General features: G+C 52.9%; 1 protein-coding gene across 2 annotated transcripts; it reads left to right on the top strand.

Annotated features, from left to right (window-relative positions):
* The first annotated feature begins 19,600 nt into the window (after positions 1–19,600).
* Positions 19,601–127,932, top strand: SH3RF1 (SH3 domain containing ring finger 1). Of its 2 annotated transcripts, none has more exons than XM_074355639.1 (12): positions 19,601–19,741; positions 21,278–21,765; positions 85,634–85,909; positions 86,693–86,788; positions 97,157–97,444; positions 101,714–101,824; positions 109,028–109,164; positions 110,403–110,573; positions 113,368–113,624; positions 114,638–114,879; positions 119,809–120,095; positions 125,930–127,932. In XM_074355639.1, the coding sequence occupies exons 2-12, from the start codon at positions 21,373–21,375 to the stop codon at positions 126,096–126,098; spliced, it is 2,427 nt and encodes an 808-aa protein (XP_074211740.1). In that variant the 5' UTR covers positions 19,601–19,741; positions 21,278–21,372; the 3' UTR covers positions 126,099–127,932. The 2 variants fall into 2 exon arrangements, with proteins under 2 accessions (XP_074211740.1, XP_074211741.1); XM_074355640.1 differs by having other exon boundaries at positions 19,602–19,741; positions 21,283–21,765.
* Positions 127,933–131,018: the final 3,086 nt, after the last annotated feature.

The raw sequence follows: 131,018 nt of genomic DNA, 5'->3' as shown, positions 1-131,018 counted from the left end.
AGAGGCAGGAGAGGAAGGGCCTGTGAAGGTGGAGCCAGGGATGGGAGTGGCGGCGGGGCTGGAGGAGGCGGGGACGGGCTGGAGCCCTCGGAGGGGACGTGGCTGTGCCGACGCTGGGCTTCAGGCCCCAGGCCCCTCTGTGCGGAGTGAGTTTGTGTTATTTGAAGCCACTGAGTTTGTGGTATTGGCTGGGGACTCTTGGGAAATGAATACAACGGTGTGGAAATGAAATGGCTTTGGGAGAAAATTTTCCGTATCTCATTGTCTGTGTTACAAGAACGGCACATTCTGCTCTTTGCTTTAGGTTATCTTTTCGGGGGCAGCCTGGGGGGACAGAGACAGTGTCCCCCTTCAGAGCCAAGGGCAGGACAACCACTGCCCCTCATGAAAGACAGGGCTCCCCAGAATCTGGGCTTCTCTCCTGAAATGCAGCCCAGTGCACATCTTGGTGTCACATGGCTCCCCGCGCGTCCCTGTGAGGCTTGGGGGCCCATGCAAAACGTGACACCTTGTCTCTGCTTTTACTGCGAGTAAAGCATCACCCGTTGTCTTGGCCCCGAGTCTGTGCCACCAGCATCCATGGTGCTGAGTGGCCGGCTAACTCGCTGGCTTGCTTGTGGACTGTAACCTCAGTGTGTGCACAGCCACTGACAGGCACTCTGCTTAGACCCTCGGTAGTTCTGCTGTGGGTGCCCCTCTGGCCCTGCCCCCACCCTCTGCAGGCACCTAACATAATCCCACCCCATCCTTTGAAATTCTCGGAAATATGTGAACATCACTTGTCGATGAAGCAGAGAAATTGTAATGACGTCGATGTGTTACATTTTATATTTTTGTCAGTTAGGAAGAGGGAGTAAAGGAGAGACGTTTTTGCTTTTGAAAACCTGTGAGTCAAGGAGTGGGGCGACTGGGGAACATGAGCAGGAACCACGCTGTCTCTGCAAGGCCCCCCGGGGTCAGGCCCCCTGGGGTCAGGTCCCCCGGGGCCAGGTCCTGCGGGTCAGGCATGCTCCCGGTGGAACAGATCACCCCGTCTTGTCTGCTCGACTTAGATGAGGGGCTGCTTTGCTGACAACTCTTCTGCAGACCCTCTCCCATCCCCCGCCAGCCCGAGGCTGAGAGGAGTCGGGGCGCATGCTGAACTTGGTGAAACAAGGACTTGGTGCCACTTGTGGATAAACGTCGTGAGTGCCTCGTGTCGACAGTGCTGTCATCAGGCAGCAGGAGGGAAGCGGTGACGGTCGTGTTGACCCAGGGAGGCTTGAGGTACGTGGACCGAGGCTGGTCTCCACACCCTCTCCTCTCCTACCAAGAGCACCTGCCGGGCCTCCCAGCCTCCCAGCCCCTCACACGCCATCCAACGCACCTGCCCAGCGATTTCCAGCTTCTCCCTGTTGCAAATACATGCACCCCTCCCCTCCTTCCTTGCTTCGGATGAAGTCTGCATGGGGATCCCCGGATTCGGTGCAGCAGCATCTCAGCCTGAAAGCCACATGCCATAGACGTCAGGACCTCTTTGTTGATAGGTTGTCTTTGATGGGTCTGCTCTGCCTTTGACCCTGAACAAGGTGGGAGGGGAGTAAAGACGTGGGAGGGGATCCCGCTTGATTGCGCTGGGGCCTCCTGTAGCTTTGGGGAGGGAGAGTGAGAAACGAGCTGGACGGCTGCTCCGCTGCTTGGTGCGCATGGGCCACGCCTGCAGGACACACTCAGGGTGGGGGAGCTCCCAGGGTGGGGGTGGCCCAGGGGTGGGGGCTCCCAGGGTGGGGGTGGCCCAGGGGTGTGGGGCTCCAGTGGGGGGACCAGGGTGGGGGGGCTCCCAGGGTGGGGGTGGCAGAGAAATTGTAAAGATGTCGATGTGTTACAGCATATTATATTTTTGTCGGTTAGGAAGGGGGAGTAAAGGAGAGACGTTTTTGCTTTTGAAAACCTGTGAGTCAAGGAGTGGGGAGATTGAGGAATGTGAGCAGGAACCACGCTGTCTCTGCAAGGCCCCCCGGGGACCGGAGGTGTGGGGAGCAGAGCCGGGGTGGGGAGATGGAGGTGGGGCGGGAGCGCAGCAGTGAAGGCAGAGGTAGCCTCCCACAGTTCTCAGGTGGGCTGCCTGTTGGAAAAGTGCCCCGACTCAGGGTGTGGAGTGCACCCCGGAAAGGCCTTGCTGGCCTGACAGCGGCCCATGCAGCGATCGGACATGTGGGACAGAGGGTCATGGGTCCGATGCCAAGTGTAAGAGGGGAAGGACATCTAAGCTTCTGGCCAGCGTGTACCAAGGCGGGAAGGACACACACCAAAGTGTGAAAATTCTCTGTCAGCTGTGAAATGATCGGTGGGTGGTTTCTGTCTTCGTCGTGAGAGTCTTTCTTTCCAGCTTTCTATGAAACACTGACTCCTTTCATGATCGAGAAGAGGTTGTGAGTGACCCTTCCTTGCTCCTGACCACGCTCCTTGGGACGCAGCTGTCTTCTGGGAGGACTGTTAGGAGCCGTGCTCCCAGAGCAGTGGCTTGGCCACGTGCTCTTCTGCAGCGTGAAATACTGTGCTTTTTATTGGACGTTTCTGATGGCAATTTGTAATCCCAAAAAACTGCCCGGTTTGGAAGCCAGCAGGTAGTGTGAGGAGGTGGGGAAAGTCCAGGTTTTGCAGAAACAGGGACACCCAGGGCTTACAGCGTGTCCACGTCAGCACCCTCTGCCCTCTCACCCTCCCGCTCCCTGGGGCGCATCGGGTCCTGGTCAGAGGCCTGTCCTGGGAAGCCCTTCCCACGCCTCACCGGGATCCCGCTCCCATGGGGCTGAAGTCACCGGGACGGCAGGAGGCCCCGACTTCCCAGCTGTCGCCTCTGTCGGCACGTCCCTGGCAGGGGAAGGGACTTTGCTAAAGCAGAGAGAGCGTGAGAGTCCTCTGCTCCTGAGGACAGTTCGCTCCTGGAGCGCAGTTTGTGGGTCTTGAAGTTGGCCCCGTGAGAGGAAATCCTCTCTGCATCGGTCCATGGGGAGCAGGCTGGCGGGTCTCATGCCAGGACCCAGGCTCGGGGAGGATGGTGGGGGGAGGAGCCCTGGGGGCGGGGTTGCTGAGGAGACCCAGGGGTTTTGGAGGGTGTCCGGTTGCTCCTGTGAGGACCAAAAGAGCTGCATTTTCCTGGGAGAGGAAAGAACTGTTTTTGCATCAGTTTCTGAACTCTGTGCGGCTGGTCAGTGATTCTGTTCCTGGCCGTCGTGGGGACCCCCAAGCCCGGCCGGACACTGCGGGTGCACCTGCGAGGTTCACCTCTACCCGTCTGTCTCCCGTCCCGGGCTCAGGGACCACAGCGCCCTCAGGAAATGTTTTGTTAAATGAATATTTTATTCAGTTATTTCTCGCTTTTAGGCACCGACTGTTGCTTTACTTAGTATGCTCGCTTAGTACCGTCTTAATTTTCTGAAGAAGGCACCGTGGAGCGTTGTGAACGTAAATCTGGACAGAGAACGGTGTTCACACCTGGTACAAAGGTCCAGCAGACATGAGGGTTAGACCGTAGTAACTGCTTTAAGTGATGCTGCGAACATTTCCTCAGACCATCGTCGTCTCGTTGAGCAGGACTCCTTTATATCATAAATGCCCTTTCCTTCCGAGAGGAATATGGGGTGGGGGTTTGTAACAAATAACGTATAAAAGTGGGCCGGGGAGTCTCCAGTGTAGCTGAGCACGAGAACACCTAGGGTGTCCATGTGAAAGGAGATCCCCGAGTCCCACTCCTGGTGGTTTGTTGGCGGGTCCGGGAGGCGTGTTGCTAAGAAACGCCTGTGGGGACGCTGGTGCCCGTGGTCCCCAGACCGCACTTTGAGAAAAACCGCGACAGAAACCAAACTGGAAACCAAGGTCAAAGAAAAGAAAGCAGATAGAAAGGGTAACTGAGATCGTCAGTCCAGTGGCTCCAAGACAGTCTGCTCTGAGGTTCTTGGCAACTCTCACCCAAAAGAGGCAGAGGTGATCGTTCACGCGGAAAACCCTTATGATCGGAAAGGTGGGTGTGCGCTGCCCTCAGGAGGAGGAGGCTTTCCTGGCACTGCACACTGTGGGGCGCTTTGACCAGCGGGCTCCCCAGAGGAGATGCCCAGGTTTGCCGGCCGAGCGCAGGGAGGGCTGTGTGCTGAGTGGGACGAGGTCACCAGCGGCTGTGTCTCAGGGTGCAGTGCCAGGAGCAATGGTAAAGCCACATGCAGGTAAGTTCTGTTCAACAAATACTTACCTGCTGTTTACTGTGTGCTGGATACTGTACCAGACACCGATGGGACAGGAGGCCAGTGGCCAGGGGCACGGGTCTGCAGGGGGAGGCCCACGCTGGTGAGCTGAGTCCCAGGGAAGGGAGAGTGCCTGACCCTGCTGTGGATGGGCTGTTCCCTGGGATCTGGGCTTAGCTCACAGAATCAAGGGCCAGGCCTGACAGGAGTCCCCCAGGTCAGAGAGGGCACCCCTAGTGATGATGTCAGCATGACTGGCCTTCCCCGTGAGCTGGCTTCCAGCTGAGAGCGTAAGGAAAAGTCACCGTGAATCAAAATTACTCTTGCAGAATTCCTTATATTGTCCATAAAATAAAGTGTCCGTGTATAGGACATGTGAAGAGCTGCGCAGTATGGGATGAACAGAACGTATGCAAAACGTGATTTTTAGTTACTATAAGTTACATTGTTCAAATAATTTCCCTCTCCCTACCCACTGTCCAAGCATACGTTTTCTTCGCATAAATTAAAATCGCGGATGCTGAGACACTGAAACGGGTGATACCCTCAATAGGATTTCTCCTTTTTTGCAACAAATACAAAACCCAGTGTCACGTGAGTGGTACTCGGAGCCCTCTTCAGTGAGGCCTGGAAGCTGAACACTGAGGTAGGACTCGGTCAGGTGATTCCAGCAGGAGGCACCGCGGTAACGGGGTCCGCAGTGCGGTGGTCAGTGGGCTACCCCGGACTGCGGCAGAACTGAGAGAGCCGAGGGCAGCTGAATTCAGACACTCCATCTCTGTGACCTTCCCGAAGCCCTATCCCTCTGCAGGGCACCTTGTAAGAGGCGAGTGGCCAGCAGTTTGGTCATTTACTGCCGGGTGAGGGCCTGGGTGCTGGTCGTTCCTCTGGGTCTGGTCAGGCCTCCAGGAGAGTGGAGGAGGGCGTGATGGGGATGATGCTCAGGAGGGAAAGGCAGGGACCCTTGCCTGGGATTTCCCCAGAGCAGACTGTGCTTAAATATGTTGCCCGAGGCTCCGAGGACCTCACCGTCAGGCAGGGCAGAGGGAGTTTTAGTCTGGAAACATTTTCAAAGCAGATGCTCCTGGTTGCTCACTGGGGACACAGAAAACCTTCCAAAGGGGACTGTCCGGCGGTGGGTGGCACGGCCACTGGGGATAGTTGTGAGCAGCCCGCTCCCGTGTCAGGGCTGGGTGTGGCCTCCTGTCCACACTCTCCCTGAACCTCGCAGCCTCGTGTGGGGTCCTCCCCGCTCCGTGCTGACTCTGCTCAACAGTGGGGCAGACTAACTCCCTTACAGCCAACCCGTGAACGGAATCCCAGGACAGCGCTGGCCCGAAGAGCCCAGAATGACAGAACGTGTGGCTCAAAGACACTGTCAACCATCAGAGAACCAGGCTGTTCTTTTCACACTTCTTAGCGCACGTTCCCCGCGTGCAGCGTGCTCTTCCCCGGCAGCGAGGAGTGCTGTGGTCTGCTTCCAGCAGAGGTTTGCTTTCTGATTCCATTTCAGGAGATGATGGCCCCAGTTAGCTGACACCTTTGCGTGTTTTCACCAAGTTTGAGATACACACATGGGTTGGCTGCCTTTGAAATCAGTCTGCCGAGCCCACTGCGTGGTTTGAATTTCTTTGGCACCTGCTTGGAGGTCGTCCGCGGGGTCTTTACAGACGAGGCTGCTGGGCCAGTCTTTCCTGGTGTGTAATCTGCATCCAGAGGCCAGTCCTTCCCAGCAGGGGCAGGTCTTGTCAGAGGCGATGCAGGTGGTCCTAAAGCTCTCAGCATTTTCCTGAGATGCCCTTCCTTGTCTCAGAGGCTCCGTAAGTAGGCGTGGCTCCTGCCTGCAGGGTGGTGAGCCCACAACGCTGGGGGCTGAGCTGCAGTGACACTGAGACCCGAGAATGAACGGGGTTGTCGGAGAGCAGCGGGGCTCCCCGTGGACCCACCCGCTTGCCCCTGAAGGGGAGGGTGGACGTGAACGGACCCGAGGCACTCCTCTGTGCCCTGTCTGACACCGGGTCCCTCACATGCTAGCTCACTAAGCCGGAAGGTGTCCATGAGGTCAGGGAGCCGAGGCCCAGGGACGGTGGCACCTCGCGTGAGGTTGCTTGACAGGCGGCAGGAATCAGATCTGGGACTGTCTCCCCTGTAGCTTCCCAGCCTGTCCTCCAGGGATACGATAGGGAAGTTTATAATCACCTTCATCATTCTTGTTAGAAGCTGACGTATGGAAACTCTACGTGTGTGTTTGTGTGTGTAGATACGTAGGTGCTCAGTGCTTGCGCCATGCATGTTTTCCATCAGACTCTACTCATGTGCTGTGCTGAGCGCGTGGAGGACTTGGGTGCCAAATGCTTTCCCTCTAGGACGCTCGCAGGCTGAGAGGCTGCGTGTAACACCGGCTCAGAACATGCGTTTACATTGGTTCATGGTTTTAATATGATACATGGTTTGAATATACATAATTTTATTTATAAATTGTTTATTTATATAAGTATGTATTATAAATAAACTACTTATAAATAAAATTTATTTATAGAATAGAATTGTATTTACTATAATAAATGGCTGAGCAGGTTTTCCAGGAAACCATGCTGGAGAACGTGGCGAAGTCTCTTGGGGTCTGCTGTCCCTCTCGAGATCTAGACTGTGGGGGACGCTCGGTCTTCCCATTGAGCAGCCTCCACAGGGACCTCAAGCCGGCCCGACCCTCCCACCTGCTTGAGGGGAGGGAGGGGAAGAGGGAAGGGGTACTGACACACTGGGACAGGCGGTAACAGGAGGCCGCAGGCTGTCTGAGGGCCAGCAGGTCCAGAAGAGTCACCGGATGGGCCGCCTGTGAGCTGGATCATAACCTGGTCTTCCAGTGCGGGTGGCCCAGGGCGCCCGACACCCACTGGTCGCATTAGCCACCCCTCCCCACAGGGAAGGACAGCAGGTGTCCTCCCTCCACAAGGCAGGGACAGCAAATCCTGTCCCCGCGGGGCACGTGCACACAGAGGCTCAATGTCCTGAGCATCTGAGCTGTGCTGAGACCAGAAATAGACAAGAGGCTTTGAGCCGAGACCAGGTCACGGGGACAGCAAAGCGCTCGTGTGCGGAAACCTCAGGGCCTTGGGAACATGCCCCCAGGAGCAGGAGGCGTGGCATCCTCACAGCCACGATGTGTGTGTAGATTTACACCGAACAAATACTGAGAAAAAATGCCAAGTGTTCCTTATCATTTGTTCCATGCAAATCTACGTTTGCGGCATGAATCTGTGTTCAGCTGCTCTTAGATCCCCTCGTTTCTGCTTCATTTGACGGTATTGTCGTATTTGTGCACAGTGACTGCAATGCCTTGCTTTACCAGTTTGCACCGATTTGCACCACCTGCAGGCACGAGTGTCGTAGCAAACACTGACGCTGTGGTCACCACTAAGGGACGGGGCTGAAGGGACGTTTTTGGCTTTGCATTTTGTCTGCGCAGCGATGTGACTTTCTGTAGTAATTACACATTTACCAGTCTGACGCTCGAGCCTACTTTTCCAGTAATACAGAGCACTGCTGCTGTTCACCTGCCACGTGAGCCTCCCTGCCGTGGGCTCACTGCGTGCCAGGTGCTGTTCTCTGCCCGTGGCTCCTCTGCCCTCCCCGCAGCCCTTGAAGGTACTTTAAGGTACAGTTACTAGCATCACTTTACAGCTGAGGAAACCAAGGCAAGTGTCTGGGATAAAGGTGCCTCCAGAGGGAGTGGAGGTTTCAGCACCAAGGAGAAGATGATGCTTTAGGATCAGGGGATGCCTTTCAAGTAGGACAGGAGAGAGTCTAGACGCTCTAAGTGAAAAGACTGACCTATCTGAACAGGGAAACCCACACAGTGCTCCCTCCTCTGCTGTCTCCCCTCCCCCTCCACTTCCCCTCCCCCTCCACTTCCCCTCCCCCCTCCACTTCCCCTCCCCCCTCCACTTCCCTTCCTGAATGGTTCAGTTCCAGAGCCTTTAGTGAAACTGAGCGAGGTGGGGAGCGGGGCACACAGAGTGGCTCAGGATGAATGTCCCGGCCTGAGTGTGTGAGGCCAGCAAGAATGGCGTGGGTGGCGGGGACGGAGCCTGGGTTGATGATGGTGACTGTCCCCACAGAGCGGCAGATTGGAGTAGGGCGCCAGAGGCTGGCTGGGTGTGTCGGAGGGCAGCCCGGGCAAGGGAGGTGTCCACGGGCATGGGGTGGCCAGGTGTGCCTGTCAGAGTCAGGCAGGGAGAGAGTGTCTGGATGGGAGGGTCACAACAGGGGATGCAGGGCCCAGGCAAGGTGAGGGGTCTGCGGAGGAGGACGTCAGGGGGCAGGTGTCAGAGCACACTGGGTGAGAGGTGGCCCTCTGGGGGGTGTTGGAGCCTGAGCTGGGCAGGGCGGGTGTCCCATGTGGGGAGCAGGGCGCAGAGCAGAGGCAGAGGGGAGGGCATCTTCAGGGAGGGTGTGGGAGGCAGCTCCGTGCAGGAGGAGGGATCAGAGAAGCTAACGTGCTGAGGAAAATGGGGGTCAGATTGAGGGAGCAATACACATGGGGAGGGAGAAAACAGAACCCGCCCTGCGGTGTTGACTGGAATTGCAAGTACCTTGAGTGCCTGGATTTCAACAAACCTCAGTTCAGAAATACACATGTGTGTGTGTTCCTTACCGGCCCACTGGGCTGGCCTGGGGCTGAGGTGCTCCCACGGCAAGAGCACAGGAGACTCAGGATCTTGGTTTCTGGAAACCACCCTCCACTGAAAGGGAGAAGTGAGCTCCTTGGAGAAGTGAGATGCCAAGGCTGACGCAGGGTGAGTCCAGAAGGCACCTGGAACATCTCATGGTGCCAAAAACAAGTGGGTGCTGCCAGAATTGGGGGACATAGAAAAAGGACCCAGAAACCAGTGTGAAGGGGTGCCCACAAGTCAGGACAAATTGTCCTGCATCAAAATAACTAGTGATAGAAACACGTGTGACCCTTTGAATGAAATGGAAGACCATGAGAATGTGTGTATATACATAGGTAAATTGGAAGTTTATTAAGTAAGAGCTTAGTCTCGAAATACTTCCTAAGAAAATACTACAGAGAGAAAACGTGATTTTACAGCAGAGAGCACGGGGAGACACCACCTGAACCAACCTTGCCAGCTGGACACCAGCGAATCCAGATCACGTGCCCTTGGTGGAGGGGAACACGGCATCGCTTTGTGAATCTTCCCCCAAAGGGGCACAGCCCGAATCTAAGAGTGAAGAATAGATCCAAATCCAAATTCTACAAAACATATGGCCTCTAACCCTCAAAAGAATTTGAGGATGAGAAATGGTGTCCAAGCTGAAGATTACAGAGGCCCGCTGGCTACATGCAAGGGTGGTTCTGAACCGCATGGATTTTTGCCACGGAGGACATTATTGGGGCAGTTCCTCCTCCTCCTTCTTGACTCCTGGACGCACTTGCTGGTGGTGGTGTCTGAAAGCCAGTGTCCTGGTCTCTGGCTGTGCCATGGTGGGTAGATGTCTGTGGGGTGATGGGGCCACCGTGGTGATGCGGAACTTCCACTCTCAGATGGTTCAGGAAACTGAAAACTTTCTCTTGTACTCGCAAGTTCTCTGCAAATTTGAGATTGCTTCAAAGTTAAAATTGAAAAGTCATAAGAAAATGAAAAGACTAACAGTTGGGACAGTGACGCACGATGCCACGCCACGTAAGCGCTCATATTTAACACACAGCGGGCTCTCATTAAACACGCAAGGTGAAGACTAATGAGCCCACGTGGCAGGGAAACAGTGAACAAAAAGAAGTGACCTCACTTGCTGTCAGCGATTTAAACTATCAATCACCTGTAATCAGGCACCTATCAAAGTGATAAAAGTTCAGGAAACGGGCAGCCAGAGCGGGTGATGTGAAGGTGTGAAATGAGTGTTTTCATCCTTTGAAGGTAGAAATCTAAACTGTTTAGATTTGTGGAGTGAAATCTGGCAATATCTGTTAAAAATGGGTATCCTGTTACAACTGGTAGATAAGTAAGTTCTGGAGATTTACTGCACAATACAGTGGCTATAGTCAAAAATACTGTGTTATAAACTTCAAAGTTACTGACACTGGATCTTAATTCTCAACACAAAGAAGAAATGATCATTGTGTGACATCTTCGCTAACACCACTGCAGGAATCACACTGCGATCTGTATGTGTCTCAAACCAGCACATTGTGCACCTCGAACTTACACAACGTTATGTGTCAGTTACAGCTCAGTTTTAAAACTTCTTTAATGCATTTCCCTTGACCCAGAAGTTCCATCCTGGGGAGTCTGTTCTCTGTATCAGAATGTGGATACAAGAATCCCCATTGCAGCTTTGTTTTTAGCAGCAAAAACCAAAACAGTCAATGACTATCAACAGGAAAATGACTGGGTTACAACCATTCCAGGGAAAACTATGCCACTGTGATAAAGAAGGCCAGGTGACTAAAAGGGGGGCCTACAATATATTTTTAGAGAGAAAAAGGGCAAGATGCAGAGAAATATATAAGATACTACCCTTCTTTTCCCAAGAAAGTTGGCGTCCCTGCATAGGGACATAGGTTGTATGTGCGGTTGCACGAGCTGGTAGAAATATACAGACGCTTACCCACCTGGTTACATTGTGTGTCAGTTTGCGGAGACGAAGGAAAAGATGAACTTTCATGGTTCTGCTCGCTTCTGACTAGTTTCTACTGCTCTGCACACAGTGCTGACTATCTGGGTTAACTGACTGCTGAGACGCCAGCAGTTTGGGTAAATTAATTGAGAAAGACTGCCACTGTGAACACAGTGAGCAGCAAGGGTCTGCGGAGCTCCTGCCAAGCCCCCGCCGAGAAGGCTGCAATCAGGAAACCAGAAGCTGGAGGCAGCACAAGTGACTGACATCCTCAGAGAAAAATCTGCAACGGCCGGGCTCCAAGAAAAGTTTAAGATCCATGGGTGATGCTTATTTACCGGAGGCGGCTACGGAGGCGGGGAGGGAGGGAGGGAGAGTCTGAGTGGCAACCTCAAGCATCCGAGGCCCCTGCAGGCGAGGATGGGTAGACTTGGGGCAGTTCTTAGGAAAGAGTCACGGCGTGGGTTGTGAGTCTGGAGCTCAGAGCAGGACAGGTGGTGACAGAGCAGGGCAGTAGGGTTGCCTCCGCCCCCTGCCCCCTCCACCTCTCCCTCCCCCAGGGCCCCTCCAACCCTCACCATCGCAGGGTGGGTAGCTTCTGGTGCTGAGAGGAAGGGAAGAAAGACAAAAACATACAGGGTAAAACTGGAGCTGGGTCTAGCTCAGCGGCAGAGTGTGTGCTTAGCAATGTGAAAGGTCCTGGGTTCAAGTCCCCACACAGGACCTCCACTGAAAAAAAAAGCACAATAAAAAGTATTTTTTTAAAAAAGGGTAAACCGAAGATCTAAAAACATAGACTTCTGATGTTATTGAGAGAAAAGTGCTCCTAAAGATCTCAATATGAAATAATCGTGCCTGCACTGCTGATAGTACTAATATTAAAACTGACTCGTTAAGCTTTGCTCAGTTTCTACCAAGTGTCACATAAACATACCAAGCCCTTCAGCATAATCTCTCTCTTAAGCTTCACAACGGCCGGTGAGGCAGATACCAGATTCTCCACTTTACAGATGATACAACCAAGGCTGCCGGAGGTTGAAGTCACCCAAGTGACTTTCCAGAGCCGGGACTCAAACCGAAGTCCTGACTCTTCTGTTTAATGTGCAATAACTGGTATTTGTAATGATGGCTCGGACTTGTCTGTCAATGTTAACCTCTTGTGTTTTTCATTTCAAAAATCAGGAACACTTACACTACATCTCAAATGTTACCATCCAAATACAAGTCTATTTTCCAGAGTGACCCACTTTTCAAGAATTCTGGAGACCGGAGGCTTTAGCTGCTCTCTACCGCTCCTGACTGATTTCAGTAACCAGAGCTCTGCCAATTGGTCAAAATTGAGTTGCAAATAAAAATTTTATGAAATGCTATGAAACATGCTGGTGGTAAATCTGAGCACTACTTAAATTCTATCTATTCCATTTCCTTGCACACTTTAACTTTCAAAAGCCTTTTAAATGTTTTTGGCAGAAAAAAAATTTTTTTCTAAATAATGCTTCAAAATGGACTTTTTCTTGGCAATCCATGAGATTTCCTGGAAGTTCCTGCTGAGTGTACACTTGCTATGTAAACGGAAAACTCGAGTCCCCCGTAAAAGCATCAATCGTTTGCAAATGGCAGTAAGTTTTACAAGTGATTTGCAGCCTGTGGGTAAGGCCATCCTCTGTTTTCCCGTATTTTTCCCTAATGCTTGGAGTACAGGCCACAGAACTCTTGTAAAGGCTATTTTCAAATTCTTTTTTGCTTTAAGACCACCCAATCTTTTGACTCAACATTCCTTCATTTTCCTGGAGTAAAGAATCGGATTTAAAAACTCCGGTCCACGTACCTGCTCACATCCCCTCCAATATGTCAGCTGAGCCATAACTGCTCTGAACAGCTGACCTTCCCTCCACGCCCAGCTCGTAGGTTTCGCAGGGCAGGTAGCACTGTGTTCCGTGCCTCCTCATTCATCAAAAGGAAGTATCCTTGGGGAATAAGGATTTGACAGCTCCTGTTACAAGATAATTGTCATACTTAAAAAAAGAGAAGGAGCTGAGACAGATGGTGTACACTGGAGACATGCTTGAAAAATAGCTTCGGAAATTCAACGGAAACAAAAGAAATTATGCAAATCATCTTTTTTGCATAAATGCATCACGGAAAACAAGGAGATAATCTTAATCTTTAGTCGTCCACAGTCTTGTCACAGAGAGAGAATGTCACCCTTGGTTTCCTAGTTTTTAAGAAGCTCTGTAGCCTCCTGCTCGAACCACAAGGAAAGGGGATCATACTGCGGTGATTACGAGTATCTTTTGTTTTGCTATGCTTGGATCTAATTAGTGGCTGAAATAGTTTTTGGTGAGTTATTCAGGACTTTTATTATATATTATGTAATTTACATGGGGAGTGCTTTATAATAAATTTGCTAGCTGTTTCATCAGGTTAATTTACATGGCACTAAAGGGCAATGGAAATTTAATTTTAAAAATTATTTATTACTTGAAAGAGTTTCACATTGCCCCTTTAAACTTTATATGCTTGCCTGATTCACACGTTACCCAAAACTTGAAAAGAAAAGAGAAGAAAACATGTGCAAGAAGCCACAAGCACAGAAGTTCTAAGGAACAGTGTGGACACCGGGGTGAAACCACGCAGTGTAGGCTGAGGGGACAGAAAACGGCCAAGGAAACAGATTCCAGTGAAAGGTGGGAACCACTGCCTAAATTCTGGCAAGTTTTCAGAAGAACAGGTTTAAAGTGAAGCACCAGCAGTACCTGCTGTCCTGGTAACTAAGCCGTTAAGAACACGAATAAACATGCATGTACTCAGGAGGAAGAAAGGAGACGCGTTCACTGGAGACATGGGGGGGCATTTCTGCCTGTTAGGAGGTCACAGAACATAGGCTTGTGTCTCAGCGTACGTGCGAATAGGGAGGGCATATTGAGAAAGACCCCCGTCTTTTCTCTGATATCATACTGAGAAAAGAAACCTGGGTCATACATCATGAGTCTCCAGTGAGTTCAGGCTTATGTGTGTGTGTGTGTGTGTGTGTGTGTGTGTGTGTGTGTGTGTGTGTGTGTGTTTGAGCTGGCCTATTTAAATGCATTAGAAAAGTCCACCTTTGTATTTAATTTGACCAGAGAAAAGGTCTGAAAATGGACAGTCTTTAATATGTAAAGATGGGCTGCCAGGAAAGACGATGGAATTTCATTTCCCGAAGATGGCTCGACAGCATGATGGCTGCTCTCTAATCGTCTGGGTTAGAAGCAAAAAGACCTCGTCCAGGTTCAAACTTCTAAAATGATAATGGAGTTTGACAAGAGAAAGTAGTTTTCACAGAAAGGAATACATCCTATTATATTTTCCTCATGTAGGTTAGTCATCTTTGAACTTGGGTCAGAAATACATCAGGTTGCCTGGTGTTTAGGACGCTTTCAATGATGTCTCACAGCATAAGCAACAGGACTCCCTGAGGCTTGATGTGGGTGACTGGCCCACATTTGTTGTCCTGGGATAACTCGCTGCCAGCCATCTGTGTTTCTCCCGAAAAGTGAATATTGTGGCTCCCTTTTAAACTGATATTCTGTATAAGTCTGTGTAGCATGTATCAAGAGGAGAGGAGATGACTGGGTATATTTATACAGTGGAATACTACTCAGCCATGAAAAAGAATAAAATAATGCCATTTGCAGCAACATGGATGGACCTGGAGATTGTCATTCTAAGTGAAATAAGCCAGAAAGAGAAAGAAAAATGCCGTATGATGTTGCTTATATGTGGAATCTAAAAAAAAAAAAGACAAATGAACTTATTTGCAAAACAGAAATAGACACACAGACATAGAAAACAAACTTATGGTTACCAGAGTTGAAAGTGGGTGGGAAAGGATAAATTGGGAGTTCAAGATTTGCAGATACTAACTATTATATGTAAAATAGATGAACAACAAGTTTCTTCTGTACAGCACAGGGAATTATGTTCAATATCTTGTAGTAACCTAGAATGAAAAAGAATATGAAAAGGAATATGTGTACGGTCATGTATGACTGAAGCATTATGCTGCACACCAGAAATTGACACATTATAAACTGACTGTACTTCAAGTATAGAAAAAGAGGAAAGGCGAGCACTGCACGGTGAAGTGGGAGAAGGGGGCCGACCAGAGTGACCTCAGATCGCAGCATTCAGAGTCTCTCCTGTCGCCCCAGGGAACCGGCAGTGGTCCCGAGTTCCCATATCCTTCTTTGGTTTTATTAGCCAAAGTCTAGATGACCCTAGATAAACTAGCTCCCCTGGTCAGCGCCGGGTGGCGAGGTTATCCTTCCCCAAGTTGTGGTGCCAGCATCACTTCGTTAGAATCACCTGATTCCTGACCGCTCAAGGAGCATCTCTAGGCTGGGGCGGCTGCATTTTTAAGGAGCTCTGCAGGTGACACTGCCCACACTACAGCTCAGGAGCCACTCCCTGAAGGCTGGGTTGGGATGAGATGCACTTGGAGAACTCCAGCCCTCCCCAGGGATTCAGCTGTTGAACAGCCGGCCCCTCGGATGTGCTGCCCTGGCTCGGGGAGGCTGGCGGGAGATGCGGTCCAGTCCCGCCCACTCATCAGTCTCTCTCCCTGGCATCCATTCTGATGGAACTGAAGTCCCCCAGGGAGCGCCTATAAATACTCCATCTGCTCAGATTCTCTGCCAGACAGTGGAGTTGGCACCACCGTCCCACCACTGACACCAGAATAGCTCCCCTGGGTTTGCCTGCCTTGAGCCGCTGAGAGCCCCGCTTCCTGACAACCACGGTGCCTCAGGACCACTTGCCTTTTTACATGGGGATTCCACTGCCCTTAGATGTCCTTTATGCAGTCAGGATGGAGATGGATTTTTAATGTGGGAAAGAACCTTAAAGATAATCCAGTCCACTCCATACTGACATGGAAGCAGATTTAAACAGACACACACAAGAGGAGGCAGGAGGCAGACATTCTGTGGATGCTCACAAGGTGCCAGAAAGGTGCTGCGCTGCTTTTGCAGTGAGTTTTGCTATCAGTTTTTGGTTTTTTTTAACAGCAAGATTTCTCTTTTTCCCTTTTTTTTTTAATTGAAATAGAGTTGATTTACAATGTTGTGGTAGTTTCTAGTGTACACCTAGCTAATTTCCAAATTTGCTCTTTGGTTGTTGCATTCTTGTGGAATTACTGAGATACAAATATTTTATAACTTTCTTTAGCTTTCGGAGGTGGTAATCACTGGCACACTTGATTTCTTAACGTATTTAGGTTGGAAGAATTAGCTTCTGTCTTTTCAGTGTTTCTCATTACACATCACTGAGTTTTGATTCTTTTTAATTTTAAATAAGGTTGGTCACAGGGTGAGGTTTCTAATTTTGTTTTATTGAAGTACAGTTGCTGTACAATATTATATAAGTTACAGCTGTACAATATAGTGATTTGCAATTTTCAAAGGTTATATTCCATTTGTAGTTACTATAAACTTTGGCTATATTCTCTGTGCTGTACAATACATCCTGGTATCTTACTTTATGCATAATAGTTTATACTCCCCTACCCCTGTATTGCTCCCCTCACTGGTAACCACGAGTTCTCTATATCTGTGCGTTGGTTTCTTTTTTTGTTATATTCTTTTTTGTTTCTTTTGTTGGTTTCTAGTTTGTTGTAGTTTTTAGACTCTGTGTATAAGAGATACCATGCAGTATTCACCTTTCTCTGTCTGACTTATTTTACTTAGCATTACACCCTCCAAGTCCATCTATGTTGCTGCAAATGGCAAAATTTCCTTCTTTCTCATGGCTGAGTAGTATTCCGTTGTCTGTGTATACCTCATCTTCTTTGTTCAGTCACCTACTGATGGACACTTAGGTTGCTTCCACATCTTGGCTATTGTAAACAGTGCTACTACGAACATGAGGCTGCGTGTATCCTTTCAAATTAGTTTTCTTTCGGGATATATACCCAGGAGTGGAATTGCTGGGTCACGTAGTAGTTCTACTTTTAGTTTTTCTGAGAAAATCGCCCTGCTGTTTTCCACAGTGGCTGCACCAGTTCACATCTGCATCCACAGGGTATGATGGTGGGGGGAGGGGTTAGTTTTGCAGGAAGAGGATGATCAGACACACGCGTGTATACGCGTGTGTAAGCATGTGCCAGGGCTTCCCAAAGAGCACCCTGCACTGGGAACAGGAAAGTCTGATGTGTGTCCTAACTCCTTGCCACCTCAGCCTTTCCTGCTTGCAACGTGGGGATGATTGTATGTGTCTTCAGCACTTCAGAGGGGTGCCGAGAAGGTAAATGGGATGACAGTTAAGTAAGCACTTTGAAGTCCTGGGAGGGAAAGAACAGTATGAATCCAACCTATCATTATTATGGACAGGGTGTGTTTATGTTCCATGCTTCTGCTCAAAGTCACAGGGGCTGTGCGTATGTCAAGCTTACCTTTGTTCCTTCGTGTTTAGTTCCCAGAAATGGTAAGAGGAACACACTTTTCTTTCCCCAGCTCACCCTTCACTTGTAGTATCCTCTGGATAGGATTTGGCAATTCTTAGTGTTGTTGCAGACTTAAGACCCTAGCAGGAAAGGATTTTTCCCAGTATAACTCTTCCTGGGTAATTCTTGGCTGATAATGATAATGAAGGTACCTTACTCCAACAGAGACACAACGGTTACAAAGAACCAGCGTGCCGTCTTGTAGAAACCCTCCAACAGCAGTCTAAGAGGGGTACGATTTGTTCGAGGTACATTTGACAGAGGGAAGGTGGCTCAAGGTGTTCAAGTAACTTGCTTAAAACTTCACTTTACAGCTGGAGTAATTAAGGCTAATAGAAGAGTTGTGCTCTAAAAAATAGAGTGAATGAGCCCCGGGGATGCTGGAAGAGCTGAGCAACGTCCCAGGGAGCACCCCTGGGACTTGGAAACGTCTTTCATGCCTGCAGCCCCCGACACGGCCTCCAGTTCTTTGCTAATGGGTGTGAATACTGATTTTCTGGCCAGGAGTTTTAATAGATGCACCACCCAGGGCCTCGTGCACTGTTCTCCAAATACAAACAGACAAGCACCCAAATAAGAAGAAAATAAAAAAAAATTGTTCCTTGGTCTCCAGAGTCATTACCTGATCAAGTGTCCATTTTCCCTTGAGAGGAAACAGTGCACTCAGGTTTGCCTGAGGTGACCTGCGAACCAGAGGTCCTGGGGATGGTGGGAAGAAAACTGGACTTGGAATCCAGACCTGAGGTTGTCCTGGTCGAATATGACTGCTCGTGTGACCTGGGGATGACGTGAACTTAATTTGAGTTTTGGTTTTAATAACTGTAAACGGCATGTATTTATCTGTTTACTGACTGTACCCTTCCGATCAGCCTCCCCTTCACCTGCGCAGTTCCAGAAGCCGAAGCATATGGGCTAAGCAGTCACTTTCAGGGTGTGTGTTTGCAGATTACCGGCTGAAAAATGCTGTTTCGATCATTTCTCCCCTTTTCTTTCTCAGCTCAAGTGCACCTGTGTTTGCTCACTTCTCATGGAGGGGAGTGGGCTATGGTTTCTGTTGCTACAGTCTGACTGTCCCCATATTAATCCATCCAAGCAAAGCTGAGGAGGGGAGACATACAGGGTTGCAGCGAGACTGAATCACTGCGTGTCAGACCTGCACCACGGTGACTGCATACAGAGGGGCAAGAACCGGGACCTGTTGCAGCCTTTCCTTACCCGGTGATTCTCATTGTCCTGAACGGTTTAGCCATGGCCCTGGCTGGGGACTGGAGGGTCACTGGACTCCCTTCAAGGTGTCAGGCCGGTGAGTGGCCGGGCAGGGGTTTCTTGCAGAGGGGTATCTGTCACCAAGTCTCCTTATTTTCTGCACACCTTTGAGGACGGGTCTTTGGGATAACTTTTTGTTAAGTAGACGGTAAATGCAAATAAAATGACAATTTTGAGATCAACGACAACATTTTGATTCGTTTTCCTTCTAAACTGAGCCTGAGAAACAAACTCCCAAATCCGTGGACAATGTGTTTTTCCCAGGGACCTTTCGGTTTACAGGTGTGAGCCGGGGGACACCCGATCGGAGCCCGCGGGGCTGGTGCTCGGAGAGAGGCCGCGGGGTCCCCGGGCCAGGCTGACCTCCCGCCCGTCCCGCCTTCCGGATCCCAGGCCGGGTCCCGACGCTGGCGCTCGGGTTTGTGTCCGGGGGACGGGGCGGCGCCCCTCCTGTTCCGCAGGGCGCAGCGCGGCCGGCTCTTCCTCCGTCCCCCACCGCCCTCCGGGCTCCGCGGAGGCCTCCTGGGTCCTCGGGGGAGGCCGCCCCTCCCTCCCCTCCTCTCCGGACCTCCTCTAGGACCCCGGCCAGCGCCCCGGAGCCGGAGGCGGGGGGTGGGGAGCGGCCCCGGGGCGGTGCTGCAGCGTGCAGGCCTCCCCTGCGCCTCCTCTCCTCTCTCCCTCCGCCTCCTCCTCCCCCGGCCCTCCTCTCCCCCGCCCCTCCCCTCCCCCGCCCCTCCCCTTCCCCTGCGCCCCCCTCCCCCTGCGCCTTCCCTCCCCTCCTCCCTTTGTGCCTCCCCTCCCCCTGACCCTCCCCTCCCCTCCCCGCCACGCCCCTCCCCTGCCCCGCCCCTCCCAGCTCGCCCCTCCTCTCCCCTGCCCCGCCTCTCCCCACTTGCCCCTCCCCTTCCCGCTCGTCCCTCCCTCTCCCCGCTCGTCCCTCCCCCTCCCCGCTCGTCCCTCCCCTTCCCCGGTCGCCCCTCCCCTCCCTGCTCGTCCATTCCCCTCCCCGGGCCCGGCAGGCGGCGGCGGCGGCGGCGGCGGCGGTGGCGGCGGGAGCGCGCGGGCGGCGAGCGGAGCCCAGAGCGGCCGCGGCGTCCGAGACCGGCGAGCGGGAGAGCGCGGGGCGTCCGGACAAAGAGGCCGCCGCGCGGAGGTAGGACCTCGTCCCCGGGCCCCGGGCCCCGAGCCCCCCGCCCAGAGCCCTGGGCCCCCGCGCCCCGCGGACGGCGTTGGAGCCGGCGGCCCGGCCCGGGTCACTGCGGCGGCGCGCGCCTCGGGCGCACGGCGGGCGGACTCGCCACGCTCGGCTGCGGGCGTTGCTGAGCCCCTGAAACTTCCCGCGGGCCTGGGGCTCGTGCCCGGCCGGCCCGGGGGGGAGGCGAGGAGGCGGATGGACTTCCCCCCTACCTGGCCCGGCCCTGCCCACCCTCCCGCCAGCCCGGGCCAGGGGTCTTCGCCGGCAGCCCCCGGCACCAAGCCCGGGTGTCTATGCGGGCGGCCCCTGCACCAGCCCCGGGGAGCGTCTGCGCGGGCCGCCCCCGGCACCTGGCCCAGGGGTGTCTCCGCGGGCGGCTCCCGCACCCGCCCCGGGGTGTATCCGGGGGCGGCCTCTGGCACTTGGCCCTGGCACCTCGCCCCAGGGTGTCTGCAAGGGCCGCACCTGGCACCTGGCCGGGAGTCTAGGAGGGCGGTCCCTGGCCCTGGCCCCCGGCGAGTCCGCACCGGCAGCCCTGCCCGGGCCCGCAGTACCTGCCGCGCAGAGGGGCGGCCCGGCCCACGCCCCACGCCCCAGCATCAGGGGCAGCTGTTCCTGCCCGCGTCCACACCATCGCCCGCTTCTCCTGGGCACGTCTTCGTTTAACTGGGGGGTGGGGAGAGCTGGTGCAGGCTCTGGTCTAAACGCTTTTTCCTGAATGGCCCCATTTTCTAATTGTGCTCAGGGTTCTCAGTCCAGCATTCCATTCTCAAATTCTTTGGGAGATAATTTTGCCAGATTTTCTGAATGGGATTAGCACAGGCTGTTCGCACATCGTTTCAGAGTTTGTCAATCGCTGCCCTGAAGGGTGCTTTTTTATTTGAGCTGCTTTCAGGCTGGTCTTCAGTGTATCCTTTAGCATTGTCGACCTTCATCTCGGTCTTGGTTGGGCGAGATTAAAAATTTCTGTTTTTAAGACCAGTGAAGAAGCATATGTATTTAATGTTGGGGTCATTTGCCACAAGTGGATCACATGAGGTTGGCTCCTTAACCACTGAAGTGGCTTCCGTAGTGGGAGCTTTGTTGGCTTTAAAAGGGATTTCAGGTAGAGGAAATGTTAACTTGTCACCGTTCAGCTCTTCCTGTGAGTCGAGGACTTTGGCAAGGCACCAGATACCACTTTGCATGCTGGCAAAAGTACGGTCTTCCTGCATTTCCTAAATCCTGTTTACTGCAAGAATCCTATATTTACCTGATGGCTGTTTCTGCCCAGCGAACTCCTAGGTATCCTTAGGGATTCGTTCTTAATGGCTTGGAAGCCTATTTTGTTTTGAGCTGTTGACTTTGGAGTTCAGGCACCATATTCCGGCGCGAGGCTCCGCTCTGAAGAGGAAGCGCTGTTGAGCACGTTTTGGTTGCTGGCTCTTCTGGGAGCCTCTCCCCGGATGGTAATACTACTTTTCTGTCTTCTCTTCCCCGGCCCCGGTGACGCAGAGCAGCGTCTGACATGGGTGTTACATGAGGCACTCTCAGGGATGCACACGACCGTGCCCGTGGCTGGAGCTTCTCCCCTGGAGAAGTAGGTAAAGATGGATGAGTCGGCCCTGCTGGACCTTCTGGAGTGCCCCGTGTGTCTGGAGCGGCTCGATGCTTCTGCCAAGGTCCTGCCGTGCCAGCACACGTTCTGCAAGCGGTGTCTGCTGGGGATCGTGGGTTCCCGGAACGAACTCCGATGTCCCGAGTGCCGGACTCTGGTGGGTGCGGGCGTAGAGGAGCTTCCCAGCAACATCCTGCTGGTCAGACTTCTGGACGGCATCAAGCAGAGGCCTTGCAAGGCTGGCCCGGCGGCGGGCGGGGGCACCAACTGCGCAAACACGGCAAGGGCTCAGAGCAGCTCTGGGGCCAGTTGTGGCTCGAAAGATCTCCAGAGCTCCCAGGGTGGACCGCAGCCTCGGGTACAAGCCTGGAGCCCCCCGGCGAGGGTGAGTAGCCCGCGGGGGCGTGTGGTGGGACCGGTGACCACGCTCATTCTTTACTCTTTAGCTTGGTGTTGTCTCAGTCAGCTGGTGGCTCAGGGAGCCACGCTGACTGGAACAGATAGGAAATTCTGCCTCAGGAAATTCTGTTTTCTTTTTGAAATGAGATCGGATATAAATAATCAGTTTTCTTGTTCTTAACGTTCTCCTCAGATGGTTGGTCTCTGTTGCCTTTTAAGATAAATTTGGGGAAATGGTAGCAGTTATTCAGTGAATCTAAAACACTGCAGTTTTTTAAATGCACACTTTAAAATGGAAATCTGGCATGGTTTTACCTTTTTGATGGAGTCGGCAGAGTCATAACTGTGTGTGTATGTGTCCATTTACATGTATCCGTGTTATGAGTACGTGTGTGGGTAAATCATGCATAGGAAATCAAGCTTTAATTTCTGTGTTGCTTGGAGCCCTTCTGTGGGTTTTATGAATGCACAGCCCAGAATTTTCTGGTTGGAGGAGCTCTTAACAAATCATGGCCACAGGTAGCAGAGTTTTGTTGCTGTAGCAACAAAATATCATTGAGCGCTGTGCGAAAACAGCAGAGAATCGGGCTTGCTTTATGTCGGGTCTCACAGGCGGTGAAATGAAACATTTCCATCACAAAGATTTCTCTTAGGTTTTGGCTTCGGGCAGAAATAATTCTGAGTGAGGCTAAATATTTGGACAGTTACCCCAACTTAAATTTCTAGAAGGTAAGGTGTTGTGAATAAACCTAAATGATGTTGTGGGTGATGGCACCCCAGGAAGACATACTGTACTAATTTTTGCAAAAATAAAAGTAGTTATGGACATTAGGTGATGAAAAAGATCCCATGTTTGCTGGAAGAAACAACTTTGGCAATTGGCAAAACTGATTAAATCCATTTTTAAAGAGCAGTTAATCTGGATGAGAAGATTTTTCTCAAGTATTTGTGGTGAACGCTCAAAACTGACTTCTTTCCTGTGATACAGGAATAACCCACGGAGATGGCACTAAATGGTGTAAATTCACAGATTACCAGGGAGCCAAGCAGGGTAACTGCCTTCTGGTCATTGCCTTGCTTCCTTTCCAAGCTCCTCTTTTACAAATAAGTGTTTGCGTCACCAGCTGTAAAGTATGTTAAGTGCTTTAGTCCCTGGAAAACAGTTTTATCCCCAGGCTGTCAGTTGATTCGTATCTATTTTTTTTTCTTTTTTAAGATAGAGGGAACTTGTTGAGTTCCGGAGGTTTTCTTTGCACCTTGAAGCCCCACGCTGTGGAACTGGCCTGCCTCTAGGGCTTCTCTTGTGTTTACTTTCTCGGGGGAGTTCACTTGGTTAGTCTGCATGGGCTTCACCCTCAGAACCAGCAATCTTGAGCTGATCGTTTCTGAGACGCCCGACCCGGGTCTGCTTCGTGATGAGGGAGTAGGCTGACATCCTTGGAGGGGTCTTGTTTCCTTGCGAATTGGGCTGGACAAGTGCTGCTCCCGGCTGTGGGCAGCAGTGCCTTAGTTGTTGACACGTCGCCTTACCTGTCGTGAGGAATGCGGTGAGTGTTTGGTTTCTGAAGAAGAGGAATTTAAGAAGAGGGCGCAGGCATTCAGCTTAATGTCCTTTGAATTTTACCTTTTCTTTCTGACATGGAAATTCAGGCGTGATGCTTGGAATGCTCCTTATTTGAGCGGCTCGTCGCCCCAATCGAAGCTTCACTTCCCTTGGGTGAATTGCTCTGAGGTCTTGGTGGCGGAGGTGCTGATTTCCTGGCTGATAGGATTTCCCTCATTTGCTTTATGTTTCCTCTTTAGCATAAAAAAGTGACTTGTCAGGAAGCTCACCTGAGCTTGAGCCTGATAACCTGGGTAAAGCACTGAGGCTGATGCAAAGGGAGCCAACGTCTGCTGCCTGGGGGGAGGGGGGAGTGGAGACAAACAGCACGCAGGCTGCTGGGTAGCGTGGGCTGATGCAGATGCTGCATTGAGTATAAAAAGAACTTGTCTCCCTCCCTGAGTCTAAGTAAAAGGACTTCTCATTAGCAGCTTCTGGTACCTTTTACTTTCAAATATTCGGAACAACCAGGGCTGCACAAACAGTCCAAGCACCTGAAAAATGAGCGGATTTCAGAAAACGTGCCTTTTAAGAGTGAGGTGTGTGGCGGTTGTAAGCTGGTCCCTGGGGCGTCCCCAGAGGAGAGTGACATCGTGGACCCCAGCCGTGCGGCCTCCTCCTTCAGCTGTTCCCGCCGACCCGGTGACCCGCGTGCGAGCGCTGCCCCTGCATGTGGCGGGAAGCCGGCACGGATCTCGGGGGCGCTGCTGCGGGCTCTGGGGGCATGTTCCGTCAGATCTTCGCTATGTGGCTTCCTCACGCGTGTTGCTGAGGGAAACTGGGTGTTATCAGCAGATAGGAACATTTCCAATGTGTGACACACATCTTGTTCCCAGAATTTTAGTGTTTCCTGCCTCACACGGATGAGGAAATGAAGAAGTCTTGGGTTGGCATCACTGTGGAAAGCCGTCCGTTCTTTGCTCCACGTAAAGGATCCCTGCTGGTCTGGGGCCAGACTGAGCCGCGGGAGGAGGTGCAGGGAGCGGTGGCCGCATGCGGCCGTGTCTGTGGGCTGAGAAGCGCCTGCAGAAGGCGGGTTTATACACACGTGCAGAGTCACGCAGGGACGTGTGTGAGTGGTTCCTGCAGCGTCATAACCTGGTGGGATCATTAAGCGCCTGCTTTCTAGGTGTGGTTCCGTGGTCCAGGATCTAGTGTGTGTGTGTGCACACGGCTGTCTGCGGGGGGTGCTCTTCAGTCGTTCCACGCCACCGCTGCCTTCGCGTGAGCGCGCTCAGCAGGCACCGCTTGGGGATGGCTGGCGCAGCGCCTCGCACCCGCATGCTCTCCCGTTGGCCGACGGCTGTCATCGAGCACTTCTTAGGGGCCCGGCGCGGCCCTGGCTGCCGGACGGATAGTGACGGGCAAACCAGCTGCAGATTCCACTTGTGAACTTGTGTGTCAGCCATGTGGGGGACATGCCTGGATAACACGGTGGCAGGGCCGGTGGGTCATTAAAGGTGCTAGGTGTCAGGGCAGGGGCTGGGGTGAGGACAAGGGAGGGTCCAGGTCGGGGTGTGCGTGCACGTGGCGGGAAGGAGGTTGGGCGGGTCTTCAGAAGCTTCTGGAAGCAGAGGTGTCTGAGCTGCAGTGGTGCTGATGCATTGAGGGGCTGGGCGGGAAAGCAACAGAGTGTCCGAGGCCCTGACCTCCAGCAGGGCGGGTGGAGCCCCTGGATGGCAGTGAGGATGGGGAGTGACCGAGAGGAGGCCTCCTGTGCAGTGATGGGTCGGGCACCGGCAGCCACCCAGGACTTGTGGGGCACACTGGTCAGTGCTCTGCGTGTGGGACCAGAGAGAAGTGGTCCTGGGACGGAGACGAGCATCAGGCCTCAGCACAGAAGTGGGCTGGACCTTGGCATCTCAGGACTGAGACCAGGGAAGGGCGGGGTGTTCTAGGAATGGGGACACAGGTGAAGTCGTTTCTCCTGCAGGTGCTGGGCGTGCTTCTGCTTCTCCACAGTCACGCCTCCATCCTGTCTGTCAGCGCTGACTATGAGGGGCTGAGTGTGTCCCCCAGATCCGTGGTTGAAGTCCTGCCCCCAGGACCTCACTGGGTTTGGGGATAGTAGGACCTTCGAAAGGTGGTTCAGGTGAAATGAGCTCACGAGGGTGGGCCCAGATCCACTGTCTGACTGCCGTCCTCACAGGGAGAGGTGGGGACACAGATGCACAGAGAAGGACCATGAGAGCACACGGGGAGAAGATGGCATCTGCCAGCCAGGGAGGGAGGCCTTGGGGGCACCAGCCCCGGCATACCTTGGGCTCAGTCTGCGGCTTTTTCTTAGGGTGGCCCCAGCAGCCCGACTGCCCCCCGAGATGTGCTCCGGCAGGACGGGCCCTGGTGGCCTCGGTCCCCGAGGGGCTGGTGCAGCGGGCCTGCGGTGGTCAGGCTGAGTGACTTGAGACGTTGGGTCCGGCCCTCCCCGAGGCTCCTCACACAGGCACGGGGGCCGTGTTGACACAACTGTGGGGCCTGAAGCGTCTGTTCCGAGCTCTCCTGTGGGTGGAGCCCAGCGAGGGTCCTTCCCAGACTCAGTGGGGCCCAGGTGTCCCCCCAAGGGAAGGAGCAGGGGGTGTGCTGCGGGCCGGGTAGAGGTCTGCGTGGGGACCCAGGGCAGGTGGGGGCCATGCGGGGACTCAGGCCCTCTCCTGTGCGGCTGTCAAGGGAGAGTGGATGTTTGGGTCGGGGGGCAGCACACAGGAGCGGCCAGCAAGGCAGTTGATAGCAAAAAAAAAAAGTGGGATGAGATCCAGGAGTCCCCTGACGGGCCGTGCCATGTGGCCCCGGGTGGGGGTGTGGTTGGAGGGTGGAGGAGGGATGAGAGTCTCGGGCCCGTTCCACCAGAGCTGGGCTTCCGGTCACCGCACAGGGCGGGACCACCCACCTGGGACCCAAGCAAGTTGAGGGGGGTTGGGAGGAGGGGGCCGTTTTGCTGTTTCCAGCAGCAGAGTTAAAATAGAAGTCTGTTTATTGCCAAGCTCGGTGCTGCAGGCTTTGTTGGCCTCCTCTTCTTTCTTCATCGTTTCGTCCTTGACCACTGCTCAGTCCTCGTGTCCAACCACCCCTGAGGTCACCTTGTTCCCGACTCAGGGCTGGGACGAGAGCCCACCCTCAGCACAACCCGGAGATGCTGAATGACTTTCTTATGTCACATGAGTGTCACTTAACCATTACCCTGTAAACCTCAAACAGCCCGCTGGGGTTGAGGACTGTTGTTACTTAAAAAATTAAAGAGAATGTAAATTTGAAGGTGAGTTCCTAAACATATTCTGGTTGTAAAAAAAATTCAGCACTGTAGAAGCGCGAGGTGTGTCCGTCCACGTCTCTTCCTGTCCGATTGTGCGTGTGTGCGGTCTTTATGTCAGTGGGATTCCATACTCTGCACATCTGATGACCTTAATATACCTGGGGAGTCTTTTCATGTCTGGACACGTACACATACCTCATTTAAGGAAAAAAACACCTGTTTATTGAGGTATAAAACACATACAGAAAAGTGCACGAATCGTGAGTGTACAGCCCACTGAATTACCACGTTCATTCTTTTTTAATGACTAGATAGTGCTTTTTACTCCGTTTTAAAAATTAAAGGTAATACGTACTCACAGTAAGAAATTTATGGTAGAGAAGGAGGAAAGGGAAAAATCAAGGCTTCTGATCTCTCTGTTCCTAATCTCCAGGGATGATGACTGAGCAGCAGTTTTTTTGGGGTGCTGTTGGTGTTTTTTTCCAGATTAAAACCGTTGAATGGGAATCGGAGCACGTTGTATGTGCTATTCTGTAGCCTGAGGTTTTCTGTTAAATGGCCCCCCTCCCCGAGCTCCCCATGCCCGTTCTCACTGACGTGCGGGAAGGCAGCCTCGTTTTGTGGGCGTGCGCAGGGTGGCTGGGGGCCCAGTAACGCGTGCCAGGCCCCTGCTGGTGGGGGCGGAGGGGGGACACCTTTACCACCCTCCGCTTGGGGACCCACCTCCTCCCGGGTCCTCCACCACTGCGTCCTGGGAAGCTTTTCTTGAACTAGTGGGATTCTTTCCACCTCACCGTCCTGGACACACGTTTTGTTCTGATACAAAAAGGGGCAAATGGGCCCCCGTGCAGGGGCCGTGGGAGGGGAGGGTGTGGAGGTCGGGGTTGGCCTGGCCTCGGGCTGTGGGGCTCTGTCTCCCCAGCATGGAAGCTCAGGGGCCCTGCCAGGCCCCAGGCTGTGTGTTGGTGCGGCTTTGGGCCGGGCCGGGGGATGCTGGGCTGGGCTCATCCTGGGCTCTGGAGCACAGTGCGCGCTCAGGAGACGCCGGGGGAGTGTTTCCTGGTTTCCGTGGCTGCTGTCACAGAGTAGCTCCAGCTGGGTGGAGCCCAGAAGCTTGTTCCCTCAGGGTCCTGGGCCAGAGTCTGAAGTCAAGGTGTGGGCAGAGCCGAGTGCTCTCTCAGGCCTCTGACCGCTGCCCTAGGCCCTGCTGCTCTCAGCCCTCCCGCCGCCGCGCATCCTCACGGGCCTTCCTTCCTGTGAGTCTGTGTCCAAGCTCCCTCTTCTTACCAGCACACCAGTGGTTGGGTCAAGGCTCACTCTAGCCCAGGACCTTGCACCTGCGAAGCTCGGACTCCACCCCTGAGCTGCGCCCTCCCCACCATGTGATTAAACACGTGGATTAGACAATAAACGTAATAAAATTAAACTTCAAGCCCTAAACGTTCATTTGCTCAGCTCAGCGTGGCCGTATGTGAGCCAGTATCTCATTTTCCCCTCCTGGCTGAATTTGTCTTTTAAACACACTCCTGATGAATTATTTTCAGCATTTCATTTGTTTTAACTTTTTCTCCCTCACAGTTGAGCACAACGTACGAGATCTGGTCTCTGAGGCTGAGTGTGTTTGCTGTTTCTGGTGGGCTCGGTGACTTTTGCTCAGTATTTTGTATTTCCTGGTATTTAATACTGTACACTAGTATTAGCACTTTCATTTTTCTCTTTTCTACTTATTTTTATAAGGCAAGTCCAAAACGCTAGAAGATACTGGAAACGTAAGCGCTGTTGTACAAAGGTAGTTATTTTGCTGAAACTGAAGTGTTGGTTGACAGCTGTCATCACGTGACTGTGAGAGACGTTCGCACAGTCCGGGGAAGTCCAGCTCCGGCCTCAGAACAGCTGTGGGTCTCGGTGTATGAAGTGTGACGTGGAGGGCCACCTCAGCAGAATGCTGGAGACGGCTTCCATCTTGGCTTTGTGACTTCAAGCCGGTGGTTTCTGTTCCACGGGGAGTCCAGCGTTCCGTCTTTTATAAAACGAGGGATTTCTGTCCCTGAGCTCCTGTGCAGCCCTGGGAGTTCTGAGATAACTGGCCAAGCAAAGGCCAACCTTGATAGGGAGTGCAGGGTTGGAGTCTGGTACCGCCTGGGTGCAGTGAGATGAGACAGGCCTCTCACAGTCACGCACAGACTCCGCCATCTGCCTCAGTGTCCCCCGGAGGCACGCCTGCACCTGCCACGGGGACCCTCAGACAGATGGTCGCGTGGCCTGGCGTTGGAAAGTGAGGCTGAGCAGAGAGAGGGCAGTTGGGCCACCTGACTTGGGGTCAAGCTCTCAGCTGGGCTGTTTGCTTGCTGGGCCTTCTCTGCGGGGAACGACCTAGCTCTGTCCTGCCCGAGTGTCGTGTGTGTGTGGAGTTGGCACACTGCCTGAGGTCCCGGCGGCTGGGGTTTGAGTGTGCACACATCTCAATGTGCTGCTCTTTGCGGGGTTGGGGGGTGGTCTGAGCTCACAGAAGGGCAGGGCTTTCCCATCCCGACTGACAGCTGAAGGGCACGGTGTCTCTGCTGAGAGTAGGACGGACTAGCTGGGCGTCTGGGTCAGACAGGCCTGGACGCGGGAGGGCAGAGGGGCAGCTGTGGACTTGACCCTCTGCACAGTGGCGCTCTGGCTTGGGAGGGAAGAGGGTTTGCAGAGTCAGCAGGAGTCAGCCGGCCGCCTGGGGCAGCGGGAGCTAGCTGGGACCGGGTGGGGGCTTCACCCAGTGCAGGGAGGATGCCGGGGCAAACAGAGGCTCCTTCAGAGCGTCCAGGGGAACACGGGGAATGGATTTCTTCCTCTGAATGCTCCGTCTGTATACTGGAGGTTTTTGCTGGAGACAGAGTGTGAGGGGGTGGAGAAGGCCCAGGGTTTTTCCCCAGACAGACCCTCCTCTGGTCCTTCCCGTGGGGCTCCTGGCGCCTTCCTTCCTTAGCCTGACTTCTTCGTCTGTGAGCCGGTGAGGGAGGGTCTGCCCCCAGGCTTAGCTGAGAGAAGGACCTGGCACCTCGAACGTGCTCAGTGATGTCAGTGCCTCCTGGTTCTGTCTTTCCAGAAATGAGAGCTTCTGGTGCTGTTGTCTGTTCAGTTGTGCCGTCAGATCTGTGTGTGTGTGAGAGAGGGCACGTGCACACCTGCGAGGTCGGGTGATATGGGTAATTGACACTGGTGATCAGCATCATGTCATGACACTTTGTTCTGCTTTAAACAGCCGGTTTCAGCTTCAGACTCACACACTGCTCACAAGTTAGTGATGGCAAATGGCACTGAATCTGGGGTTTGTCCTGATTCTGCCAGTGACAGGGGTGTGACCCCAGGCCTGGTCTGTGAAAGGAGGCAGGAACAGCCTGGTCTCCCCTCCGCTCCTGCTCTGCCTCCGGTGGCCTGAGCCCGGCCGTGGAGTCCCCGACGTATTGACCGTCGCTGACTGCGTTCTCTCCCTCCCACCCGGTCTTATCTCTCTTTTTGACGACATGGAGAAAATAATAGCTGAAATAATGTAAAACATTTTACCTTCTGACTTTGTTCTTCGGTGTCGTGTTGCAGTCTTGGCTCCCTGAGGCTCCTGTAAGGGAGACAAGGTGCCCTTTGTAGGGCAGTGCTAACTTTTAAAAATTAGTCTTAGGAAAGGTCAAGACGCCCTCGCACGGGTCCTTTGAAGGACGTTGCACGTAGGATGTGTGCATGTGTTTTATTCCTCGCAGCGGGTTTTTGTTTTCCACTCGCACCCTGCCCCGCCCCTCCTTCCAGAGCGCCAGGGGGATGTGTCTCATGTCGATACCACGGTTGGCTTGGCCCTGTTTTGATGACTTTCCCGTCTCCTGTCTAGAGCAGCTGATTGCTGTTTTCCGTGACCAGACCCCTCACTGGCTGAGTGCGTTCCTGTGACAGGTCACTTTCCGATAACTTTTGAAGGCACAGTGGAGAGCCTGGCTGTGCTCCGGCTTCCATGAAGTGTGTGTTTTCAGTGGAGCTTCTATTTATAGTGAAAATATTCACTTCCTGCTTTTGCAGGGTAACAAAGGACACCGAGTGAACATTTTACAAAGCTGGCCATCTACTGTATGTTAAAAAGTCTCTTGAAAAGAACATTTCGAAAGCTTGTTGGTTTCTTATTCCAGTGCCTTAAAGTCTTCACAGCCAGGAGGTTCTTTTTTTTTTTTCTTGCATCGAATGGCACCCCTGCACTTGCGGTGTGATCACATTCCTCCGGTCCCGTCCCTCATGTCCCTAATGGGAAGGGAGCGCCCCCTCTGACCCCGCGGCCGCCTACTCCCTCGACATCCCTTATCTGGCCCAAATACCGCGCTTCCTGTGCGGGTCCTCTTAGGACATCTCCTCATGTTTGCGTCATCTCAGTCGCTCTCCTTGGAGGCCTGCCAGCTCCTCCTGCAGAAGAGGGGTTCTGAGTGGAACAGAGCCTCCTGCTGGGAAGCGGACCACGTGACCTCCTGCCAGCACTGCTCCCTGTGTGTCTTTAAAAGTAACTCACTGCCTTGCTGACTCACACTGTGCCTGGACCCTCAGGTTATCCCTTCTGCTTGTGTCAGCTTGGTTTCCTCCTGTGTCTTACTTGACACCGTTTGCTGCCTTCCCAGTGAAGCCACCTCACGGTGGTGCCAGGAGCCGAAAACCGGGGTCCCACGTGCTGTGTCTGTAACAGGCGTTTGTCGTTACAGGGACCCTGGGTCTTGAGCACATACCTGACTCACTTATTACGTTGATTTTGAGCATCCAGTGCTCTGATTTGGTATTTGACTGTTCTCTGGTTAATCGTGTTTTAGTTTTGTCTCCCGTACCAAGCTGTGAGATACTTGAGAGCAGGCACCTTCGTGTTTGATGCCTCTTTTCTGTCCCTTCCAGTTGAAGAAGCAGCAGGTGTTCAGGTCAGTCAGTGCATCCAGACAGGATTGGCAGTTCCCGATCCAGGACCCAAGGTCCGTTTGGACCCTTTGTCTTCGTGAGAGAGCATGTCTAACCCCCCTGCACGCCTGCTGCCCTTGTCACAGTCCTTCTCCGGTATTTAAGTCGGCTGTGACAGGGTCACCGAAGGCTGAGTAAGCCCTCGTGAAGCGTGACTGTAACCGGATCCTCTCTGGAGGGTGGCCCTCAGAACACTTGGGGGGCACCCACCGTGGTGGTCTGCAAGTCGTGTTTTCCCAGTTTATTGGAAGGAATGTTCTGCCAAATCGAATCAAAAGTCTTACGAAAGCTTCAGCATGGGCTCTGTCACCTCCTGTCCCCCAGGCACGCCATCCTTCTGACACAGGGCGGCAGCCCGGGTCTGCGAGGAACCCGTGGTCACGCTGATCGTTACTGGGCACCTCATGACCGCTCTGCTTGCAAGTCTGCCTTTGCAATGGAAGTGTCACCTGGAGTAAAGGCCTGGTGTTGATCAGATGATCGAGACCCCGAGTCACCCCCGTGGCAGGTAATCCTGTGACTGGCGGGAAGTGCAGGGGATGAGACGGTTGGCGATAACACCCCATGTCCTCAATCCAGCGAGGGGCCACGTGCGCGCTCAGGATTAAGTTAGAATTCCTGAAAGTGAAGCAGAAAGGGGAGAGAGCAGGGCAGTTTGAAGAGTAAATTAGCCCCGAGGGACTCTCCCCAGTTCTCAGGCCCTGCCCGGGACCCCGGGCTCTCTGGTTCGGCTGCTGACTCCCTGTGGTTGCCCACGTATCGGGTGTGTGACTGCGATGCATGGGGACGCCTTGCGTTGTTACTACTTCTGTCAGGAGGCTGAGCCGTGTGGTGCCCACACGTGAGCAGACTTCACCCCAGTTGAGAGCGGTGGCCCGGCGCGTCAGGAAGGGCCCGTGCTGCGTTTCCGGGTGGCAGTGAAGGAACGTCTGTCACGTAAGTGCGCGTGTCCTGCTGGGTTTGTTTAAGGTTCTTCCTTGGGATCCTCCCTTTCTTTACTTCCTGGGCTGAGAGGCGAGTTTATCTTTCACGTTAACCTGATAGGGAAGTTTCTCAGCCCCTGCTGGTGGCTTTTTTCTCCTTCCAGGTGGCAGCTGCTCGAGGTCTGGGCAGGGGGTGTCCTGCCTGGTTTAGCTGCGGTCCTGCTGTGATCCGCCCGACCCTTCTGTAACTGGGAGTGTTGGCCAGCGTGGGTTTAGTCCACGTGCCTCACATTCAGTGGTGAATACTGGAATTTGGAAGGTGTGGAGGCAGGTGTTACTTAGTTCATTTAGTCCACATTTCTTTTCTGTGTCCCGGTGGGGGGGGGGTGTCACCATTTCTTGGATGTTGACCAGACACACTGGCAGCTCAAAGATCAGAAGAGGTGAGTTAAAGACAGATTGAGGTCCAGACTGGCCTTCGGTTGATATGTCACATCAGCTTCCCCAGCCAGGTGAGTGTCGCCTGACCAGGGCTCAGCGCGCCAGCTCTTGGCATGTCTGCACCAGGCTGTGCGACCTGCAGAGCTGGGAGCGGGTAGGTCACAGCTCTCAGCTGCTGTGGACGGACACAGCGGCCTTCGTTCGACGGCGACACCACCTTTAAATGGTCTAGAATCATTTTTAATAGTGGACCCTTTGGGGTAACGTAAATGGGATTCCAGAAAGTGCGTTCTTGATGACCTGACTTGGGGGCGTGTGTAGCAAGATGTTTGTGATCTGGAAAGAGGGAAGCAGTGTTTCGGTAACTGTGTGTCCCGTTGGTTGTGTCCAGGCCTGCCCCACATGGATTTGTCCTGTTCCCCAAAACCCTTGTTTCCCCTCAGTGTCACTCTCTGAAAAAGGCAGCTGTGCTGCGTCTCATAAGCTGGAAACCCCACATGCCCTCAGCTGTGACAGCGCAGAGCTTCCTGTCATGGACTGAGCACAGCCCGAAATTCCAGTTTGATTGCCTGCCTTCCTGAGTCTCCAGGCCGGAAAGCAGCATCCTGCCGCTGTGGACCTGCAGTCTGCGGGTCGTGGCCTCCAACTGGGCAGTGTGCTTGGTCAGAGGAGGTCTGGACAATCGTGTGTCGTTTTGATTACTGCACATGCTGGGCTTTTCTTTAAGGTTTGAGCCAAGAGTGACATCACACACAGAGCCCTGTTCATGACGTAGACGGACGGCAAAGGCTGGAGCCGATTCTCGGAGGCTCTGACTCACTCAGGAGCAATGAAGCAGTTTTCTGAACAGGTGGTGTTTCCTTATGGAAGGAGGTGGCCACCTTTTTCCCCTGCCACTGATGCATTCCTGGCAGGTGAGGTCACACTGCGATGCCGATACCAGGTGCTTTCCTGAAAGGAGGCCGTGGGCCCTCCCGGGGCCTTCCAGTGCTCACGGCCGCAGAGCAGGGCTTCGGTCTACCTGTCTGTGAAAAGCTTCTGAGGGCGAGAGCCGGCCCAGAGGCTTTGTGAACCGTGAATGTACTATAGCAGACGAGCAGCCTGTTTAGGGACAAAAGAACCGTTCACTCCCACGTGACTTTCATGTAGTGACAGCGAGGGGAGGGGGATCTCGTTTCCTGCGCTGTTTCAGGCTGCCTGACTGAGATGATTGGGAACAACAGTTGTCAGTTATCCAAGCTAAGCAGTCACCGCGGAATGGGTGCCATCGAGGGACAGGCGTCTCTGTGTCTCTTTCTCTGGAAAGACTTGAGTTTAAGAAGTAGCTCCCCACCCACCCCGCGAGGTCGGAGGGGTGGAAGCACTTAGAGCCAGGATAAGCTCCAGCGTCTCGGGGTGGTCTCCTGACTAGCCCCCCGCCCCACGTGTCCCCCAGGGTCCCCGGGCCCTTGTTCAGAACTGCACGGGGCTCGGACGGAAGCTGGACACCTGAGCCTCCCCTTTCCGCACGTTACCTCTGAAGCTCCAACCACACATGCTCTCCTGATGTTTGTTCAAGCACCGAGGCCGCGGCCTTGGCACCTGCTCTCCGCCCGGCCGGGAAGGAAGGGCCCCTGCTCCCGCATCTCCACCCGCCTGCGTCCTTGCTGCAGTTTGATCTCTTCCTCGGAAGGACCTCCCTGCGTGTCACTTACGACTGTGTAACATCGTGGTTACTTGTTTCCTCTGTCTCTTAAGTAGGCAGTGAGCTCTCTGAGGCCGGGACATCACTAGACGCACGTCTGTCTGTGTCCCCGCCGGGCTGGAGCATTGCCTGGTACGCAGGAGGCCCTCGGTAAGAGTTTGTTAAATTATCAAGCCAGGGAGGGTTTGCCGGTGGTCCGCTGGGCTTCGTTGCCCTGCAAACCTCATGCTGAAAAAAATGCGGCAAATGGGAGCGTGACGATGACTCACTCAGATGTTTGCGCTGGAACCAGAATTTCTGTAGACGAGGGATGCGTCACGCTTGCTTATTTGGCTGTTCACTTTGTATTGTTTGTTTTTGTGAAGATAAATGTGGAGTGGTTTAAAAAAGAAGCCTGCCACAAGCCCTTTTGTTCAACCCAGGAGATGAGCTGCGTGATTTCCGATGTGAGCAGCACCTCTGTTTTTAGCTTTCGGAAGTGGGGGCACAGCCTCACAGGTGACGGGGCTCCCCGCACACCAGTGATGCGAGCACGAGGAGGAACGCCGCCTTTTTCATAGGTTTCTGCAAATCCTGTGCTTAACACATCCCTGGGAGGAGACGTGACAGTGTCTTCTGCACCGAGAGCTGTTTAAGGAGTGGGTGGAAATGCCTTGTAATCGCGGCTGTGTCGTGACTCTGGGACTTGCCTCTCAAGCTGCGGGATGACTCAGATTGGCCTCTCAGGGTCTGTATCTTCCCTTGCTGGTGGAGGGGGGTCGGTTCTGCTGGGTGACCAGGCTCAGGTCGCTCTTGGCTGAGGTCAGAAATGGCCTTCCTTTTCTGAATCGGGGCTCGGCTGTATTTGTTCTGTGCAGGACTCAGTGGCGCATCTCCCGTGGGCACCGGTGCCCGTGGTCGCCTTGGGCGTCTCCCTGCACCCCGGGCCCTGCTGAAAGCACACGTGCCTCTCCTGCTCCCGGATGCGGGTGGCCCCACTCGTGGAAAATCAGCTTCTCCCTTCGCTACCTCTGCGCGTCCAACAGGGGCTGGGTCTTTGTGCTTCTCACTCACAGATAATCCCCGCTTCCCTGCAGGCTGGTGCTGGATCTGCTTTTCCCGAGGGTGTGGACAGGTCCCCACTGCTGCCTAGTGGGGAGCCGCCCAGAATGACCGGGGAGGTTCTTCAAGGCCACTGTAGTCACAGTGTGGCTCACGCTGGGAGACTCTGGTTGTCCACATCGGGAGGGTCCCAGTCTCACCAGGTTGTTACTGAGTCCAGACTCGTTCTGCTGGCCGCACGACAGGCCTGTGAATCTGGAGATAAGGTGTTGGGGCAAAGAATAATGACTCTATCTGGAAGGCCAGCAGATGAGAAGATGGGGGACTAATGTCCTGGAGAAACGTCTTCCCCGAGTCAGGATTCAGGCTCCTTTTATACTGAAAGGGGAGGGACGTGTTTGGTTGTTGCAAACTTCTTGGTGTCGGAATCCTTTTGTTCTTGCAGCTGTCCATGTGGGGCAGGTCATGGTGTTCCTGTAAACCTCCAACGGGACAGATGTTACTCTCTGCTCTGCAACTTTTTACCTCTGTGTGAATGGGGAAGTGTTCTACCCGTAAAGGTCAGAGCCTGAGAACGGGCTCTCCTGTGTATGTCAGGCTCCAGGCAGCGTTCCTTTACAAAAGGTGCAGAACCAGCAGGACTGAGCAAAGGATTAGCGCCAGAGGAGCGGACCTGAGACTGAGTCAGATGCGTTCTTCCCTGTTTCAGGGTGAGCTGCTCTGAGCCCTGCACTGGGAGACGGCTGCCCTCGGCTGTCTCCCCCTCCTGTTTGCTCTCCCTGTGAGCTCCAGGGTTTCCATTACCTGCAGGAAGGTCCTGACACCTCCTAGGACTCAGATCTCGGGACAGTGGTCCTCTCCTCTCTGCCTTGCCCCCTGGGGATCACCGTTGGTGTCAGGGCGCTGCCTTCTCCAGCCTACAGATCCCAGGACCTCAGCCCAGATCAGGCGAGCTGTGCCTCCCCCTCCAGGCCTGGCCTGCGTGGCTGGGCGGCGTGCAGTGCCGTGGCTGTGCTCAGCTGTCACTGATGGTCACTATCCCCGGACGGCACACTGCCAGGGCTGCTGTGACGCTGCCTGCCACTCACTCATCCCCGCCACAGACGTCGACTTCGGAGGAGATCCCCCATCTGGTCTGACTGCCTCCTCTGTCCACCTGCTGCGCACCCCAAACCCATTTCTTTCTTTTTTTTTTTTTACTGGTGTATAGTCAGTTTACAACGTTGTGTTAATTTCTGGTGCACAGCAGCACAGTGACTCAGTTATACATATATATTCCTTTTCATATTCTTTTTCGTTACAGGCTGTTGCAGGGTGTTGAGTACAGTTCCCTGCGCTGTGTAGTAGGGCCTTGTGTCCATCTGCTTTATGCACAGTAGTGTGTCTGCAAATTGCAAACCCCTTCCTCTTCTCCCCTTCTCACTCCCCATTTGCCTCTCCTGTCCCTCTGCCCTCCCGGCCCGGCCCCGACTTCAGTGTCTGAGCCCTTGCCCGCCGTCACCCCCTCTCCCGTTTCTCAGCCCATTGTGCCTTCCTCTGTTGGGTAGCCCTTCACGTCCTTTGTGAGTTCCCCAACTGCGTCTGATTTGTGGGGGAAGAACCAGTGGAGAATGAGGCACGTGGTGAGCGGAGGCTTTCTCCATCCTTTCTCGAATTTTCCTGCCAAATAGGACTTTGTCTTCTTCCAGCTCCCTTTCTCAATAGGAGCTAAGAGTCTTATGTCCACCAGCAGCCCTGCAGGAAGGTCGCACTTACCAGGGATGATTTTGTAGATGAAAAAAGTTGGAATTGGCTTTTAGGTTCACAGTGGCGTAACTGCTAAGTGGGTTAGGCCCTGTTAACAATGGCAGTGTGTGTGTCTCTTAAAATACAAGTTGAAAAAATTGAATTTGTTCCTTGGTAATTTGATTTGCAGGAAGTGGGGAACAAAGGATTCCAAACAGAGCTTTTAAAATCAGATCTAATTAATTGCGTGTGCAGATGCGTCAGGGAAGATGGGGCGGCAATCCGTCTAATTACGCGTGTGAGACTGCGGCATGCCTAAGAGGGGAATCGCACCCTAAGGCCTGCCTGGCTTCTGCTTTCTCCTTTAGGCCCATCATGCATTTTTTGGCCATTAAACATGACCTGTCAGGGTCCGTGGAGCAGAACGAAGTGATAGGTTGCAGGAGAGAGGGGCCACGCCTGCACCACACGCCTGGGTGCAGAGTTTCAGATGTACTGGGCACAACTTAAGTTCTCTGCCCCCTCAACTCCCGCCACCAAATCTTATTTTTAGGGAGCTCTCTGAAATCTTTTTCTCTTGCTCCGATTTGGTGTAAACTACAGCTGAGTCCTGTTCTGAACTTGATGAGATGATCTGAGTGTCACAGGGAAACTTGAGTTAAGTAGCAACTTGCCGAACAACATACCGTCCGCAGGGGAGACCCGGGTGGCGGGTGGTGGCCGGGTGGAGGGGCCCAGAGCAGGGCCACCTGGGCTTCTGAAGTCGTTTTTTGGCCCATGGGGGTCTTGAGCGGCCACGCCACACTGGACGTGACACCCCTGACAAAGCTGTGGTTTCCTCTTCGACTGGAACAGTCGGTGTTGGCCCAGGGGCGTGAACCAGAGGTCGCCTCCCTGCGGGGCCGCTTCTCTCGCAGGGGCCGGCTCGTGGGTGGGCTGTGGAGGGCGCCTCGTGCGAGCACTGCCCTGTCGCCCTCCCTGTGGCTTCTGGTGACGTTGAAGATGATTCATGAGCTACATTTTCGTTGTATAGGCTGCCCTGCAGTTACAGGGCTACGGTCTTTTTCCCCGACCTGCCGCAGCGACCTCGCCTCCTGCCAGCTGCGCTGGCCGCGCATCCGGCCATGCTGCGCTGTGTATGGCTGGATCGTGTGCGCTTGTCCACGTGGGTTTTCTCCTGGGAGAGCGGGACCTGGGGGTTAGGCGGCTGGTGGTGTCAGGCCGATGGACTTTCTGTTTGCTGACTGTGTTTGGTGGGCCTGTGCAAGAACCCAGATGACTTCGTCAGTGGCTGTCAAAGTGCAGAGACGTAGGGCAGGGGGATGAGTTAGGTGGAGATCTGAAACGCGCCTGACATTTGAGTAGGTGAATCATTGGGCAGGGAGGCGTCTGTTCACAGGTCACCCGTGGACACAGACTCACCTCCAGGCAGGGCTGTGCAGAGGGGACAGCCTCACCCTCTCCTCCTGGGGGGCTCCTCGCCAGGAGCTGGTGTTTCAGACGTTTATTCTTCCTTTCATCTTTGGAACGCAACCGCTCCTCTTACTACAGGAAGCACTTTAAGCAAGTTTTTCTAAAAATCTAAGCCAGTTTAGGAATTTGGTTTGTAACAGAGGAAAAGGTAAATGTGTTCTTTTAAACGGATGTTGGATGCCATTCATGCTGTAATTATGCTGTAATATCTGCGCACGGAATGTGGGCATGTTTCCGTAGTGTATTTACCTCTGTGTGTGTTGAGTGATCTGTATAAACGTGTGATTTGCGTAACCTTTGCTAAAAACTGTGTAACTTGCATTTTTGGTTTGTTACAATTTCAGTACCTTTTTTTCCCACAGCTCTATTTACTATCCTTTTTGTTTCTTATTCATAAAATGTTAAATAATGGTACAATTTAAAGATTTCAAAGGAATGAACAGTTTATAACAATAGAACTGAAAACCACTGACTAAGTTTAGAAAAGTTTATTTAGCATTGAGGTCTCCTTTGTGTCTTGGTGCAACTTAAAAAAAAAATCATTATTCCATCCCACGTGTTATTTTATCGGACGACCTTCTCATCTCAGTTTATCTCAAATATTCCCATGTGCATCTTGGCAAGTTAGGACTCTGGACTTTCTTTGTCTTTCCCCTTCAAGTCATTCTGGTTACAGTTAGATGAATTCAAATGATTAACCTACAATCTGGGAGAATTCAGATTGACTGACATTCTGGCATTGGGAGTATAGTGAATTCTTGAGTCCACACACACACACAAAAAAATTGTGAAACTCCAGAACTGGGTAGAAAAGCGATCATCTGTGTAGTGGCTTAAAAAAAAAAGCCAGGAAGAGCTTTTACAAAAGCAGCAGGAAGTACTTACTGAATCAGCGCTGGGCCAGCGTGGGGAGGGGTCTGCAGAGTTCTAATTAAGCTGCTGAATACTCGCAGCCCTCAGTTCGTGTGGGAGGATTTTTACATGGTGCTGAGGCCCCCGTGTGTTTTGGGTGGAGCAGCTGCACGCGGTGGCTTGATAGTGAAAGTTACAGGAAACAGCCTGAAACATGGAAATAGAGTGTCTTTAAAAAAAAAAAAAAAGCAGAGCACCCACCAGAAAGTCACTCCGTGTAATTCCGAGACCAGACAAAGGGGCGGCCAGGGCACAGGGGAGCGTGTAGCAGCCTGTTGCTGAATCAGAGATGGGCAGGAATGCGTTTCAGGGCCTCACTGATTCCTCAAGTCTGTTGCCCTAGAGACGGGCTTCACGTATTGACTCTCGCCACGCCGGGCTCGCTCACCTCCCCTGCAGTTATTTAAGTGAGAATCTGAATCTGTACAATTTGAAAATATGAGTTTACTGTAGTTGGTGCAACAGATTATGTTGTGTGGTCGGGCTGGAATTTCTTGAAGGTTCTCAGTCATCGTTTGGAAAATGATGAAATGAAGGATCAGAAGTCAGTTCTGCTTCCAAAAAGTTCAAATGGGCAATGAAAGCAAGGCTCACTGGCAGCGTGGTGCAGGGGCCGCTGAGGCTGGTTTAAATTTCAGGCATCCTCTCACTTTGCAGCTGAGTAAAGTAACTAGAGAATGTAGATAATAAAATTAATCGTCAGGGGGGTGCTCAAAACAGCGGTAAAGATGCAGATGAGGGAATTAGCCTAGACTGATCAGCCTGTCCAGGTCCAACTTTAAATGGCTCCTTGGAGCCCAGGGCCTTTCCGCTCCCCACTCGGTCTGCTGGGCCTTGCCTTTTGCTGGTACTGTTACCCTGTAGTCGCGGGGATAATGACGTTTCAGACATTTTCCTTAAACAGCGCTAATCCAACTAGGGATTGTTTAAAAAGTGTCAGATGGAAAAAACAAAACAAAACCAGCCATGGAGGGGAAGGCTGGACAGCTCTGGTGGAAATGAGTTCTTCTCCACGTGCTGCTTCTCTGGACCACCTGCACCTGTGACCCCAGACACTCTGGTGTTGGTTGCCTGGGGCTGGGGCTAGGGACTGTGTGTTGAGCAACTTCTTGTGCTAATGTTTGAGGAAAAGCCTTTCCCAGGCTTGAACACATCATCTTAGCTGTCAAGACACCGGCTCTAATGTTTCAGATCTGTCTTTCCTTCAGAAAAGAGGAAACTTTTGGAAGTGGTATTTCAACCTGAAAATACTGCTTGACGAGAAGAGATGATGTATTTGGTAGCACGTGGCCACTGCACAAGCGAGGGGCCGTGTGGGGAGGAGTGTGTGTGTGATTGAATCACAGTTGGATTAATGAGGGACAGGGTTTTGGGCAGAGTATTTCCCCTCTGGGGAGAGTGGCAGGGTCATTTATCATTATAATTTTTACTCCTAAAGTTTTCTAGTTCAAATAGAAAAATATCTGATTATGAATCAGATCCCTTCTTTCCCACCAAAGGACCCTATTTATAGTATTTTTGGCATATAAGCTTTATTGTTTATATATAAAATCGTCAAAATTTTATTGCAAGTATGATTGAACTGAAACTTTATCTCATATTTTTGAACAGGTTTTGACATTGTGCATTCTGCGGTTTTAGCTACCTGGTCACAAATTTAGGGACCGGCCATCAGGGCAGAGAAGCCGGTTGACTCTGCTGGTCGCTGAGGGCCCGTGGAGGGGGCTGTCCCCACGTCTCCGGGCCTGCAGTGTTGCGGTGACCAGGCTCCCCAGTCCAGCCCGACAAACGACACTCCAGGGTCCCAGCCTGGGCTTTTGGGTTTTCACTTTAGGAAGGTAGCCAGGTTCAGCTTTTGGTTTCAGTGCCTTTCTGGAAGTGGACTTGCCCCACCCCCACCCCCCAGGGCCTGCCGGCTTTCTCAGCGCCCCCAGCTTGGAGGTGGGCCTGGGCCAGGGCACATTTCCCTTTCAGATACGACCCAGCCCTTCTCCGCCTGCCCGCAGGCAGGCCTTTACTGCCTGGGCTGAGCTTTTAAAACACAAACAGAACCCCCACGAGATAAGGCCCTCAATCCCAGCTAGAACCAGGGCTGAAGTTCACTGCCTGTCTGCCCAAGGGCATGTTTGTGGAAGAGGATGTATTCCAGCCTCTTCTGAGTGGTGTCTGGCCTGCTTTCCCTGTACACCCACCGGGCTCTGCCCTCCCCACGTCCGACCACATCTTCCCTGGAAGTCAGTCCCCCATCCCCGCCCCTGCCCAGCCGAGTCAATGAAAGGCACCGGTGAGAGGCGCCGTCTTTGGGTGATGGTGCCCTCTGATTGTGAGCCGACACCCCCTGACCCACTGCCCTTGCTGTGTGCCCGGGGACGTCCAGGCTGGCTCCCCGTCATGTCACTCTGCTCCCACCTGCGCAGCATCGGGCCTGGCTCCCCAGGAGACAGACAGTAGTCACCGTGTGTGTCCCTCAGCTAGTTGGCAGCCCGCTCTGGCTCCTTCGGGGGAGTCTGTTCCTAGCTGGCTGGCGGATGAAGTCTGCTTTTCGAGACGGTGCGTGTGTGGACTGTTTGTTCACATGCCTCTTCCTGGCGGAGGGGAGGCGGGAGCGATGGGCTGGTTACACACACTCGTCTCTCTTCCGTTTTCTCTTCTTTCATGATTTTATACCAGGGGAGGTTGTGACTTACTATTCAAATTTTTTCCTTTGAGTTCAGTTTATTTATTTAATTTTAAAAATTGGGGTATAGTTGGCGTACAGTAGCATGTAAGTCACAGGTATACGATTCAGTGATCCACAGTTTTTAAAGGTGACACTCCATTTATTGGTTTAAAATATTGACTGTGTTTCCCATGTTGTACAGTATATCCTTGTAGCTTATTTTATATGTAATAGAGTTTTTTATTTATTTAAAAAATTATTTTTAAGGGGGAGGTAATTAGGTTTAATTTAGATTTATTGTTTATTCTAATGGAGGTACTAGGGATTGAACCCAGGACCTCATACATGCTAACCAGGCACTCTGCCACTGAGCTGTATTCTCTCTTCTACCTAAGAGTTTGCACCTCTTAATCCCCTGCCCCTGTATTGTCCCCCCCTCCCCACTGAGCACCACTAGCTTGTTCTCTGCATCTGTGAATCTCCCTTTTTTGTTATATTCACTAGTTCATTATAATGATTATATTCCACATATAAGTAATATCATATAATATGTCTTTCTTTAACTTACTTCACTCAGCGTAAGTCCATCCATTGTTTCATTCTTTTTCATGACTGAGTAATATTCCATTGTGTATATACACCACAGCTTCTTTATCCAGTCATCTGTCAGTGGACATCTAGGTTGTTTCCATGTCTTGGCTTCTGTAAATAATGCTGCTGTGAACATGGGGTGTGTGTATCTTTGTAACTAGTTTTTCAATTTTTTCGGGCCTATACCCAGGAGTGGAACTGCTGGGTTGTGGTAATTCAATTTCACTTTTTTGAGAAACCTCCATATGGTCAGTCAATTATTTGTTATCTTTTGAGTCTACATAGTTAACGTCTCATTACTGGAACAGTAGATGTTCTTACCCATCCCCCCCTCGTGTTGTACAGACCCGCGACCACGGTGGTGACGCAAGTCAGCTGGGGTGTGCTGGCCCAGGGTGGACAGTGGTTCTGACCATGCTGGGCCGTGTTCTGGGTCTTCAGATGTGCTGGCCCAGGGTGGACAGTGGTTCTGACTGTGCCGGGCTGTGTTCTGGGTCTTCAGATGTGCGGGCCTGGGGTGGGCAGTGGTTCTGACTGTGCCGGGCTGTGTTCTGGGCCTTCAGATGTGCTGGCCCAGGGTGGACGGTGGTTCTGACCATGCTGGGCCGTGTTCTGGGTCTTCAGATGTGCGGGCCTGAGGTGGACAGTGGTTCTGACCGTGCTGGGCTGTGTTCTGGGTCATCACGCATGTGGGCCTGTGTGATTCCCGCAGCAGCACCGCGAGGTGGTCACTGTTGCCTTCCTGGCTTTCCAGACAAAGAAGCAGACACAGGGAGGTCGAGTAACCAGTTTCTGGTCCCTCCCTGGTGAGGAAATGTGCTGCTGAGAGCGGGCTGAACCGTGGTGTGCTGGTAGTTGAGCCTGCGGTCTGGGGGGCTCCCCACCCACACTCACTGCTCATCTGGGCCTGGTGCCCAGTGTGGGTCCCTTGGCCCTTGGGGGCTCCGTCTCAGCTGCTGCTCCCACCCTGGGGACCCACCCGCCAGGCTCTGGCTCCCAGGGCCTCCCCCTGTAAAGGGATGCATTTCCCTTCTGCTCACAGTTCTCTGTCCAGATGCTGCTGGGCCCTGCCCAGTTTGGGGGAGCAGGGTGGGGAGACCTTGGTGCTGGATGACCAGGTCTCCTGGTCTTTTCCAGCTTCTTCTCCCTTTACTCTCCACGTTGCCACGGTGGTCTTTCCCCCAAAGTGGATCTGAACCCTGGCTCCCTGCTTCAGCCTCCTCAGGGCCCTCTGCCAAGCAGAGGCCAGAGCCCCGCGATTCTGGCACAGCCCACAGAGCCCGGGGGCTGCCGCCGCGTACTCCCCAACCCTGCTGGTCCGCACCAGTGCCCCCACCCCGGCCCTGGCCGCCAGCGTTTAGGACAGGGATGCAGAGCTGGTCCTGCATATCTGCCTCTGTGCCCGCCACCCTCGTCCCCCTGCCCTCACCCTCAGCAAGGCAGGCAGCCCTTCCTTTGCCAGTACCATGTCTTAGATATATTTACATTCTAGAATTTTTTTAAAAATTGAAGTAGAGTTGCTTTGCAGTGTTGTGTTAATTTCTGGTGTACAGCGTAGTGATTCAGTCATACATATGTAGGTATTCCTTTTCATGTTCTTTTCATTATAGGTTATTACAAGGTATTGAATATGGTTCCCTCTGCTGCACAGGAGAACCCTGCTGCTTTATCTGTTTTGCATAGAGTAGTGTGTATCTGCAAATCCCAAACTCCCAATTCATTCTACAATTTTAAAAACTTTAGAAAAAAGTTTTTTTTCACTTTTTCTCCTTCTAGATGAATAGGTTCTAAAGGTAGGACCTGATGCTTAAGTAGCTCTCTGTTTCTTGTGTCACACAGTGCCTGGCAGGTTGTAGGTGCTCGGTGAACAGGGCCGAAGGAGGCAGTGACTGACGAGAGATGGTCCAGGCAGACGTGGAAAAAGGCAGTGACTGTTGAGGACCGATGCGAACAGAAGCGGTGGTTGGTGGTTACGGGTCGTTGGTGGAGGAGTGAGTGTCCTGTCACGGCTTCGGGGAGAAACTCATCTTGGCCATTTGGCGTCTTGAGTGGAGGAGGGATGTATCTTCCCTTGTATTTACGAAGAACAGATTTGGGGCAACAAACATGCTCAGAGTGTAGTGACAACAACGGTAACGTGATGACGGGAGGTGCTGTTCTCAGGGCGCGACTCCCCGTCCCGCGTGTTAACGAGGCAGTGGCCCTGAGCAGGCGGCCCGCCCCGGGCGCAGGTGTGTGCAGGGCTGGGGCCGCGCTCTCTGTGCTGCACGCCAGCGCCTCGGCGGGACGCTCACTGACCGGGGCCCTCCCTGCCTGTAGACCTGTGAGCCTGGTGTACTTCTCTGCTCAGTGACTATGAACTTGAAGAAGCAGATCTCATGTTCACAGAGTTTTTTAAAGGGTTGGGTTAGTGGTATTTGAATGGTTACTGTTTAAGATTCAGGGTGAGATTTTTAGTTTAGATTGAACTATTTCTAGAATTTTATTGAAAACCAGAGTGAGAACCATTTAAAAGAAATTTTCCCATCCATTCAAAATTAACCTCGCTTTATCTTAATTGAATGTTCTTTTCGATTAACTCAGCGGATGAAGGAAGAAACCTTTGGAACGCCTTGTGTGAGTCTGTTGCTTATACAGAGTGAAGGGAACGTTCATGGCTCCATTCGAAGGCCAGCATCTCGAGGTACAGTTCGGCTGTTTGTAAACATGGTATGCTTAGTTTAGACTTGGGTCATCTGAAGTCGTATTGAGTTAAACGTTGTTTCTTTTCGGTGACCCATCCATATGAACACAATTAGAGGCCACAGTTCATTCTCATATTTGTGTTGTTTCAAGTAAATCTTAATCCCGGTTGCAGTTTGGCCTCAATTCTACATTTGATATTGGCGAATATATCTCATCAACTCTGGTGGGCTCAGCAGGGGTGGTTTTGTTCCCACTTTGTGGCTCTACTGCCCTGGGTGCTCCGCTTTCCTGTCTCGCTCTCCTGCCGCAGCCCCGGGCGTTCATGCGGGTGTTAGGAAAACTCTGAAGACAGGGAGGTTGGACAGTAAGCGCTCTCAGTGCTGTGGGACTTGTCAGCCTTTAAACAGTTGATGTGCACCGATAACCCTCTCAAACAGGAGAGTGTAAACATCCTTTCCCAAATCCACGTGTCCACAGAAGAGGGTTTTTTGTTTTTTGAGATACAGGAATTTATATTTCCAAGTGTTCCAAGGAACACGGTCTGTTTGGCGGACAAGCAAGTCATGTGTTTTAGAAGAAATTATTATTTAAATTGCCCTTTTGAAGATTCAGAAATTGTTCCTCTGATCATTATTTAAAGAAAGTGGCCAACAGAAGTATTACAGCATGGAGATGAGTTTGAGAAAACTGTTCTTAATTAAATTTAAATATTTTAATTATTCTATGCAAGTCTTTTCACTTAATAGAAAAAAGGAGAATTGTAAAGCTGAGTCCATTTTCCCACAGCTGAGGTTGGAGTTAAAATGTCATGATTTATTTCTGTTGGAAAGCAGTGGCTGGAGACAGAGCTCAGCTATCTTCGGTTAACTGAACAGAGACCTTGAGAGTTTCTGGAGAAACTCACTCTTTTGAGATAAAGTAAAATTAACTTAATGGAAGTGCAGCCGTAGGTCAGCCTGCCTGCAGCGGAATGAGTTACACCTGCAGGAGCCGTCGGGTCTTTTCTGGAAAGAGCCCTGAGACGTGCTCCTGGTGGGCGGCAGACTCTCAGGGAGCCTGCAGGAGCCCCTTGCTGGGCTGTCGTGCTTTCATTATTATTTTTTAATCAAAGTAAGACATTTTCTGGTTTGTACTCTGGGAACCATCTGGAATCTCTTCCAAGAACAGATTTTAAAAAAAATAAAATGTCAGCACAACAGAGTTCTAAGAGATGTTTGTGCCGTTATTCACCAGAGGTAAATCTAGAGCTTATACATTAGAGCAGGGAGATCCAAAGACTCTGTGTGTGTGTGTGTGTGTGTGTGTGTGTCTGTATTTATATGAGAAATAAAACGGTATGTGTAGTAACAGATGATCACAAATCGTGTGAGGCAGAGCGATGTCCCCTCCTAGGCCTAAACCCTGTGAATGTTTATCGCATTGTCAGAGCAGGCAGAGAGCTGCATGTGAGCACAGAAAGGGGCACGCAGGCCACAAGGCAGGAACTGGGCAGGAACTGGGCAGGAAGGAGGGGCGCGGGCCAAACGCAGGAAACCCTAAGTCACGTGAGCACCGGGGTCCCTGGCCAGAGAGAGAAAAGCAGGAACCTCTGGGCTAAGTGGTCACACCTTTTGGGGTGATGAGTGGCCTGGAGACCGACAAAGAAAGGTGGGAAAGGGCAGGAATCTCCAGTGTCCAAATGTAACCTTTTGCTCATTATGCCCGCATTTCAATAAAACCAGCCGTGCAGCTCAATAAAACCCCATCATGCACCGACGCCAGGACACTTCTGATCCCGACTAAATAAGGACAAAAATCCCTCCTCCCCACGGGAAGGTGGAGCTGGGATGGAAATCAGGGAATACGACCCCAAGCCCCTCCCTCCCCAATGAATATCCCACCCATTCATTTCTACACCCTGTGCAACCAACGTGCCAAAGAAACTCAGGGCAGCTGCTCCCCTGAGCCTGCCGCTCCCGCCTTGAGAGGGTGCTGTCCATCGCTCAGTAAACCCTCACTTTACTTTATTGACCTCCGTGTCCCATCTCTGAATTCTCCTGGAATGCGACAAGAACCTGGACACGGGCTACATCTGCCGGTGACAACACGGCAAAGGGGAATCAGGGTCGCAGATGGGGTCGAGGTTGCTGACCAGCTGGCCTTGCGATGGGGACACGACCGGGGAGTGTCTGGATGGGTCCCGTGTGGCCCGGGGGCCCTTACGAGTGGTGGAGAGAAGCAGAAAGGTCGGTGTGATGCCACGTGAGCAGGACTAAGCCACCGCTGCCACTGGGAGGTGGAGGAAGGACCTCTGAGCCAAGGATCGCGGGCGACCTCCACACAGGGGCAAAGGCGAGAGGTCGGGGTCTTCTCTGGAGCCTTCAGAGAGGCCTGTGGTCCTGCCCAGTGAGACCCATGGGGGACTTCTGCCCTCAGAGCTGTACGGTGATGAATCTGGGTGCGTCTAACCCGTGCAGTTACGGCAGCGCAGGAAGCTAACACACACGTGCACTGCGCTCTGCTGCGGATGACCGCCTGTGTTTGAAGGTCACCTGGTTTTACAGCCAGTGCAGACGTTTCGTCCTTAAAGGAGGAGTATTCCGTGATGATCTGCTTACTGCTCCTGGAAACAGTGTGAAAGAGACACAGTGAAACGACCTGAAGAAGGATAAGGGCTGAAAACACATTCTGTTGCTTTCCTAGGAAGTAAAGCCCTTCATGAGGTTCCCGTCAGGCTTCTGGGATTCAGGATCACTTGGTGACTCCAGGATCTAGGAAGCCCCCTTCATTCACTCATGGGGCATTGTTTTTTTAAGTTTTCCTCATGAGTTTCCTGAATTGAAGCATGTTGGGATGCAGGAGATTCTGCCCAGGAATCCGGGGTGGCATGCTTCCCTGCGGGGAGGTCCCCCAGGGCCCTTTGACATTCCCCTTACCAGCGGCCGGGTTTACCTCCCTGGTCCCGATCTGCCACCTGGGGGACGTAGTCCCCGCTCCCAAGGTGTCTCCAGTCCTCCACTGGAGAAAGGCAGAGTCATCTAGACCCACGTGCCGCACAGTGAGATGGATGATGCGTACAAGCGGGAACCCCCGGGGATCCCAGCCACGCCTGCCAGATGCTGTTTCAGAATATAAAATGCCAATCCAGGTTTGAAAAGAAACATTATGTTGCTGCCGGCTCCATTGCTAATTGTAAGGCATAACTTCCAACTTGACACCTGTTAAGAAAACCACTTATTTTTGTAGCCATCGGTGGTCTCTGTGAACCGTTGTGCCGCGTACCTGTCAGTGAAAGATGGAGTATTTGGTGACAGACACAATGTGTTCAAGAGGAGCTTTTTAAAAAGATGTGAGGGAGGGAGGGTAGAGCGCGTGCTTCGCATGCACGAGGTCCTGGGTTCAATCCCCAGTGCTTCCATCAAAATAAATAAATAAATCTAATTACTGTCCCCCCAAAATAGAAAAAATTTTAAAACGATGTGAAACGGAGCAGTTGTTTGTTTTTCATTTGCCATTTCAAGTCTGTTTAGTGTTTAAGGAAAGTTTTTTGAAAATCAGTTATTGACTGATGTTATGGTCTAGTGGTTTTTAATTCTTTCCTATTCTTGTTAATATGTTGTCATTGGAATGAATTGAACCATCAGTTCTTTTTCAGGTGTTTTTAAGCCAGTCTGGCAGTTGAGGGAGCACGGCTTAAACTTACAGTTGGGGTAACCGGTGTGCGTTTAGCTCATTCAGCTGGTCACTCAGTTGCAGTTATCGCAAGACTTTACTTACCTTTGTGATGGTTTTGCTGCACTGAGCAGACATAGTTAGAAAGATACAGTGTCGTTACCTACTGTGGTTTCCTATTAAGTTGATGGTGTGTCATGGTCATTTATCGAGGAGGTTTCTGGCCTGAAGATACTTGCTGCTGGCATGTGCCAGTTCTGTGCCTCCCGTTGAGGGGGGCGGGGTGGTTACATGAAGTCGGCATGAGCCATGATTTATCATCTCATTTATTCTACTTAATTCACCTTCATATTCTGTTCTCTCCTGCTTATTTTTTTTAATCAAGCTTCGTCAGGATTTCCCTGTTGCGGCATCCTGTTTATTTCACCTGTCAGTGCTGTGGAATGGGGGTGTGTGGGTGGCCAGGAAAACACTCGATACATGGACGGGATAACTGAGGTGGAAAGCAGACTCCTTTTGGTTTACGGATTTGGAGCTCAACCGAAAATGCCAGGTGACTGCAAAAGTGTCACAAAGTAGTGCTGTGAAGGTCGAGTTCTCGCTCACTTCTGGTTGTAAAGTGCGATTTAGAAGGTGCGAGATTAACGGGGAAGCAGTAAACTGAAGCTTATCCTCAGATCGCAGTTCCACGTGGATTGAAGCCGACTTTTAATTGTTCTGGTATTTAAATAACTGTGTTGTTAATTTGGGGTTAAATCCTATTATCTTAAACCCCTGTTAGGAAGGTGTCCGAGTGTACAGAACAAGCGCTGGCTGGTAGTTTAAAAGCGTGTGACAGTCGCCACATTGCTGATTTTATGTTGCAGAAGGTTTTGCCCAGGAGGGAAATAAGTCAACCTTAAAAAAAGAAACCAGCAAACGAACTGAATATGTTTATCACACAGGAGACATCTACACTTCGACATTACAGGGAGAAGCTCGTGGGGTGTTCTTTGCACGGGGGAGGGGACAAAGGCTCACTTTTAGAAGGACAGATCGTAGAGTTCATGATGTTGTGATAACTAAGGTTAAACTTGAGCTCAGCATTTCAGTGCATCTGCTGTGCAAAGACTCAGGGTCCCTCTAATGAAGAGCTTTCAGAACTGTAGGATGCCAGAGATTCTGCAAAGGATGAAACATAAAATTCGTGGCACGTTTTAGGGAGGCAAAGCTGAAGTGCTATGTCGTCTTGGATTTAGCAGCTGTGTTCTTTTAAAAAATACTTATTCATTCCAGTTTCACTGAGATGTAGTTGACATGCAGCCCTGTATAAGTCTGTGTGCAGCATCATGATTTGATTTACATCCATCATGAAATGATTATCACATTGAGTTTAGTGAGCATCCATTTCATACAAGCTACAAATTAAAGAAATAGGAAAAAAATTTTTTTCCTTGTGCTGAGAACTCTTAGAATTTACTGTCTTAACGACTCTCATGTCTAACACTCAGCAAGGGTAATTATATCCATCCTGTAGTAACTGCCTCCCTGCACTTCTGTACCTCATAACAGGACATTTGTACTTCTGACCACCTTCACGCGGTTCCCCTCCCCACACATCTGACCTCTCCTTTTGAGTTTGTTTCTGTGGTTTTGAAGCATAATTGACCTACAACACTGTGTTAGTTCCAGGTGCACAACAGAGCGATTTCGTATTTCTGTACATTTCAGAATGGTCACCCTAAGTCTAAGCCCCTCCATTCTTTTATTATAAGACATAATTGTCACCAAGAGTGCAGTGTTTACATGTTAGAATGAAACGCTGTCGTCAAGATTTTAGTCTTTTGCATCTGTTTGACTGAAGCTCCTTTTCCAATGTTAATGTTTTCTAAAGTTTCCCAGAACAGAGTGGTTAGTATAATGGATTATGGTAAATCTTAAGTTATACATTATTTTTCTTTGATGGAGCTCAAACCCAGCCATTTGGGCAGTTTCTGAGTGTGTGTGTGTGTGTGTGTGTGTGTGTGTGTGTGTGTGTGTGTGTGTGTTTGTGTGTGTGTGTGTGTGTGTGTGGAAATGAGGTCTTAAAGGGCTTCCAGATCCAAGTCTGCAGGATGGGGACTCAGCTGGTTCACTGTCACACTTTGTTGGAAAACCCTACTTTTTGGTGTTCAGAGGCTTTTGAGAGTTCTGTTTATAAACACCGTCCGAAGCGGAGAGTGCCAGGAACCTTCTGCTTGGAAGAGAAATGACAAAAGGAATAAATCGTTGCTTGCCTTGCCTGTCCTGTTGTGGCTGTGGGGGCCACTCTGCTCACCAGAGGGCACGGGGTGCTTGGTGTCAGCAAGTTGAACAGACCGATTCACCACTAGGGCCTTTTGGAATTAAAGTTAAGTTGTGTTTAAACCATTTTGACACGTGACGTTTGAATTGTAACCGAACTTTTAACTCAACCAGAATTGTCTGTCTGCTCAACTTCTGCCTCGGAGGCACATTTTCCTTGCCACTGACCTCCAGTCACATTAATTTTCACGATAATCAAAACCTCTGCAGTGATGTTGTTCTTGACAACAATGCCCATCTCGTCAGGTGCATGGACTGCGGATTCTTACTCTGGCTGCCTTTTTACATCACGTCACATTCCCGTGGGCATCACCCACCAGTAGGGGTGGGAGGCATTGGTGTGGTCCCGGTGTGTGCGGATGGTGAGCTCAGAGCCCCTCTTGGGCAGTCTGGCCGAGGGGTCCAGTGCAGTAGATCACCCAGGGCTGGGGCCCGGGTGCCCCCATGGCAGGATGGCGGGCCAGACCTCGAGTTGTTAAAATCGCCAAAGGCCAGACAGTGGCTGCCCTGGGAACAAGGCAGTGTCCCCATTCCCCAATCCATCTTGCCGAAATGTGCACGCCACGAGTGCCAGAAAAAGGGAAATTTATCTTGTGGAAGAGAGGACCAAACAGAAGTTTATTTGGCTCATTCCTCTCTGACCGAGGAGAGCGAGTGGAAATATTTAATCGCAGAGCTCATGAAATGACACGTGTTCAGAATGAGATGGAGTCCTCATCAGTCTTCACGCGAAGAGGCAGCCGGCTCTGCCACGCTTGGTGTCTTCCTGCCAATTCCAGTTACAAGGAGCCCATCGCAGAGAGAGGAAATTGTGTCAATTTCAATTTCATCATGAAAACAGCCAAAGTTATGCACATTTTGGAACACAGACGATTTCCTGTCCTCGTTACTTTTCTCCAACTGTGGGCAGGCAGTGAGACGGGAGGCGTGCTTACAGACAGACGAGGCACTTTGCGTTGAAGTCATTTCAGTATTTTTTTTTTTGTGGGGGTGGGAGTTAGGTTAATTTGTGTATTTAATGGAGGTGCTGGGGATCGAACCCAGGACCTCATTTGTGCTAGGCGTGCACTCTGCTCTGTGCTCTACCCTCCCCCAGCATCTCTTTGAAGTATTAATGAAAGGTTCCTATTTTCTTTCTTTCCTCTTTTGTGTCTTTCCCTTAATTCAGGTAGCGGGCTCATTTGAATTGATTGCATGGGTGTTGACTGTGAATTTAAAAAAAAAACTGTCTAGATATTATCTCAGCCACTGAGACAAAATAAAAATCTGGGGATGAAAAGCATGACATAGAAATGAATCCAAGGATTTTGCACAGGGTTGCAGGTAAATACTGAGTCTGGTGTTTGCTTCACAAGAGAAAACAGCAGGGCACCAGCGAAGAAACAGTCTCACCTTCAGAACGTCTAACCCCCCCCCCCCCCCCCCGTTTCCATGGCGGGAGCTTGCGGGCAGGGCTCTGAGTCGTCGGAGCAGCTGGTCCCCGGCCTCTGGCCCAGGGAGCCCCAGGAAGCAGAGCACAGAGGAGAGCAATCGCCCGCCCTTGCCCACGTCCCTCAGGTGTCTGGGGAGGGACGTCAGAGGAGGGCACAGTGGCCTTTTAGCAGACAGTGCTTGATGGCACTGAAATAGTTTCCTTCAGGAGGAAAACTTGACAGTAAAGCAAGGGCCCCTCTGCCTGACACTGGGTGGGGATGGAGGAGGCCTGTCCTCGCGGGTGAGTATTTATCTATTTTTTTTCAATTTTTAATAAATCTTTCCTTAAGTGCACCCTGATTTTTGGAAAATTTCTTTGTATCATGGGAAAAAATATGTAAAAGTGACCCCTCTAAGCGTCCGGTTCTCAGGCGTTCAGCACGTCGCAGTGTGTGCATCCATCCGCAGAGCTCTCTGTCCTCTGCGCTGAGCAGTAACGGCCGGCCCCCTCCGCCCCGGGTCAGGCCAGGTTTACCCCCCCGCCACCAGCCCCATCTGATGTTCATCCAGCCTGGACTCGGGGCTTCTCGTGTTATCCTGGTTGTTTTAACGGGAACTCCTGGTTTGGTGCCTGTGCACGCCGTCCAGGTGTGGCCCCCTCTCTGTCTCTAGTGCGTCTTTCCTCCCAGCCACCCCTGGGCGCTGACCCGGGTCCCGGCCCCGTCGCTGACGACGTCCTGACTTTGTCAGCTGGTACCCACCCTGGTTCCCGTCTCTCCGCTTCACCACCTGGTGACAGACGTGCCTGACGGCGGCTTTGTGCCATTGGCTTTGGTGTTTGCTGCCTTCGAGACTTCTCCCCAGGCTGGTCAGTTCTTCCTACAGCTGCCTTGGTCCTGTCCGCCCGCCCAGCTCACGGTGGGCAACCAGGCCTTTCCTGACCGTGTGAGAAGTAACATCGGGCAGATTTAAGCTCGGAACCAGCTGTATCACTGAAGACCGTGGGAAGTCTGCCCTACAGGGCACTAAATGAGATTTTACTTTATTATCAGAAATAACATTGAAAACTGAAACACCAAGTGTCATTTCATTTACCAAACACCTAAATAGCACAGAAAATCCTGAAAACCATTAACTAGTTTTCTAAAAATAACTTTTGAATTGGCAATTCATAGAAAATACAAAAAGGGATGGAAGAATGGGGAATTTGGCGGGACGTGTGAGAAATCTGTGTTAGCCCAGGGTGGGAAGACGTCCTCCTATGCTTCCCAACGGTTGTGTTGCTGTTAATTGCTGTGTGACAAGTCACCGCTAAATCCGGTGTCTTCCAACAGTGGTTCATTGTTTCTCCTGATTCTTGGGTTGGCTGGGCTCAGCCGGGCAGTTCTCTGCTCCATGTTCTGTCCGCTGGGGCCACCCCGTAGGCTCCACTCAGCGGGGAGCCTGCTGGGGGCTGCGACACCCATGGTGGCCCCGCCATGTGCCTGACACGGTCTCCCCGCCTGTTCCAGCTTCGTTACACGGCGACAGCATTCCAAGATGGCTTTTAGTAACGTTTTATTCTAACATTTTAAAACTTTATTTCTAACTTGATTTAATTAGTTTACTTTTAACTTTGTAGAAGAGTTAGGTACACCCAAGTAATCGTTTGTTGTCTGCTGTTTGGGTGCGCACGTGCGTATGTGTACAGCTAGGAGGCTAGAGGAAGAGGTTTTGCTGGAGTAACTAGCAGCGACACCGCTTTACCTGTCGATGTGATTTTCAGACGACCTGCCCCCACGAGGAAGCCTTCACCTATTAGAGTGTAACATGAGTCTGATACGAAGACATGAGAAGTCATTTCCTGCTTCTGAACAGACATGGTGGTTCATACATCTTATTTACACTCACAACGATAAAATAAATAAAGTTACAGAAAAATTTAACTAAAAATGCAATATTTTGAAAACTGATAGAAAGCAGCTAAAAATTAAAAAATTAATTTAAAAATTTAAAAAGTTGGATATCTTTAATTCAGGAATGGTAGAAATGAATGCTAAACTCATTTTTAAAATGCTTAAACCTCTTAATCTTAAACAGTATAATTTCCAATTTTCCTAAACCTTATACAGAACATGGGGTTTTTAGAGATTCTTTAATTATTTGCCTGCCTTAGAGATAATGATTTAGACAAACAGCTAGCGTGTCCCACAAACACTACATTACTTAACTGTATCAGGAAACAAATGATTACCCCACATATTCAGTAATAAACCTCTGAATTTGGTGTTTCCAAGAGAAATAAAATGCGACTTCCATAATAAACAAGAAGTGGTGTCACTGAATAAGCAGTCTGAACAGGGCTGAACCTGTTAAAGAAATTTAATCAATAATCTTCCAAAACAGAAAGCACAGGCTCGGGTGGGTTCACTGGTCAATGCTGCCACGCACTCAATGAAGAAGCATCAACTCCCCACAGCCCTTTTCAGAGAATAGAAACAGAGAGAATAGCTGCTGACTCCTCCCAGCACGGCCAGAACTACCCTAACGCCCAGCTCAGGCAGGGACATCGCAGGACAGGAAAACTGCAGACCAATGTCTGTCGTGAACATAGATGTAAAAATCCTTATCAGAGCATTAGCAGGCCGAATGCAACAGTGTGTGTGAGAACTATGCACCGTGATCAAGTGGGATTCACCCCAGGTGTGCAAGTCTGCCTGGTTCAGCATTCAAAAGTGAATTAATGCGATTCACACACGGCAAATAAGCATATGAAGAATGGCCCACATTATACGGTGTCGTAGGGGTGCAGACCAAGACGACAGGGAGGCACCACTATGCACCTGTGAGGGCAGCCACAGTCTGAAGCACTGATAACCCCATGTGCTCGTGAGGACCTGGAGCCGCAGGAACCCCCATTCGTTGCTGGTGAGGTGTGGAATGGTACAGCCACTTTGGAGGACTGTTTAGCAGTTGCTTACAAAACTAAACATATTAACAGACTTACCCCATGATCCAGCAATCCCACTCCTGGGCATGTGTCCAGAGGGAACTCTAATTTGGAGAGACACATGCCCCCCAGTGTTCATAGCAGCACTATATCCAACAGCCAAAACACGGAAACAACCCAAATGTCCATCGACAGATGACTGGATAAAGAAGTTGTGGTGTATCTATACAATGGAATACTACTCGGCCATAAAAAAGAATGAAATAATACCATTTGTAGCAACATGGATGGGTCTGAAGATCATCAATCTAAGTGAAGTAAGCCAGAAAGAGAAAGAAAAATACCATAAAATATCGCTTATATGTGGAATCTAAAAAAAGAAGAAGAAGACACTAATGAACAGAAACAGAAACAGACTTGCAGACATAGTAAACAAACTTACGGTTACCAGGGAAAGAAGGTAGAAAGGGATAAATTGGGAGTTTGAGATATATAAATAGCAACTACTATATATAAAATAGATAAAAAAAAATTTCTTCTGTAGAGCACAGGGAACTATATTCAGTATCTTGCAGTAACCTATAAGGAAAAAAAGACTGTGAAAAGGAATATATGCATGTATATGTATGACTGAAACATTATGCTGTACACCAGAGATTGACATGTTGTAACCAACTATACTTCAATTAAGGAAAAAAAACAACAGAAAACTAAACATCCTGTTAGCATGCAGTCCAGCAGTCGTGCTCTGAGTGAGTCAAAACATATGTTCCCCCCGATGTTCACAGCAGCTTTGTTCATAATTGCCAAAACTTGGAAGCAACCGACATGCCCTTCAGTAGGTGCATGGGTAAACTGTGGTCCACCCTGACAGAGGGATGTCACTCAGCACTAAAAAGAAATGTCTTTTGGGGGAACTTTAAAATGCATATGACTAAGTGAAAGAAGCCAGTCTGAAAGAGCTGCATGTTGTTTGATTCCAACCATATGACATTCTGGAATAGGCAAGACTATGGAGACGGTGAGAGGATCGGTGGTTGCCAGGAGTTACGGCGGGGGGTGGAGGAATTTTGGAGCAGTCAGCCTGTTCTCTGTGTGATTCTGTAACGACGGATGTCTCTTGTCAGGACCATGGACTGTACGTCACGAGTGAACCCCAACATCAACCTGGGACTGTGGGTGACGGAGATGTGTTAGTGTGGGTCCATCGATTGTGACAGAAGTGCGCCTCCGGGGGGCGGGGTGTCAGTAGCGGGGGCTGGGCATGTGTGGGGAGGGTTGTGTCTCTTACACTTGCGCTCAGTTTTTTCTGAGAACCTAAAACTGCTCTGAAAAATAAAGTCTATTTAAAAAAAAAATAGAAGGAAATGATGAAAAAGATCTGCTCAAATATTAAAGTGAGTACTTGAAGCTATTGTGTCGTTCTGTTGCTTCCAACTAGAAATTTTTACTTTTTCTTCAGTGATGATTAAGTATTTCAGAGGCTACTTTAGAAACTAGACCACTGAGATGTCACAGAAACATTTACTTCTCGTCAGCACTGTTCACAGAAGGCTGAGCCGTGGTGTGAAAGGTGGAAAGGTCAGTTAGCCCCGTTTGGGAAGAAGCATTCAAAACTGGGCTTGGCATTTTGCCTTATGTTTTTGGCATGAGGATGTAAAACTTCAGTTCATGCCACTTTGCAAAGCCCCGTCTGTGTGCGGTGGGGCCGTCCCAGCCCTGGCTTTGGGTGAGGTCGGCATGTTTTCCTTGGCATCTGTCTGAGAGATTCCCTGATACCCACCGAAATAAACTTTCTGAATGCTCTTAGCCACCAGCCACACACATACGGTTGTCCTTCGTTGTCCAGGCTGCCACTGTCCGCAGAGCTGTCCCCTGTGACCTGTGACACATGCTGGGGGTGCACACAGGGGCTTTGTGCACATCAGGGTGACTGTCTCCTCCACAGGGCGGTACCCACCCTCCTCTGCCCCCTCCTCTGAAGATGGTAGGACGGCCGCCTTGGGTCTGGTCCTCAGAACAGGTTGAAATGCTGCCCCTGCTCACTAGTGGACAATAGTGGAGGCTTCTTTTTTTAAAGCAATGCATAGATTGAAATATTTTTGGAAAAAAATATGTTGTTAGTTTTAATTGAAGTAGAGTTGCTGTAAAGTATTATATAAGTTACAGGTGTGCAATATAGTGATTCACAATTTTTAAAGGTTACACTCCACTTATGGTTATTATAAAACACTGGCTGTGTCCCTCGTGCTGTATAATGTATCCTTGTAACTTTATACCTAATTGTTTGTGCCCCTTACTCCCCCTCCCCCACCCTCCCTGCCCCTCCCCCACCCCGCCCCACCCTGCCCCACCCCTCCCTCATCCCGCCCCTTCCCCTCCCCCTCCCCTCTCCCCACTAGTAACCACTGGTTTGTTCTCTGTATCTGTGAGTCTGCTGCTTTTTTGTTGTACTCACCAGTTTGTTGTATTTTTTAGGTTAGCAGAGACTTTTTATGGGACTTTGGGTTTAAGAATATAAGTGTTTTTTGTCTTTTGTTCTTATTTACATTGTCTTGTGACAATAATTGTTTTGATGAAAGCGGGATTTTTTTTTGAGAGCACAGCATTGAGGCAGCATCAGAAAATAATAACTATGCAAAGTCGTGCGTGTTATTATGAAAAGAGCTGGCTTTCGTAAACTACTTAGGTAAATGCAGTTCTATTTCAATAGGTTTTTTAATAAAATTTTAAGCACCCCATTAGACTCACACCTTTTTTGGGAATAACGCACTGAAGTCCGCATAACGTCTCATTACAACTTATGGAAATAGCGTTTGTGTCATCATTTGCCTCACATCACACACAATCACAGGTTGGACCTGTCTAGAGGGTGAGTGAGCGAGTGGTCACATAGAAGTTTTGTCTTGTGTAAATTAGTAGGTGAGGTTTGCAGTTTTCAGGTGCAGGTGGTCCTTTGTGGAGGAAGATGGTGATAAACAGGGAGGCAGACACGGGTTGAGGGGGGACCAGAGAGAGAGAGAAAAGGCAGGGAGACTCTGGGGTGGCGGGGAGCCTGCAGGGAGGTGGGGGGCCCTCAGACGGCCGTGGAGAAAGGACCACGCTGATGCACTGAGCGCCCTGAACGCTGCCAGCCTGGCTGTGTCTGTTGGGATCTCATCCGTCTTTTCAGGTAAGGAAATTCGAGTACCTCACACCACAGTGTGAGTCAGTGACAGAAAAGGGTTCGAACACATAGGACTGAATTTTTCTGGTCACTGTGTGGCTCTCAGCACAGGCCAGTGCCACTTGACGCTGAAAATACTGGACTTTCAGGCTTTGGGGGTGTCGGTCCTCACGCAGCTTCGGTTCTGGTGGGGAAGGTGGCCCGTGACTGCGCGGTGACAGGGCAGCGCAGGGCCACATGCTGTAGACAGGGGGGCGGAGCAGAGGAGCTCGGGTGGCCGCCCCTCACACAGACTGCGCATCAGGGAGCGCTTCCTGGAGGAGGTGGTTTCTTGTTTGAGAACTGAAGGACTAAGAGACCGCGCGCCTCTCCTGGAACAGACGGCCTCGTTTTTATTTTGTTTGGACTGTTTTTCATCCTCTCCCTCGTTTCTGTTGTTCTCTTCGACCCTTTCTTATTGTCCTGACACAGAAACCAGAGTCTTGAGGAAGTTCTGATACCTGCGTTCGTGCCTGGGGCTTTGTGCATGGGTGGGACCCACGGCCTGCTTCCTGGCTTACTCCCTCCAATGGCGGGGGCATGCCTTTCAGCTATCGTCGGGGGCTTCCTGGGCTCCGGGCCTGAGTGCGGAGAGGGCGGGGAGCAGGGGCGGCCGCAGGCCCACTGGCCGTCGCCTTGTTCGTCCTGGGCATGGCAGGGTCGGGTGGAGCTGGTGTAGCCGAGATGACTAGGCTCGTCCTGGCCCTCCAGGTTGTGTGTGCTTGATTTAACAGGAATGAAAAATAGTCGTTTACTGAATCACTGGGGAAGAAATGTTTGACTTGGTAGCAACGTTTTGCAAGTTTTGTGAAAATATAAGGTACGCGGCGTGTGCACATGTGTGCGCATGTACACGGGTCGTGTAGGAAACTGTCTTCCTAAAAAGAAGCGCAGCTTCCTGTTACTAAGGTTTCTTTCTCATCTTTCCCGGCCCTGGTGATGACTCTCTCGGGTGAGAGTTTCTTTCGGAATGATGCAGACAGGGAGCGGAGCGTTCCCAGGGGCTCCTTGGGCAACAGAGGATGGATGGAATTCCGGGGGAAGGCATGGGGGGGCAGAGGTCATTTAAACTCTGGACAGAAACTGCTCCTACTTGGGGTCAGACAGCGAGGCGTGGGTGGAGGAGGTCAGTGAAGGAATGTGGCTTCCTTGTAGGAAAAAACCCACACTGGATGCCTTGGATAAGCACGTCTGAGCTGGATGTTCGCATGTCTAGGTCAAGTTCCCCTGCTGTGGTGTGTGCCCCCTCTTTGGCCCGGGACAGCCTACCCCCAGGCCAGAGGTGACACTCCGGTTGGTTTGGTTCCCCGGGCCCCCTCTGTCTCCGGGGCAGCACCCTCCCCACCCCCCATGGGTGTCATCGCCTGCAGGGAGGGCTGCTCCAGGAGTGAGTGCCCTTTGCAAAGTGGCATCTGTGTAAACAGTCCTGTCCGGTGTCCTCAGTATGTGTTCGTGGTTCCTGACGGTCGATGAGCGGCAGGGGAAGAGAGAGCTTTCCAGGCCAGGGTCCTCTGGGGGTGGGCTGCTGGGACCGCTCCCAGCCGAGTGCCTGCCCGCCAGCCCCTGGGGCCAAGCGGCTGCTGACCACGTGTGCGGACGGAGCCCGAACTGCCCGGGCTCGTGTTGATTCAGGGCCCGTAGCCAGTCCTAAAAGGCTTGAGTACAGGGTGCCTTGTTTCAAACGGTAGGAATTTGGGGGTAATATCCAGAAGCCGGGAGGTGCCACGTCTTTTCGGGTTCCTGCCCACCCGCTGTGTCCCTGCGCCGTCTGCTGGGTTCTGTACAGTGACACTGGTCCTGACCCGGGGTTTCCTGTGCATCCGGGGCCTGCCGTGTTTTCCACTGAAGGTTGGCCCCTCAGCGCCCCCAGCATGTCCTGAGAGCTGGCGTCGGGTTCTCCGGATAGCATGTCTTCACTGCCCACGGCAGGTGCTTGACCTGGACGTCTCGGGACTTGACTGATTTGATTTGATTGATTTAATCTGACTAATCTTAGGGGCAGCCTTTTGGACATTAGACTTTCAGGCAGCGTTGGCAGGACCCTGGGTGAGGGCCGGTCGCGAAGTTACTGTAAGAGGTCGTGAATCCAGCAGACCCTCAAGCGCCCCCTGTGGCCGGAATCGTGTACGACGCACAAGGGTGTCATTTTCTTTTTCTTTCTTTTTTTTAAGGGATCTTTTTGGTGGGGGTAACTAGGTTTGTCGGTTTGTTTATTTGTTTATGTAGAGAGGAGACACTGGGGGCTGAACCCAGCACCTCGTGTGCGCTAAGCATGCGCTCTGGACGGCGTCATTTTCGGGTAACGGGAAGTGTGGGGTCACTATGGCGGCCGCGTGTCCTAGGTGTGGCCGCGGTGCCCCGGCGGCCTCTGCAGGGGCTCGATGCTCAGCTCTGCTCCTCAGCACCGCTGTCGCGAGTCCCGAGGCCTCGGGTGCTGAGCCTCTCCGGCTGCTGCGTTTGCTGCGTCCACGGTCTTAGCACGTTTAATCCCGTTTAGAAACATGATGTGAAAATGTATTTATTGTTGTCATGCTGGGGCCGAGGGGAAGGACCAGCTGTCAAAGGTCCCACTGGGCTGGGGTGGTGTTTTCAGGGGCTTCTTTGCCAAAGCAGATCTGAGAACTCCTTTGGTCTGATTTGGTTTTCTTTCCCAAGTCAGGGTATGGGTTTCCCCGCGCGTGCGTGTGTGTGTGTGTTTGGTTAAGAAATTCTTCAAATAGTCCTTTCCTTGAGTCAGAGAAATTTCACTGAGTGTCAGTGGAGTGCGTTGGCAAATTTCAAGGAGGGTAAAGAGAGGAATTTCGTCCTGTTCAGGGTGTCACTGGGCTCCTGGAAGAGCACCTGGCTAAGTTCCTAAGTGAAAAAATATGCTGGAAGTTCTTTCTGACAGGTGAGTACTTGTCAATGCTTTTGTGAGCTCACAGGGTTTAAAAATAACCCAAGAAAGAGGTGCTCAGGGCCACCCTGTGCCCCTCCGTTCAGAACAGTGTAGCTGACATGCCTGGAAATTGGCCTGCATTTTGGGGTGATTCGATCTTATTTTTACAAAATCAGAGTCACTAATATAAAAGAGACAGCACATGGGTGAGTTGCCATGCGCGTTACTGCCCCATCAGTGTGATTACCAGAGTGCAGACGGGTTTTATGATAGGAATCTGGCAGTCACCTCTGTTTCTCCAGAGCCGGCCACGTGGTGTAGTTCCGACCCGACTCGTGCCCTCTGGTTCCCTCGCACAGAGAGTGGAAGGACTGGATGGACTGGCATCGGCTTGTGGCTCTTGCCAACAAAGAAATAACTGTGTCCTAAGGCTGAATCTGGTTTCAAAACAGATGTCGGCAATTTCAATAGCTGGCTTTACTGGAACGTAAATGATGCATTTGGTGAAGCAGTTTCTGTGACTCCCTCATTCTGATGGCCCATCAGGGGACCCCGTGTCGGGAGTGAATTTCCATTTTTATGTGGGATTCCTGGCTTTCCTGCGTTCTCCAATGACTAACTGACCCAGAGGAAGGGGTCCAGCCCTCTTCTAAAGGTCTCTCCCCCAGCAGATCAGCTTCTCAGCATCACAGAAACAAGACCCGTGGGGCCCAGGCCCTGCTCAGGGGGAGGTGGGTGCCTGCGTGAATTAGGAGTGGGGTCTGTTCCGGCTTCACACTCGGTCTGCTGTTAGCGCACGTGGAGCGCTGAGGCTGACTTGGGGAAAGTTTTGTGTCTGAGGGTTGTTGAAGGCAGGAGACAATGTTTTATTGTACAAACAGGCTGTTTTGACTTTGAGGAGGATGGAGCTTTGGTGAGATCGGGTGATGCAGTGCAGTTACTTGCTGGGAGCTGTGCTGGGTTGTGTGAGCTCCAGATGCAGAGACTCAGGGGGCAGTGTCACAGGCTTCTTGGAGCACATCCGACAGGGTCTGTCCTGGCTTCCTTCACCCCACCTGGTCGCCCCCTGCGATGTCTTACTTGTCCCTTGACTTTGTTTCCTCAGGGTTTGAATTGGAGGCTAGTCGGACAGAATGAGGGAGAGACACGAAGGCCTTTGGTTTCATCTCTGTGCCAGGACCGTACCAGCCATGTGTTCTCTGTCATCTGATGGGATAAAAACACCCTTGCTTCCTATTTTGCAGGAAGCACGTGCTCAGGTCACCAGCCCCGTCTGAGTGGCCCCAGGTCTGCGTCCTTTCCTCTGTCGCGTCTCCTGAGTGTGACCCCCGCTCCTCATGGGGGGCGTGGGGAGCACATCAGAAGGGGTTTCTCTTGACTAGAGTGAAGGAAAAAAGAGGACTCTTCAGCCATTCACTCAGCAGATACTTTTCTGTGCCAGACGCTGTTCCAGGCGCGCTGTCCACCAAGTGGGCTCCTTCAGCTGTGAGCCACATGCTGACAGGAGGTGACCCTTCCTTCTGGTGGAGACGGCTGAGCCATCACAAAACGGCCGCGGCGTGTCTTTACTGGGGGGGGACCTGCCCGCAGCAGCATGTTGTGGGTTTTGAGCTCCTGCCCCGTGGAGGCCCTGGTGCACCAGCGGCGGTGCTGCCGTGTGGGCTGCTTGCAGAGTGAGCCACCTGCAGTCCGTGAGGCGTGCTGGTGGCCGTCGGGTCAGACCCAGACAAGCAGCGCCCTCCCTGCGGAGCTCCCGGGCCCCGCGTTCCCGAGCGGCGTCGGCCTCCGGCGGGATCGCCGCGCTCGTCTGACCGTGAGCGCTGTCCCTGAGTGCCTCCGCCTCGAACAGTGGCCGGGAGACCGTACCTCGCCCTCTAGGGATAAAATGCCTTGTCTTCCTCCTCTGGGCTTTTTCTCTTCCCTGCTCAGAAAGCACACAGTTGTGCCTTTCGAGGTTCTTTGTACCGAAGACCGCCCCGTGTTTCTAGTCGTAAACTCCGAGCGCTTCACCTTAGGCGCGGGCTGCGGTCTGACGGCGGGACGTGGCGGGGGCTCCGGGCCTGGGCTCTCATCCCTCCGGGGCCGTCTCCGCTTGTCGTGAGGGTGCTGGGCAAAATTCTGGGGTTTCTTCTTTAGAAATAGGCACTCCTGCAGGCCTGGGATTGCTGGCAGCCTGGTTTCTGAAGGCAGGTATTTCCTGTCGTTGTGCTTTCAGAGGCTCAGACAGTTGTCACTGTGCCTTAAACCCAAGTAATGGTTAGAGGCCGGCCTCAGGCTGAAGACTTCTATTCATTTTAAATGACCCTTTGGAAAGAACCACGTCCCCTCCCTCAGAGGGGACTGCAATCCCGTCCACAAAGAGGCCTGCTGTTTGAGGTTTCACGTGGGCTCTGTTTGCCTGGCTGTGTGGGCCCAAGAGAAAACAGGGCCCAGAACCAAGGCTGGTTTCAGACCAGGGGCCGGCCTCCTGCAGGGGGAGCGGGGGGAGCTGTCCCCACCGCCCTGGCGCCCAGGCCTCGGCACAACCTCCCGAAGGACCGAAGCCACAGCTCCCTCTGTGTCCCGAGGTCGGACGTCACCGAACGCTGTGGGGGCTCGAGGTGGCCTCTGCCCTCAGTGAGCTTTTGCCAGGTGGGCCCAGTGCTGACTGTTCCGCTTCCATCGTTTCATTTAATTCTCGGAACAACCACATGAAGTGCTTTGCCATTTTACAGATGGGTAAATGGAGGCTGGGGAACGTTGGACACTGTGCCTGATGCCTGTACCTCAGAGCCGGGAACCCGGTCTGAAACCAGGACACCCTCTCTGCTGCTTACAGTTTTGTCCACTGTCCTGAGCTGCTGGCTTCTCCTGGCCTTGGTGGGGACCATAGATTTTAAGACCTCACCCCCAGAACTTTTACCTCTTGTTTACCCTGGAAGGAGTAACATGAGCGTATGGTTTGACTCGGACGTGGGCGCTTCGGGGGAAGTCACAGTGTTTTCTCTGTGACGTCACAGGACGTTCCCATGGCGATGACGTTGGTGTTATGAATACAGAATTGAGGCCTCGAGTGAGGAATGAGCACCCAGAACACTGAGGGACGGCAGCCTTGTCGTCAGGGCGCCTTTCGGATTGAGGTGAATGGGTTCAGCGACACGGGGCGGGAAGCCTGCCTTTTTCAGCCTTTCTGAACATCGGAGTGAAAGGATTCTGTTTACAGTTCCCTGGTTTTGCTGCTGCTTTCAGAACTTGCTGAAAGTAGAATAATTCCCACGTGTGCCTGTGTGTCTTTGGTTTAGCGAGTATTTTTTTCTTTCCAATCCTCCCTGCCCAACCGGCCTCTAACCCCTTCCTCACGATCTTCCCAGTGGAGATAAACTGTTTCCTGGTTTTTGCATCAGCAAACTCCCTGTGGAGTTGGTCAGCACTGGTATTTGTTGATTGATAAAGCCAATTCTGGCAGTTGGATTGCGAGGGGGTAGAAAAAAAGTATATTATTTTCCCAGTAAAACTTTAATTCCAAATTCCATTGTTCTGTTGCTGTTCAGTAAATGTAAAAAAAAAAAACGTTTATTTCAAAAACACTGGTCACATGTTTTAAACCATGTCATAGGGAATCTTTTTAGGGATGTGGTGACAGTTCGCCATCTCCGTTTCTGTGTGTTGGGGTCCTGCAGTGTCTTCCTCTAACGGCCACCGTGTCTGCCTGGCTGCTGGGCACCCCGAAGACCCCTGTCTCTTCCTGCCGACCTTTCAGTTTGGAAGGGCTGCAGCCTCTCAGTGCTTCTGGCCCCCAAACTCTAGAAACTTCTCAGCCGACTCCTTTGAGTTAGTACCGCAATTCCAGCTGGGACCTGAAGTGTCTTCCTCCCCCGTCTGTTCTGGGATTTGAATCACAAATCCTAATATGTGATTAGGGAGAGCATAGCGAGTAGAGGTGGGGCTTTCTTTCCTGTAAAAGGAAATTAAAAATGGCGACAGGGACAGAGAGGAGAGCTGGCGGCAGACGGAAGTGCCCGTGTGTCAGATGGCGGTGGTGTCTGAGGCCCACGAGAGACTGGCTGGTGTCTGCGTTATGACACTTACACGCACAACCGTGACCTCCTCCTGGTCCAAGAGTCAGGACGTCTTCAGGCCCAGTGAGGTTTCTCGTGGGTCCTTCCACTGCTCCATTCCTCTGCCGGCTTGTGTTTATCACTCACTTGTCTTGTCCAAATAGAGCCGTGCGGTTCACCAAGTAAATGCGCGTGGTTTTGAAGAAATGGAAATACCTTCGTCGTACTGTTTGTTTCGTTCCTTGTGCTGTGGGCGTTGCATCCAAAAAGGCACCAAGACCCATGCTAGGGAGCTTGTGTTTTCTTCCAGGAGTTTCGTGGTTGCGTGTCCTCCATGCACATCTTTAATCCATTTTCAGCCAATTTTTGTAAGTGGTGTAAGAGAACAGGTCCATGTGTGTGAATATCTGATTATTCCAGCACCATTTATTGAAGAGATTATCTGTTCCCTGTTGAGCATTCTTGGCTCGTTTGTCAAATATTAGTCAACGTGCACGACGGGGTTCATTTCTGGGCTGTCGGTTCTGCTCCCTTGGGCTGTTTGTCTGTTTTCACGCCAGCACCACGTTATTTTGATGACTATGGCTTTGCAGTATAACTTGAAGTCAGGACGTGTGATGACTCCTGCTTTATTCTTTCTCAGAGTTTCTTTGGCTTTGGGGGTCTTTTGTGATTCCCATGTAAATTTTAGGAATGTTTTTGCTACCTTTGTAAAAAATGGCGTTGGAGTGCTGATGGAGATTGCATTGAATCCATAGGTGGCTTTTGGTCGTGTTGACGTTTTGACGGTATTAATTCTTCCGTTCCTAATATTCATTTTGCTTAGTATATTTATATATATTATAAAGACAAGTTGGATGATCTGTAAAAGGCCAATTTTAAATTTTATATCCATAGGGAATGCATTATTTCTTTTTTAAAAAAATTTATTTATTTACTTATTTTGGGGTTCTTTTTGTTTGTTTGGGGGGAGGTAATTAGGTTTATTTATTTACTTACGCATTTTAATGGAGGTTCTGGGGGTTGAACCCAGGACCTCAGGGGATGCACTATTTCTAATAACGCCAATCTCTTTCCAAATATTATGCAAATCAGGATGCATATGTTGGTACATAAATATATATTATGCTGAATATAATACAAAATGTCTGAGCAAAACCAAATACATATATATTCTTGGACATTTTCCAAGGTGTGTAATTTTACATACATGTTTGTATTGACCAGCCCTATGGAAACCTACAGCATGAAAGAAGTTAAGAACTTGGTGATCTAACATTCCGCTGTGCATAGGTTATATGCATCACAGAAGGAGAACGCTATTATTAATATGACTAGGGATGTGGTGTATATAGTATTCATTTGCGGCTGACAGCTTCTGATTATAGGGAGCAAAGGAAAGGTGGAGACAGAGGGCCTTTCCATGAGGTCCAGCTCAAGAATATTGTTAGAAAGGGTGGAAATCTTATTAGATGCCATAACTTTGGACCAACTGATTTTTCTAAACCACTACTATGGAACATTTCTGTTTTCCTTTCAAAAGAGAACTTTCTCATTTTGAGATGTCACTTTTTATTTAGCAATTCGAACAGGCATATCAACATAGTTTTCTTGTAGAGCAAACTGTTGGAGCTTTTTATATTTCCTCTTCCCCAGTGTCCTGTAGTCAAGAGTTAACTTTTATTCATGTTGTGAAAAGATAGAATAGTTTTCTAAAAAAAAAGTGCTAGGAAAATTACATCGTTTACTCATGGAAAGAGTACCAGGTCTGTTTATGATTTTAATAGAAAATAAGAATAATTTTATTTATATTTAAAGGATTATTATGCTATTCAGATTTGGTTTGTTTTATAAAACGTAACACAAACACCATTATTCTGGGGAGGGCTTTTGTAAAATTAAAAATAAAAATGATAGGATTACAGATGATTTCATCTTTTTCTTTTCTTTTTATCATTTTTGTATTTTTTATTTCAACAGCAAAAATTTACGTCCCTATAGTTCTGAGACTGAAAGTCCAAGATCAAGGTGTGGGCAGGGTTGGTTTCTTCCAAGGACCTGCCTTTTTGGCTTAGAGATGCCACCTTTGTGTATTCACTTGGCCTTCCCTCTGTGTCTTCTTTAACTTGACTTTTGTTTACTTTGTTTCTTTTCCAGTATTTTAAAAATGAAATAACCAAAATGATGTAAAGGACTTTAAATAGTTGAGAATAACGTGTCTTGTTGGACAAAAGTAAAGCAATTGGTAGACAAATTCATGGGTTAATATATGGATTGACTTGAGGAGATACAGCAAATGATCAGCGTGTTAAAATAAAACATGGGTCGAGGGTGGTGGACTAGGTTATCTTCCTTCTGCTAAGGAAGACTGGAAAGCAAGTTAAAATGTAAAAAAATTTCTTCCTGGAGCAACAGGATGGCTTTCAGTAGGTGAATGGGGAAATAAACTCTGGTACACCTAGGTATTGAAATACTGTTCAGCACTTAAAAGGAACAGACTCTCAAGCCATGAAAAGGCAGAGAGGAATCTTAAATGCATCTTGCTAAGTTCAAGAAGCCAATCTGAAAAAGCTGCTTACTGTATGATTTCAGCTGTGACATTCTAGAGAACACAGAACTGTAGAGAGAGTACAAAACCATTGTTGCCGGGGGTGAGGACTAGGGGAGGAACAGGCGGAGCTCAGAGGCGTTTTAGGGCTGTGGGGACACTGTGTGGCACTGTCACGATGCATACAGGTCATTGTACCTCTGTCCAAACCCATAGGATGGACATCACCAAGAGTCAGCCTAATGTAGACTATGGACTTTGCGCCTTTATGATGTGTCAACACAGGTTCCTTGGTTGTGACAAATGTACCACCTGGTGGGATGTTGACTGCAGGAGGCTGTGCACGTGCAGGGGTAGAGGGCATCTGGAAAGTCTTTGTATTTTCCTCTTGATTTTGATGTGAATCTAAAACTGCTTCTAAAAAAATTAAATCTTTAAATTTAAATAATATTCTAGTTTGAGGCATTGGAGAGGTTTATAAGATGGTGAAGACTGATGGGGCCTGGATTGAGGAGAGTGGAGGCCCCGCTTCTGATCATCTCATTCCCTGGAGGCTGCAGAGTACTAGTCTTGCAGCCGTCTGGCAGGAACAAGCTTAAATCCTTTCTAAGGGAGTGTGACCTTATCCTAGCCCTCAAATTACTTCTGCTAAGGATTTACCAAAAATGACGTCTGACAATCAAAAATGAGCAAACGCTGGAGGAGGAAAGAGAACGTTACCAAAACCCAGAAGAACGATAGTGATGGAAAAATGCACAGAAGTTTCACAGTTTGGTGTATGAGAAACAGACTTTAAAATTATTATGTTTACTATTTAAAAACTTTTTTTTTTTGGTTTTGGTCTGGTTTTTAAGACAATTATTATTTGGGTTTTTTTGGGGGGGGGGGTTAAGCAATTAGGTTTTTGTTGTTGTTGTTAATGGAGGTGCGGGGGTTTGAACACCGGACCTCATGCATGCTAAGCATGCACTGTACCACTGAGCTATACCCTCCCCTCTGTTTACTATTTTTGAAGAAAGACAAGAATTCAAGAGAACTGGGAAGTATAAATAAGAACCAAATGAAAGTTCTGGAACTGCAAATTACAATAATCAAATTGACAATGCAGAGATTAGATTTAACAACAGATTAGGTATAACCAAGGGTAGATTTAGCAACCTGAAAAACAGGTGAAAGAAACATGCAAAATAAAACCCCGAGAGCAAAAGGATGAGAAATACAGAGAGGTTACAGAACGTGGTGAGAACTTTTAGTCTGCTTATAACTGAAGTCTTGGAAGCAGGCGAGAGCTCACATGGAACACAGGGGTATTTGAATAGGAAATCACTTAGAACTTTTTAAATGATAGGTAACCTCTGTCTGCAAACTCCAGAAATCCTGTGATCACCAGGAAGGATGAACAAAATGCAGCTCCTACCTAGTCATGCTGTAAAACTGATGGAAGCAAAAACAGAGGGAAGAAATTAGAAGCAACCAGAGGAAAAAAGACAAATTCCTTTCCAAGGAGCTACGCTGAGATTGACTGCTGACTTCCTAGCAGAGACAGTGGAAGTCAGAAGGCAATGGGATGATGTCTCCAAAATGTGGAAACAAAGTAACCGCCAACCGAGAGTTCTCTGCCCAACAAAAATACCCTCCAGCAGGGTGGGTGAGATAAAGACATCTCAGACAAGCAAAAGTTGAAAGATTTTGTCACCAACAGATTTTAGCCTAAGAATATATTATTAGATGGTGTTATTTAGGGAGGAGAAAAATTATCCCAGGTGGTTAGAAATGCTACAACCACAAATATGACTATGGAGAGATTATGTAGAATAGAAAGTGTCTTGCTGGGATGAAAATATACAGAGTTAAAATATCACAGGCTTTTGAAAAGGTGTTCAACATAGTTTTTTATAGGGAAATGGGAGGTACCACCACCATGAGATGCCACTGCACTCTGCCAAGTGTGGCAGGGACTTGGGGCAGCTGGTGCTTTCTGGCTCTCCCAGTGAGGAAGGTGAATTGGTCCAGCCACTTTAGGAGGCTGGTGTGATCTGCAGACATGCATGGTGTGCATATACCCTGCACTCCAGCGATCTCTCCTTAGTAGACACTTAGCAGAAGTGTGTACAGAAGACGTGTTCAGGAATGTTCATAACAGCACATTCATAGTAACTAAAACCTGGAGGGAACTCAGGTGTTCCCCAAGATTAGACGGACAGGGTGTACGTTCGTCCAGTGGAATATGCATTGATGTAAATGAATAAACGGACAAGTACTTGTAACGACACGGATAAATTTCACACACATGATGTGGAGCAGGAGAAGCTGGACACACAAGAACACAGACTGTGACTCCCTTAAGCGACGTTTAAAAAAGGACCGCGGAACCGTTGTGTCTAAGGATGCGGAGTTAGGTTAAGAGGCAGGATGATGGTATGTTTGTTTTCTGTGAGTCTGTTTCTGTTTTATAAGTTCATTTGGCTTTTTTTTTAGATTCCACATATGAGTGATATCATATGGTATTTTTCTTTCTCTTTCTAGCTTACTTCACTTAGAATGACATTCTCCAGGTCCATCTATGTTGCTGCAAATGGCATTATTTCATTCTTTTTTATGGCAGAGTAGTATTCCGTTATATAAATATACCACAGCTTCTTTATCCAGTCCTGTCGTTGGACATTTGTGTTGCTTCCATGTCTTGGCTATTGTAAATAGTGCTGCTATGAACTATATTCAATATCTTGTAGTAACCAATGGTGAAAAAGAATATGAAAATGAATATATATATATGTACATGGATGACTGAACTACTATGCTATGGGCTAGAAATTGACATGTTATAAACTGACTATACTTCAGTAAATATATACACACACACACACACACACACACACACACACACACACACACACATATACAGAAGAAAAACAAAAACAACAGACACGAAAGAGGCAGGCTGACTGTGCCTTTGGGAAAGGAAGGGGCTGGTTGCCGGGAGGCGTCCAGTTCTGACAGGCTCCATCTCGAGACCTGGCAGCGGTTAGGGGAGTGCTTCCCTCCGTGGTGACTGACCTGCACGTCTTGTTCTGTGCGTGTTGCTGTGGGGGCTTTATTTCACAACAAAAAGGTTAAAATACGTACTCAGTCATTTTGAACTGTACAGAAAAATGTTTAGATGGAAAACTGTCTTGGCTTTATAGTCTCTGGGCATGTGTGTCTGTCCCTGTCTGTCTGTCTCTCTTTTAATATTTTGGAGGTTCTCTGGGGACAGTTTTTCAGCCGCTCACATGCCAGCTGCCAGGATGGCTCTCTACACCTCTGGCCCAAATGTGAACAAAAGCCCCACCACTTAGGCTGCCTTAGCACGGCTGAGAAAAGAAGATTTTACCAAATGTCCAGGGAGGAAGAGGCAGAAAAACCCCGTAATGTGAGAGGTACGTAAACCTGGGAAAGACTCGTCAGGTTGCGAGTCCGACTTCCGCTCGGCTGTTCCCCAGGCTGGCGCCCTGTCCTCTGGGGCCAGCAAGCGAGTGTGTCTTGGGCTCTGAATAGAGACCTTGTCCTCGGGTCCAGTTCCCGGACCCCGGGCCTCCGCATCAGGTGGTGGGTGGACCGTGCGGAGCCCCTGCCTCCTCACCACGTCCACCGAGGGACGTGCTCCCAGGCAGGCCTGCCCTGGGATGACTGCTCAGCCGCACGGCTGTCTGAGCATCCTGGGTGACTGGGCACAGTTTGTCTGTCCCAGCGGGAACCGTTCTGGAGTGACAGTCCCAGCTCACAGACTTGCTGGCTGTGTTTACTGGAGCAGGACGCTGCTGCCCTGGGGTGGCTGCAGCCGCTGATTTGTGTGAAAGGAGAAATTGTCCCCCACGTACCCCTAGGGAGAGGGGTCCCCATGTTCTTCTGTTGGAGGCTGACGTGGGGTTCCTGCTGAGACTTAGAACTTTAACCCGAGTGTAGCTGGGGAAGCACTGCAGCCTCGGATGTCTGTACACTTGTCCTCCCTTCAGCCACGACACAGACACGAAGCTCAGAGAAGCTGAGCTGTTTGCCCGAGAGCACACAGCCAACTAGGCTTGGTGGTAGTGGGGGATCCAGAGCTTATCCCCCCCCCCTCCCCGTGCCCACTCCCTCTGAGCGTGCAGGGAGATGCGGCTTTTATTTTCAGCTCGGGGAGGGAGTGCACTAATGGTCTGGGACTGAGGCCGTGCTGCCCCACGACGCAGCCGGCTGACGGCAGAGCATCCTTCCTGGGCGGATGGATGTAAGTGGCTGGGGGAGGGCGTTGGGTTCATTATTGGGATCAGTGGCCACTATCCTGGGGGCACTTGAATGTTCGTCAGAAATAGGATTGTGAAAACCAGAGTGCTTCCGCCTAGACACTTGCAAAAACTTCTACTTGAGCCGGTAAGAGTCTCTTCAGAATAACTGTTTACGCCAAAGCCATCTTTGCTAGAATGAGGCCATTTCGTTGTATTCCCAGAAATTCTGTGTGTGTGTAAATTTCTTTCTGCTTTTCCACTATACCTCACTTGTTGAAATGTCACGCTGGCTATGTAATTCCATTGAGAAAGTTGGTTACCAGCGATGCGTTGATAAACTATTTCCCTGGTGACGCAGCCACCAAAACATTGGAGGAGAAAAGAGCATGTGTTCACTTGTTGCTGAAAGCTTGACACACACCCAGAAAACTGGCGCAGGGAGGGTGGGAGAGATTGTTTGGCCGGTTTTGGCTGCTCCTGCGCAGAGCTTTCCATGGAGAACTTACTGAGCTGCGGCAGGCGGGTGGAAATGATTAAATAAGCCAGGAAAGCTGTAAAGATTTTGGGTATGTCAGTGTTGTTAGATGTGGCTCTTCTTCCCATCAGGTTTTCAGGGAATTATAATGGTTACAATGACGTTTTCGTTACTTTGTGTGCTGTGAATCCGGGAAGGGTGTTCAGAGGCGGTTGCCGAGACCGCGGTGTGGCCGCCCCAGGGTCCTGCTGCTGGGGGAACAGGCTTGGTTCAGCGCCTGGGTTTCTGGGGCCCCGTTGCTCGGCCCCCGTGGCTGTCTGGGGGGAGGAACCTGGGGTCTCCGGGGAGGCCGGGACAGGAGGGGAGGGTTGTGTGGTTGGAGTGGCTGGGCGCAGAATTTGTCTTGGCATATTTCACATGAACCCTGCATGTGAAAAATAACCCAGTCTCGCCCCTCGGGTGCTTGGGTGGTTAGGAGTCCTGTCTGCTCACAGTCCGGGGATAGTGGCTCGTGGGTGATGCCTGGTTGCCGTGGACTGATGCTGAGGGTCGTGAGCTCTCGCTGTCTTTAGGACACCATTGCATTGCTCAGTTTCAGTGAATCTTTCAGAAGGAGACTAGCTCCTCTCACGTGAGGCTCGGGGAGGCGGAGCAGCTGGTGATGGAGTGAAGCCCAGGGCTTACCTCCCAGCCTTGCTGGTCCCACGCCACTCCAGGCTCCACCACCTCGTTTTCCAGGATCCTCAAGCCTGGAAGGTCAGACCTGTGTTGGTATGTGTGTGTGTGTGTGTGTGTGTGTGTGTGTGTGTGTGTGTGTGTGTGTGTGTGTGTGTGTGTGTGTGTGTGTGATGTCCCCTGGGATTGCTGGTGGAGCTGGAAACAGCTTATAACTTAGGGTGACTAAAGAGTATTACTACCGTGCCTTCAGCAGACGCTTTGCTGGGAAGATGCAGGGCCTGGTGTGCTGGGAAGATGCAGGGCCCGGTGTGCTGGGAAGATGCCGGGGTCCGATGTGATGGGAAGATGCGGGCTTCCACTTTGCTGGGAAGATGCAGGGGCCCAGTATGCTGGGAGGATGCAGGGGTCCGGTAGGGCAGCTTCGGCTCCGGCAAGTGGGTTTCAAGGGCAGGGGTGTGGGTCCTGGGCGCCTGCCGACAGGGTGCCTGGTGTCGTGCGTCTGCAAGTGGGTTTCCTGAATCTTTGAGGACCGTGCTCAGGCTCTCAGCCCCTCACCCCCGACCCCAGGTCACAGATTTGGGCAGAAAGTGTGACAGGAGCTATTACTAAACAAACAGACGTCCCCGTGAGCCGGGCTGATGGAGAGCATGTCAGCTCTGATTTGTCTCGTAAATGTCCTGATGTCCTGGGAGTGAGCCGTCCCTTTGTACGTAACTTCTTTCCTTGGCAAAGGCTTCCAGTGGTCATGTCCTTGCTCACTTGTTTCTTGTTGACTTTAAAAAAAATTTCAGCAGGTATTAAAATGTTTTGAGAAACACGACTAAGAGCCACCCGTCCCCTTCGCCTGGCCGGCTAACCCACGCCTTGGTGTGGTCTCTTTGGGGAAGCAGAGGGGACGTCTGACGTCTGGACCGCTGCCGCCTCTCTGTCCTGCCCAGGAAGGAGTGGGGTCCTTGACGGGGAACCAAGCCAGTCGCTTGTGTTAGGGAGACCCCTTTCCTCTGTAAGTCACTTGAGCGCAAGACTGCACCTGAAAATCCCCAAATGAACCTGGGGGGGAGACCAATGAAGTGTCTTATTTTCAGCTGGTGGAGGTCGGTTTTTACGTATGTTAGCTTCCATTCTCCCAGGGCCTCCGGCACAACGCTGTTGGGGGCTTTTGAACTTTCAAGGTGGTGTTAGGAGATAAGACTGCTTTGGAAGGCAGTCTGTTTTGGGCCTTTATCCCCCACGTGGGTCCTGTTCCGCTCCTCCTCGTGAACAGGCACCTGCTCAGTGAGTGATTTTCTGGGTCACTCTGTTTTGTAAATGCCCACTGTCTTACCTGGTTTGAATACAGAAATCAGCTGCATCTGACCAATCAGCCATCATAATGTGTTATCTTTCTTTTCCCTTATAGAGTGAAACACAAAAAACTTTAAGATAGTAAGCGGATGGCATGCGCTCGAGGAGATGCAGTGTAAGTTTGGTAACCACACATTTAGGTTTTCCAGAATTGTCTCCATTTCAAATGTTCCATTTCCTTCTCCCACATAAGCCGCAAAAACTCCATTCATTCACTCAACAAAAATGACTTGAATACTTAGGCTCTGCCAGGCGCAGCTCTCTGGGCGCTGGGGAGGCAGCAGTAAATGAGAGAAGTACGCCGCCTCGTCACTGCGTAGGTGAGACACGGCCCTCAGCAGCAAGGGCCGCCCAGCAGAGTGTCGCTGTGCCGGCGGACACGCTGTGGGGTGTGAGAACCGTAAAGAGAAGCGAGGCCCAGTCAGGGGATTTGGGGAGCAGTGGGAGCAGAGGCGAGGACTGTTTTGGTCAGACCACGCAACTTCATTCTTAGTTTGAAAAATGTGGTCGGGAAGGGTGGCTGTCCGTTGGTGAAATAAAGGGGGAGATGGACTCCCTCGAGCCTTGAGGCCACTTGTAGGAGGGACCAGCTGGGTGACCCTGAGGTCCCCCGGGTCCTGGGACCTCCTGCTGGTCCCTGTCCCCTGTTCTCCGGCACCACGGTCTTGGAAGGATGGGAGTAAGAGGACCGAGGTTCAAAGGGCAGGGTGAGCAAAGACGCAGGTCCTAGGACAGAGAGCGTCAATGATGCAGGATGGCTGTGTCCTCGGTTTCCGCCCAGCGGACGGTGCCTCTGGTTACCGGGCCTGAGGGTGCACTTACAGATCTGTTAAGGGGGTAGGTCTCATGTGAGGTGGTCCTAGCACAAAAAAAAAAAAACAAAAAATAAAAACTGGACAACATATATATAGTTAAATTTCCATGAAATTTCCATGTGTAGTTGGGAGAGGGTTGGGGTGGGGGGACGTTAACACTCACGTATCAGGGTGCCTCAGATCTCACCCTTATTTTAATTTCTTTGGTACCTAAAAGATCTTATTAATGAATCTTCTAGAGTCCTCTATTAAAAGGTTTTTCCAAAGCGATTGCTAAAAACAAAATTCTGGACATGGGACAGAGATGGGGAGAGGAGGGAAGGAGATGGGGTACCAGCGAACCCTGGGAGGAAAGGAAGGGGATGAATTTCACAGAAAGGCTGTGACTTTCAGCCCCGGCCCTGTTCCGGCCCTTACCTGGGGCAGCGCGGGGCGCCTGGCCCACCCGCGAGGGCTCCAGGTAGCAGGGGTTTAGGGCTTAGCTGCAATGGGAGAGAAAAGATACTGCACTTCTGTTCCTTCCATAAAGCAAGAGGAGTGGGGTGGATGGTGTCCAAACCCCCTTCCTGGCGTAGCAGTTACAGGACTGTGGTCCCCGACAAGTGTGGAGAGAGACTCCCCGGCTCGGCCCAGACAGGGTGCGCGTTCCCTGAGCACCTGGGCTGGGCTCCTTTCAGATCTGACTGACGTCACCCGGAAAAGATTACAGCGTCGTCCGTTCCCTGGAGCAAGCGTGAGACGAGAGCCCAGCCGGGGTCACGGCCAGCTGAGACTTCCTCCCGCCGGTGGGAGCCCGGGATGCTGGAGGGTTTGTTTAAAGTGCTTGTTTGTTTAGATTAGATTTTAAAAGTTGGGGACTAGAAGTGCCTGCAGGTGTTGGGTTGAAGTTGCTTTTGGAGGGGTGGGGGCGTGGTCATGCTAAAATGGACAAAGACATAGCCTGAACGGGTCGGCGTTCGCTTCATGTACACACGGATCTGGTGGGAGTTAGTGTTGTTTTAGCATCTCACCGTGTGTCTGGGGGGGTGTTACTGAATCTCACTCACTTAGGTGGGCCACAACCGAAGTCTGAACCAACTAAATAGAAACACAACCATCAGGGTGGGGAGGGCAGGGTGGGCTGGACCCACATTGTCATTGACACACTGAGCGCCCTGCCCTCCCTCCCGGCGGTGGTGACGGGCGTCCCAGGGGGTTCATGTCCCCTCCCTGCTGGTAACCTTCCCCGGTTGTGCAGGGTGTCCATGGCTCCTTGGCTGGCCATTCAGAGGCTGTGTCCACGTGTGGACGGCCTTTCTGCATCCATCTAAGGCCTGACACGGCCACATCCCCTCTAAGACGCCCTTGCAGACTGGAAATCGAAGGAGTGTGCGTTCCCACTGTCACCTCCCAGGGACACCGAGGCTTCTGGGATGGTGTAGTGGGCAGAATATGTTTTAGGAAAAAAATATACAGGATTCAGACACGATGCCTTTTGGAAAGTCCACCTGTTTCTTTCAAGGAGAACGCTCTACCACGTTTTCAAGGTGAATTTTATTTCACGTGGAGGCAAATGTGGTTTGAAGAATGAGCTAAAGTAAACGGAGGACGGCCTTGCTCAGTGTCAGTGCGGGGCCGTCCATGCACCAGGCCCTCAGCGGCTGGTCTCGGGGCGCCCGGCTGCACCCTACTCCACCCCCGTCGCCCCGGAGTTCCGCAGAGACAGATGTGGGGGAGGGGGGATCTGTCCCTGGGGCCTTGGACCCCAGATTAGTGTGTTGGCTGTTGATTTCACATGGTGACAGTTTTGTCCTGCTCCTTAAAGGACGACCACACCCGTAGTGACTTAAAGCAACACACGCGTTATCTTACAGTCCTGGAGGTCAGAGACCCCGGGAGTCCCCTGTGCCGACCCCGAGCCCAGTGCCCTTGGATGCTCTGGGAGGGCCTCCTGCCCCTTCCCGCGTCTGGAGGCCACAGGCCCTTGGCCAGGGTCGTCCACCGCCTGCTCGGGGCCTGACGGTGCAGCCTCTGCATCGGCATCCGCACTGGCCCCGTTCTGCCTCTGCCTCCGTCCGGTCACCCTGTGACCAAAGTCGGCCCACTTAGCCAGCCCAGGGTGAGGCTCTCCACTCCGTCTCGTTTGCCAGAGCCCTTCTGCCCCCAAAAGTAACGTCTTCTCAGGTCTTCGGGTCCTGGCGGTGCCGCTAAGCGCTGCATGATTTTGAGGCTGGGCTCACCTTTCGTCCCGATACGCGGAGTTGGGCTGAATCACCCTTCAGGTGCCTTCCAGCCCCAGCACCCCAGGATTCTACACCTCAAAACAGGGGTCAGGTTCACTGTTGCTAAAATGTAACTCCTGAGGCCCCCACGTGCGGGAGCCAAGGCCTGAGCGCCCATGCGAGCTTTGGGATCAGATGCCCCTCACCAGGGTGAGCGTGGTCAGCATGCCCAGGGTGGGGGGAGTGGCCATGACTCGGCCTTGCGGGCTGTGCTGCGTGTGGCTCGTGCACCCGCGCCGAAAATGCTCGACGCTGCTCCTGCGCTCAGCCTCCTTCCTGGTGGTTTCTTCCCGAATCTTTGCAGTCCTTCCTGCACGATTTCCAGGGCACTCACCTTCTGCACTCAGAGACCGTGTCACCAGTGTCCCTCGTAAGCTGGACGCACGGGCGGACTGGCTCTCCGCGTGTCAGTGACGGCAGTCATGGAGCGTCTGTCGCAGCGCTTCGTCCTGCAGACCCACGCGCCCGTGGTATCCACGTCACTGGCGGCGGCTCCCGAGCTTGTTGACAGCAGGGCCTTGCATGTGTTTTGCTCAGTCTGCTGTCACGGCAGGTGCACTGTGGTTTCCTGTACCCGTGCAAGAGGCTTTAAACCATGAAGTACCCGGGTTTGCGTCCACCCTAGTGAGGACGGGCTTTGTTTGGTCCATGCTGATCATCGGTGAAAACCTCCCAGTCATGTTTCTGTCGTCCAGCACGTTTGTGGGCTTGTGTCCCGGCACATTCGTGCCCTGAGTACCTTCACTCAAGTTATTGGTGCGGACGGGGCCACCCTGAAGGACAGACAGTTGCAGGGCCTTGGGGTGTCTCAGAGCCGCCCGTCCAGGTCACCTTCTGTTCATTCGCTTGACCAGTGTGTTTGTGCGTTCGGGCTACTCTAAGCAAATCTGGAGGCTGGGAAGTAAGACCGAGGTTCTGGCAGGTTCCGTCCTTGGTGGGCACAGTCTTCCCGGGCTGCAGACACCGACCTCGAGCACGTGCTCCCACGACTTCCCAATGCACAGGCATGGGGCAAGGGAGGAGCAGACGGGCTCACTGGTGGCTCCTCTAATCAGGGCACTAAGTCCATCACGAGGACCCCGCCCTCGTGACCTCATCCCACTCCCATCACCTCCCAAAGGCCCCTCCCCGGGACCATCGCGGTGCAGGTTGGGGCTTTAGTGTGTGAATTTTGGGGAGGACACAATCATTTCACTTATAAAACACAACAACGCACACTGAGTGCCTGTGGCTTGTTGGGCACGGACATGGGCTTGATCAGGGCAACTTGCGGTGTTTCAGAGCTTTCAAGCCAACAAGTGACTGAGGAGGGCAACGTCTGGTGTGATGAATGCCAGGGGTGGGGGCAGGTGGAAGAGTGGGGGGGGCAGTAGGGGGCTGGTTTGGAGGCTGTGGGGGGAGGTCAGGGAGACCCCCTGCTGTGCCTGGCAGAGACCTGGGCGATGTTCCATTTCCAGAACTGTCCTGGGGCAGGAGAGCCTGGGGCAGTGGTGCAGGTGGAGGAGGAAGGTGCGGGGGAGGCGGAAGGGGAGCAGGGCTAGTGTTGGAAAGCCTCGGGGGTGTGAGAAGGGTTGGCAGTTTATTTTCAGCACAGGGAGAACCACTTGGAGGTTAACAGGCAGGACAGCGTGGACGGGAGACTCCAGTCTGGAGAGTGGCCATTAGAGAGGGTGGCCTTGGCTGGTGACAGTGCATGTGGTACCAGGTGGACTGACATGGGATGTGTTTTGAAGGTGGAGCCCGCAGGCTTGCAGATGCATTGGCTGTGGAAGCATGGGGGGGCACAGAGGCATCGTGGTGGGGCTGCCTTGGGGCCTTAGCAGCTGGGTGAACCCAGGTGGGAAACAGCAGGAGAGGTGACCCCACCCCCAGACTCTGAGATCAGGACTTAAGACCCCCTAACTATTAAAGGATCCATGTTTTATGAAATGCTGTGATTATATCCTGGTAGACGTTTCACTTTGTCGGGAAAGCCGCCCGGTGTCTTGCTGCGCAGGGAGCGTTGTAAAGCCCCTTCCGGGGCCATCCTGCTGCCTGTTTGTCTGTGTGCCTTGCCCCTCGCCTCGGTTCCCTCTCTGTGCCCCCTTCTTCCTGGAAGGGTTTGACACTCAGCTTGCAATCTGCCAGAGTTCATGCCAGCTGAGACACAACTAAATTATTAAATTGTACACATTTTATTGCCGGTCCTGGGGCAGGAGTATTTTCTGAACATTCTTTTTAGTAGGTCATTGAATCTTTTTTACTTTATGAAGCAGTAAGAAGTGCATGAAGGAGTTTGAATTCAGAGAGGCTGTCTTGCATGTGTATCTGGGCATTGGCATTTACAGTCTGTAAAATAAATTGGCGGTGAATGTTTTATTTATGTGCTGGGATCTCAGCTACATCATCCAGCAGCGCTTTGTCAGATACATTGGAATGCGCTTGATGGCACAGAAACGGGGTGTAAAACATCAGATCAGAAGTGTTGGTGTGCTGGCCTCATGAGGATTTTAATGTCCTGTAAACACCCGTGTGTGTAACGTGGAAGCAGACATTATTTGCAAAGTAAAACTGGCCCACTCATGGTTACCCTTTTCTGTACAAGCAGAAGAGTCACTGCTTAGGGAAATGTATTTTCGATTAAGATTTGGGATAAAACCCCACGTGCCTGGAGTGCCGAGCTCTGTGGTCAGGGCGGCTCGGGTGACAGCCGCCGCATCACCGTCCCCCTGGCCCGCTGTCCTTTGAAGCCTCCCTTTCATGTGGAGCCAAGTGAAACGTAAGCCCTGTGGATGCCAGGGCCGCGGCCGGATGGCGGAGACAGGGGAAAGGCAGCCGTTTGGAAAGCCGGTCCGGGGCACGGAGGGCAGGGTGCCCGACTCCCAGGCCTTTCCCGGGAGGTGACCCGGGAGGGCCTGGGCTCCGGACGCACTTGCCCGTGAGGTCAGTTGTAGGCTTGTTTGGGCTTCATCCCTCAGGTGTTGCAGGAGGAAAACCTGGTCTGTTGTGTAACCATTTATCTTTAACCATCCACAGTCTGTGGGAAGTAAGTCTTTTAAAAATCAGTGAACTTTGCTTGGTTTGAAATCAGAGCGGAATTCGTTTCATTTAATACGAGAAGCCTTCTTGGGAAACGTTTGAAACCAACTGGCCTTTTCGCCTCTTAGGATTTAATTGAAAAAGCATGAGGCAGAGGGACGCGCCACGTGCACGGCTGTCGCTGGGGGTGGGGTGGCCGCCCTGGGGCTCCTGCTCTGTGGCTCTGCTCCCGGAAGCAACCTCATTGGCGTGTCGGGGGGGACTGGGGAAGCTTCGGTGGTAGTCGCGGGGAGGTGTCGCAGCTGGCTGCGAGACACGTCACCGTCACCTGAAGTTTTGTCCTTGCCCTCACTGTGTTGAGAGTGCGGGATGATTTTAGCAGCACTTAGTGGATTTGCTGTGGTGGAAATGTGAGTCAGTCCGTGAGGCCGCCTGTGTGTGGAAGTGACCCGTGAGGTAGCAAACCCCAGCCCAGCGTGTCACAAAGCAGCCTCACACGTCTCTTCTCGGAGCGGCCCAGGGCGGTTCTGAGTGCCGAGTCTATGTCCTGGGGCATACGTTTGGCCTGGATTTGGACAGAGGGGGCCAAACAGAGCTAACTGAGGTGGAGAAGAGCACCACACTGGCAAACAGAGTTATTTGTCACCGAGTTTGTAATAGGATTTCCAGTTAATTCATGTGGGTGCCCAGGGCCTTACATCAGCTCTGTCCAGATGAACTACAGCCGCGCAGGAAATGCCGCCCCGTCAATCGGTGCGTGTCAGTGGGTCTGTAATTTCTTCTGTTCAACCAGAAGACGAGTGGGTTCCGCTAGAAAGCAAGTGTGTGCTTCAGGAAGGCCACCTAGGAGCCCCGATCCCTTCCTTGGGGGAGCGGCCCTCAAACCTCGCACAGGGAGCGTGCGTTAGAAGCGCAACCACCCTGTGAGCAGGAGGAGTGTCCGGCTGCAGAGACAGACGTTTGCAGGAGCCCTGTTTTCTCGGGGAACAGGCTTTCTGCCGGGTGGCGACATCAGCGATGGTCGTGCAAACGCGCAGCCCTGCCTCCCTGCCGGCCGTTTTTCGGTGGTTTACACACATCCCTTCACTCAGTCCTCACTGCGCCCCACGGGATGAAATCAGGCTCAGAGAGGTTCACCTGCTCAGGATCACACAGCAGGTGAGCGGCCGGGCTGGGGCCCCGGCTCCAGGGCTGCGTGATCGAGGTCCCATTGGCTGTGTTCCAAATGTTGCTTCACGGCCGTGCTTGTCCGTCCTCCGGCTCTGCCTCCATCTCTCCATCCCCCCACCACCCCCCCACCACCCCTCCACCCCTCCATCTCTCCATCTCTCCATCTCTCCGTCATCTCTCTGTCTCTCCTGCATGTGCTCCGTCTGTCTCTCATAGTAATGTTTATTGCTTGTTTACTGACTTGTTTCCTCAGAAAAGCCTTGTGAAATACTGTTAACCTGTGATCAGCAGATTTCAGGAAATACACAGTACAGTGGGCACTGCGGTGAGGCGCTTCTGTGCAGGTGGACAGCCACAGGCATCCTTCCCAAGGCTGGGCCTGGCCTAGACGGTGACCCCAGCTCCCAGGACTGTGCTGCACCAGCGTCCTGCTGGGCGCCCCCTTCTGGGGAAACCAGAGGGAGTTGTTTCTGAGGCTAGGTCAAGGGTAGCAGGGGTCCTGTCACAAGAGGCAGGGTCTTCAGGCAGGGTCCAGAGGGCAGAGGGCTCTTGAAGGCTGCAGGACTTCTGGAAGGCTCTGGTCCTGACTTCCCCTGGAGCAGCTCCCAGTAACCACACACTGGACGAGCCGCTGTCATTTGAGAGCCAGGAACTGGCTCTTCCTCTTAAGCCAAACAGAAATACTGAGCAAAAAACATTTGGCTGACAAGATAGCCAGGCTGTCAATCTCTGTCTAGAAACTAAACTAATTTTTAAAACCTGCATTACTACATTCTGTGGCCAACAGGGTGCAGAACTGGTCTGCGTGTGGGGGGGGCGGGGCCGCGGGAGTTGTCCCCTTGCTCTACTCCGTCACAAAGACGAAACCTAAGTTCAGCCCGTTCAGGCCTGTGCTTCACACGGTGCGCTTCCACCCTCCGACCCAGTGCGCCTGCCTGCGTGGCTCCTGGGCCGCCCTGAGCTGCTGACCCGGGGAGCTCATCATCAGCCAAAGGACACAGCATGGAGACCCTTCAGCCTGCCTTTCAGGCCCCCCGCACATGGCCCCCGCCCGCCCGGCTTCCTCCGCAGCATCGCACGCTCTGCAAAGCCGGTCCCTCTGCCCTGCATCCCCAGGAGCGCCCGCCTTTCTCTTTCCTCTGCTCCAGCTCTGCCTGCAAAGCCCTGTCTCCTTGAAGACCTGGCCGTGTGGTGCTCCCCCTGGAGGTGTTTCGTTTTCCCACCCCCTCGCCCCTAGGCCCCGGCCCTCTGCTGCCCTGCACGGCTCCTGCCCTGCGGCCCTGCGGTCCCTGCATTGTGGTGTCGTGCCGTCTGACACCCGTCCCTCCAGGAGAATGTCTGTGCCCCGTCCTCCGCAGGACGCAGCACTGGTGCTCCGTCGAGTGAAAAGGCAGAGCTCGGCCAGTGTTCCCCGGGCGGTGGATAAATGAGTCAGTCTGTGAAAAGCTGGAGCCCGGGAATGTTGTTCAGCAAAAGTCTGGGTGTGTTTGGTTTGCCGTTTATCCTCTGGACATAGTAGGCAGCCGTGACCCAGAGAGGCCAGAGGTCGCCTTAAAGTGACAGCTGGTGCGCCAGGACGGGCACCCGCAGGCCATCGGGAAGTTTCCCGTTTGGTCTGTTTGGTGATTAGTTTGCCTGGGGCCACACACACATTTTAAAGCTGCCATTTAAAACCATAATGTGATCAGTGACACTGAAGACCTCGTCTGTTGGCACGTCAGCCTTGGTGCTCCCGGAGCAGGGAGGGGCAGCGTCGGGCCATGGCGTTCAGGCTGTGAGGTCTGCATGCCGGTGGTTACGGGGTAGACGCTCCAAGCGGCGGCAGTGGGGACCGGGGACCGTCCCGCACGCACTGGCACAGGGTAGCCCCGTGCACACTCGAGGTCCCGAGGGGCCGAGGTCTTCTGCCCCCACCCCACCCCCAGTCAGAAGCAGTGGGAAACGTTTTACCCAAAAGTGTAGCTCTGATTCCGGTCAACCAGACTTAAGAGCAGTTAGTGAGCTAATGAACTGCGCTTCTCTGTAAGTTTCTCTTCTTGCTGCTTGTCACTTATCCTGTTGAGTAGAGTCACTAATATCAGAAATTAAGTTTTTTAGTTTTTGAATTTTACGCCTGGGAGGCTGGCTTGGCGTTTCCGTGTGCTGAGAGCCCCATGGAGTTAGGCTGCGGACAGGACACTGTCTCAGCGGGCGTGGGTGCTCTGCTGCCTTACTCTCACGTGATGTTGGTTTTGTTTGCTCTTTCTGGCAACGCACGCACAGTCTGTCTGTTTGTTTGTTTATTTGAAATGTAGTCAGTTTACAATGTGTCAGTTTCTGGTGTCCAGCATCATGTTTCAGTCATACATGCACATACGTATGTCCCTTTTCACATTCTTTTTCATTCTAGGGTACTACAAGTTATTAAGCATAGTTCCCTGTGCTGTGCAGTATAAACTTGTTGTTAATATAGTCTATATGTAGATCTATATGTTTATCTATTCTATATGTGAATCTCAAACTCTCAGTTTATCCCTTCCCACCCTCTTTCCCCCAAGGAGCCATAAGTCTGTGAGTCTGTTTCTGTTTTGTAAATAAGTTCATTTGTGCCTTTTTAAGATTCCACGTGTAAGTATATCATATGGTATTTTTCTTTCTCTTTCTGGCTTACTTCCCTTAGAATGACAATCTCCAGGTGCATCCATGTCGCTGCAGATGGCATTATTTCATCCCTTTTCATGGCTGAGTAGTAATCCATTGTAAAGATATACCACAGCTTCTTTATCCAGTCATTTCACAGATAGTTGTTTATGTGATACTTTCTTCCTAGGGCAAAGCATGGATTTGTGGTAACAGTGATGATAATATAGATGAAATAATAGAGTTGAACTTTGAGACATTTTGGGCCATTCTTTCATGAAGACTCTTTTCTTTCCTCAAGGGGACACCTCAGCTACCGTGTGCCAAAGCGTTGTACAACTACGAAGGGAAGGAGCCTGGGGACCTGAAGTTCAGTAAAGGCGACATCATCATCTTGCGGAGACAAGTGGATGAAAATTGGTACCACGGGGAAGTCAATGGGGTCCACGGCTTTTTCCCCACCAATTTTGTGCAGATTATCAAACCGTTACCTCAGCCCCCGCCTCAGTGCAAAGCACTTTATGACTTCGAAGTAAAAGACAAGGAAGCGGACAAAGATTGCCTTCCGTTTGCAAAGGTAAAGTTAGATGGGTTGTTGGCCGGCTCTTCTCGGGACCCGAATACGTGGGCCAGCACTCTCGTTTCCTTTTGCAAAGAGATTCAGTGGTTTTATGTGAACTCTGTCCCTGTGCTTCTTAAAACACCAGGGAGCCGTCTTCTCAGAGTCACGAAGACCGTGATTCTGTGCAGGGACTGATCTCTGTGGAAGGTAATTTTGACTGGTGCTCTGTGTGGTATCATTTTCGGATTTAGAGCCTCCGTGTAATTCTCAGCTACGTTTCAGGGCACGTGTGTGCCACTCAGGGATTTTAATTCCCCGAATTATGAATTACAAAATGAAACATCATTACTTCTTTATTTTATATGTAAATTTCTCTGCTGAAAAACACACCAGACTCTATCCACTGAATTGATAAAATGCTTTGGAATTTTAAGCAGAATGTTGTGTTTTTCAGTAAAGAAAAGCAGTAGGCTATGCACTGAAATGAGTGTTTGGTGTATTATCAGGGAGAAGGGAGAGGATCAGAGAATCCACCCAAAATAGAAGTTCCGGGGGCCAGGGGGGATTTGAGGGTCTGAACGAACGAAGCAGGCGGCCCCTCGCGTGGAGGGGTTCGTGGTCGTCCAGCTGCCTGGCCTGAGAGGACGCCAGGCTGACTGATGGTGACCAGGCACTTCGCCAGCACCCCGCCTTCACGTCCGGGAGCTCCGTGTCCTCCCGCGGCCCGAGTCCCTCTGTGACGAGGGACGCTGGGGAAGCCCCTGGGGTCAGGTGGACTGATGCTCCTTCTTTCTTCAGGATGACGTCCTGACTGTGATCCGCAGAGTGGACGTGAACTGGGCGGAGGGCATGCTGGCAGACAGGATAGGGATATTTCCAATCTCCTACGTCGAGGTAAGTGGACCCTAGAAGCTTCCATCACGTTGGTGTTCTGCGTGGCCAGTCAACCTTGACGGTGCAGTTGGAGTGTTCAGCAGTCCTGGGATCGCGTCCTGTATCATTGTTGTATCTTAAAGCAATACAGTGTTGTCTATCAATGATGCCTCAATTAAGTGAGGAAGGAAAACAAAGACAAAAGCTTAGTCTATTAAACAAAAAAAAAGGCCAGACAGCACAAAGCAGCAGGTGCCCCGTTCCAGACGGCTGGATGGGACTCCCTCATCCTGCCCTCCCGTTCCTGCCGACTCGGGGACAGTGGAACATGGAACGCTTGGACCTCTGTGCTCGTCCTCCGCTGAGAGCGTCTGCGAGTCTCGTAAATGTGCCCGCGTGCGCCCGTCCGCACCTGCGCTGCCTGCAGCTCTTCTGTTCCCTTTGGCAGCTTTGGGGTCAGGACGCTGGTGACGTTCCCGACGGAGATGAGAGAGGAGCGTGTCTGTTTGTTGACTCATTCCTTCTGCACCTGCCGCCTCTCAGAACCTGAGCGGTGGTTATAGCACCGGAGCCTCCAGGAAACACACTCGAGGAACCGCCTCCACCCCACCCCCCAGCAGGACTTAGCCGCCTCCCCCTTTAACCAGCTTTGCTCACAACGGTTGTGGCCAGCCTGACGCAGCGCAGTCTTCTTGGGAATTTGGATAAAGTCACACAGTTGTATTATTTTAGAGAACAACACAAGTTAAAACTGAAGTAGGAGGTTACAGTTTACATAGGGCTTCGTTCACATCATGTCTTGTAAACTTCCATGTCCTTTAGTCGTAAGAATTTCATGCCGAAAACCAAATAGAAGGCATTTTCAAGGAATGAAACCCCAGCCCAAACAGCCCTGCAGGGTTAGCTGAGGTCACCAATGGCTTCTGGGAAGAAGTGAGTTCTCAAGGGAGAGACAGCGCGGACTGTTTAGAGAATTGAAAGTAACTGTTGTTGTTGATGTCCGAGCATGTGCTGTAAGCATGTGAAAAAGGAAGAACCGTGTCACTTACGTCCCCGTCTTTTATCTGAGGTCCTTGTCCTGACACGATCCCAGGAAGGGAGACCGAAGGCATCGCAGCCGGCGTTCAGTCTCCCCGTAGACAGTGCGTTTGCCACGTTTCCATAAAAACCAGCGGGGCTGCCGTGTATCCATGAAACGTGCTTCAGACCACGTACGAGCCTTGAATTTTCTCCATAACCTTCAGGTGTTCCTGTTTATTGAAAAATTTTTTCCTCCTTTGAAAGAAAACAGCAGAAAAAAAATGCTCACGTCTCAGGTAGTCCTTCCTGTCCGTGACGCTCATGTTCCCCCTGTGGGCCGTGGAAATGAGCCGCGTTTCCAAGCCTGTGGGCGCTCTCTGTGAGGAGCATGGGTGGCGCAGGCTTCATGAGGAAAGCCTGTCTTTGCCTGTTAGGTTTCGTCAGTCCCCAGGCCAGCGTGCCCTGTGGGCCACACAGGGAAGGGCCATGTGCCGTTGTCACCAGACAGGTGGAGCACAGACATCCCCCCACCCCACCCCAGTGCGGAGCCACCGAGGGTCCCTCGGACTAACGTCCAGTCATCAGGGTCCTTTCCTCCGACGTCAGCTGGGAAGATCAGCCCCTGCCACGAGGGGAGGTCCTGCCACCCTCTGGCCTCTTCTCTTTCACGGAGCGTTTTCCTCGTTGGAGCCACAGTTCCACCCGTTAAGACCAAGTGAACGAAGTCCCTGGGAGACTCTGAGCTTCTCTCTGATGTCAGGCCGTCAGATGGAAGTTTCCGGAAGGAGCGGGTCCCCTGGGGATCAGCGTGGGCTCAGCCTTGAGGGGAGGAAGGGGCAGGCAGGTTCCAGTAGTGACCTACCAAAATCTGGCCATCCAAGTGGCATCTACACTGTCTCACCAGGCGGTCTCTCATGGACCGAGGCCAGCTCCCCCCGGGAATCAAAAGTGGGTCCCTTTCCCAAGTAATGACTTTCTGGGAAACGTTCCAGGGCCCAGACCGGCCCCACTAAAAACAGACTGTGTCACGAACTTGATCCAGCTGTGAGCCACTTCCTCCCTCTTGGAGCCACGCAGTCACGTCTCCACCAGTGTTAGGAGCTGTGGCTTTATTCGAGGGCTGCCCCACTCGGTCACCCAGAGCTCCGAGACGGTGGAGGTGGCACGGCACGTCAGAGCGCCTGGCTCTGCTGGGTCCTGGGCCCCGAGGCTTGGAGCTCAGCTCAGGCCAGGGCCTGGAGGGCAGTGATGGTCCAACAGGAGGGTCTCAGCGCCACGTCTCACAAGGAAGTGAGCTCAGTCCCGGGGGCGGCCCTTTGGCTTGTCACAGGCCTGTCTGTAGACATGGGACCCCTGACACCTGCTGCTGGCTTGTTAGTGGAAATGCCCGAGGAACTTGCCTCTGGCCGAGACTAAGCTGGACGGGCCAGGGCTGCGACTGTGGGCCTGAAGCAAGGCATCAGGGGTCGAGGTCCAGCCATGGAGCTAGGGGCTGAGTGTTAGTGGTGGGCGAGGGGAGAACTGGGTGGGGGACAAAGGGCGGGAGGGGGCTGCTAGGGTGGGGTGTCCTCCCTCTCCCCCTCCTCCTGCAGCCCCAGGACTGTGCCCACCTGTGTGGAGGGCATGGGGAAACGGTAACCTGCTGACCGATGACCTCTGATTAAAGGACTCAAGTGTTCAGGGTTTGAGCAGAGGAGGAGAGTCACATGGGGGTGAGCAGGGAGAAGATGGCCTTGTGAGTGTCCTGGATTTCTGTCCCCCAGTCCATGTCCGGCCGTGAAGATTGGGGTTCTCTTGTCCTGATCACAGACACACTCCGTTCTGGCGAGTCTCTGGTCAGAGCCACAGAGGCTGTGCCTTCTGTTCTGTTCGGACGAGACCCCCCAGACCTGAGCACGCTGGGAAGCGGTGAGGGGCAGACGTGTCCTGGGGAAACCCCGGGGCTTCTCAGAGACACCGTGGCAGGATGTGCATGAAAGGGCGTATCTGCCAAGGACGGAATTGTGAGGTTTTAAAAAGAAACCAGTTGCTTGCTTCTCTCTTCGTTCAAAAACACCAGTCTTCTGAAGAACAGGATGGGAGCTTTCACAGCCTTGTTAATTCGGAGCTGACTCACTGTTCGTGGTCATTTGGACAAAAATGCCGTGATTCTTAGCAAGGGAACGCTCTGAGTGAAGTAAGCACTAAATACGTAATTTTGGACGGTTTGCAAACATTATTGTGTCCTGTAGGCTTATGATGAATTATGTCTTTTTGTTAAACTTGTCATACAATATTTTGATTCCCAGTCATTCATTTAAAGCATCACTTACCCAGTTTTTTCAACAACAGAAAGAGTTACTCAGCAGTTTTGCTGTGGATGTAATAGAAAATAATTGCACACGTGTGGGGGGGGGGGCTTGGCCTGGGGACAGCCGCCTCCTCTTTAGTTACGGCCGCAGGGAAGAGGGTTAGGTCTCGGCTCTGACAGGACGGGTCGGGTCGTCTGGGACAGGCCGGGTCGTCTGGGACAGGCCCGTCCTCCCCGCCTCACCCCCGGGGCCCCTCCCCTTCCTGCTGCACCTCACACAGCAGGTGCTGCGATCCTGGGGAAAGACTTGGACTCTGAACCCAGGTGGCTGGGTTCCAGGCTTGGCTGGACCACTGGCTGTTGGAGTGACTTGTCTCCTCACTTGTGAAATAGTGGGACACCCCCCGACTCTGCGCCGCGCCCGGGGGGAGCTCCTCCAGGGCCCGGTGTGCAGGGTGCCGGCCCCCAGGGTGAGCGGTGACAGTGTGTCCCCACGGAGCCGTTACTGTTGGTTCGTAGCATGTTTTATGCTGCAGCGTGTCGTCTGGGGGTGGTGACCGTCTCCCGGCGTCCACGCCCGAGTAGAACACGAGCCCTGGGCCAGTGTCCTGGGGTCTGGGTCACCCCGTCCCCAAGGTCCCTGCCCAGCCCCTGCCCATGCTCAGCCCTCAGTGCATGTTGGTTGAATGAATACATGAGCAACCCAAGGACCTTTTGAAGCGGCAGCAAGAATGACTGGCTTTAGACGTTGTCACCTACCACATCTCCTTGCTGGAACTGCCATCATCCCTGCTGAGGCACGTGTGTTACCGTCTCTCAGTGTCACGTCAGGATGTCACCGTCCTCAAAGCCCAGGTCTCTCGAGTGATCTTACGGAGATTTTTTTTTTAAATGAGGCTGGGCGAGTACTTGGCTCTGCATGGGTTAGGGTTTCTCTGGACCGCAGTCATGGTAGCCAGGCTCCGGGTCAGATGGGGATGCCCGACCGATCATCGGCAGTGCAGACAGGCTCCCTGTGGGAGATGGACTCCCGCCCATGTGAGGTTATTCCTTTGGTCTGCTTAGAGCAGAGGTGGGGTGGCCCAGCTTGTCAGGATAGTCATTAAAAAACAAATTGCACACAGTGAACTGCCCATCTGTGAGGTGGAAGGGTGTTTTGTTCGCAGCGTTTACAACCAGCCCGTAGACAAACCTTGAGAGATACTTCTGTGGCCAGGGAGTAGAACTGTGTTGTCAGCCGAAGTCACGTGCGTGGGCCTCTGGGAGCACGGGTGGCCTTGAGGGGGGTGATGGCTTCTGCTGCTGCGGGGTCGGGGCCCTGGGAGAGCCCGTCTGTGCTGCATGGAATTACGAGTGGAGGTTTGGGCGCGTGGTTTGAAGTTGCCAGGTGACCCTTGGAGGGGCTCAGGATAGCAGCGTTCACTGCTCCACTTAGAGTCTCTGTCCTGCAGGATCCTGAGGGCAAGGGTCAGATAACCGCCTTCAGTCTCGTAATCAGAGGGAGCTGGTTGAACAGCACAGGAACAGATTCTGTCATTTGTATTTCAGTTTTCTTTCGAATGAAAAAGTGAAACGTTCAGTTGATTTGAAGTCATTTTTGTAAACAAGAAATGTGGGAAAATGGGAGGGAAGCTGGAGAGAGAACTGCCATGTGCTTGGCCTCACGTCCCCCTTCCGTTCCACAGTAACTCGTATGAAATACACGTGGGGAAATTGTGGGACAGTCAGGAAGGCCATTGGTTCCCACGCTTTCTCGGTCATTTTGAGGTCTGTTAACTGTTGGGGACCCAGGGGCAGACTCACCCCAGCTCGCTCTCTGGCTGGCTGTGTGCAGCGGCTCTGCCGTGACTGCGGTTCCCCAGCGCCATGGGCTCTGTCCCCCGGGCGGGCTTCCGTGGTTTCTGAGCATCGTCACCTGGGCGTGAGTCATTGTTGCCTTTGGTTTTGCTGCAGAGACAGGAGGTAAGGGTGTCCCCTGGCTCGGGGAGGCACCACTCCCGCAGACCGCGCGGGGCGGCCTGACCGTACCTGGGCACAAAGGGGGCCTGGAATGAGGGAAGGGACTTTATTACACTCCATTGACTCCACGGCAGCCTTGCTAATTTAAGAGTTTCCTTTGTTTTCCGTCAGGAAAAACCTGAGATGGGTTAATGCTTATCGAGTGCTCGCTGTGTGAACGGGCAGTTTCCAGTGCTCGGGGTGGTGTTACAGAACATAAAAGTGCAGGTGTCCTGTGGCGCCTCCACACAGGCCGAGGGGCATGACCAATTGTGTCTGACATCCACAGGGACTCCCCCCGGGGAATCCGCAAAGGCGTCCCCCTGCCGGGGCGCCCTGAAGGTGTGTCCTGGAATTGCTCCCCGCACAGCTCACCACGGGTGTTCCCACGCTCCCGTGTCTGGGGCAGGCAGCTCACCCTCCTCTGTGAACACTGTCCCTGCCCAGGAAGCCTCTCTCGCCTGATCCTCCTTTGCAGAAGCAAAACCAAACGGTCCTCTCCTCGTGCGTAACCTCCTTGGCACTTGCCTTGTGCCGTTTTCACAGACGATAATTACGTGTCTGCACAATTCAGTGTTTCCCTGGTTCCCCGGAGAGACATCTGACACACAGAGCATTTTTAATGATTTTATTTGTGTGATATAATCACATCCCAGAAGAGCTGGAAAGGAAACCAATAACCCTTGGTCCCACCCCGTTTCATTGTGGTAAATACCCTTCCTTCTTTTCCCCGTGCTCTAAGGAGACAACACGCACGAGTCCACCTTTCTCTGCCTTACTAGAGTTCAGCTAAACATCCGTTTTTATCACTGCGTAATTCACATTCTCGGAGCGAAACCATAATTTAGTTCATTATTTTTCTATTTTTTGAACAAGTTAAGCATCTTGTTTAGGGACACAGAGCCAGCTGTTGAGAAGCGAATGGGATCTTTGTCCAGCATCCCGTGCAGGCCCAGACCCTGGCCGCCGGAGCCCCAGAGCGCGTGGGAAGATGGAGCCTTCCTGGGGTGGCTGCAGACTCCCTGTTACCACCAGGCTGCGCTTATGCAGTGTCCAGGACGCTCTGATTTTTCATCTAGAACAATGACCACTTTTCAGGCTCTGACACCTCAGAGGGTAATATCCAGAAGTGATGAACTATTTAGCAGTTTCAAGTATTGAAATTCAGCAGTTTCACCAGAGGTTGCCTTTTATAAGGCAACTGAGAAACTGCAGTTAAAACCAGTATTTGAAAGGCTGAGGTTTTATTATTTGACATTTTTATTATATAACTATTTACATCCTAAATTTGATAGTAAGGCTTTTTAAGAAGCTGAGTGGGTTCATTTTAATTAAGCAAGAATTGAGTCCGGCCTCGTGTCCTGAAAGGGGCTGCTAGCGTCGCACGTGTGCGTCTGACGTGGCAGTGAGAAGCATCTGGGTTACTAAACCCACAGAACCTGCTCCCTGCAGTGAAGCAGACGTGTCACAGGAAGAGTGTTGGGAAGTGGGGGTGGAGCGGTCGCCCCTGGTGACAGGCATCACGTGTGCGGAGAGGACGTTTCTCTGCAGGCAGGAAGGGTGGTGTCCTGGGCACACTTGCAGAGTCCCCGTGTGTCCTTCTCCCGTTCTGATCCCCCCCAGTACCCACCACCCCCAACACACACACACACTCTGGGCTCCAGGGTGGGGGGGAATTCTCATTCACCAGTTTATTAACTGATTACACATCAACGTGGAATTTCTGGCAGTGTGTCCTGTGCCATCAGCACATTTTTACATAGAATTTAATGGCAACTCCGTGTTCTTAACCTCCTGAGATGCATGTGTATTTCTTGTGTTGCATTCCCACATCTGGCAGTGAGGTCCTCGACCATAAAGTGTGGCGCTGGAATGCGTCCTTTGGGTTTACAGACGTTTCTCGCTTGTGTGCATTTGGTGAGCAAGTACCCGGTAGAAAGAAACACACAGGAAACCTCGGGTCCTGGTGGATCCAGTGAGCGTAGGGGACCGATCCGGCCCAGTCCTAGGTCAGCCCCCGGGCTGTCTCCTGCGCACGGCGATCAGACTCCGCTGGTCCAGAGGTGCCGCTGTGGCCGCCCCCCGGCCTTGACCTTTGGGCTGGAGCCTCCCTCCTGCTCGCCCTCCCCAAGCAGCCTCTGCTCACATCTCATGCTGGGGGTGTGGGCTCTCCCTCCGCTCCTGCCCACCCGCCCCACTGGGGCTGGGTCACACGGAAATGTACAGAGGAGAATGGCCAATTCGAGAAGCAACGTGGATCAGCCTCAGAAATCACATGGAGTGCCGGAAGCCGGACGTGGGCGATCACGGGGAGTTCTTGCCTGACGCACGTCTGTCTGAGCTCCTCCGGGTCGGGGACGGTTTCTCTGCATCGAAGAGCCCCAGCACGTGGCATGACGGCTGCACATAACAGGTGCCCAGTGTACACTTACTTCCATGGAACATTTAAGAACGGAAAAGGGCACGAGGAGAGTAGCTTCCTGTTGAGAAAAACTGCAGGAAACACAGGGAGCCCTGCTTGACTTGTCAGGTGTTGCACGGAGCTCAGCGTGTGGAACCCTGCGCTGTGAGCACGGCGGTCACTGTACCCGGGTGGGCTGGTGGGAGCGTGACGGCCGTAACGTTTCAGACCATTTCAAGGCAGACGCTGCTAAGGAGCCTGTGGTTTGACCCCAGCGTTCATTTTCTCCTAATGGCAAGTCAATGAAACAGTTTTCTCCTCGTATTTTTGGCCTCCACGGGGAGGATGTCTCACCTCCTTCCTTGGTTCTTATTCAGTACCCACTAGGGCCGAGCTGATGGTCCGAGTCCAGTGCTCTGGCAAGGTCGTGCCTTTGAGGGTCTGGGCCCTGGGGTCCAGGTGCGCTTGCCCCGGAAGGGGGCAGCCCAGACCAGTCCCCTGGCATCGCGGGAGCTGGCTTGCCATCTGGCTGGGTGCTCCGTGTGAGGTGAGGGATGGAGGAGCTGTTCCATCAGCTCTGTTCCAGGCCCCTCGTCCCCAGCCTGCGCAGGGAGAAGGACCCCAGCACCACACGGTCTGCCGCGGTTTCCTGAGCTCTGTCCCAAGGCCTGGGCCACTCCCGCCATGAAAACAAAACGTGGCATTGCCACCTTGGGCATTCGATTCTCCTGGGACCCCTCAGAAGGCGGGGTGGCCGGGCGCAGGCAGGATCTGTGAACTCTGGGTCTCCCGGCCACGGGCCGTGATGATGCACCGCCTGGCCACCCGTGGAGGGCAGTCACATCTGTGTCTCTCACGGCAGAGCCGCGGCCCTGGCTGCACTGGGGTGTTGCTGGATGTTCCTGGGGCGTCACGCCCGTAAGTATCGAAAGTTCTCGCATGGGAAGATCCTTGGAATCTGTGGGAGGGGTAGGCGCGTGTTTGAAAGCAGCACTTACGAGTAGAGACCAGCAGGCCAGGTGGCGTCCCCGGGGGGCCCCAGGGCCTCGCTCGTCACTTCACTGTCGTCTGGAAGCACCAGCCACGGGGCCACCGCCAGCAAGCTTCCTGAGCCCCTTGTGCCAGAGCCCTTCCTCGTCCTGAAGTGTCGCCGCGGGGATCGCCCTTCTCCCAGGCGACGTCGGCGTCCGCGGGGCGAGGAGGCCTGGTCTGACCGGGATGTGTGGGGGGAGTGCTGGTGGCAGAGGCGAGTGCTGGCGTGGGGAGCGCTCTGCCATCCTTGGCGTCCCCCACGCTCCCCTTGGGGGGCTTACTGCTTGTCTCCTCCGTGTTTCCCAAGAGGCTGCCTGTGCTCAGTGTGTCCCATTGTTGGAACATCCAGGTGAGTCCCTGTGCGGCTGCGTGTCAGGGAGGCTGTGTGGAAACGCCCTGCTTTGTCTCAGGGAAAACAGAAGCCGGCTCTCTCCCCTTTCTTGCTGGTTCCCAGTCCCAGGCAAGCTGCTGCTGCTTTTTTGTTTAACTGAAGTCGGTTTACAGTGTCGTGTCCATTTCTGGTGTGCAGCGTCGTGTTTCAGTCATACGTACACATATACATTCCTTTTCATGTTCTTTTTCATTAGAGGTTACTACAGGATACTGAATATAGTTCCCTGTGCTGTGTAGTAGAAATCTGCTGATGTATTTTATATATAGTGCTTAGTATCTGGAAATCTCGAACTCCCAGTTTATCCCTTCCCACCCCCTTTCCTCCCTGGTAACCATGAGTTTGTTTTCTGTCTGTGAGTCTATTTCTCTTGTAAATAAGTTCATTTGTGTCTTTTTTTTAAGGATTCCACATATAAGTGATATTATATGGTTTTTTTATTTCTCTGCCTTACTTCACTTAGAATGATGGTCTCCAGGTCCATCCATGTGGCTGCAAATGGCATCATTTAATTTTTTAATGGCTGAGTAGTATTCCATTATACAGATATACCACAGCTTTTTACCCAGTCATCTGTCAGTGGACATTGAGGTTGCTTCCCCGTCTTGTGTGCACAGCTTTTGCCAAACCCCTGTGCCCTAACTTTACACTCCAACGACTTTTCAGACAGACCAGGCTGACTTGCCAGCAGGACTTAGATTTCATGTCTCACCCCATCATAATTCAGAATGTGAGCACAAGAAAATAATGGCACAGACACGACAAGGATCTATCAGGAGTGCCCCCAGTGTGGGTGTGAGGCTCTGTGGGGCCTGGGGGGCAGAGGTGGTTCCTGCGCAAGAACGTGAGGCACTCTGCGTGGATTTGTTCCCTGGACCCGCCCAGATGGGCCCTGCAGGCCCCGCGGTGCTCTGACCGGAGGCCCCCGGCAGGCAGCGCCCCCTTCCCCTCACTCTGTGTCTCGGCAGTGGGCGGAAGCACGTCTCCGTTGGCTCCTGGCAAAGTTTGACACGAGCCGTTCTGACGATTCTCGAGGGGAATGTTCTTGACCTTGTCGGTGCGGCCCTGGAGCAGTCTGCCCTGATTTAACACGTGTCTGTGGTGTGGGCGCAGGGCCGCCTGGGTGGAGGGGGACACCACCGTGGGAGGAGCGGCACCTGCATGTGCAGACGGGGACGCGGCACCGCCCGGCTTTGGGCTCAGCGCTCTGAGAGCGGACGCCCACTACCCTCTCACTCCTTCTCTGTCGGTTCGCAGTTTAACTCGGCGGCCAAGCAGCTGATCGAATGGGACCAGCCCCCCGGGCCGGGCACGGGGGCCGGAGAGGGTCCCTCAGCCACCGCCCCAAAGCAGCCAGACGCTAAGAAGAACACACGGAAGCGCCACTCGTTCACGTCGCTGACCACGGCGGGCAAGTCCACGCACGCCGGGCAGCAGCGCCACTCCATGGACATCAGCCCCCCGGTCCTCATCAGCTCCAGCAACCCTGCAGCTGCCGCACGCATCGGCGAGCTGGCTGGGCTCTCGTGCAGCGCCCCATCTCAGGTACACCCCATCTCAGGTACCCCCTGTCTCAGGTACGCCCCGTCTCAGGTACCCCCGTCTCAGGTACCCCCATCTCAGGTACCCCCCCGTCTCAGGTACACCCCATCTCAGGTACACCCCGTCTCAGGTACGCCCCGTCTCAGGTACGCCCCGTCTCAGGTACCCCTGTCTCAGGTACACCCCATCTCAGGTATGCCCCGTCTCAGGTACCCCTGTCTCAGGTACACCCCGTCTCAGGTACGCCCCGTCTCAGGTACCCCCCGTCTCAGGTACACCCCGTCTCAGGTACCCCCCGTCTCAGGTACGCCCCGTCTCAGGTACCCCCGTCTCAGGTACCCCCATCTCAGGTATACCCCATCTCAGGTACCCCCTGTCTCAGGTACACCCCATCTCAGGTACCCCCGTCTCAGGTACGCCCCGTCTCAGGTACACCCCATCTCAGGTACGCCCCATCTCAGGTACGCCCCGTCTCAGGTACCCCTGTCTCAGGTACCCCCGTCTCAGGTATGCCTCGTCTCAGGTACCCCCTGTCTCAGGTACACCCCATCTCAGGTACCCCCGTCTCAGGTACGCCCCGTCTCAGGTACACCCCATCTCAGGTACGCCCCATCTCAGGTACGCCCCGTCTCAGGTACCCCTGTCTCAGGTACCCCCGTCTCAGGTATGCCTCGTCTCAGGTACCCCTGTCTCAGGTATGCCCCATCTCAGGTAAGCCCCATCTCAGGTACGCCCCGTCTCAGGTATGCCCCGTTTCAGGTATGCCCTGTCTCAGGTACCCCGTCTCAGGTATACCCTATCTCAGGTACCCCTTGTCTCAGGTACACCCCATCTCAGGTACGCCCCGTCTCAGGTACGCCCTGTCTCAGGTATGCCCCATCTCAGGTATACCCCATCTCAGGTACCCCCTGTCTCAGGTACACCCCGTCTCAGGTACCCCCTGTCTCAGGTACACCCCGTCTCAGGTACCCCCGTCTCAGGTACCCCCGTCTCAGGTACCCCCGTCTCAGGTATGCCTCGTCTCAGGTACCCCTGTCTCAGGTATGCCCCATCTCAGGTACCCCCTGTCTCAGGTACACCCCGTCTCAGGTACCCCCTGTCTCAGGTACACCCCGTCTCAGGTACCCCCGTCTCAGGTACGCCCCGTCTCAGGTACCCCTGTCTCAGGTATGCCCCATCTCAGGTACGCACCATCTCAGGTACCCCCATCTCAGGTACCCCCCCGTCTCAGGTACCCCCGTCTCAGGTACCCCTGTCTCAGGTATGCCTCGTCTCAGGTACCCCCGTCTCAGGTACCCCCGTCTCAGGTATGCCTCGTCTCAGGTACCCCCGTCTCAGGTACCCCCGTCTCAGGTATGCCTCGTCTCAGGTACCCCCGTCTCAGGTACCCCCGTCTCAGGTATGCCTCGTCTCAGGTACCCCTGTCTCAGGTATGCCCCATCTCAGGTATGCCCCATCTCAGGTACGCACCATCTCAGGTACCCCCGTCTCAGGTACGCCCCGTCTCAGGTACCCCCGTCTCAGGTACGCCCATCTCGGGTACCCCCCGCCCCACCCCAGGACCCGCCCAGGTCATCTGCTGAGGATAGTGCATCCCTGGCCGGGGTCAGGCAGCTCGAGGGTGTCCACCCAGGACCCTGCGGCCACTTCCAAAAGGGGGAGCAGAAATGACAAGACCACCCAAGTGAAGCTGGTGGCGTCCTCGGCCACCTCGGCTTTCCAGAGCCTTCCCACCTGCTAAGACTTCACCTCCGTCCAAAGGGACCGAGCTGTGGTCGGAACCTGCAGTTCGCAGCTGCCCGCATCTGCCTAACTTCCGCTGGCATTTAGCCTTCCGGCCAGAGTTACAGGAAAGAGACAGGAAGAAATACTCAGTTTAAATGGAGGTGGGGGTGGGGGAGGGAGGAGCTCAGGGGTGGAGCATGTGCTCAGCATGCACGAGGTCCGGGGTTCAGTCCCCAGGATCTCCATTAAAAAAAAAGGCAGTTGATCATTTAAAGAAAGATGAAAGTGTATTAAAAAAGAATTAGAAGTTGGCCTAGCACTTTTCAAAGCTCGTTGGTTCGTCAGGACTTCGGAGAAGTCTGCCTTAAGAAATAGCTACGTCTTTCGTGAGTTAATAAGGCAGGAGGTGATTAGGAACGTTCAAGATTCACTTGGCAAACGTGTTGTGTGCCCTGTCAGAGACCCTCCTGGACGCCGTGTCCCCAGGTGTTGGTGAGGCCTGAGTTCCGGGCGCAGACGGAGCCAGGCCTGCCAGCAGAGGTGCCCCTCCCCAGAGGCTGCAGAGCCTGGCCCACAGCCTGGCCAAGCTGGGGGGCTGCCTTCAGGTCTTGGGGTTCATTTAAAAATCATGCAGTTTTACATTCTGCTCCACAGCATGGTTTTTAAAAACACATAACAATGAATTGTTTTCCCTTAAAAAAGAAAAAAGAAACAAGCTCACATGCAGCTCTCGGTCAGCTTGCACAGTTGAACTCAAGCCTGTTCTGGGCGGTGGAGTGAACGCGTAGGGTGCAGGGCTGTTCCTCGTGTCTCGCCACTTGACGTGGAAAGGACCTGCTCTCCGACCCAGACCTGCAGACCCAGCTGCACCGTGTGCTTCCTCAGGGGGATTGTGGCTCGTCCGTGTTTGTAGGTGGTCAGGCCATGGTGCCTGGTCCTCTGGGGATGTAGGGGTCCCACATGCACACACAGATACATGGACACGGATAAACACAGATACACACGTGAACACATGGGTACACACAGAGAGACACATGGACGCAGACACACGGATAGACACATGGATACACACACAGACACAGATCCACACGTGGATACACACATGCACCCATAGATACACACACACACGAGTGGGAGGGGCAGCAAGCTTTGTTTGTTCACCGATGTTCTCAAGAGTCAGACGTGCAGTGAGCACCACAAGAATCTGTTGAAGGAGTGAGTCACCTGAAAGGTGTGCGGGGAGGAGAACAGGAAATAGACATGGTGCAGGCTGGAGCCGGCCGGATGGGAGGTGACCGTCGCATGTGCGGATGGAAGACGTCCAAGTGCAGGCTGGCTGGGTGCTGGGAAGATGCCTGTTCCCTAACGGGAAGCGGGGTCACTGGACCGTATTTTCCATCTTGGGATCTAGCAACGTTTACCATGGTGTTTTCTTGAAAAGGAAGATAAGCTTCTGCTGAGAGCAGCAGCTGCTGAGCCTGGGACCAGCCTCGGAAAGGGAAGCAGAGCAGGGCGGGGAGCGGCCGCCCCAGCGCCTCTGCTGCAGGGCTGTGGCCTGGGTCCGCTCGGGCTGCGGGCTCACGGGGCAGGTGTGGCTCTGAGAGGACGTGGGCTCCACGTTCCTCGGGTTGGCTTGTGAAAACGGGCCGTGTGCCGTGATGCCGATGGGGCCAGGCCCGCCGGTGCTGCCCAGCAGGAAGAGGAGTTTTCTTCCTAGAGAGCTAATCTCCGAGACTTTCTTTGTGCTGATGGTCTTGTTCCTAATTATCAGAGTTGAGGAGACTGTTTGGGATTAGTGAATTTTTGTTAGGAAAGCCGCTGGTGTGTGATTGTTTCCTGGGGAAACGAGGGCGCGGCCACATTCCTGTAATAGTGGAGTCAGACACCCTGTTTGTGCCAGACCCCCCACCCCCCACGTCCCGCAGTCACCCCTGGTGAGCCGCGGGGGTGACATTGATCTGGGAACCGAACGCAAGCAGTGACATGACTGGATAACCGGTTTCTTTCTCGTGAATCAGTCTCGGGTGGTGTCGGGGATGAGACACCTTTGGAAATAGCAACTTTGGCTCGACATCGTTCTTTCAGAGGTTTTGTGAGTAACTGCCTGCTCGCGGCACGTCTGGGCAGCCGCGTTGTCATTATGTGTCCCCCCCACTTCCCCTCAGACAGGTCATGCAAGATGACACTGAAATCAGCACAGCACCTTAGGGTTTCCCACGGCTCTAACGTGGTGTCGACAGGTGAGTATTCAGCACCGCCCACCTACCCAGGACCCTCGGGGCCATGTCGGGGGCCATCTCCCAGCGGTGACCACCCGAGAGGCCGGGTAGGCTCCGGGCAGCACCCACGTGAGGCAGCGGCCGTGGGGAGTTCTGGACGTGAGACGCTGTCGTGACCAGTGTTTATCCAGCGGCTCCCGGTGTCTGACACGAGTTAGGTCCCCAGTAAACTGGGGCTCAGTAGCCTGAAAGGCACCCTGCGTCCCCAGTAACAGAAGCCACGGATTTCGTATGTTCAGCTGGTAACCCGTCTCCGTTTCCTTGGCAGGTTCACATAAGCACCACTGGGCTGATTGTGACCCCGCCCCCGAGCAGCCCGGTGACGGCCAGCCCCGCGTTCACATTCCCGTCGGAGGGCCCCTACCCGGCTGCCCTCGGGGTGAGTACAGGCCTCAGCCCGCGGGCACAGTGACGTCTTCCGGGGCCCCGCGCGGGGCTCTGTCTCATCCTCTGCTCTGTTAGTCTCAGCGGGAAGTCAGCACTTGTCTTTTACCAGTGAGGTCACTGGGGGGCCCTGGGGAGCAACTCTACCTTTCGTTCAGGTTCAGCCTGATTTCCTAACAGCTCAACCGTTGCTTCCGTGGGCCTTCTAGACCGGCCTCATTCCTTACGAGGACACGTTTATCAAAGTCCCGAGGGCACTGGGACCCAGGGGCTGCGTGGCTCGCTCTGGGTCCCGCGGCACACGGATCCCGGGCTCCGTGTCCAGTTCCTCTCGGCTTCTGCTCGGCTCTCGGTCCGCGAAGCCGGGCTGCCTGCAGGCCCGCAGACTCCTGGCGCCTGCAGACAGAGTCTCAACGCTGGTGGCTGTAAAACATCCTGACGGGGAAATTCGTGGGAAGGGAGAGGGCAGCCCAGGAGACTGAGACAAAGAAGAACTCTGAGAACACGGTGGAAGGGAAGAAGCAGGCAGGTGCAGCCCTGGGAGTGGGAGACAGAGGTGTGGCCAAACCCTGTTTCCTGGACTTGCGCGTGACCTGTGAGGAGCCAGCCTCTCTCTGGCCCGAGCCTTGTACCCTCGGGCTGCTTGTTCCCGTGCCCAGCCGGACGGGGAGAGGACAGAGCGCTGAGTCCCTCTGCCAGTGGGCCCCACCCCTGTAGGTGGCTTTACAGAACCCCACCTGCTGGCGATGCTGTCAGAGAAGACAGGGTGACGGGGGCGCAGACGTGGTTGGAAGCCCAGCTCAGCCCCTCTTCTGTTGTGTGGCCGTGAACGTCACTCACTCTTGAGCCGCTGTGCCCCCGCCTCTAAACCAAGACGAGTCATATCTGCTGGAAGCCGGTGGTGACCAGCGGTGATGTGCGCACCTCGGGGGGAGGGGGGGAGGCTGCAGCAGGTGTGGTGTGTCTGCCGGTTCCCCCGCAGACAGCCTGGGGTCTGGCCGTCGTGACGTTCCCCTCCGCTGTCTGTACCCGGCGTGGGGAGGCCTCTGCGCGCTGGCTTGTTTTGTAGCTTGTGGGTTTTATATACGTCACCTCTGCTGGAGCCCTTCCAGCCCAGCATTCGTCCCCCTCCAGCAAGGACCTCTCCGAGTGTTAGTCAAGATGTTGGCTCCATCCAGTCACATTTTCCTCATTTTTAAAATTTTCTATTTATTTTGTCTTGATACAGTTTATAAATAATTGAAAACTGGCTTTGAAACAAGGTGGGATATACGTTAACGCAGGGTTAGCCCCGAGCTTGGTGTAGACTCTGGAGAGCTTTTCAAAGTTAAGTGTGTTCTTAGGTTTAAATGGAAGTTTGTAAATTCTGCTTAGAGGTTAAAGTTTGGGTTTTTTTTTTAGAAAAATGTTTACAGAACAGTGACAGCTTCCTCGGTAGAACAGCTGTTTGGTGCAGGACAAGTCACACAGGTGCCTCTGGGGGAGAAGGTACAGTCAGGTGACCTTTACTGGAAGGTTCCGTTCGCCGTGGCTATTTTGATCAGAGCAGTTTCCCTAATCTTCCTGCCTGCTTATCTGCAGAGAAGACTGTCTCCTTCCTTCCTCCCTCCCTTCTTTCCTTCCTTCCCCTCTCCTTCCGTCCCTTCCTCCCTTCTTCCCTCCCTTCCTCCCTCCCTCCTTTCCTCCCTTTCTTCCTTCTTCCCTCCCTCCCTCTCTTCCTTCATTCCTTCATTCCTTCATTCCTTCCTTCCTCCCTTCTTCCCTTCTTCCCTCCCTTCCTTCCTCCCTCCTTCCCTCCCTCCCTTCCTTCTTCCCTCCCTCTTTTCCTCCCTTCTTCCCTCCCTTCCTTCCTTCCTTTCTTCTTCCCTCCCTCCCTTCCTTCCTTTCCCTGTACACTCACAGCCCAATGGTACTTTCATTTCCAGGTGGATACTTTGCATGGAAAAATCCTAACTTGATTTCTTAAGGGAAAAAAGACTGACTTTTCTGATCTTAGAAACATTCGTTAGTGGGAAAGGCACAGAGCTGGCTGCGTTTCCGTGCTCATGGGCTGAAAACCGTGCAATACAGTAAATGGCTGATCGCACTTAGCTGTGGGCACACTCTAGGGCATGTGGATGGGACGGGTCACAGGAGAGCATGCATGCACCATAAGTAATTCACCTTCCACCATTGGGTCCTGGGATTATATAAGAAAGCCTGCATGTGCAGCAAGAGGGTGGTTTATTTCACTGGGTCTCCTGTGCCAGTTCCGTTGAATGAAAACCTAATTAGAAGCAGACCTGTCGCCTGCCCTCCCGGGAGATGTCTGCGTCCCGGAGTCCCTGGTCGGCTGGCAGAAATGCCTTGGGTTTAATATGTTCGGTTTAAGTGGAAAGATCCCAGGAACCTCTGCATCTCCGTTAGCCTGGCAAGCACCCTATTTAAAATTTGAAACCTTCCCCCAGGCTTCGAGCTCTGGCACATCAGGGTGGGCAGTGTGGCGGAAAGGGAGCCCTGCTTTTCCTGGTGTGTATTTTGGGTCTTTGGTGCCACCAGTGGAATCAGAAATGATCCTTATTTCTACCACCTTTTTTATGAAGTGAGAGTTTTTAATCTTTTGTGCGGAATGGAGTTACGAGCTTGCTGTCCTGTGCGTGTCACAAGGAACAGTTAAAACGTCCGCTAGGCAACATTAGGAGCAAAGCTGGCTTTGCACCTCACTCCGACCGTTCACAGCAGTGTGTCTTCCTGGCTGATCCTGCGAGGGAGGGCGTGAGGTCTTCGTCCTACGTCTTCTGCCGATGGCAGGAGGACTCGGAGACAGGTGGCGAGTTGTCCCTGAGAGGGAGAGGTGTTTGGGTACCAGAGGTCACGGGGCAGCCAGGTCAGTGAAGGCCAGATGCAGCCTGCGGCCAACTGAAAATCAGATTGCGTTCCAAAAATGTGTGACCATCACTAAGACAAAAATGTGCGTGCGTGTGCGTGCGTGTGTGTAGTGTGTGTGTGTGTATTGTGTGTGTGCGTTCGTGTGTGTGTGCATGCATGTGTGCGTATGTGTGCGCACGCACACGTGTGTGCACGTGTGTGCAGTGCGTGCGTGCACACGTATGTGCAGTGTGTGTGTGTACTTAAGCAAAATTAAGAATGTCAGGTTCTCAAAGCAGCCAGCACGTAGTTAGTCCATTGTCGGGCATGGGCCTGCCAGGCCTGGGGGTTTGTGAGGTGGACGCATAGCCCCAGAGTTGGCAGGAGCTCAGGGCGAAGGCTGGGATCAAACTCTCACAGCGCCCACGGAGGAGGACGCTCTCATGTCAGGAACCCAGCTCTCTCCATCGGTACCGTCCTGTTCTCGGGGTGGGGGAAGCACAATGTTTTCTCACTCGTGAAACCCTCGCCGAGGCCCGTCACCACCCGTCTGCAGGGCCAGGTGACGGCAGAACGAAGACGGTGAGGCGGTTTCCGACCGCAGTCTCAGGAACCCTAACGACTGTGACTGAGCTGCTCCGCTTCGCGATGCAGGAAAGGCCCCGGGGCGTCTCTGGCTGTAACTCCGTCTCACAGCTCGGTCCCCGGGGCGCAGGCCTTACGTAGTTCCTGCTGAGTCAGGGAGCTTGTGTAGGTGTCTCTTCTCAAGTCAGAGGTGGAACAGTTCACCTGCCGTTCGTGAGAGACATTCCATTCCCAGAGAGGCTTTTTTAAACGACCAAATTCTTAATTACGTCTTCCCTCTAGACATCATTGTCTGAGCATCTCTTTCTGGCGTGTGTAAATACACTCTAAGTCTTTTCGTTTCTTCATAGCTGTTCCCAGAATCAACTGCTTTAATTCCAGTGAGTGTCCAGCTGAGACGAAAAACTCAGTGCTTTCCACCTTCTTACTTTTATTGAATTCTGCCGCCCGTGTTTTTTTCAATCACTCATGTCAGTGCTTCTGTATTTCTGCTTCCTGCTCATCACTGAAAAGAGGCAAAACACCCCAGTCATCACGCAGACGTGGCTGTGTGCCCACACTGGTGCTGCTCGTTAGGGTTGGTGGCCCCGCTGGCCCCAGAGGGCGAGACCAGCAGCCCCTCACCGGCCAGTGTCCTTGCATCTGAGTTCAGTTCACAGGATGGATAAGAGAGGCTGGGGCTCAGGCCTGCATGTGCGTCTGCTGAAAATGAGACGTTGAGAAGGAAATGATGCTGGCTCCGGGGGTGTGGAGTGGGGCTTGCTCAGAGGACCCAGAGGCTGTCCTGGCCTCCCTGTTCTGCCCTGGGGCACGTGGGGGAGACGCACACATGCAGGACAGGCGGAAAGGAAAGGGCCCCTTCCTGGCAGGACCACAGGCTCCAGGCAGAGCGTCCTCCAGGCAGCCGCCCGCAGCCCTCAGCCGGGGTGGGACCTCCTGGATCTTGTCACCTGGGCACTTCTCGGCTGGTTGCAGGAAACGGAGAGGAGGGGGTCCCACCACGTCCTTGAACTTTGACCCACACTGACCACTAGGGCATGTGCGTTGTTGGTGGCCTGGACCCAGCTACTCAGAGAGGAAACTTCTTTCTTGGAGGGACCTCGAGAGCGGCCCTGAAAGGCCGAGCCGGAGTTGGAATCTGCGTTTCTGACCCCAAAGCCAGTGCTGCCCCCATGGTGTCCAGCTGCCTCTTCCTTCAAGATTGGCAGGTTGGGGACCACTTCCCTTCAGCAGACCCCTGGGTCCTGGTTGTAAGCAAAGCATTAGTCAGAAATTGTCGTTGTCACCTGTGAACATTGCCACTTGCTGGTGAGCGAAGGTCTGGATCTGCAGAAGCTCGTTTCAGTGACTGGTGGACAGACGTCCACTTCCCTGGGTCACAGCCACCGGGACCTGCTGTCCCAGCCCTGCCCGCTCAGCCTGCAGGTCCAGTGAACGTTCTGGTTCCGGACAACGTCAAGTGAACAGATTGTTGCGACCGTGTGACCTCTGCTGCCGGCAGCTCCAGCAACACCTTGGCTTCGGGTGGGGGGGCGTGTGCTGGGCTCCAGTGCCCGACCGAGAAGTGACCGGTGGCTCCAGGTGGCCCTGGCCATGAGAGGCTGTGGCTTCCCTGCAGATGCCTGGGGCCCCACAGGACCACACCCGGGGGTCCTCCCGAGCGTCCACGTCGTCAGATGGTCTCAGTGTAGGTTGTTCACACAGCAGCCCATGGGGCCTCCTGGCCTGTCCCAGCCCTGGGCTCACCAGACCTGTCGCTTGACCAGCCCTACGGGCGGCCACGTTGAGGAATCTGATTTTAATCTTTAGTCTCCATGCATTTATCCACCTGCTAACACACACACACACACACACACGTGCACGTTTCCCCAGAGATTCGCAACCCAGCCTCAGGGACAAGTCTGCCCACGAGACGGGCCCCACCAGAGAGCTGCGTTTTCTGTCAGGCGCAACCTTGGGATCTTTCAAAACATCCTCTTTTGCACCAGATCTCAAATGCCTGCTGACTTACTCCTGTAGAAGTCACGTGCACCGAACATTGCTTCGTGGTATGTTTGTAGCTGTAAGAGGTGACCTTTTTGCTGAAGTTGTTGTTGACACAGTGTGGCCTGTGTTTTGATCAGGTCCATAGATTCTTTTCTTTGCCTTTTTCTGCTCAGGGCCAGTCTGGCACAGCTTCTGCTTTAGGGACATCACGGTGCAGCAGACAGTTTTCATTTCCTCCCTTTGCCAGCGGACCTCAGCTCGGAGAGTGGGGCGGGGCCTCGGCTCTGTTCTGCGTGATTTCTGGGGGTGGGTGGCGCGGGGTCCTTGTGTCTCGTGTGTCCCCTGCCCTCCTCGGCCGCACCGCTGTGAGGTGAGGCCTGGGGAGATGCAGTGGAGACAGTCGAGTGGTGATTTCAGCCTCCCTGCCGGCCCTGGGTGTCCTCTCCGGGAACAGCCCGGGTCACGTGCCCTGAGCATTCCACCAGGATTATCTTTATTTCTCTCTGCTCTATCCCTGGAGACCAGCGGCCTGAGTGCCTGGCCCTCTCCCGGTCAAGGTCGTGGGGACTCCAGGCCCGTGCGCTCCCTCCCAGAGCTGCCCCGGCTCACAGCCTGGCCGCGTGTTGTGACTGTTCCCACCTCGCCGCCCCCTGCCCCCCCCTCAGGAGCGCCCTGCACCTCATTGTACTGCACCTGGAGCCCTGCAGCGGCTGCAGCTGCTGTGCGGGAAAGTCCAGCTCCAGAGTCGAGAAAGCAAACAGAGCATGTGCAACAGTTGCAGCGCGTCTGGAGCCCTCTTCTGCTGCCGTTGCTGTGCTCCTGAGCTCTGCACCGACAGGCCGGTGAAGTTGCTGAGATTCAGATTTTAATTCCGGAAAAACAGAAACGAAGTGTTGTAGCTATGTTTAGAAACCAGGGGGTGTTTCCTCCTTGACGCCACGTCCACTGTCCTGGGTGCATGGTCTCGCCTCCTTGTCCCCTTTGATTCAGGCTTTACACCGAGTGGTTCACAGATGTGGGGAGGGGAGGTGGGGCCAGTCTTCCCAGGAGTTTCAGTTCCGGACCCTAAGGAATTAGCCGGGGTTTATAGCTCAGAAGGTAACAATTGCTCCATTGATTTTGCGAAGGCTGGGAACCCTGTGGCAGAGCCCGACTTGTCTGTGCCCAGAGAGGGCCCAGCCGCTAGTCCCTGGTGTACTTGTTAAGATCTCCAGCCTCGATAGCACTAAAATTTCAAAACCTGGCAAAGCTAAGAGAAGAATGAACCGAAGTGGCAGCGGCAGCCCAGTGAGCGTGGCTTGCTGCTGTTTGCGGTTTGGAGAGACTAGGCATCAAAGGAAATTCTCCTCTGCAGAGATGGTTTGAGATACAATGCAGCTGAATTGTTTTCTGCAGTGTATAAGGTTCGGGTTGCAGAAACAATCACAAATTAATTCCCAGCAGGCGGGGTGACGTCACAGCTGCCCCCCGAAAGGCACTGAGACCCTTGTCGTGGTTCGTACTAAAAAGCGCCATTAATCATAAAACTACCTGCAGTCGTTTCGTTTTTTCCTTGCCCTCCTCCCAAGTGTGATTTCTTACCTGTTTGATGAAAGGGTCGCTGTGGCCCTAAGACCTTAAAGGAGAACAAGAGAGGGATGTTAAGGGGAGGCTTCTGCACAGGGCGGCTGGCTCTGCCCTGCGTGGATTCCACTGTCTTTTCTCGGGGGTTTCTGATTCCTCTTCTTTCCCACTTGCTGTAAAAGATGCCAGTAACACTTTCTCCTCTCTCTTCCTCCAGACCGTGAATCCTCCCCTCCCCCCGCCCCCTCTCCAGGCGGCCACCCCCGCAGGTGCTGCTGTTGGGACGGGCACCAGGCCGGCAGCCGGACCCACTGACCAGACCGCGCACCTCCGGCCTCAGACTCGCCCCAGCGTGTAAGTGCGGGCGTCGTTTGTGGGTGCTGGAGTGTTCATGTCAGACGGAGCCCAGACAGAGGAGTAGAGGGCACCTTTCTTTTTCTTTTTCTTTTTTTAATTCTCATTTTTATTGAAGTGTAGTCGGTTTTCAGTGTTAGTTTCAGGTGTACAGCAAAGCGATTCAGTGATACATAGACATGTATGTATATTTTCAGTTTCTTTTGCATTACGGCTCATTACCAGAAATTGAGCACAGTTCCCTGTGCTGTACGGTAGGTCCTGTTGTTTATTTTAGATACGTCCATGTGTGTCTGTTGAGAAGGAGTACGCCTGTCTGATGGGAGATGGGGCCAGGCTGTCTGCTCGTGACCTGCGTCCCGCACACGTCTACTTAGTCGTGTGTGTAATTGGGAAATGGAAACGAAACGGTCTCAGGACGAGCCACCTGTCCTGCCCAGGGTCTGTCCTCAGCCTCATCCCTGGCGGATACGAGGGAACCGGGGGCGGAGGGGGAGGTCCCCGCACAGGCCCGACCTGGCGGACGTGCGTGTGACAAGCCGCAGGTCCCCAGCAGTGTCTCCAGAGCCGTCCGGCTGGCCTGTCCGGGGTCTCCCACCCACAGCTGGGTTTGCAGGTTCCCACCCTGTGTGATTGACCTGGAGATGGTTGGGCCGGATTGCCCGCCGGTCCCCATGGGTTGGCGGCCCTGTCACCTTGTGCCGAGGGGCCGTGTGGTGCTCTCTATGGGCTGGTCTTTCCTTCCCTTTGATGCTTCCCAGCTCATATCCTCCCTGGCTGAGCACGTGGGAGCAGGTGCAGCACCGGGGGAGGGCCAGGGGCTGGCTTCCCAGTGGAGTCTCGGACCGTATGTTCTGGTCGGGGCTGCTCCCCAGTCTTACGGGCCATCTGCAGGCTCAGTTGTCCCAGCGGGCACCTCGCCCTGCAGCAGGCCTGCAGTCTGGAAGCCACGTTACTTCCTTCACACCGCGGGCCCTGTGTGGCAGGATGGCCACCTCCCCCAGGAGGACCAGGTGGGCAGCTCTGAATCGGGGCCTCTGCATTTTGGACACAGGTGGTGGTTCAGTGGCCGGTTTGTTCCGTGGCCAGCGGCACCACTGCCTCTCGCAGGGGGAAGGATCATACATCCTGCTTACATTCGTACAAAACATTCAAGTCTTTGTACCGAAGAAGAGCTTTGAGCTCCTCAGGGTTTGCCCATTGCCCGGCTCACACTCAGGCGGTCCTCTGTCCCGCAGGTATGTGGCTGTGTACCCGTACACCCCCCGGAAGGAGGACGAGCTGGAGCTGAGGAAGGGGGAGATGTTCCTGGTGTTCGAGCGCTGCCAGGACGGCTGGTTCAAAGGCACGTCCATGCACACGAGCAAGACGGGGGTGTTCCCTGGCAACTATGTGGCCCCCGTCACCAGGTGTGGTTTTGAGTCAATGGTTTACTAAGTTCTAAACAGAGAAGCTTTGTTCTTTGCTGTGGTTTTCAGCCTGTCCAGGATTCCTTCTCATGTTATAATTGCGTGTTACCGCACCAGCACTTAAAAAAACCCTTTCTTTTCTTGCTGAAATTCCTTCTAACTCTAAAATCCTCAGCTTACTTACCTCGATGTTCTGAAACGGTAGGTTTCTCCCAATAAACGTACTGGGTTTTATGTTGTTTGCTGAAGTTCCATGTGAGAGACTCAAGTACACTGTTTTCAATATTCTTCTGCTAGAAAATAAAAAAGGCAGTGTTGGATATAAACGGAGGTGATGTTATGAATACCTACGTGTGTGTATAACACTTGTGAAATGCCAGGCGGGCGGATATCCAAGTGCATCGTGCGTATCAAGTCCAGGTCCGTAAACAGTGCACTGATGCACAGCTGTTAAGCCCTCCACTGCACAGCTGAGAAGTCGGGGTGGGGAGACCAGGTGGCTTGTCTGAGTTCACCCAGGGAACAGCTGCGGAAACCCAGGCACTGGCTCTGCAGTTACGCCAGTAGCTTGGCGATGACCTCGGATTCTCAGTCAGAAATAAAATTCCTTAAACGGGGCAGAGACCCTTCACCCCTCTCACTTGAGGGGGATTTTGCTCCCCAGGGGAATTTGGCAACATCTGGGCACGTTATTGTCACTATGTGGGGAGGGGGACCCACTGCGACCCAGGACATAGCAGCCAAGCACACTGCAGGGCACCCCGCAGATCACCCCACAGCGCTCAGTGCAGCCTCCACAGAAAGGGGTTGTCTGGCCCAGAGTGTCCCTGAGGTCGGGGAACCTTGTTACGGATACTCCGAAGTAAGGGCTTTGGGTGTACAGACACATGTTTTTTATTGACAGAGCCCACGTTATGGGTGTTCAGAACATAGCTCCTGAACAGGATGAAGTGACCTGTGGTGACATCAGCTTGAGCAGGTGCCCGTTTTTGGCCACCAGGCTCTTGAGAAATGGTCTGGGTTTACCTGTGTTACGTCATCGCTCAAAGCTCCTGATTTCACATGAACGGCTTTGTGAGCTGATGTGTTGTCAGCCGTTGGCCTCGGTTCACAGGCTGGCCCGCAGCCGACTCGAATGGGAGTCACCATCATGACAGACGGCGGCAGCATGTTGGCTTCAATCTGACTTGCAGGTTTTTAATCAGCGTAAACCTTCTTTGGGTTTGTGTGAAAATCCACACTCACGATCCGGTAGACGACCGATAGGCCTTCCCAGGTGGGAACAAAACAAACGAAAAACCAAAACTAAGGGAAATAAAACAAGCCAAGCAACAGCAGGAAAGCAAGTGAGTGAAGGAAGACATTTCACAGGGTTCCAGCACAAACGGCTGAAGGTCCCTGGAGAAGCGCTTACTTACAGCGAGTTCTCTTGTTCCTCAGGGTGAAGGAGGAGGAGGTCAGGTTAGCGAAGCGTCCTGCGTGCTAGGACGTACTGCGTGTGGAATTTTTGTTTGGTTTTTGGGTTTTGGTTTTGTTTTTGTGGGGGGAATAAGTTTATTTATTTATTCATTCATTTATTTGTTTATTTTTATTTTTAAACTTTTTTATTTTTAAACATTTTTTGTTGAGTTATAGTCATTTTACAACGTTGTGTCAAATTCCAGTGCAGAGCACAATTTTTCAGTTATACATGAACATACATATATTCATTGTCACATTTTTTTCTGCTGTGAGCTACCACAAGACCTTGTATATATTCCCCTGTGTTGTACAGTATAATCTTGTTTATCTATTCTGCATATGCCTGTCAGTGTCTACAAATTTTGAATTCCCAGTCTGTTCCTTCTCACCTGTTTATTTTTATTTTTAATGGAGGTGTTGAGGATTGAACCCAGCACCTCGTGCATGCAAGCACACGCTCTACCACTGAGCTGTACCCCCCAAGAATTGTTTAAATAAATTTAGAATATCAAAAAAAAATGCTTTACGTGAAGCTACACTGCTTCATTATCTTGTGATAAACTGTGATGGAAAAGAATGTGAAGAAAAACCCAACAACGAGGTCCTACTGCAGAGCACAGAGAACATATTCAGTACCTTGTAATAAACTCTGATGGAAAAGAATGTGAAAAGAAACTGCACTGAACCTAATTATTAAATCTAACCGGCACATGTTTGCCTGGAGCAGGCTGGACCCCGGTAGCCACGCCCATTCCACAGGGCCCTGCTGCTAAGGGGCTTCTACCGAGTCAGGAGCATTCAATAAGGAATTTACTACAAAACAGCTCATCCCACCTTGGAATCAGGGGTCACGGAAGGAAGACACCCACCTGAGACAGACCAGAACCCCAGGTCTCGGGCCTGAGCCTTAAAGGCTTCTTGGAAGGGGGATTGAGGCACAAATGAGATGAAGGCAGGTCGGGAGCAGCCGGAGGGGGTGTCCGGGGGGAGGGTGGGGGCTGCACATGGCTGTGGACGTGGGTGCTGTGGTCCAGCGGGGGCAGCGAGCAGTCGGGGCCTTGGAGGCAGTGGGGATGCTCTGCTCGGTGTGGACCTGGGCCTGCAGCTGTGTGCCCCTGAGTAGAGCGTGCGTGGGGGTTCTGTGACCCAGAACACATCTCCAGACCAGCCTCCGCCTGGGGGCTGCTATTACCCTGAGCTTGTTCATCTTTCTCTTTGCCTTACCCCTTGTCAGACGATCCCACTCATTTTTTAAAATGTTCAGTCATTTTTTTCTTGTATTTAATTGCTCTGTCTCCCATTTTGCTGATGGCTTGGGCTTCTGTCTTGGCAGGACCGTGACCAGTGCTTCCCAAGGTAAAGTCCCAGTGGCTGCTGGGCAGGCCGGTCGGGGGGTGACCACGGGCAGCCCATCCACCGCAGGAGGGCCTGCCCAGCAGCTGCAGGGGAACGGCGTGGCCGGCGGTCCCGGGGTGGTCCCCACAGCCGTGGTGTCCGCAGCCCACCTCCAGACGAGTCCCCCGGCCAAGGTCCTGATGCACATGTCTGGACAGATGACCGTCAGCCAGGCCCGCAGTGTGGTGAGGACAGGTACGGAGGGGACCGGACCAGGGGATGGGGAAAGGGGTCCCAAGCAGTACCAGGCCTTTTATAACAGAGGCTGAGAGAAGCAGCTGGAATATGAAAATAGTGAATGATGTCAGGAACCAGAAGCAGAAGCGGTCCACTTAGGGCCACTTACCTCTGCGGAGTTTGTCTAAGCAACTAATGCAAGCCTGCCCTGCAGGTGGAAAGTCTGAGAGCGTCAGCAGTACTGGAACGCAGGGCGTCTGGGGTCGGCGTCCCGTGGTCACGGGGCATCTGGGGTCGGGTTCCTGAGATGGTGGGGCATCTGGGGTCAGGGTCCTGAGATCGCGGGGCATCTGGGGTCGGGGTCCTGAGATCGCGGGGCGTCTAGGGTCAGTGTCCTGAGATCACAGGGCGTCTGGGGTCGGGTTCCTGAGATGGCGGGGCGTCTGGGGTCGGGGTCCTGAGATGGCGGGGCATCTGGGGTCGGGGTCCTGAGATGGCGGGGCATCTGGGGTCGGGGTCCTGAGATCGCGGGGCCGGGTGCTGGTTATTTTCGATGAACTTAGTCACACGTTTCTTCTTTCTGTGGCGTTGAACACCTACCGAGAGTCTTGGGTAACCGTGGTGGGGGTCAATGTGTTAATAAGTTCCATCAGAAAAAACAAAAGAAGGAAGATGGTTGATGAGAAAAGGGAGAAGAAGAATGATAATAATAAAAGTGAAAGGACGGGGGCAGCCTCAGGCGACCCTGTGGAGCATCGCTGGCTGGCCCTGCGTGCGGAGCTGTGGAAAGGCTCCTGTCTCCATGGGCCGGGTTGGAGCTGAGCTCACGGGCGCTCAGCCGTCAAGGGCCAGCCTGGGTCTGGAGGAGTGGGGTCGGCCCCGCCAGGCCTCCGTGCTGCTGGGCCGGCAGCACTATTGTGACCATGGTGATGCCCTGGCCGCCCTTTGGGGTTGGACGCGCCACAGTGGCTCACCTTGGCAGTAGTGTCCGTCTGACAGTCACGTTCTGCTCCTCTCTTGTCACCCACCAGCCTCGGCGCACGGCCAGGAGCGGCCCATGGCAGCGGTGACCCCCATCCAGGCTCAGAGCGCCGTGGGGCTGCCCCACCATCCCCCAGCCCCCATGGCAATGGTGGGCCCCGGAGGCCTGGGCCGGGTGGGCGCCGCGCTGGCCCCACCGAACATCCCCGCCGCCTCCCTGGAGACCGCCCTCCCCGGCCTTCCCACCTCTCCTGACGGCAGCTCGGCAGTCAAGCCAGACAAGGACGGCAAGGTGAGCCCTGCCGCTTCCCTCCCTCCCTCCCTCCTTCTGCTTCCCCGGGGCCTGCCAGGCGCTGGGTCTGCCCTTCTCTGCGTTTGGACGCCCGGCGTGGGGTGTCAGGACCCTCACTGAGCCCCTCCAGCTCGGGCTCTGGGCTTCCTCCCCCCCGTGCTTGCTCTCCCACCGCCCCGCTGTCCTCAGCGCTTCCCGGCCCGTCAGCTTTGCTTCCTGTTAAATGCTGCAGAAGTGCGCTCCCCAGACGAGGAGCTCAGCGTGTTGACCACAAGGGTCATTTGTGGCCTCATTTTTCCTGCGCTGTGTTTGATTCTAATCTGCACAAAGAGTTTTTTCTCTTGACTTGAAATATAGGGGGGAAATTATTTTCTGATTTGATAGAGCTTTTAAAAACCTCTCATTTGGGCCTGGATTTCAAAGAAAATGTAAGTGGGCATCTATGTTTGGAAGAGTCACCTCTGCTTGGGTTTGGAGACGGTGGTTGGAAGGAAGTTGATGGTGATTTAAAGTACACAGAAGGGAAGAGTGAAAGCAGACTCTGGGTGGTTGTGCTGCGATCCTGGCTGTTCCTCAGTGTTCCGGGCCTTTCCCTGAAAGCTCTCGCCCAGCCCTGGGAAGCCCTGCGGCAACCGCCCGGTTCCAGGGTCATGCGTGTCGCTCTGTTGAAATGGTTAGGTAAGCCTGTGGAGCTGGGGTTTGTAAGGAAATAAACTTTACAACCTGCTGAAAAGTTAATATTTAATTGTTGAGTTAACATGAGCACTTTTCACAGAGATGGTATCTGTTCGGTGTTTATAATTAACTACCTTAAACTCGTGCTCACACTGACATGGTCAACGTCATCAGTACCTTCAGGAGAATTATTTTGTCGTTTAGATTCTGAAGTTCCAGGACAGTGTGTCAGGGCCTTAGTCACCGAGAACGGACTGGGAAAGAACTCCCTGCCTCTCGGGCTGAGACACACCTGTGCTTTCAGCGGAATGGCTGCCCAGCCACGTCTGTGTCCTGGTCCCTGAAATTTGAGGATAGGTGTCCTTAGTTGCAGAAGGGATTTTAAGGATGTGACTGTAGGTTTAAAGATGCGTGGGTTACCCTGGTGGGTGCGGTGTCATCACAGGGGTGTTCCTGAGAGGGAGGGAGGAGGTGTGGTGTCAGAAGCAGAGGACAGAGTGTCGTGAGGAAGGGGCCACAAGCCAGGAAGGGTCAGCGGCTCCCAGAATTTGGACCATCTGGAAGCACTCCTCCCTGGAGCCCCTGGGAGGAGCCGGCTCCGCCAACATCTTGAATTTCTAGAAGGTGGTTTTTCCAGGAGGTTTGTGGTGATTGGTTCCAGCAGCAGCTGACAAGGACCGTATGGGTTATCCCGCTGGGTCCCCGCCCTTGACAAGGGCACGCCCCGTGGACCATGAGCGCCCTGGCTCCATGCAGTCTGCGGTCAGCTCTGACCCCTGGGACGCCAGACCCTTGCTCTGTGTTTCCAGGGCTGCGTAGAAACCGGTGATCTCCCTTCTACGTGGCCCCTTGAGGTGGTTCACGGTTAGCGCCTGTTTTTTAAAGGCTCCACTCAGCTATTCCTTGTGTCAGAGCTCACTGAAGAGGAGGGCGCAGGCTCGGGTCACACCCGACCCCCGGACCCTGACAGCGGGGACTGTGCGCGAGCCTGGGAGGTTCAGGCACTGGGGATGACCCCGACTCCTGCTTCATCGGGTATGCCCGAGGGGTGAAGTGGGGACGCTTGTAAAAGCGTTTTGTTCAAGATTCTCGAACCATCAGAGAATTTCTCGTGGCCTCCCCCTCTCCACGCGTGTCCTTAGGATCCTCCTGTGGGCCCCGCCTGTCTGCCACAGCACCCCGCGTTCTCTCCCGGGCCCCGCTTTGTTTTCTGTGAACGCCTGTCCTACAGCCTCTCTGTCGGGGCTGTGAACCTCCCGCCGGGCGCTCACTGCTGTGGTCCCAGAGCCTGGGGCACTGCTGGTTCCTGTTCCACACCTGGTGAATGTGTGTTTATCCTCAGGCGGCGCTGAGTCCGGTTCCGAGGCCCTTCCCCGCCAGCAGCGGCTCTGACTGCTGGGAGCAGGGTTTTGATCCCAAGGCCGGGGAGACCTGCTGCGTCCTCTGTGCACCTGGGGGCGGGGGCGGGGGGAGGCTCGGCCCAGACGTGGCTCCTCGTGAGCATTCATATCTGCTTGGAAAGGCGCTCTCGGCCGCTGCTCCATGACCCAAGGTTATTAACTTAATGCTCAGCAATTATTTTTATACGTGAAAATTACTCCTTCTGATTATCTGGTGATCATTTTCTGACCCAAATAGTCCCTTTTTTGTATGCGAGAAAAGGTTTTTGTATGAGGTGAAATCTTTTAAGAGAAAATTGTGGGTGCAGAAACATCATTTCAGCTAATAATTTCCTGGAAAACCCGCAGGAGAAGAATTAAGGTTCATGTTAAAAGATGTGCCCTTTTTCATGCACGTTGACGTTACATTTAAAAAGTCGCTTTGCTGAAGTGTAGCTTTATTAATTCGTAGTTTTCATTTCTGCTGTTGGATTTTGAGGAAACAAAGGTGCCCTTAGACGATGTGTCGGAGTTCGCAAACCTCTCTCAAAAGGCTCATTGTCCCACTGAAGTGGGACCGTTGAAATGTGACGTTCCAAGCCCACCTCCTGGGACTGGGGCCATGTCTCTCTGTGCTGGGGCCTCGTCCCTTGCCCACCCCGTCCCCTGCACACCCTGTCCCCTGCCTGCCCCATCCCCTGTCCAGCCCGTCCCCTGCCCACCCTGTCCCCTGCCCGGCCCGGCCCCTGCCCGCCCCGTCCTCTACCCGGCCCGTCCCCTGCCCGGCCTCGTCCCCTGCCCACCCCGTCCTCTACCCGGCCCGTCCCCTGCCCGGCCTCATCCCCTGCCCACTCTGGCCCCTGCCCACCCCGGCCCCTGCCCGGTCTGCAGCACGAGCCCTGCCTCCACTCCCGAGTGGTCACATCGGCTGCTGATAGGAACTCGTCCCCTGAAAGTCACTAAAGCTGCACTTGGTGTGTGTGATCACTTTAGGTGAACCGAGTCATCTTTCTTCTTAGTCACTTCGGAGGCGGGTCCCTGAGCGCCGCCTGGCTCTCTGTTTCCTGAGCCACAGCTGGGCTTTTAAGCAGCATCTTCAGTGGTGGTTTCCTGAGACTGAGTTTATAACAGACTTGTGTCCTCGGTCGATCTGTGGGGCCCAGGGAGTCACATCCCTTACATCTCAGCAGGAATCCCTGGGTGCTGTGGCCAATGGCTCCCTGCGGACGTCAGAGACAGGACATTACTGCTGCCAGCTCGTTTTTCGGCCCCAAGACCCAGGCTCCCTCAGAGTCGGGGCAGCCGGGCTGCAGGTGTGTCCGCCCCGCAGGTGTGTACGCCCCGCTCACCGGCCCTGGGGTGGAGGCGTCACCCCTGCACGGGGGGCAGCGTGTCCTCTGTTATTTCCGCAGCCCCGGCCCGGCTGACTGCCCGCCCTCCCTCCTCTGCTGCCTCACCCACGTCGTCCTCAGGTGCCCGGCTCCACTCTGGGCCTGGGTGCTGTGCGGACGTCGGTGGGCTTGGGCCCTGGGCCAGATCCGTGGGGTTGTTGACTGCATTGTGCATGGTGGGCCCTGGAGTTAAGTGAGTGGGGGTGAGCTGACCCAGGCCCTGATGAGAGAGGCAGGAGGACCCCACTCAGGCCGGCAGGGAGGGGCCCAGGACACTGTCTTTGCTCGTCTGCAGCCTGGGACAAACAGAAGTGGTTCAGCACAGGCCCCCATCCCTGCCCCATGGGCCACTGGTGCTGGCGGAGCACCGGGTGCCTGGGGCCGAGGGTGTGGCCCCTGGAGGCTTGTCCTCTGATAGATCCTTACTTTGGGCCCTCCCTCTTTCTGCCCGTCTGTCTCTCATGGAACCGTGTCGTTGTGGGTTCCCCGAGGGCTTCCTGCTGAGTCTGACCTCACTCAGTATCCAGCAGCAAGTCCTCAGTGTTCTGTCTCCTCGCTGACCCCCCGCAGTTCTGCTTCCCTGTCAGTGGACCTGAACAACTCCAGGTTGCCTGGAGAGAGCTCTAAAGAAGTATTTCTCTGAGGAGCTTTGTTTTCAGGCCGCGTTTGCGTTCACAGGACTTGATGACGTAGGTGCTGTCTTAGTAAAGTGAAATAACTGTTAGCTGTGCTTGGGCCTCAGAAGGGACGCTGATCGTGGGGTCTGGGCTCAGAGCAGAGCTTGCCCTCGGCCTGGTTCTCCTGGCAGAGCAAAGGGAACGTGTCGGAGGAGCCAGGAGACGGCTTCTGTGGAGTGAGACTGCTGGGGAAATTCTGAATGTTTTCTGTTATCCTGAAGCTTTTTTTTCCTCGAATTTTGTGGAGTCGTTTTTGGCTTTTTAGCCGAGGAGCAACGTGCACAGCAGAGCCGGCTGGACGCCCGCCGTCGCTGGTTTGTTGGATTTCATTGAGGTGGTGTTGTGGGAAAGAGGTTTAGCCTTAACCGTGGTCAGCATGTCGCCATGAGGCAGCGGAGGCGTCAGGCCCGTGGCTGTAGGTCAGATGCGGGCAGGGTCGTGTTTAATTCAGCAAGAGCTTAGAGTAGGGTGTTTCAGGAGATGAACCCCGTCACCTGAAATCTCCGTCATGTCCCCAAGTGTCTGCTTTGCCGTCACCGATCCTGAGCTGTGGATTGGTGAGGCTTCTGTTTACATCCTGCCTCCATGGAGGGTGGTGATGAGCAGGACCGTCAGGCCCAGCACAGACATGTGGGCAGGAGGGGAGGGAGGGGAGGTCAGGGTAGCACCACCTGACTCTGGGGCTGGACCCCAAGGGCCCAGCGCCCGCAGAAGGGGTTTGGAAACATCAGATCGAAACTGGAAGCTGTACAGCAGAACCAGGTCTCCAACTAACGCATTTTTTTTTTGGTCATTTTTTTTTTCCAGAAAGAGAAGAAGGGGCTGTTGAAGTTGCTTTCCGGGGCCTCCACCAAGCGCAGGCCACGGGGGTCCCCTCCGGCCTCGCCCACCCTGGACTCAGAGCCAGGGGCTGAGCCGGGCTCCCCCTGTGCCTGCCCCGGGCCCTGTGATGCAGACGGCCCGGCCCTGGACCCCGGCCTCCAGCGCAGGGCCGGCTCCCTGGACTCGGCCGCCCCGGTGGCCCCGCCGCCCCGGCAGCCCTGCTCCTCCCTGGTCCCCGCGGCCGGTGAGGCGCGGCCCGTGGTCTGCGAAAGGTGAGTCTGCTGCCCGGTGCTGGCACACCTGTCCCACACCCGGGGACCCGTGTCCCCAGCTGGACGGTGATGACCGCCCACCTGTCCCTCCCCTTTGCCGGGACCTGCGCCCCCTCTTCTGTCCCCTCCGTGTTTCTCAGCCCCTTTCCCTCTCTCCCCACACTCCGTCCCGGTGAGGCTGTCAGTCACCACAGCCCTGGCGCCCCTGCTTCCTTCTCACTTCCAGCCCATTGCCAGCAGTCCCGCCCTTGTTTTATCTTTGGCCCTTTTTATTGAAGGTTCACATCAGTGCCTGCTCCTTGTAAAGCATCTGGGGAATCCTGCCCACCAAGAGTTCCCTTCTGATGCTTCCCGAGTTCTCTGAGCCTGACTCCCCTCCTGCCCTAGCGACCTGGTTCACTCACACGCAGAACAGTGACCCCATCTCCGCGGCCATGCCCTTGGGTCCTGAGTGCAGATGGGAGCTGTGCTGTGTGGTGCAGCCACCGGGGCCCAGGAGAGGGTTAGGGAAGAAAATATGCTTAGTGAAACAAAAAACCTGCTAAGACTGTGTGAATTAACAATGAAACACTGTTGGTTGCCCGGGAAGACACCATGAAGTGCACCAAAAATAGTGGACTCTTGTCCCGCGTGCAGATACAGAAACATTTGTTTTTAAAGGTGCCGTATGTTTCTGTGAGTTTTATCCCCTCTGCACCCGCATTCCGCAAACAGCGCATTTCTGATTTCTAGGGGTGTTGCCTTTGGAGCAGCATTTTCTACGTTAGTGATGTGAAATCTTTCCTGTAAAGCATCATACTTCAAAATGCCTTAAATTTACCTTCAGCCTGCCTTTCCGGTGAATCTTTGTCCCCACCAAAATCTGAGACCGTCTTTCATACAATTTGGGGGGCATCCTTTACTACCAGAAAATCACCTGGAAGATAGTCAGTCAGACAATCCATGTGCATTGAGCACAAAGTACACCATTTACTCTGCATCCTTATGGTGAGGTGGAATAATTTTCTGTAGTTCCACAGGCTTCCTGCCCCGCGGATAAGATCACCCGTCCGTCCCCCATCTGTGGTGCTCTCTGCCGAGCTTGGAAGCTTTGTCCCCAGTTCACGGAACCCTTTATTCTGAGAGTCACCCTTTCTCCTGCGGTTTGTCCCTGCTTTCCAGGGACAGCGCCTTTGAGCCTGGAGCCTGTCCAGTGACGTTTTACCTTCTTTTGGTCACGAAGGCGGCCGTCTCTCCCCCAGTCTTCCCTCCGTGCCTGGTGTCTCCCTCCCCATCCCTGTCATTTGTGGTGTTGGTGTGACTGTTCTCTGTGATGGTGCACTTTGCCAGACCCTCACCCTCGCCACCCACCCAAGCCCAGGCCCACGTCCTGCCTCCCTCCCCATGGCACGGTCCTTTCTCAGAGGCCAGTGTGCCCTGGCTCCGTGGCTACTGCCTTCAGCCCCTTCCTCTTAGAGGAGCTCCTGCTACTTAGAGCATCTGAAAGGAGCGACCACGGCACAGACAGGTGTCGGCGGTCCAGGGTGCCCATGCTCATCAGACAGGGGGCCTGGAGAGCTGAACGGCAGTCGGGGGGCCGGCACCCGGGGTCTGCTGGCCGGTGCGTTGCAGAACCATTCCCACCTTTACGAGTAGGAAAAGGGTCTTTGGAGAGTTGATCTCTTTATAACCCACATCTTTAATGGCACATTGAATACGATGGCCAGCCTGGCCGACTTTCCTCGGCCCTGTGGCCTTCTTCATCCAGGGATGGCGATGGTGTGTATTTAACTTGGATTCTTAGTCTGCCCGACTCCAGAAGCAACAGGGACAGTGCGTGGAGTAAGCCGCATGGAGAACATTCTGGTCTCTGCTGGGAGTGAAATGTTAGGGTTGCTCAAAAGCTGCCGAGGAAATCATTGAGGGATTACCTGTTTTAAAATTTCAACATAATAAAAAGCACTTAATGTTCAAAATAAAAGAAAGATTAGCTTTCGCATCAGCCTAATTCAGGAAGCATTTCAGGACAAACATCACGGCCCCTGTCCTGGCACATGCAGAGGCCTGGGGTAGAACTTCAGGGAGAGATTTTTCAGCGTGTCGCATCGGTGCAGCAGAGGAAAGGATTCGTCTGTGGGTTAGAATGAGAACAGACTTAAAGTCTCCTCTCACACCATGACCCCGTCCGACAAATCTGAACGTGACTCGGGCGGCCCGCGCGGGCAGGGGAGCGAGCGTTCTGGGACGTGACACGTGAGCATCTCCCGGTCAGGAAGCAGGAACCCGCAGGCGTGCTGACAGGTCGTGGTGTGAGCGGGGACGGTTCTCTGAGGCCCAGGAGGGTTCCATTGTGTTTTTAGGCAGACTGGGGAAGAGAAGACAGGAGGCTGTTCCTGGAGGTGGGTGTCACTGGCCACCACGGGGCTGAGAGAGCAAACACGCGGGGCTCTGTTTTGGAGGGATCGAGAAAAAATAAGTAGGAAGTTGCAAAGTGAAAGTGGAAATAAAAAATTTCAGAAGGGACGGCAAAAGAAAGTTCCTATGACAGTTTTTTCCCCACTGAAAAAACTTACAGATAACGGGCTTGAGGAGACAGAGCAGGTCGTCTCCGTGCATGTTTTAAAGCTTGGGGGTTGGGTGAGCACCTACCTCTGAGCCCATCTCCTGAGCTGTGGTCTCTGGTCGGGTCTTCAGCTACAACACTTGGAAACACAGGAAAGGGGCAGAGATGGACACAAAGGCAGCCGGGCTTAAACACATGATTGGGTCGAGTCCGGGCCAGCGAGGCCCCCGGTGAAGCAGTGGGCTTGAGGCAGATTGCAGGGTGAGCCGCGGCGGTTCAGCCAGTGAAATGCTGAAGTGGGTACCAGGTTGTGGCAGCTGCCGGAAGCAGGAAAAGTGCCCCTCAGAGGACCGGGGGGTTCGCCTTGGGCTAAACCAGAGGGGATTAGAAACAGGGGTGTATGAACCGCAGGGAGCATGGGAGAGGCCAGAAGAATCCAGGAAGCAGAGAACGTGTCCTGGTAAAGATGCCGGGGCCCATCCAGACGGAAGCCCGGATGGCGCAGCCTGCGCAGGGGGCTTGGCACCGGGGTGTCTGTGAGGCTTCTGTTTTCTCGAATTGCACCCAGTCATTATCACCAAAAGTTGAGTCAGTGTCAACAGGGTGCAAGGCCCACCCTGGGCCGGTCTGTGAGCCCCTCTGCCCGCCCCACGCTGACCCCCAGGGCTCTGGTCAGAGGGACAGGTCCCAGCACCAGGTTACCACTCAGCTTCGGGTGGTTTGGGATTTTTTTAGGTTTTCTATCCATTTATTGCTATTTCTTTTTTTGCTGTTTTTCTTTATTCTTTTTTTCTAATTGAAGTAGAATCAGTTTACAATATGCCAATTTCTGGTGCACAGCACAATGTCCCAGTCATATGTATACATACATATGTTTATTTTCATGCCTTCTCATTATAGGTCACTGCAAAATATTGACTGTAGCTCCCTGTGCTCTGCAGCAGGGCTGGCTGTTTACCTATTTTATACGTAGTGCTCAGTGTCAGCTGATCTGAACTCCCAGTTTATCCCTTCCCACCCCTCCCCCTCTGGTCAACATATGTTTGTTCTCTGTGTCTGTGAATCTGTTTCTGTTTTGTAAATAAGTTCACTGGTGTCATGTTGTTAAGCCTCCACATAGAAGCGACATCATATGGTATTTTTGTTTCTCTGACTCACTTAGAACGACGACCTCTAGGTCCGTCCGTGCTGCTGCAATGGCTGGTTTTCCTTCCTCCCTCCCTCCTCCCTTCCTTCTTTCCTTCCCTCGTTCTCTCTTTTAATCATTCCATTTATTTTCTTCCCTTCACTTACTCATTTATCTTATTTTTTTAATTGTGGTAAAATACCATGAAGTGACTTTTCCCGGTGTGTAACTCAGGAGCGGGCGGTGCTCTCCCACTGTTGTGCGAGCATCTCCCCCTCCCATTGAACACTGACTCCCTGGTCCCTCCCCTCCGGCCCTGACAGCCACCACCCTGCTTTCTGTCCCTGCGAGTGTGACTGTTCCGCCCACCTCGGAGGTGAAAGTGTGTGATACGTGTCCTTCTGTGTGGGGCTTATTTCAGTGAGCACAGTGTTTTTAAGGTTCATCCACGTTGTAGTCTGTGTCAGAACTTCACTCCTCTTCAAGGCGCTGTGAATGGTTTTAAAAAAGAGTTTTGCTGTGCCACCAGGCCATCTCTTTCTGTCACTCGACTTACTGAGAATGACCACGTGTCCTCTGCAAAGGGGTGAGAGGCCAAGTAGGGGAGTTTTCCATCCTCTCGCCCCTCAGGCAGCTTGTGTTCTGGGAGAATCAGTGAGTCGGGTGCAGAAGGCGGCGGCACAATATAGACATGCAAGGGCCTGAGAAGTGGGCAGGAGGCCCCTGGAGCCTGGTCCAGCCTTGGGACAAGTGAGAGCAAGGCTTTGAGAGGCCCGGCGGCGGGTCAGGCAGAGAGGTGGTCCCAGGGGGCCCCGGTGGGGCCGTGTGCGTGAGGGCGGTTGGGGAGGAAAGGCCACACCTGGGGGACGTGCCCAGGTGTGGGGACGTGTTGGGCACGTTCATGGACATGATCGTAGCTGTGGCTGTAAAGGCAGGTTGAGGCCAGACAGTGAGGGCTTTGCACCCCAGGGCGAGGGTTATAACCTTATAAACCTTACGTTGGCTTTTCCATGGATTTTCAGCCTGTTGGCAGCAGACTTGAGAAATCTTACCTGGACTCCTTCCTTCCGATGAGTCGGTGACGAGGTGGTTTGTCCTGCTAATCAAGGGGGCAGAGGGGGATTGCAGAGCCTCACCTGCCGTTCTGACGTGTGTCAGGCATGTCGTGGGGAGGTCCTCAGGTGTGGCCTGGTTGCCTGCTCTGGCCGGAGCTGAGTGAGTGGTCCCGGAGAAATCAGAGTGGAGCCACCCGCCGCCATCTTCACGGGACTCTGTTGGTCACACAGGTCGCCCTGAGTGTGGCCAGTGGGGACCACAAGGCGTGTGAGAAAGGACTCACCTCCCTCTGCTTCTGTGCCTGTTAACCGTCACTTTGCAGAGGGACAGTGAGATACATGGAAGCGAGGGGATGTGACAGTGAACTGTCAAGACTTCTGGAACCTTTAAGTGACGATTAGACCTTTGCCCACTGAGTTGAGAACCGGTGGGCAGACACAGATGCCAGGCGAATGCAGATCAGAACATCAGTTGCTGGTGGTGGTGGATTGAATTGGGGGCCACCGCCCTCCCCTCCACCTGTCAACCATGGGACAACCTGTCCCAGAGAGAACCCAGGGTGTTTAGGGCAGAACGTCCTTAGATTTGCCCTCATCCATGTCAAACCCCAAGTAAGGGACACAGAGAGACAGACATCCGGATCCACTTCCAGAGGGCAGCCCTGGCTCCCGTGACCCTGCACACACCTTCCAGCGGGAAAGTCGAGGCAGGGCAGAGCCCACTGAGCCTGGAGGCAGACAGTCCAGTGAGGACTGAACCCACCTCCAGCCACTCCTCTCCAGTCACATAAACGCTCTCCCTTCTCCTCAGAGCAGGAAGGACAGGGGTGGTCCCCTCCTGGGAAATGGGGCAAGCCTTCTCTCTGTGGCCAGGGTCAGTGGCTGGGAGAGCACAGGAATGGGTCTCCCACCTGGGCCTCCAGTGCTGGGCCATCCGCCCGTCCAAACTTAATACCTGGGCTCTGTTCAGCAGGGAATAGGTGTGCCCAGCACTGTCGGCAGACTGGTGCCCTGACCTGTTCTGTGGTGTCTGAGGCCTGTGCGCCGTCTTGGCCCCCCGACCCTAGACGGCCGGGACTCACCTCTCCCCCTCTCCCCTGCTCGCTCGCAGGCACCGCGTGGTGGTCTCCTACCCTCCTCAGAGCGAGGCTGAACTTGAACTCAAAGAGGGAGATATCGTGTTTGTGCACAAGAAACGGGAGGATGGCTGGTTCAAGGGCACGTTGCAGCGGAACGGGAAGACGGGCCTGTTCCCCGGGAGCTTCGTGGAGAACATCTGAGGACACACTGGGGAGCCTGGACCCGTCCCCCCAGCGCCGGGCCACCCCAGCAGGACACGAGCGAGGGACCGCACGTCCCCAGCACGGTGACGTGGGAGGGGGGTGCGCAGGTCTGTCCCCTGGGTCCCGGTGTAAGGTGTGCCTGGTCCTGTCTGCTCGGCTCCACAGAGAAACCTTTTGTAAAAAGCGCTATGGCTAAAATGGACCGTTGTTTACAAGGTTTAACTAATTTATTTGCTTTTCTTAAACTTGAAGTTTTCTTGTAATAGATAAATTCTTTGATGATTTTAAGAAATTATTAATTTATGAAGCGGTAGCCGGGGAGGAGCGGCCGTCTCCTGTCGGGAACAGGGCGTCCTTCTTGGCGCCACGGGACCCCTCCCGCCACAGGGCGGCCGCTCTGCTCCTTTGAGGCAGAAGTGCCGGTTCTGTCTGGTGTCCGCTCCGGGAAGCCACACCTAGGAGCGCAGCTGTGTCACTGGGGGCCCGGGATGGCGAGGTGGGGACTTGAGGGGACGTGGGCGCCCCCGTCTCCTTGGTTGGGTCAGGGACCACCCCCGAGACGCGGGCCTCCATTTCATCGGGTGGGTTTCCGATTTCCTGGAATGAGGAAGAATGAAGCACAGCCCTTGAACAAAACGTATTCGCAGACAGACTGAGTTTTGTAACAGAAGCTGCTCAACTCTGATTGGACGCTGTAGGAATCGAGGTGGTCCGCTGTCTGAGGGCTGCTCTGAGATGTCACCGCGCCTTCCCCCCGGGACCTGCGTGCCGGACGCAGCAGCACGTGTGCGGTGGTGCTGGAGTCGGGGCCGAGGGGCGCTGGGTGGCCCTGACAGGTGTCCGTGTGGCTCTCGCCCACATCCCACCACGCAGAGGCCGCGGCGTGATGTCCGTGGAGGCGCGTGCGCAGAGCTGCCTGCGCAGGGCTGCAGTCCAGCAGCACCTCCCGCCCGACGCCACCCCTGGCAGGGCCTGCGCCCTGCGGGACTTGGGACGGGGTTGGTCCAGCCGTTTTCTTCCAGCCTGTCTGACACCCTCGGCCTTTGGCCCTTGTCCCGCAGGCGAGGGTCAGGGCCACCCTCAGAACAACCCCAGGGAAGCCGGCCTGGCAGGGAAGGGGGTCGTGGCCACAGTTCACTTGTGAAAACACCAACGAACAGCCGTTTCATTTTTGACTTTTCACAATTACAACTGGGAAATAGAAACATGAACAGCAGAGTCTTTTGCAGTAGCAAGAGGGGGCATGGTCTTAAAAAGATATATTATGTGGTGGAAATGAAATCATTCCTAAATTAACCTTTTTTTTTTTTTTATAAAACACTGTACATTATGTTCCTGTGTATTGAATTTTTAAAAAAAATACTTGGATATTCATGTAATATATGAAGTTTTGGTGAAATGAACTTTAGTTAGGAGAAAAGCTGGCATCAGCTTTCAACTGTGTAAGTTGACACCAATGTGTCATGATATTCTTTATTTTGGGAAATTAGTGTATTTTATAAAAATTTTAAAAAGTAAACAGACTACTACTGGTCAAGATCATTTTTTTACCTGTCTTTTCTCCATATTTTAAGCTACGTGATTGAAGCACCTCTGTTAATAGTTTCCTGGTACAAAGTTGGTTAAAATTCCATGTTAATAGATCACCTAAGTAATACGATGTGTGGGTTTTCTGTTGGTTTTTTTGACACAGTAGATGGAGATTTTGTAACAAGGGCCTGTTATGCTTCGATCGGGTAATGATAAAATCGCAGTTTATCATTGCTTTTCATGTTAATAATTTGAAGACTGGAGAAAAGGTTCAAGATTAAAATTTGATGTTCAACCTTTACGCATCCATTGTGTCAATCCTTACAGTTTTTTCCCACACCGTTGGCTTGGTTTCTCCTTCACAGAGGTTCTTTGCACGTTCCTCAGACAGACGGTGTGCACACTCCTCGGCTTGGTGGTAATGGCACCTGTTCCCTCTCCAACCAGCAAACCGCATTTGTTAATAAGGTTTCCCCTCGGCTCCACCCCCGCTTAGTGGCCACTGAGCCGTGTGGGGACTCTGGAAGTCTTCTCTTGGCCACAGAAGGAGTCCCAGACCTGTACCAGCTGAGCGGTGGCCTGTAGATCTGGTGAGGCTTGGAAACTTAACCTTCAGACTCATGGTGGTTTTAATCTAACACGGAAAGGCGAGAAGTTGTAAGTTTAACAAGACTGTGTCTGTCAGGTTAAAGAAAGTACTTTCCTAACTTAACTTTTAGCTACTATCAAATCACTTGTCAGAATTAAAAATCAGAAATCCGTCTAGGCTGTGTCGTAGCTTTGCCAGAGGCTACCTTTGTAACCAGCTGGGCAAGTCGGTGGTCACCGAGTTTGCTCCCGTTCCTGCCCTGTCTCCTCGCCAGGCGAAGGCGGAGAGGCGGCCGGTGTGTGTGTTTGGGAAAGTGCTGTGTCCGCAGCTGCCTGGTTCTCACCCCTGGTGTCAGGCAGCTCACTTCAGTCTCTCGTAGTGCACGCATGTGGCCTTTGCCGGTCTGCCTGCATCTCGGAGGGACACGTTGAGGTGGTGGTTCCATCTGTGGTGCGTGTAATTTTCTGCTCCCAATGAGAACAGGACCATGTTTTCATGTCTCTAGAAGCTCAGGTGAATATTTCAGCCCAGAGCTCTACATGCCGTTAGGAGTTCAAGTTTGGAAAGTGCTTTTACTAGATGTTCGACCAGGGTATGCAGCGTGTTGTGTATCCATGTGAAATCTTTAAAAATTGTTTGAACTGTTAAACTGTGTTCTTGTTGAGGTAGCATCTTATTCAAATTACTCCTTTCCAAGAAAATGACTTTGCTGCCCTCCCACCACAACAGATGCGGTCTTATGTGAGCGTCGCCGGTGTCCCGGCCAAGCGGGGTTGCCCTTCCCTGACCCCTGTGAGCTCCAGGCTCCGCTCCTGGGGGTAAGTAATTCTCCCGGGGGGTCGGGCCGGGGCTGTAGGAGGGCTGTGAGCTGTGACAGCCCAGAGCCCTCTCGCTGTCTCCCAAGGGATGTTTCTTTCATTCCTTTCTTTCGTCTTTCCTTTCACCAACGTTGACTGACTTTCTGACCTGGCTCTTTAGGTTTCCATCCTGAAAGCAGCACCCTGATCTCACTCGAGGCCGGTTCTCACTGCACTGCAGTGACCCGGGACTGGTCAGGAGCACCTAGACGAGACCTGCCGTTGGCAGTGATATGCAGGGACCCTCAAGCCTCCGTCCCATACTGTCACTGCAGGGTCCTACTACCTTGGTGTGTTGGTAAGTCTCCAAAGGTAGCCGCGTGATTGGTGAGCCAGCCGCCCCTGCTGTTACAACTCAGATAAGAAACTTGGCTCCGGAAGGCTTTGACCTTGAGTTGAATCTTTCCAGGTCTGAAACCCTTATAAAAGTACTAGAAGAAACCAGGGGACACCTCCAAGTGAGACCTTCCTAAACAGGACTCAGAACCCAAAGCCTTAAAAGGCAAAACACTGATACACTCAACTACAAAAAACAAACCTACATGACAAAAGACTTCAAAGTCAAAAGGAAATAGTAGAAGAAAAAATTTGGAACACCCGTGGCAGACAAGGAGCCTTTGCTTTGTAAGTAAAGAGTTCCTACAAAAATAAGAACAAAAACCCCAAAGTCGAGTTGACCAAGGATGTGTGACAGAAGCTGCCAGTTGCCTCCCAGTATCCTCTGTCCTCTTCTCCCTTCTTCACGGATACCCGGGCAATGCTCCCGGTTAAGAAGCCCTGTGGTCCAGGTACCCTCAGACGTAGCCATGTCAGAGTTGTCGCTGAGGCAGAAGCGAAGTGTCCCAGAGAGCTTCTGGAAGACTTCTAAGCTTAGAAGAGGCACATACCTTCTGGCCGTTTTCTTTTTCCTTCTTGCAGCCTGCGATGTAGACACAATGGCTGGTCCTCCAGCAGCTATCTTGGGCCATAAGTGACCTATAAGACGGAGCCACATTTTAACATGGTACCAGAGAAAGAAACAGGGAGCTTGAGACCCTGATAAGCTTGCAGCCTTCATGCCAGCCTGAACTACTCATCTCGATAGGACCTGTGTGGGAGTAAACCTCGAGTTTAAAGCCTCTGTAGTCTGACCTCCTACCCAGAACCACCCTGATACCAGTCTTAACTGGCAGTCCAGCAGGGTCCGACTGCCGCACTGCTCCATCTCAAGGTCACCTTCCAAGGAGTTCAATTAATTGTGAAGGCGGGGTCTCCAGAAGACCCACTGTGGAAGGAAACCAGCCCGCCACACCAGCAGGCCGAGAGATCCCAAGACCCGACGGAGAGCTGGCCTCGCCAGATGACAGCTGCACAGTGACCTCTGAGGTGCTCTGTGAGCATCTGGGTGCTCTGAATATGGGGCAGCGCAGGGAGAAATAAAACGTCAATATTATTTTCCTTTTTCTCCTTTTCCTCCGACATGGTTTATTTGTCACAATCACACATTCTAACTGGAGCATGGAATTCCTGGAATTCACGGCTGCGCAGGGGAGGAAACCAGTGTCCCTGAGGCAGCACGGACCTTAGTCGCCATCACATTTTCCCACGTCCTGAAGCTGTAAACGTTGACTTCGTCCTTTTTCAGGTTTTCGGACAGCGTACCAGAAAGAACGGGATGCTGTGATCCAGTAGAGATGCAGTGTTCTTTGCTAGCTTGATCTTTTGGCGGCTCTCACCCACCTGCAGGCAACCCTGAATGTTGCATCCCAGGACAACTGCAGAGTGAAGCTGCTCCACTTCAGCGACGCTGATCTCCTGGCGCAGTGCTGTCCGTCAGAGCCTCTGCCCTGGGAAGTGATGGAGATGCTTTACGTCCGGGCCGTCCGATGTGGGGACCACTCGTCACGCGTGGCTGTTGTCAACGAGGAACTGAATCTCTTATCCGATTGCATCTTAATTCAG

This window comes from Camelus bactrianus, chromosome 31, assembly GCF_048773025.1.
Source record: "Camelus bactrianus isolate YW-2024 breed Bactrian camel chromosome 31, ASM4877302v1, whole genome shotgun sequence".
Lineage (NCBI taxonomy): Eukaryota > Metazoa > Chordata > Mammalia > Artiodactyla > Camelidae > Camelus > Camelus bactrianus.
Note: the sequence above shows the minus strand (reverse complement) of the source record. Positions and strands in the feature narration are given on the sequence as shown.

Coding starts and splice junctions, on each gene's coding strand:
- SH3RF1 (XM_074355639.1), top strand. CDS start 21,373: ATGGATGAGTCGGCCCTGCTGGACCTTCTGGAGTGCCCCGTGTGTCTG. Junction 109,165..110,402: donor CCTCAGACTCGCCCCAGCGT/GTAAGTGCGGGC, acceptor TCTGTCCCGCAG/GTATGTGGCTGTGTACCCGT. Junction 120,096..125,929: donor CGGCCCGTGGTCTGCGAAAG/GTGAGTCTGCTG, acceptor GCTCGCTCGCAG/GCACCGCGTGGTGGTCTCCT.